The sequence below is a fragment of the Oncorhynchus mykiss genome, chromosome 11 (genome assembly GCF_013265735.2).
Source record: "Oncorhynchus mykiss isolate Arlee chromosome 11, USDA_OmykA_1.1, whole genome shotgun sequence".
In the NCBI taxonomy this organism is placed as follows: Eukaryota; Metazoa; Chordata; class Actinopteri; order Salmoniformes; family Salmonidae; genus Oncorhynchus; species Oncorhynchus mykiss.
In genome coordinates, this window is record NC_048575.1 from 49336951 (window position 1) to 49462386 (window position 125436).

Below are 125436 nucleotides of genomic sequence, written 5' to 3' on the forward strand. Positions count from 1 at the left end.
TCCTGATTACCTCCCCTATATCTTTCACTCCCTTTGTTTTTTTCCACCCAGGCGTTATTGATTCTGTTTCTGTGTTTTATGTCTGTACGGTAGTCGTGTTTCTTATTTTGTTCCATTTATTATTAAATTCACTCCCTGTACTAGCTTCCCGACTCCTAGCATACTCGTTACATGAGCAGGCAGCAGCTTCTGCAGAGTCATGGCCACCCACTGGAAGGGAGCGGAACAATACCATACACACAGTTACTATAAACCTATAGCGCACATGCACAAAATCTGAAAAGCTTGGATTAGGAATGATTCTGAAATTAGTGGATACATGTTTAGGACTTTTGCCTACTACGAAACACAAAATAGGATCATCTCTCAGATTGTCTCAACTGCTTTTACAAGTGTTCTATGAACACATTTAACGGTAAGCAGTGAATGGACAGAGTTGGGATTGTGAGACACTTCATTAAAAGAGTCATGCAACATCTTGCCCTGCTTACACCATGATCAGTTTGACTGTTTAGAAATGTAATGACACACAGGTGATGGGTATTATTCCCATTGCCAGAGACTTGTTTGTTTGACCCTCCACTCTCCTGGATGGTCCTCCTCGGGTAGTCTGCTGTCAGGTTGTGGAGCGTAATCTTATTCATGAGGTTGAGATTAGGCCTTGTCCTGGACTAAAAAAAATATGCTCAAAGACAATTCTCATTGGCAGTTGTAATGTTTTTTATTTCAATATTAATCTATACTGTATCGAGAGAGAAAAAAGCAACTGGTATTGATAGACTTTCCATATCGGTGCGTATTCACTAATACATAGCTACTATTAATAACTAATGCAGCTGAACTCACCTTAAGTGCACAGAGGTCAGTTTCTAAGCGTTGGCCAATCAGTATAGTCTCTGCGCTTACAAAGCTCAGAAGAGTCTCCTGAACATCCCGTGTGGACGAGCGTGTTCCTTTCACACGAACATCACTGGTGCCTGAAAACCTGAGCAGAAGAGAGCATTGGTGACTGCGATGCCATCTTTGTTTAAAATGCTGGATAAAATGAAGCAGTCTGTCGAGATTCTATATGAATTCTGGAGTGTTATGTGGCCCTTCCTGGTGTTGTAGTCAATGACTTCATTATCAGCTTTCACAAAAGGCTCATAGGTTACCTGCAAACTGGAGTTGACAGAAGTCCCTCTAGCCAGCTCCAGACCATGAGTGGTAAAGCACTGAAGGAAGAAAGACTAAATCTATTAGTCATACAGTAAAGAAAATAACTTGACCAGATCACTAGTACGGCAGTGGGGACATCGATGTTCAAAACACACTGACCTAACTTTAAATTGGCATGTCATGCAAAAGGTTGCCTATGATTTCCATAATCCGACTGTTGAATCTCACCATTTCACAGTCGACTGAGAACACCTCCAGGCAGCCCGTATCAGAGGCAGGTCTAGGAAGGGTACTGACAAAGGCATCTAGGCTAACTGTGTCATGGGACATGCAGCTGAGGGGGAGAAGTATGTGGGGGATACTATGTTTCCTGACATCTTTGAAAAGTCTTGCGGAAAATAGGTGCTATGCCCTTTTTGTCTTCTTATTACCTTGAAAACGTGGCATCCAGGACATCCAATGACACCCTCACAGCAGCTATGGCGTGTTTCCACTCCACCTGGAACTGTAGTAACAAGTTACTCAAACAGGATTCCATTTCTAAATTCAGAAATGTGGAACATAACATGATGTCCTCTCACCCTTCTTCTCAACTCCCTTCCCATTCTGGTAGTTGCACTCCTCCTTGCGAGTGTGCTTTCCCACTGGGCTCATAGAGGAAGTGGCCCCACACCGACAGAAAAGCCTCTTTAAAGCTTCTTTACCCAGAAACAAAAAACGCACAAGTTGCCAATTTGGAAGTAAAACAGGACTAGCCCTGAATGCAAATACATCATAGAGCTGAAGTATGCCCTATTCTGGCATAATGGGGAATGATGAACAGAGCACGAAGAACAGCCCCATGTTGACTACATTACCCAATGTAGGCCAGTCCTAGGGAAATGAATCATACCACAGCCTATAGGATGTACTGCCTATGCCAAGCATGTAAAAGGCATGCTTATGACTAAATCTGTCACATTTCAAGAGGTGCATTTTTACATTTGGTCAGCCCTCAGCAATATACAACTGAACAATGCTTTGCTTCATACTGTACTCGCGGTCAGTGAACATCATTGAAGCCATTTTAGTCCACCTCTACATCTTTACGTTTGAACTCACCTTAGCAGGGATGAAGGCAGTAGGCTGAGGTTCTACAGGAACAGGGGAAATGGGTAAAACTGTGACTGGGTATGGACTGGAGTGACTGGAGAACTAACTGAAGTGATTGGCAGAGTATAGCTTCCCTCTGGGAGGATGAAGTGCAGGTTGTTGCCCACCTGGATGGTTGCTTCCACAGGTATGATGTTCACACAGGCTAGCAGAGGAAAAACACAAGCAATGACTTTGTACACACAATATCAACATGTTCCAATCTCCAACTGTCCACGTATCCTGCCCAGTGTGTGAGTGTGGGAGTATCAGCCTGTTCTGTTGATCCCTCTTCAGCTTGTTGGCTTCCTCCAAGAAGATACGGTAGCATTCCTCCATTGCATCACTATCAGATAACTCAATACTCAAGCTCCTCAGAACTCAATAACTTGTTCATTCACTTCGTCTATGGTAAGTGGTTCAAAAGGAGCAGATTCTAATTCTATTCCATTAGTTAGCCCATATAACAGCTGGCATTTTGTGATACCCGGGGTAGTGGCTGCTTGCTCTACAAAGTTTGTTGCCGGAACTGGACTAGGCAAGGCAAAATCATGCCCTGGAGTTTGACCTGGTATTTTCTGAAGAAATGGCACTGATGATATGCTTTGTACAAGTGACCAGAAGCTCTGTGTTGCTGGCTGCTTATCTCTCTGGGGTCTCAATGACGAGTTTATTGGAGGGGGGGGGATCGAGGGAGGGACTAAAACCTTGTGAGGTAGTGGAGATACATGTCCATATAAGACTTCATTGGGTGGAAGAGGGTTACTGTTCTCAGCACAGTTGAAGGCAAGCTCACTTTCAAGCAATTCAGGCTCTGCCATCAGTAAGTCGACATCTGCATAACCAACTGGATCATTATGGTGAGGTGTCTGTAAAGATGAAGCATCCCTTTTGGGACATTCAAGATCTGTCTCAGTTACTTTCCGCAGTGGCCTCAGCCTCTTGGTGACAAACTATTCTCTCACTTTCACTCCTCAGGTTTTCCAAGCATTTTGACAGGTCATCAAACATACTCAGCACTGGGTTTACCTTCAATTCCCTGACTAGCAGAAACACTAGATATGACAACACTTCCGCTTTGACTTCCTGTGGAAGGTTTGTGGTGGTCTTACAGGGCTTCTGAGCTCGGCTCTTCTTCCTGTCGCTCTCCAGAGGTGGAATATCAATGAGGACCCCTTCTTCATCAGGGTCATCAACTAGCTTGTTTCTACTAGCTTGTGAGGGAGTGGGCTCTTGAGAAGGCGGCTTAGTTTGGTTCCCCTTACAAACATTCTCTCTCGTCCTGTTAACACCTTGCCCACTTATCCCTGTACTTAAAACAACGACTAGATAACAAAGAAGCTGAGAAGTTGGACAAGGGCTATTATTCCAAATCAACCTTCTGTTTGGAGCTGTCAAACACGTACTTCCTCCTAGAAGGAGAATAGACTGTAGTGGGCTGCCTGTGTGAAGATTTGGCGCTATTTCCATTCAAATCTTCACCTGCCGTTTCAGATTTGGGAATCGAGACTTTCTTGGACTCTATGCTTTTACTGTTAATCTGCACAGTTTGGTAAAGGGATCATCTCCTCTGCTCCTTCTCTACCTCATTCACAGTCTCTATTTTACTTGTTAATCCTCTCCAACTCCAAAAGGCAAGGGTCTTTGTCCTCATTGACCTGTGGGGCTGTAACGATCTTCGTCTTCATGGGATGAGGAGTAGGATGGATCGGACCAAAACGCAGCGTGGTAAGTGTCCATGATTATTTATTATACCAGAACGCGAAAATACAAAATAACAAAATGAATGTAAGAAATGAAAATCGAAACAGTCCTGAAAGGTGAAAACAGGAAACAACTACCCACAAACACCAGGTGGGAAAAGGCTACCTAAGTATGGTTCTCAATCAGAGACAACGATAGACAGCTGCCTCTGATTGTTAACCATACCAGGCCAAACACATAGAAATAGAAAACATAGAACACAAAACATAGAATGCCCACCCCAACTCACGCCCTGACCAAACTAAAATAGAGACATAAAAAGGAACTAAGGTCAGGACGTGACAGCTACATCCGCAATAACATCTGCTAAATATGTGTATGCGACCAATAAAATTAGATTTTATGGAATAACTCTCACTTGTCTCTGTGTTTTCCCCCATTCAGAGTCGCTGATGTCATTCTGTCCATTTAGTAAAATGTCTGGGATATGTTAAGAATTTCATGGACATCACAGAGATGGTTGAGAGGAGGATGGAACTGACTCCAGAGTCTGCTCGCTATTCATCATGACAGTGAGTAACCTGTCTAGCAGCATTCAGACTGGGTACTTACTGTTAATATGGTTCTAGGTATCCATTTGGCTTAATGAAACCAGGATATGTGTTGTGAAACAACCTGTCAGGACATACGTTTCGGAAAGGGTTTGGATTCTTAAACTTGGCCTTTAGTTCCTCAGTGAATATTTTCTTAACTCTATTTCTTGAACTTCATTGTTGGTTTAGGGCCTGTAAGTAAGCATCGTATTCTGCGCATGTGACAAATACAATTTGATTTGATTTGATTTTAGTTCGAAGAAATGAAATGTCTTCATACTAGCAATCGGTTTACGATGATGTGAAATGCAACCAAGGATTGTATGTGTTGTTGTTTGGTTTTACTCAGCCTCAGATGCCAAAGTCATGGACCGCCCTGGACTGGGTGGTGGTGGGCTCACACATCACAGCGGAACTGAGAACAGCCATCCAAAGCAAGCTGGGCCTCACTGGTGTCAGGCACCTTCAAGCCAAATCAACAAACCACACTTTTGCCAGAGAGTGTCAGAGAAATCATGGGTAGTCTAAGTGGTTTAGATAAAGTACCAGGTTTAGATGTACGTTTTATATCTAACTTGACTTAATTTAATGTATCCAAATCACTACATGAAGTTTTTGTATTTATTATTTGTATTTATTATTATTTATTATCCCCATTAGGGCTCTAGCAAAATGAAGGCAGTTATACATTTGACTGACATTACAGTCACAACAGATTTCACAACATATTAAGTGTGTAGAGTAGAGCTTATTGATGCTCAATGTAACCCATTGCAGTTATCGCCTCTGTAGCTGTTGTCAAGCCGTTCAGGTCTTTACCTTAACCCATTCTGGCCGATTTCGGGAGTTAGTTTAGTGTATTTGGATAGGAACAAGCACAAACACATTGAACAAACAATTGTCCTATGCATTGCCCTGTAGTGTTTCCTAACTCACGCTCATTTTCAACACCTATCCCTAGTTGCTTGAATGGAAGCCAAAGCTAAGAAACAAGTGCATAATCAATGTTTAAAATAATAATCACATAAAAAAAACATATCTGTACATTATCATAATTATATCACAAAGCAGATGTCAGTCAACAATTAGACGCACAAAGCAAATCTCATACATCCAGCATATACCCCTAATATTTATAACTTGGATGTACAGTGCTCTTAATGGAAGCACTTCATACAGTTCATACATGATTGCAATATTGGAGCTGTAGCAACCAGTTGTTGTTGTTTCTTTTGAATGTCTTGACATGTTCCAGCAGTTTATGTTCTTCTGATAAAGTGTTCCGTGCATGTGTCTCCTCGGTAAGAGGACTGCCCTGCGGAAGTTTTATAGACAGGGACCTTGCAGTTTCCCTTGGTGCACCCCCTGGTGGACATTCCAGGCCATTGCAGCTTCTGCATGTGTTTGGTCAGGGATTCAGTGGCAATACCATTGAGACACTTAAACACAAGCTTCACATTTGCAAATCTGATTAAGTTTTTAACAGCTCAGTACATTGTACTTTTTCAGGATGTAACAGTGATGGTACCCGTACATGTTTTTGGACCAATATTTTCAGCGCACACTTATACAGTGACTCTAAGGGTCACTGCACTGTCTGGCTGGCCTGGAACAAGGATGTTATACAGAGTGACATGTGAGAGAACCCCATTGCATGTAAGAATAAAAAAGGCACTATCAAGACACAGACAAGGTCTTTATTAGTCTGAAACAGTAGAAGCTTGCTTTGATAGTCCTACTGATCTTTTTAGCATGTTTGTCCAACTTCATATTTTACCTCTGTGACTTGTTTGTCTTTTCTTTGATGCGGACAGAGAGCGACTTTGTCACTGGCAGCTTCCTTGTTGAGAAACAGATTGAGACCGTTTACTTTACATTCAGCCAGACAGAGTTCAACCAGGTGGCCACTGAGTCCAGGTGTTTTGTCAAATGTTTATTGACATCAGCACAGGTTTTATAAGACACATAGACAACAGTGTCATCAGCGTACATTTGAAGGCCGGCACTTACTGGCTCTATGTCATCATACTGGCTCTATATCTCCTCTGTTATTATACTGGCTGTATATCTCCTCTATGTCATCATACTGGCTCTATATCTCCTCTGTTATCATACTGGCTGTATATCTCCTCTATTTCATCATACTGGCTGTATATCTCCTATGTCATCATACTGGCTGTATATCTCCTCTCTGTCATCATACTGGCTGTATATCTCCTCTATGTCATCATACTGGCTGTATATCTCCTATGTCATCATACTGGCTGTATATGTCATCATACTGGCTGTATATCTCCTCTATGTCATCATACTGGCTGTATGTCTCCTCTCTGTCATCATACTGGCTGTATATCTCCTCTCTGTCATCATACTGGCTGTATATCTCCTCTATGTCATCATACTGGCTGTATATCTCCTATGTCATCATACTGGCTGTATATCTCCTCTATGTCATCATACTGGCTGTATATCTCCTCTATGTCATCATACTGGCTGTATGTCTCCTCTATGTCATCATACTAGCTGTATATCTACTATGTCATCATACTGGCTGTATATCTCTCTGTCATCATACTGGCTGTATATCTCCTCTATGTCATCATACTGGCTGTATATCTCCTCTCTGTCATCATACTGGCTGTATATCTCCTATCTGTCATCATACTGGCTGTATATCTCCTCTATTTCATCATACTGGCTGTATATCTCCTCTATGTCATCATACTAACTGTATATCTCCTATGTCATCATACTGGCTGTATATCTCCTATGTCATCATACTGGCTGTATATCTCCTCTATGTCATCATACTAACTCTATATCTCCTATGTCATCATACTGGCTGTATATCTCCTATGTCATCATACTAACTGTATATCTCCTCTATTTCATCATACTGGCTGTATATCTCCTCTATGTCATCATACTAACTGTATATCTCCTATGTCATCATACTGGCTGTATATCTCCTCTATATACTTAGAGTTATCTTCAGTGGCTGGACTGCATTCTGGGCTCGGTGCTATCACGTTTCAGGAGAAGACCCAGATGCAGACAGTGTCAAAGTAACAAAAGTGTATTACTAGGGCAGGAGAAATGACAGGTCAAGGGCAGGCAGAGGTCCGTAATCCAGATCGGAGTCCATAAGGTACTCCAAGCCTCCTTTTCTTGACCATTTTCCTTGATGCTGCTTGATGTGTCAGCCTCCATGCACTCGGCCATGTTGCCTGGTTCTGATTTCCCTATATTATGTCAAAAATCACAACAAATGCCTTCTATCATCACAAAAATACTTATCTAAGATTGTCGGGAGTAATGGAGTGAATTGAATTCCCGCTGTATAAACATTGGATGGTTGATTTTGTACTATATATTCACTAGGCCACCAGACTGCTAAGAGATTTCAGGCCCTGGGATTGATTAGTGTGCAGGACTTGCAGCTCTTCCCATTGGCTGACCTGGTGAGGGAGTTCAGAGCCTCCAACGCTCATCGTCTCCAGAATCTAGCCTTGGACATAGATGACACTCCAGTCACCCCACTGAAAACTGAAAACTGATAAATGAAAGGACCTTGTGATTTAAACCGTTTTCAGCTAACACTGATACAGTGCACATATTGATACTGTATGTCTTTCTGTCTTTTGTCTCCATATCTTCGTAATATCCCAGTCTTTTAGCGATGAAGACTCCCTTCTTGAAAAAGTCCTCAATCAAAGATTTGTTGAGTAGCCTTCTAAATCAAATCAAATCAAATTTATTTATATAGCCCTTCGTACATCAGCTGATATCTCAAAGTGCTGTACAGAAACCCAGCCTAAAACCCAAACAGCAAGCAATGCAGGTGTAGAAGCACGGTGGCTAGGAAAAACTCCCTAGAAAGGCCAAAACCTAGGAAGAAACCTAGAGAGGAACCAGGCTATGTGGGGTGGCCAGTCCTCTTCTGGCTGTGCCGGGTGGAGATTATAACAGAACATGGCCAAGATGTTCAAATGTTCATAAATGACCAGCATGGTCGAATAATAATAAGGCAGAACAGTTGAAACTGGAGCAGCAGCACGGTCAGGTGGACTGGGGACAGCAAGGAGTCATCATGTCAGGTAGTCTTGGGGCATGGTCCTAGGGCTCAGGTCCTCCGAGAGAGAGAAAGAAAGAGAGAATTAGAGAGAGCATATGTGGGGTGGCCAGTCCTCTTCTGGCTGTGCCGGGTGGAGATTATAACAGAACATGGTCAAGATGTTCAAATGTTCATAAATGACCAGCATGGTCGAATAATAATAAGGCAGAACAGTTGAAACTGGAGCAGCAGCATGGCCAGGTGGACTGGGGACAGCAAGGAGTCATCATGTCAGGTAGTCCTGGGGCATGGTCCTAGGGCTCAGGTCCTCCGAACAGAGAGAAAGAAAGAGAGGAGAGAATTAGAGAACGCACACTTAGATTCACACAGGACACCGAATAGGACAGGAGAAGTACTCCAGATATAACAAACTGACCCTAGCCCCCCGACACATAAACTACTGCAGCATAAATACTGGAGGCTGAGACAGGAGGGGTCAGGAGACACTGTGGCCCCATCCGAGGACACCCCCGGACAGGGCCAAACAGGAAGGATATAACCCCACCCACTTTGCCAAAGCACAGCCCCCACACCACTAGAGGGATATCTTCAACCACCAACTTACCATCCTGAGACAAGGCTGAGTATAGCCCACAAAGACCTCCGCCACGGCACAACCCAAGGGGGGGGGGGGGGGGGGGGGGGGGCGCGCCAACCCAGACAGGATGACCACATCAGTGAATCAACCCACTCAGGTGACGCACCCCCTCCAGGGACGGCATGAGAGAGCCCCAGTAAGCCAGTGACTCAGCCCCTGTAATAGGGTTAGAGGCAGAGAATCCCAGTGGAAAGAGGGGAACCGGCCAGGCAGAGACAGCAAGGGCGGTTCGTTGCTCCAGAGCCTTTCCGTTCACCTTCCCACTCCTGGGCCAGACTACACTCAATCATATGACCCACTGAAGAGATGAGTCTTCAGTAAAGACTTAAAGGTTGAGACCGAGTTTGCGTCTCTGACATGGGTAGGCAGACCGTTCCATAAAAATTGAGCTCTATAGGAGAAAGCCCTGCCTCCAGCTGTTTGCTTAGAAATTCTAGGGACAATTAGGAGGCCTGCGTCTTGTGACCGTAGCGTACGTGTAGGTATGTACGGCAGGACCAAATCAGAGAGATATAGGTAGGAGCAAGCCCATGTAATGCTTTGTAGGTTAGCAGTAAAACCTTGAAATCAGCCCTTGCTTTGACAGGAAGCCAATGTAGAGAGGCTAGCACTGGAGTAATATGATCAAATTTTTTGGTTCTAGTCAGGATTCTAGCAGCCGTATTTAGCACTAACTGAAGTTTATTTAGTGCTTTATCCGGGTAGCCGGAAAGTAGAGCATTGTAGTAGTCTAACCTAGAAGTGACAAAAGCATGGATTAATTTTTCTGCATCATTTTTGGACAGAAAGTTTCTGATTTTTGCAATGTTATGTAGATGGAAAAAAGCTGTCCTTGAAATGGTCTTGATATGTTCTTCAAAAGAGAGATCAGGGTCCAGAGTAACGCCGAGGTCCTTCACAGTTTTATTTGAGACGACTGTACAACCATTAAGATTAATTGTCAGATTCAACAGAAGATCTCTTTGTTTCTTGGGACCTAGAACAAGCATCTCTGTTTTGTCCGAGTTTAGAAGTAGAAAGTTTGCAGCCATCCACTTCCTTATGTCTGAAACACATGCTTCTAGCAAGGGCAATTTTGGGGCTTCACCATGTTTCATTGAAATGTACAGCTGTGTGTCATCCGCATAGCAGTGAAAGTTAACATTATGTTTTCTAATAACATCCCCAAGAGGTAAAATATATAGTGAAAACAATAGTGGTCCTAAAACGGAACCTTGAGGAACACTGAAATTTACAGTTGATTTGTCAGAGGACAAACCATTCACAGAGACAAACTGATATCTTTCCGACAGATAAGATCTAAACCAGGCCAGAACTTGTCCGTGTAGACCAATTTGGGTTTCCAATCTCTCCAAAAGAATGTGGTGATCGATGGTATCAAAAGCAGCACTAAGGTCTAGGAGCACGAGGACAGATGCAGAGCCTCGGTCCGATGCCATTAAAAGGTCATTTACCACCTTCACAAGTGCCGTCTCAGTGCTATGATGGGGTCTAAAACCAGACTGAAGCATTTTGTATACATTGTTTGTCTTCAGGAAGGCAGTGAGTTGCTGTGCAACAGCCTTTTCTAAAATGTTTGAGAGGAATGGAAGATTCGATTTAGGCCGATAGTTTTTTATATTTTCTGGGTCAAGGTTTGGCTTTTTCAAGAGAGGCTTTATTACTGCCACTTTTAGTGAGTTTGGTACACATCCGGTGGATAGAGAGCCGTTTATTATGTTCAACATAGGAGGGCCAAGCACAGGAAGCAGCTCTTTCAGTAGTTTAGTTGGAATAGGGTCCAGTATGCAGCTTGAAGGTTTAGAGGCCATGATTATTTTCATCATTGTGTCAAGAGACATAGTACTAAAACACTTGAGCGTCTCTCTTGATCCTAGGTCCTGGCAGAGTTGTGCAGACTCAGGACAACTGAGCTTTGAAGGAATACGCAGATTTAAAGAGGAGTCCGTAATTTGCTTTCTAATAATCAGAATCTTTTCCTCAAAGAAGTTCATGAATTTATCACTGCTAAAGTGAAAGTCATCCTCTCTTGGGGAATGCTGCTTTTTAGTTAGCTTTGCGACAGCATCAAAAAGGAATTTCGGATTGTTCTTATTTTCCTCAATTAAGTTAGAAAAATAGGATGATCGAGCAGTAGTAAGGGCTCTTCGGTACTGCACGGTACTGTCTTTCCAAGCTAGTCGGAAGACTTCCAGTTTGGTGTGGCGCCATTTCCGTTCCAATTTTCTGGAAGCTTGCTTCAGAGCTCGGGTATTTTCTGTGTACCAGGGAGCTAGTTTCTTATGAGAAATGTTTTTAGTTTTTAGGGTTGCAACTGCATCTAGGGTATTGCGCAAGGTTAAATTGAGTTCCTCTGTTAGGTGGTTAACTGATTTTTGTCCTCTGGCGTCCTTGGGTAGACAGAGGGAATCTGGAAGGACATCAAGGAATCTTTGTGTTGTCTGTGAATTTATAGCACGACTTTTGATGTTCCTTGGTTGGGGTCTGAGCAGATTATTTGTTGCAATTGCAAACGTAATAAAATGGTGGTCTGATAGTCCAGGATTATGAGGAAAAACATTAAGATCCACAACATTTATTCCATGGGACAAAACTAGGTCCAGCGTATGACTGTGACAGTGAGTGGGTCCAGAGACATGTTGGACAAAACCCACTAAGTCCATGATGGCTCCGAAAGCCTTTTGGAGTGGGTCTGTGGACTTTTCCATGTGAATATTAATGTCACCAAAGATTAGAATATTATCTGCTATGACTACAAGGTCCGATAGGAATTCAGGGAACTCAGTGAGGAAGGCTGTATATGGCCCAGGAGGCCTGTAAACAGTAGCTATAAAAAGTGATTGAGTAGGCTGCATAGATTTCATGACTAGAAGCTCAAAAGACGAAAACGTCATTTTTTTTTGTAAATTGTAATACACAGTTATTCATAAGGTTTGAACTGCAAGGTGCAGAAACAGTTAAGTCTGTAAGTAGTGTGTCTGCATTAAGTTTAACTTCAGAATGCTGTCTTGGTTTTAGGATGCATAAAGATGGCAGGCAGGCTCTGACACTTCGACTCACCATCAGGCGCTACTCAGCAACCAACAAACGGTTCAGCCCGGGAGAGCAGGCAGTGACCATCCCCAACCACATTGAGCAGAAGATCAGCTCTGGTATTGGTAAATAATTCTCACACAAATAAGGAGTATATTTTGTCTGTACGTCATTACGATTTGAAAATGGACTACCAATGGCTTTGGCAAATATGCAGTAACTATTGATTAGAACCTGCTGTAAATCTCCATTTTAATAGTACACTAATTTCTAAGACTGGATTTCACAGATCTTAAATGGTAGATCAGTTACTGTACATTTAGCAACTTATCCCACTTAAATCTGCTGTGTTGTTCATCAGGCGACAGTGATGCCTTGGCACAGCTGGTCACCATGGCCATAAAGCTCTTCCACAAGATGGTGGACACCAGCACAGGCTTCCACCTCACCCTCCTCAACATGTGCTTCAGTAACATGCAGGCCAGGTGTGCTGCTGTCAGCAAGGCATGCATCTGTGCCTTCTTCACACACAGATCTCTTGAGAAAACCCAGGCCTCCTATGTGTCAGGTAAGACATCTGGATTTCACCCATAAGATATCAACTAATATCTCTGTCTCAGGCCTTACCCCTGCAATGTGCACTCCCTATGGGTCATCTTTGGAATTGTAAAAATGTGCATAATTTCTCTCTCTCTCCATCTGCTATAGGATGATCCGTCTGTCATGTTGTCTTGTCTCTGTCCTTTCCCTTCACCCTGTCTCCCTCTGCTGGTCGTGTCAGGTTACCTTTTCTCCCCCGCTTTCCCCCAGCTGTCCCTTGTCTCCTCTAACTACCCATTCACCCCGTTCCCCACCTGTTCCCTTTTTCCCTCTGATTAGGTCCCTATATCTCTCTCTGTTTCTGCTCCTGTCCTTGTCGGATTCTTGTTTGTTTGTTTGTGTCATTCATGCCTGAACCAGATCATCGTCGTGTTCCTGTAACCTTGTCCTGTCCTGTCGGAATCTGCCTGTCCGTCTGAGCCTACGTTTTGTTTTGTAATTAAAGATACTCTGTTTTGTTAATTCGCTTTTGGGTCCTCATTCACGCACCGTAACAGAAGAATCCGACCAAGAATGGACCCAGCGACTTCGGATCCTCTCCACTCAGCCGTCGAGATCCAGGGAGCGATGCTAGGCAGACACGAGCAGGAATTGTCTGCTGCTCGACATGCCGTTGAGACCCTGGCCACCCAAGTCTCCAACCTCACAGAACAGGTTCACCATCTCCGCCTCGATCCACCGGCCACTTCCAGGGCTTTCGAATCTCCGGAGCCCAGAATCAATAACCCGCCGTGTTACTCTGGGGAGCCCACTGAATGCCGCTCGTTCCTCACCCAGTGTGATATTGTGTTTTCTCTCCAGCCCAACACTTACGCCAGGAGCACTGCTCGTGTCGCCTACGTCATATCTCTCCTTACTGGACGGGCTCGTGAGTGGGGCACGGCAATCTGGGAGGCAAGGGCTGAGTGTACTAACCAGTATCAGGACTTTAAGGAGGAGATGATACGGGTTTTTGATCGATCTGTTTTTGGGGAGGAGGCTTCCAGGGCCCTGTCTTCCCTATGTCAAGGCAATCGATCCATAACAGACTACTCTATTGAGTTTCGCACTCTTGCTGCCTCCAGTGGCTGGAACGAGCCGGCTTTGCTCGCTCGTCTTCTGGAGGGTCTCCGCGCAGAGGTAAAGGATGAGATTCTCTCCCGGGAGGTTCCTTCCAGCGTGGATTCCTTGATTGAACTCGCTATTCGCATTGAGCGACGGGTTGATCTTCGTCACCGAGCTCGTGGAAAGGAGCTCGCGTTCTCCGTTGCCCCCCTCTCCGCATCACTACCATCTTCCTCTGCCGGCTCGGGAGCTGAGCCTATGCAGCTGGGAGGTATCCGCATCTCGACTAAGGAGAGGGAACGGAGAATCACCAACCGCCTCTGTCTCTATTGCGGTTCTGCTGGTCATTTTGTCACTTCATGTCCAGTAAAAGCCAGAGCTCATCAGTAAGCGGAGGGCTACTGGTGAGCGCTACTACTCCTGTCTCTCCTTCAAGATCCTGCACTACCTTGTCGGTCCATCTACGCTGGACCGGTTCGTCAGCTTCCTGCAGTGCCTTAATAGACTCTGGGGCGGAGGGCTGTTTTATGGACGAGACCTGGGCTCGGGAACATGACATTCCTCTCAGACAGTTAAGGGAGTCCACGGCCTTGTTCGCCCTGGATGGTAGTCCTCTCCCCAGGATTCAGCGTGAGACGCTACCTTTAACCCTCACTGTTTCTGGTAATCATAGCGAAACCATTTCTTTTTTGATTTTTCGTTCACCTTTTACACCTGTTGTTTTGGGCCATCCCTGGCTAGTTTGTCATAATCCTTCCATTAATTGGTCTAGTAATTCTATCCTCTCCTGGAACGTCTCTTGTCATGTGAAATGTTTAATGTCTGCTATCCCTCCTGTTTCCTCTGTTTCTTCTTCACAGGAGGAGCCTGGTGATTTGACAGGGGTGCCGGAGGAATATCACGATCTGCGCACGGTGTTCAGTCGGTCCAGGGCCACCTCTCTTCCTCCACACCGGTCGTATGATTGTAGTATTGATCTCCTTCCGGGAACCACTCCCCCCCGGGGTAGACTATACTCTCTGTCGGCTCCCGAACGTAAGGCTCTCGAGGATTATTTGTCTGTAGCTCTTGACGCCGGTACCATAGTCCCCTCCTCCTCTCCCGCCGGAGCGGGGTTTTTTTTTGTCAAGAAGAAGGACGGGTCTCTGCGCCCCTGCATAGATTATCGAGGGCTGAATGACATAACAGTTAAGAATCGTTATCCGCTTCCTCTTATGTCTTCAGCCTTCGAGATCCTGCAGGGAGCCAGGTTTTTCACTAAGTTGGACCTTCGTAACGCTTACCATCTCGTGCGCATCAGGGAGGGGGACGAGTGGAAGACGGCGTTTAACACTCCGTTAGGGCACTTTGAATACCGGGTTCTTCCTTTCGGCCTCGCTAACGCTCCAGCTGTCTTTCAGGCATTAGTCAATGATGTCCTGAGAGACATGCTGAACATCTTTGTTTTCGTTTACCTTGACGATATCCTGATTTTTTCACCGTCACTCCAGATTCATCTTCAGCACGTTCGACGTGTCCTCCAGCGCCTTTTAGAGAATTGTCTTTTTGTGAAGGCTGAGAAGTGCACTTTTCATGCCTCCTCCGTCACATTTCTCGGTTCTGTTATTTCCGCTGAAGGCATTAAGATGGATCCCGCTAAGGTCCAAGCTGTCATTGATTGGCCCGCTCCTAAGTCACGCGTCGAGCTGCAGCGCTTTCTCGGCTTCGCGAACTTCTATCGTCGTTTCATCCGAAATTTCGGTCAGGTGGCAGCTCCTCTCACAGCCCTTACTTCTGTCAAGACGTGCTTTAAGTGGTCCGTTTCTGCCCAGGGAGCTTTTGATCTCCTCAAGAATCGTTTTACATCCGCTCCTATCCTTGTTACACCTGACGTCTCTAGACAGTTCGTTGTCGAGGTTGACGCGTCAGAGGTGGGCGTGGGAGCCATTCTTTCTCAGCGCTCCCTCTCTGACGACAAGGTCCACCCATGCGCGTATTTTTCTCATCGCCTGTCCCCGTCGGAACGTAACTATGATGTGGGAAACCGCGAACTGCTCGCCATCCGGTTAGCCCTAGGCGAATGGCGACAGTGGTTGGAGGGGGCGACCGTTCCTTTTGTCGTTTGGACTGACCATAGGAACCTTGAGTACATCCGTTCTGCCAAACGACTTAATGCGCGTCAGGCGCGTTGGGCGCTGTTTTTCGCTCGTTTCGAGTTCGTGATTTCTTATCGTCCGGGCTCTAAGAACACCAAGCCTGATGCTTTATCTCGTCTCTTCAGTTCTTCAGTAGCCTCCACTGACCCCGAGGGGATTCTCCCTGAGGGGCGTGTTGTCGGGTTGACTGTCTGGGGAATTGAGAGGCAGGTAAAGCAAGCGCTCACTCACACTCCGTCGCCGCGCGCTTGTCCTAGGAACCTTCTTTTCGTTCCCGTTCCTACTCGTCTGGCCGTTCTTCAGTGGGCTCACTCTGCCAAGTTAGCCGGCCACCCTGGCGTTCGGGGTACGCTTGCTTCCATTCGCCAGCGTTTTTGGTGGCCCACCCGGGAGCATGACACGCGTCGTTTCGTGGCTGCTTGTTCGGTCTGCGCGCAGACTAAGTCCGGTAACTCCCCTCCTGCCGGCCGTCTCAGGCCGCTTCCCATTCCCTCTCGACCGTGGTCTCACATCGCCTTAGATTTTGTCACCGGACTGCCTTCGTCAGCGGGGAAGACTGTTATTCTTACGGTTGTCGATAGGTTCTCTAAGGCGGCTCATTTCATTCCCCTTGCTAAGCTTCCTTCTGCTAAAGAGACGGCACAAATCATCATCGAGAATGTTTTCAGAATTCATGGCCTTCCGTCAGACGTCGTTTCGGACAGAGGTCCGCAATTCACGTCTCAATTTTGGAGGGAGTTTTGCCGTTTGATTGGGGCTTCCGTCAGTCTCTCTTCCGGCTTTCACCCCCAGTCTAACGGTCAAGCAGAACGGGCCAATCAGACTATTGGTCGCATCTTACGCAGTCTTTCTTTTCGCAACCCTGCGTCTTGGTCAGAACAGCTCCCCTGGGCAGAATACGCCCACAACTCGCTTCCTTCGTCTGCAACCGGGCTATCTCCTTTTCAGAGTAGCCTCGGGTACCAGCCTCCGCTGTTCTCATCTCAGTTCGCCGAGTCCAGCGTCCCCTCCGCTCAGGCTTTTGTCCAACGTTGCGAGCGCACCTGGAAGAGGGTCAGGTCTGCACTTTGCCGTTATAGGACGCAGACTGTGAGGGCTGCTAATAAGCGTAGAACTAAGAGTCCTAGATATTGTCGCGGTCAGAGAGTTTGGCTCTCCACTCAGAACCTTCCCCTTAAGACGGCGTCTCGCAAGTTGACCCCGCGGTTCATTGGTCCGTTCCGTATTTCTCGGGTCATTAATCCTGTCGCAGTTCGACTTCTTCTTCCGCGATACCTTCGTCGCGTCCACCCGGTCTTCCATGTCTCTTGTGTTAAGCCCGTTCTTCGCGCCCCCGCTCGTCTTCCCCCCCCCCCCCCCCCATCCTTGTCGAGGGCGCACCCATCTACAGGGTCCGCAGGATTTTGGACATGCGTCCTCGGGGCCGTGGTCACCAGTACCTTGTTGATTGGGAGGGGTACGGTCCGGAGGAGAGGAGTTGGGTTCCCTCTCGGGACGTGCTGGACCGTGCGCTGATCGAGGATTTCCTCCGTTGCCGCCAGGTTTCCTCCTCGAGTGCGCCAGGAGGCGCTCGGTGAGTGGGGGGGTACTGTCATGTTGTCTTGTCTCTGTCCTTTCCCTTCACCCTGTCTCCCTCTGCTGGTCGTGTCAGGTTACCTTTTCTCCCCCGCTTTCCCCCAGCTGTCCCTTGTCTCCTCTAACTACCCATTCACCCCGTTCCCCACCTGTTCCCTTTTTCCCTCTGATTAGGTCCCTATATCTCTCTCTGTTTCTGCTCCTGTCCTTGTCGGATTCTTGTTTGTTTGTTTGTGTCATTCATGCCTGAACCAGATCATCGTCGTGTTCCTGTAACCTTGTCCTGTCCTGTCGGAATCTGCCTGTCCGTCTGAGCCTACGTTTTGTTTTGTAATTAAAGATACTCTGTTTTGTTAATTCGCTTTTGGGTCCTCATTCACGCACCGTAACACCGTCTCAAAGTGTGCTTGGTAACCTCACAGTGCAGGCTGGGTCTGATGTTGAAGGTAGGACAGAGTGATTGACTGGTCAGGATGCATCACAGGGGATACCAGACACACCTTCCAACCTTAACATAGCCCTGAGGCCTCCCATCAGCAGCCAAGGTTGGGTGAGTGCTGTGTAGGTGGAACAGTAGATGATAAAAGGACCAACAGTCCTGGTTTGACAGATTTTCCTGGATTGCCCCCAAACATTGACCCTGAGGTGTTCAGACTCCTGCCTGGTGACATCCAGAAGGAATTGTTATCACCTACCTACCCGAGACCGTCCAGGGCCACCTCAGCCGGAGCCAGCAGACAGCCCACTCATCTCACAACCATCTTTCAGAACAGCCTGCCTCTCTCTCTCAGCCTGTTCCATGCAATCTTAATTACTCATTTCACAACACTCCCAGAGACCATAAATAAACTGCCAAGGGCTTTGACAGACAGCCCAACGTACCAACAACCAACAAACTCAAGGAACTCACAGTTACCTCCTTGCAGTCTTCACTCACAGACCACTTGGATGAGGGAAACTCCTCTACAGGCCTTGTGTCACAAAGGCAGTCGGCTGACTGTGGATTTCCAGGAAACGTGGATATTCATACAGATACACTATACAGTTCATTCGGAACGTATTCAGACCACTTGAATTTTTCCACATTTTGTTAATTTTCAGCCTTATTCTAAAATGGATTAAATAGTTTATTACCCTCATCAATCTACACACAATACCCCATATCAACAAAGCAAATGTATAAAAAATAAAAAACTGAAATGTCACATTTACATAAGTATTCGGACCCTTTACTCAATACTTTGTTGAAGCACCTTTGGCAGCAATCACAGCCATGAGTCTTCTTGGGTATGACGCTACAAGCTTGGCTGTGTGCTTAGGGTCGTTGTCCTGTTGGAAAGTGAACCTTCGCCCCCAGTCTGAGGACCTGAGCGCTCTGGAGCAGGTTTTCATCAAGGATCTCTCTGTACTTTGCTCCTTTCATCTTTCCATCCATCCTGACTAGTCTCCCATTCCCTGCCGCTGAAAAACATCCCCACAACATGATGCTGCCACGTCATAGGATGTCACCTTTCCAACTAGTCAGTTAGTCAAATGTTTGCCCTGCTAGAGCTGCCCCGGTAAACTGTAAGTGCTGTTATTGTGAAGTAGAAACATCTAGGAGCAACAACGGATGGGCCGTGAAGTGGTAGGCCACACAAGCTCACAGAACGGGACCCCCGAGGGCTGAAGCATGTAAAAATAACCTGTCCTCGGTTGCAACTGTGGGAGCAAGCTGTACATATAGGGACAAACATAATACTGTAGAGCAAAGGTGTACATTAGACCACAAGAGGAAGAGGATACACTTAGAGTGCATTTGCCATTCTGGTAAAAACAGGAAACCAAAAAATAACAGACGTAATGGCATAAGCATTAAAATGCATAAATGTTTAGGGTAAAATGCATTGTCTATTGTAGAGGACAGGAAACCAAAGCAAGGCCATGAGTGCATAGGACAGCTGGACATACCGAGGTCAGAGGGACACACAAGGGAGGGGGTCAGCCAAATGACCAACTGATGGACTATAGACATAGGGCATATATTTTTAGGACATGAAGAGAAGAGACACATAGTCTACTAGTCCTAATAAGGACAGACATACCAAAGAACACACCAAGCTAAACATAAGGGGCCCATAGGATAAGATGGGCATGTATTATTTTTGCGACATGAAGAGGTCCTGCCACCATTGTAACTTAACAGAAAGCAGATATGGGCGTTATTGGGCATGAACAAGCAGGAAGCACAGACTGAAAGATAATGGTGGCAGATGGACTGAGGGAAGTAACTTCATTTGCATGTGGGATGGACTCATATGTTGTATGTGTATAAATACAGAGCCAGTGCTCTGGAAAAGTGTGTGTTCCGCGGACCATCTAGGCTTCTGATATGTTTGTATTAAAAGCCTATATTGAATTCACAAGTTCTTGTAAGTGTTATATTTTGAAACGATCCTCCACGACACAACACTCAGTTCCAAACTGCCTCTAGAAGCAACGTTAGCACAATAACTTTTCGTCAGGAGATTGATGGGTTTCCATGTCCGAGCAGCCACACACAAGCCTAAGATCGCCATTCGCAATGCTACGCATCGGCTAGAGTGATGTAAAGCTTGCCGCCATTGGACTCTGGAGCAGTGGAAACGCGTTCTTCCCGTCTCTCTGCCTTCAGACACTAGATAAGGGTTCAGAGGTCAGGGGTTGTCTCTGTGTCCACACGGTGGTCAGGGTGTTTGTAGTGGACAATCAGAGGGATGGCCATTACTGGCCCATTGAGAGGGAACAAGGGCTTTACTAGACTAGGGGATCCAGAATGGACCAGTACAAACACACAGGGAGCAGCTGTACTCTTGACTTACTGGATCGACACTTTCTGTTACATCAGTAAAAATGGTTGCATGGTGTCAATTGAATCCTCTTTTAACGATAAGAGGACGGCACTTAATTACTTTTGATAAATTCAAGCAAAGTATATATTTTTTAATTGACAAATCATTTATTAAATAAATAGTTGCTATAAATAACATATTGGCAACATAATATTAACCAACATTTTACAAAAAGCATATTAATCACAATAGCCTTGAGAAAAGATGGTAAAATAAAAATCTTTGGCTACATGACATGCCTATTGTACAAAAAGAGCAAGATGGGTAAATACTTGAATGGACAGACAACAAAAACTATTCCTGTTATGTATTCAGTCCTAAAATTGAAACATATTTCAAAGAGAATTGTCAGTTGTGTTATCCTACAGCTCCTTCCCTGTCGTCCAATAAATAATCAATCAATATGGTACGTAATCAATACATACAGTGGGACAAAAAAGTATTTAATCAGCCACCAATTGTGCAAGTTCTCCCACTTAAAAAGATGAGAGAGGCCTGTAATTTTCATCATAGGTACACTTCAACTATGACAGACAAAATTAGAAGAAAAAAAAATCCAGAAAATCACATTGTAGGATTTTTAATGAATTTATTTGCAAATTATGGTGGAAAATAAGTATTTGGTCAATAACAAAAGTTACTTTGTTATATACCCTTTGTTGGCAATGACAGAGGTCAAATGTTTTCTGTAAGTCTTCACAAGGTTTTCACACACTGTTGCTGGTATTTTGGCCCATTCCTCCATGCAGATCTCCTCTAGAGCAGTGATGTTTTGGGGTTGTTGCAGGGCAACACGAACTTTCAACTCCCTCCAAATATTTTCTATGGGGTTGAGATCTGGAGACTGGCTAGGCCACTCCAGGACCTGGAAATGCTTCTTACGAAGCCACTCCTTCGTTGCCTGGGCGGTGTGTTTGAGATCATTGTCATACTGAAAGACCCAGCCACGTTTCATCTTCAATGCCCTTGCTGATGGAAGGAGGTTTTCACTCAAAATCTCACGATACATGGCCCCATTCATTCTTTCCTTTACACGGATCAGTCGTCCTGGTCCCTTTGCAGAAAAACAGCCCCAAAGCATGATGTTTCCACCCCCATGCTTCACAGTAGGTATGGTGTTCTTTGGATGCAACTCAGCATTCTTTGTCCTCCAAACACGACGAGTTGAGTTTTTACCAAAAAGTTATATTTTGGTTTCATCTGACTATATGACATTCTCCCAATCTTCTTCTGGATCATCCAAATGCTCTCTAGCAAACTTCAGATGGGCCTGGACATGTACTGGCTTAAGCAGGGGGACAAGTCTGGCACTGCAGGATTTGAATCCCTGGCGGCGTAGTGTGTTACTAATGGTAGGCTTTGTTACCTTGGTCCCAGCTCTCTGCAGGTCATTCACTAGGTCCCCTCGTGTGGTTCTGGGATTTTTGCTCACCGTTCTTGTGATCATTTTGACCCCACGGGGTGAGATCTTGCGTGGAGCCCCAGATCGAGGGTGATTATCAGTGATCTTGTATGTCTTCCATTTCCTAATAATTGCTCCCACAGTTGATTTCTTCAAACCAAGCTGCTTACCTATTGCAGATTCAGTCTTCCCAGCCTGGTGCAGGTCTACAATTTTCTTTCTGGTGTCCTTTGACAGCTCTTTGGTCTTGGCCATAGTGGAGTTTGGAGTGTGACTGTTTGAGGTTGTGGACAGGTGTCTTTTATACTGATAACAAGTTCAAACAGGTGCCATTAATACAGGTAACGAGTGGAGGACAGATGAGCCTCTTAAAGAAGAAGTTACAGGTCTGTGAGAGCCAGAAATCTTGCTTGTTTGTCGGTGACCAAATACTTATTTTCCACCATAATTTGCAAATAAATTCATAAAAAATCCTACAATGTGATTTTCTGGATTTTTTTTCTCATTTTGTCTGTCATAGTTGAAGTGTACCTATGATGAAAATTACAGGCCTCTCTCATCTTTTTAAGTGGGAGAACTTGCACAATTGGTGGCTGACTAAATACTTTTTTGCCCCACCTTATGAGATAAATGTGTCACTCAATGAATGTGGTCATATTGCAGGATTTGAAACGTGTTCTCTGGAGTGATGAATCACACTTCACCATCTGGCAGTCGGAAGAACAAATCTGTGTTTGGTGGATGGCAGGAGAACGTTACCTGCCCGAATGTATAGTGCCAACTGTAAGGTTTGGTGGAGGATGAATAAAGGTCTGGGGCTGTTTTTTATGGTTCCGACTAGGCCACTTAGTTCCAGTGAAGAGAAATCTTAACGCTACAGCATACAATGACATTCTAGACCATTCTATACTTCCAAATTTGTGGCAACAGTTTGGGGAAGGCCCTTTCCTGTTTCAGCATGAAAATGACCCCGTGCACAAAGCGAGGTCCATACAGAAATGGTTTGTCGAGATCAGCATGGAAGAATTTGACTGGCCTGCACAGAGCCCTGACCTCAACCCCATCAAACACCTTTGGGATGAATTGGAACCCCGACTGCGGGCCTCATCGCCCAACATCAGTGCCCGACCTCACTAATGCTCCAACATCTTGTGGCTGAATGGAAGTCCCCACAGAAATGCTCCAACATCTAGTGGAAAGCCTTCCCAAAAGAGTGGAGGCTGTTATAGCAGTAAAGGGGGGACCAACTCCATATTAATGCTCATGATTTTGGAACGAGATGTTCAACGAACAGGTGTCCACTGACTTTTGGTATGTAGTCTAGACCTGGTATAAAAATGATGTACAAACGGTGGGTGACACAATACATGTTACCCCCACATGCCTCCCCACAAGTTCACCTCAAGATGTTGTCCTAATGCATTAGAAAGGGAAAAACTCAGTTTAGAGTATTAGCCAACTTGTTGAGATTCCAGAGAAATAAGAGGGAGAAATTACTTTTAGGGGTGTTTACAAAGCTCCCAGTTTGCTGAGTTCCATTGAAATCCACATAAGAACACATTATTTGTAGACAGGGCCGCAACCCAGTTATTAAAGAGCTTTTTTCCCCCCTGAGAAATACCAGAAAACACAAGGTCTGTGAACACCGCACTCTGTGGTTATTTTTTTTAGCTGGAAACTCCTCCCTTATAGCATGTGAGAGGGGGAAAGGTTCAGGCAATAGCTATGTGTTTGCCAAGGACTGGTTGAGCTCCCTGAATGGAAGTTGGCAGTACCTCTGGCTAAATCGGTAAGATTGAATTTATTTGTCGTTTTTCTCCAATCTTGGTAGAGTGAAGTTCGTGCATTTTGTAGCAGCATCATTGAGTGGCATATTGGTTTACTCATCTCCAGGCATTTCATCAGGCATTGTATTGTCTGTCTCACTGTATTGTTGGGGGCATTATAGTTGGCCTACATTTTCTGAAAACGCATTTTGAGACGTTCCTTATGTGCACAATGGCCATTTATCTCCAAGAGAATCTGCATACAGATTAGTTTGTTCTATGGATAACTTGCACATTCTCTGCATACAAAATAAATATTGTCCAATGTCTTAAATATTTCGGGCATCACAGACACATTGGCCATTGAAAGAATTTAATCAGGCCTACTTTTTCTCATCTTTCAATAAAGACACCAGACAACTGAGCAGAAATATCATATTGATAATACACACTGGAAATGAGTCAGCATTTTCATATTGGCATCTCATTCCTTTTTCAGTGCCTAAGGAATCTGAGACAGGCCATTTCCAAGTATGATTGGAAATAAAACATTTAAAATAAACTACAAGGTTGTGCTTTTAGACTGTTCCCAACACAATAATGGATCAATTGAAGTCCGCGACGGTAATGATGTGAAAATGTCAACATCCCTTTTGATATTTTCTTCCACTTGATCGTCATACACATACTACAAGATGCTTTGTCGTGCTATTACCCAAATAAAGAGTTACCGGTGTAACTGAATGAGCTACAGGAGCCCAAGGTCTTTCTGCCCTCTTTGTATTCTGTCTCTGTACTATTTGAGAGTGTACTGTATGTAGACAATGAATAGAAGCCACATGTTTAGAGCTTTTTCCTGCAGCTCACACAGGACAGCCACTTGACCGCTCATGTGAAAGCTGGGTCGAGTCATGTGCCTGCTCTGCTCTGATCGGCTTTTAATGACTCGAGTTGTGACGGTCTACGAAGCCCCTGTGATCATGAACCCCCTGACTGGGGATTTCAGCTGTGTGTTAGGCCAATATTTGCCTCTTTGTTCAATCCTTTTAGGGCACTTTGTAGTATATCAAATTTATTTTATATAGCCCTTCGTACATCAGCTGATATCTCAAAGTGCTGTACAGAAACCCAGCCTAAAACCCCAAACAGCAAGCAATGCAGGTGAAGAAGCACGGTGGCTAGGAAAAACTCCCTAGAAAAACTCCCTACTACTTTCATACTACATTGTATAGTATACTGGCTATATTTACAGTACTATACAATGAAATTACAATAGCCTATATATGTATGACAGTTTCAAAGTATATTAGTTAAGGGCACGAATCAAGCCATTAATGTCTTCTGGGAGACCTGTATTCAATTTTCTGAATTCCTGGCAATGTAATAGTAATTCCGCTGTATTCATTGTTGCTGTATTAATTGTAAGTGTGGTGAATGTACCACCATTCACAGTAATGTCTGCAATGTCATATTTGCAAGTAAGATATGACTATAATAGCCTACAGTACTTTGGTTTCATATTTTAGGGCAGGTTTGGCACGAGGCTGCACAATGACGACTGATTGGGATTACGACTACCTGATCAAGCTCTTGTCATTAGGGGACTCTGGAGTGGGGAAGACCACTTTCCTCTACAGGTACACCGACAACAAGTTCAACCGCAAGTTCACCACCACAGTGGGAATAGACTTCAGGGAAAAGAGAGTGGTGAGTCGTGCTGCTTTACTTGTGTGCAGCCCATGACATTCCTTTCAAACACATCATTCATGTTCAGTCATCCTTGCTCCACACCAGCTTCCAATGATAATGTGGTTATACAAATCCAAATGTTGAATGTTGGATGGAATAGTAGGGGATCAACTCACAATAAAAAATAGAACATTTGTTGAAAACATATTCCAGAGCCAAAGAGCATGCCTTTGGTCCCAGCTCTTGAGATGACACTTATTCTACAACTGTCTTGTGTCTCCAGACGTATTTGGGGACTGGCTCTAATGGAACGACAGAGAAGACTTTTAAAGTGCATCTACAGCTCTGGGACACAGCAGGGCAAGAGAGGTAGGCCACAACAAGCAGACAGTACATGTGATATCTGAACTGTCCTGCTCTGCAAGTCTGTCACATTTCACGGTGTTTGCTGTTTTTCTAGGAGTATACTGTATTTAGAAATTCAAAGGCAATTTTGTATCATTGTTAGATGAGCATTTTCAATGGTATAATCCATATCCATAACGTTACCAGTGTTCGAACATTGTTGTAATTGTATAAATTCCAGGTTCAGAAGTCTCACTACAGCCTTCTTCAGAGACGCAATGGGCTTCCTTCTTATGTTTGATCTGACCAATCAGCAGAGTTTTCTGAATGTCAGGAACTGGATGAGTATGTCTCAGCACACGTATCTTCCAAAGCACTTAGATCAATGTCAGCCTATAGTCAGTTTGAATCATCCATTTAGTAGAGCATGTAAGTACAGTACCACATTGATAGTGTATTTTACGTTGTATTTGGCATTATAGTAAATTATCTCAATCTAGCAGGGTAGGTTACTGTTTGTGATTCAAATACTAACTTACATATCCATCAATAACTGGAATTTGATTACCTCTTGTTGTGATTGTTCAGGTCAGCTACAGGCAAATGCCTATTGTGACAGTCCAGACATAGTCTTAGTTGGCACCAAAGCAGACCTCAAAGACCTGAGAGATGTACAAGGAAAACAAGCCAGGGACCTGGCGGACAGATATTGGTAAGTGAGATGGATACCTGCTTGCTCAGGACAAAGTTCTGCTACCTCTGCGAAATGTGATCTGACCATTGGCACGGCTCTCTTCTCCAGCGAACCTCCATGAACTGAGGGTGTTTGAGTTCATAGTTTTAGCACAACTGTAAAGCATTCGTACCAATCTAGAGCGAATGCCCCAAACAGAAGGAGTACTATTGTACTTGAGTCAGTTAGCTACTACCATCCACTCTATAGAGCCTCTTCAGCATCTTTAAAGGCCCAGTGCAATCAAACACGTGATTTCCTGTGTTTTATATATATTTCCACACTGAGGTTAGAATAATACTGTGAAATTGTGAACATTATTATAATGACCTTTTAGTGTAAAAGCTGTTTGAAAATACTGGCTGAAATTTCAGCCTGTTTAGGTGGGATGGAGATTTGGCCTGCCTTTTTAATTCACCAGGTGGTAAATTGAGTTAATAGACCAATAAGAAAGAGAGTTCCAAACCTCTCTGCCAATAACGGCTAGTGAAATTTCCCCCCCTCCCCACTCATACAACTCCCAGACAGTCTGAGAAATGTATCTTTGCTAAGAAGATATTTTTGCTTATTTCTGACCATTTAAATTAAAAACAATCACAGTAAGGTACTTGTTACCCAGAATTGATTTGATATTAAGATTACAAATGGCTGCATTAGACCTTTAAAATAAAAATGACCCTATTAGAAATAAATCACAATTCAACTGAACGTTGTGGCCTTCATCCATTCATTAATAATCACTATAATCAGTATAGTGTTCAGGTTAATAAGTCCCTCCCTTTCTCTCTAGTGTACCCTATTTTGAGACGAGTAGTGCCACAGGGGATGAGGTAGACCAGGCAGTGACCACTCTGCTGGACCTGGTGATGAGGCGCATGGAGCAGAACACAGAGGGGCCTGTGTCAGAGGCTGCCAATGGGAGCGCAGTCATTAACAAAGTGGCCGAAACCTCCACCAGCAGGAAGTGTGCCTGTTAGGATGTCAGCCACATTTCATGGACATGTGGTTGGCTGCATTCAGAATGAAGGACCATTCATTAAAATGTGTAACTATTGCATCATAGGAGTTTTATTATATTGGAGAAGTTCAATTATCCCATCCAGTATTTTAAGGATGTGTATTATCCTCTTCTGTAATAATGTGTGTTTATTTTTGGATTGATAACTTCTGCCCTGGCTATTTATTCCCAACCTGGTCAGCATTATCTTCAGTCTGTACTTGTGATGTATGTTATTGACCAGAAACAAGCAACATAACACACAATCCAGTTTTGTAACATTGTAAAATGATTAAACAGTAAATGAAAGCACCATGTGTAGATCTCAAGCCAATATTTGTAATATGACTAGGCTTTGTGTGATTCTAAATGGTTAAATACTAATCAAAAGTGTTTGAAGAAGAGTCGTATGTAAAAAGTATGTTTCTTTTTTATTTGACACATTGAGGCATCGATGGAAGGAAAATGCAGGCACATACATTTATAATTGACAATATATAATCCAAAACTGATTATGCAACAACTCATTCACAGTCATGGTTACATTTCTTATATATGAATGAGAAAATCTATTATTGTGTTACAAACATAGATAGCAAAGTGCATTACAGGATCCATGAGTTCTACTGTATACGACAAAGAGCACATTTGGTACTTAAGCTTGGTTATTACTGGAACATAATTGTCATGCACATTTAAGAAAGTATAGAAAATGTTTAGAGGTCATAAGTACTGACAGAAAAAAATATGAAATTGTATTAAAACCTACGTCTTAAGAAGAAATGCTGTCATTTTAAACACAATTAATGTTGGTTTTACCAATAATTGCCTTTTGACATGAAAATGGCTGGCTGCTTTGATGACTTATCAGTTTGTTCTTATCAAATAAATACATGCAAGCACAAACTGGGGTGATTTGCAATCCGGGATTCTGTTAGTACCATTCCTTTTGAACACAAACGCGTCTGCACACACATTGGACATTTTGCTCTAAGGAAATGTGGGGGAGCATACATTCTCTTCATTTATGTGAGTAGTACTGTAGTTTTCTTTGGAGATGATCAGTACATGGAAGCATTTAAAGGAGGACATTCATAGAGGCATTATAATTCAACAACAGAACCCATTAGACAAGACATAAAAGGCAAATATACCACACAACTACCCAAGTGTTTTCTATGTCAGGAAATCATTTGACAACACATCAAATAAAAAACATAAATTGAATGAAATATATTGTTGTACATTGGTTGCCATACTTAAGCCAACATTTTAAATCACATCACATTCGGATAAATGAGTATCTCTTGTTTAGTGGGCTTTCTTTGGTGTATTTACTTTTAAGAAATAAACATGAGTGAAAATATAAATCTAATTTAATCTAAAATCGAATCTACACGACCAGGGTATGGACTAAGAGTAAACTACTACCTAACAAATTAATGGCACATTTGTATCATATATTTGTGTCATAATAATGACAGACAGTATTATGATGGGAAAAAAACCCGCTCTGTTCTAAAATACTTCTGTGAGCATGACACCCATGGTCGATGTAATACTGACTAACTTGTCTTTTAAAAGTACCCATAATCTGGTTCATGAGCATAGTAAATCTGAACTCATAAGAAAAATGTTTTAAGGTAAATTCCTAAGATTTTCTACCCCTGCTCATAAGGGCAATCCCATATCTTGTGCATGGCATGTACACTATGACGAAACCCTCTGTCTAATAAATACAGCCAACTTGTGGTGTTTTCACCAACCTCACCTCCTTCCCAATGTGAGCATGTGCTGTGAGTCATCATGTGGCTATCATATGGTACCGTTTGAGCAAAGTCAATGTACAGACATCAATGGTTAAATCCTGAAAGCTACAGTACCAATCCATACCCAATCCTCTAACATAGTGGAGCTTGACTTGATACAGTATATGTTTCATGTAACACTTTGTTGAGGAGAGTAAATATAATCTAGAGATATAAAAATAAAGTTACATTAGTTCTTTAATTGTCAGAAAGGTAAAACAAATAATTTTGGTCCCAGTGGTTTGATAGGAATTTCTGCCTTAAAACAGCTTTCATACAATGTTTCTGGTGCTGTTTAAATTAGAATATCAGCACAAATAATTTGTTCGTTTCTTACATGCAGTGTCATTCAATAGTGTATCATGCTCTTTGTACAAGGTGCTACAATTATTCAACAAAACTTAATTTCTCTGGATGATGTCTCAAAGGTCAAAGTAAGGTCAAAGTAATGTATACACCGAGTGTACAAACCATTATGAATACCTTCTCTTTCCATGACATAGACTGAACAGGTGAAAGCTATGATCCTTTATGGATTTCACTTGTTAAATCCACTTCAATCAGATCAGTGTAGAGGAAGGGGGGAGACAGGTTAAAGAAAGACTTGAGACAGTATTAGGAAAGCGTTCTTAAAGTTTTCTACACACCGTGGATGTGGTGAAGACCCTGTGTTGATACATGGGTCATAACATGAGTTCTGTGTTCAGTGTTTGACTAAAACAAAAAAAATGCTGTTACGGTATGCACCCCACAACGTAAAGACTGGTTGATGAAATTCCTTCTCCCTTTAGCACCATGGTGTTCAATGGTATTTTGAAAATAGATAAGAGTTGAAGTCGTATGAAACTAAAAACAGAATTCTGACACTTTTTCTGAATGTTTTGCTCAATTCCTCAAGAACGATTCTTAAAGCGGGATGATAACAACAATATATATACTTTAAAGTGTACTGTAACTAAGCTCAGTCTATGGCTTGGTGTTGGAATGTAGATTATTCATTCGCAAATTTAAATATTACCAGAGCGATCACCAGAATCTCAGTAAAACAGTGGGACTGTGGCTATCGCTACAGTATCTTTATCTAAATAGGGCAGCAATTATATACATTAAGGGGCATTGTAAACAAATCTCACTGCAACAGTAGTTAGCAGTGCAGTGTGCTGGCTGGGCCCATTGGCTGTCTGCTGGCACCTGTGGTACTTCACTGTATGCTAAAAAGGGATGGAAAATAGACAGTGTCTCTGCTTGCACCGCAGTGGGAGCATTTGCATCTGATAAAAAAAACAAAAAAACATTCCTTCTCTTAAATCCTTCCCTGAGACTAAGCAGTGATATCAAAAGAACAATCAAATCCCTTTGAAATAAGGCTATAGCCTAATAATAATTATGCCCCCCACCTCACCCCTACATTCTGGAAAAAACTTTCGTTTGGAAATAGTGATTATTTTTCATAAAATGTACGTGTGTTGTATTGATCTATTTATCCCAATAATTATGATAGCAATGCAAATAATGTGATGTGAAATATTGTATGATAAGTACTATGATAGTGTGACATAATATATTAAGCATCATAATGACATCAACCAGTAATCAACATTTGAAATACTGTGCCATGTTCCTCGCAACCTAAAGTGTGAATTACATACCCTATGACGAAGCTGAAAGGCAAGATGCAGTGGTGGTATGATGGTGTGTTTCTGGAGTGAAAGAGTAATACATCTTACTACTAAATCATGCATTGTCTGCTTCGAGTCGCAAAATATGTTACGTGAGCGCAAGGTCAGCTGCTGTGTTGGAGCTCCACCAAATTAATTTCTTGACGCACTGTCACCAAGGCTGGAATGTCTAAGAACAGTGTGAAAGGCTCAGCTTGGTCACACCTTCTCCATGCATCTTGTAAAGCAGCTTAAACTCACTGGGCAGCTGGTGGGTCTCCTGCCACTTGGTGGTGAACTTGGTTCCTTTCTTGTCGTAGTAGTGGTAGGGCAGCTCCTTGCCTGTGTTGGGATCCCAGCCGAAGGGCCAGAAGCCATACAGATGGATCTCCTCACACATGGCCGAGGCCAGAGTGTACATGAGGATACCAGTGCTGAGTCGCTTCGGGGACAGGTTCTTGGTCTTCCAATATCTATGGGGGAAAAGTAAACACTTTTTGGACAATGAAGTGTTCGACAGATGGCAAAAAAGACAGTCAGAAAAAATCATACGGAATAAAGTTTTGAAGTGTCTGTCCTATATCTAAGCGATATAAGAAAGCTTAAGAAATATTTTAGCTTTTTTTTGGCACACAACTACCTCCATACTTCCATTCGTGTTACCTTCAGACAATTCCCATGACACTTGTGTGTGTCATAGAGCAAAACAGAAAGTCCCCCCTTTCCATAGTGGGGTCCTATTAGTTTTGTAAGCCAAACTGTTTGGACGCTACAGATGTTTTCATGAAAAGATCGATATTCGGTATGTCTCATGGGCTGACAAACACAGCTGTAGCTCGGCCACTTTCCGGATATGTCTAGCTTAAACTGACAAGATTTTGATTGAGTTTTTTATTATGTTACTTAGATAGACTCTTAAAAATAACCTAATTCGTTTTTTTGGTTAACTCAGCACTGGGTAAATATTGGACAGAACCCACGGTGGGTTATTTTGACCCAGCCAGTTGGTTTGCGTGAATAACCCAACATGTTGGGATGTTAGGATTACCCAAACATGGGTTAATTTAACCATCAGTTGGGTTTTATTCACTTTCATGATGGGTTGACCCAGCAGCAGGTCTTTTTTTTTAATGTAATCCTTATTCTTTTCAGAAGGTATGGCTTATTAAGGGTGTAGCTTTCAGATAGTTATTTTTGGTCACCCATGAGAGTAAATGTCATGCCTGTTCATTTGTTCTGTTCTATTGTATTACATGTTAAGATTGTACGGTGTAATTTTAAATGTTCCTTAAATATTTTTGGATATTAACATTATTATATACATATTGTAATAAAGTGGTAGCTATCTCAACACTGGAACTTACATAGGTTCTTCAAGATGGAATCCGCAGTAGTGGGAAACAGCGCCAGTGGCCACCCCACCACCAATGTTTTGTTTATTTACATTTTTAGATTGGAGGAGTGTTGCACAGCATGATAAAAAATCATATTGTGCTCTTCTATCTCGCATCCAATAAAAAAAAACGTATTTGCTGTTGTAATATCACAAACGAATGTGGCTGTTTCACCATGAAGGACTCCAGCTTTAAAGGTCCCATTCAGACATTTTTATCTCAATATCTAATCATTTCTAGGTGTCAGTTAAGTACCTTACTGTGATTGTTTTCAATAAAAAATAAAATACAAATAAAAGCTTCCTAGCAAAGACTCTAGCAAGAATTGTGCTAGGACTGTCTGGGAGTGGTCTGAGTTGGGAGCGTAAAACACAAAACTAGAGGTCAACCGTTTATAATTTTTCAACACCGATACCGATTATTGGGGGACCAAAAAAGCCTATACCGATTAATCGGACAATTTTTTATTTATTTATTTGTAATAATGACAATTACAACAATACTGAATGACCACTTATTTTAACTTAATATAATACATCAATAAAATCAATTTAGCCTCAAGTAAATAATGAAACATGTTCAATTTGGTTTAAATAATGCAAAAACAAAGTGTTGGAGAAGAAAGTAAAAGTGCAATATGTGCTATGTAAGAAAGCTAACGTTTCAGTTCCTTCCTCAGAACATGAGAACATATGAAAGCTGGTGGTTCCTTTTAACATGAGTCTTCAATATTCCCAGGTAAGAAGTTTTAGGCTGTAGTTATTATAGGAATTATAGGACTATTGCCCTCTATACCATTTGTATTTCATTAAACTTTGACTATAGGATGTTTTTATAGGCACTTTAGTATTGCCAGTGTAACAGTATAGCTTCCGTCCCTCTCCTCGCTCCTCTCTGGGCTCGAAACCAGCAACACAACAATAATTAGCGTGCGCTAACTAGCTAGCCATTTCACTTTGGTTACACGAGCCTCATCTCGGGAGTTGATAGGCTTGAAGTCATAAACAGCGCAATGCTTGACGCACAACGAAGAGCTGCTGGCAAAACGCACAAAAGTGCTGTTTGAATTAATGTTTATGGAGCCGATGTGAAATGGCTAGCTAGTTAGCGGTGGTGCGCGCCAGTGGCGTTTCAATCGGTGACGTCACTTGCTCTGAGACCTTGAAGTAGTGGTTCCCCTTGCTCTGCAAGGGACGCAGCTTTTGTGGAGCGATGGGTAACGATGCTTCGAGGGTGACTGTTGATGTGTGCAGAGCGTCCCTGGTTCGCGCCCAGGTCGGGGCGAGGGGACGGACGTAAAGTCTATACTGTTACATTTACGCAGCTGGTTCTGTCTACCACCGCTCAGTCAGATTATATGCAACGCAGGACACGCTAGATAATATCTAGTAATATCATCAACCATGTGTAGTTAACTAGTGATTATGATTGATTGTTTTTTATAAGATAAGTTTAATGCTAGCTAGCAACTTACCTTGGCTTACTGCATTCGCGTAACAGGCAGTCTCCTTGTGGAGTGCAACGAGAGAGAGGCAGGTCATTATTGCGTTGGACTAGTTAACTGTAAGGTTGCAAGATTGGATCCCCCGAGCTGACAAGGTGAAAATCTGTCGTTCTGCCTCTGAACAAGGCAGTTAACCCACCGTTCCTAGGCCGTCATTGAAAATAAGAATGTGTTCTTAACTGACTTGCCTAGTTAAATAAAGGTATATAAAAAATGTAATACAAAAATCGGCAAATCGGCGCCCAAAAATACAGATTTCCGATTGTTATGAAAACTTGAAATCGGCCCTAATTAATCGGCCATTCCAATTAATCGGTCGACCTCTACACAAAACTAGCTGTTATTGGCCGAAAGGTTTGTGACTCTCTTTCTTATTGGTCTATTAACTAATTTCCTGCCTGGTGATGTGACCAGGCAGGCCAAAACTCCATCCCACCAGGCGGTCTTGGCAAAGTGCTCTTTAAGGAACACAAAACCTCTGTAAGCCTTCTGTGAGCCTCATAAAAACTTCAAACTGCCAGTGTTCAACCTTAACATGCAGTAATAATACAACAGAACAGATTAACAGGAATAACATTTACTTTCACAGGTGGCTATCTGAAAGCCACGACCCTACTAAGCCACGCCTGCAGTCTATTTCAATAACCCAGCATCAATAACCCAGCATTAAAACCCAACCTTGCTCTTTTAAAAGAAAACAACCTAAGTGACCCAATGCCTACAACCCAGCAGTTGGGTCATTTTTGTGTGTACAGTATGTAGGAACAATGGTGTCTGAAAGTGAGAACAAAACCACCAATGACAGTTCTGATTCCCAGAACTCTGGCACAATAAACTCAGTCTCTCCATACTCACTTGTTGACATCCTGCATGATGTTTCCAGGCCAGGCCAGCTCGATTTTCAGCTGCCCCTTGTGCTCAACAAAGAAGTCCACCAGGGTCCGTGTGACGGTGGCCGAGGTGTGGAGGAAAAATGCAGGGATCCACAAAATGGCCCCCTCCAGCTTCTTCAGGTTGAGGAAGAAGTTGTTGCGGTCCTGGATGGTCAAAAGGTTGTTGTAGTACCTCTCCAGGATGCTGGGGTTAAAGGTGGTGAGGTTGGTCTTCCGGCCCACATCCTTGTAGTAGGAGTCGGTAGGGGCGAAGTTGCAGCGGAAGATAAAGTCGGCACTGTCGATCTCTGGCCCACAGTGACTGCCTGTCAGGATCCCACTGTTACCCACCACGGCACACACGTTGTAGTGCTTGTTCTGGATGGGTGAAGCATCAGGAAGCAGTGACTTCAGGTTGTTGCTTATAGAGAAGACATACTTGTGACTGGAGTAGTCAAAGTGCATCAGCTGGCCGACGCGCACACCATTCTTGGTGAGGGAGAAGTTGTTGGCCACATCAATGTAATGGAAGATCTCTTTCCTGAAAAGTTGTAAACAGATCAAAATATCAGCTCACAGCTGCTGTTTCAACTAAATGCAATGTTGCAATGTAGCCAACTGCAAACGACAAATAAACTGAAATGTTCTACTAAACACATAAACAGTATTCTGTTTAAACCGAATAATAATAATAATAATAATAATAATACCTTTGCTGATAAAAAGCTGTCCTATTGAATTTCCATTTGGAGGGTTTCCCTTGCAGCTCCTCGTTCAGAGCATTGGTTAACGGGATGAAGGATGGGTCCAGGAAATTCATGGCAAACTGTGACCTGAGAAGAAAAGGGTTTTCCTTAGTAAAGAGCTATTCATATTGTCAGCATGTCCAAGCCAACTCATAGCATGCATTCATGTGTGGACTTGTAACAGTATAGGCACAATAACATCTAGCAGCACCTTGGACTGTCAAGGGTGTGTATACTGGTGGCGAAATCAGATGCAGGAGAGCAGAGTTTTGTGAACAGGCGCACACTTTATTCAGGCTGGAGTGAACAAACAGACGGACGCAAACTGCGTCAAAACCTCCTGCAAAAAGGCAAAAGTGCAACGCGCGAAAAAACACTCACCAAAGCTAATGTACCAAATGAACATACGTGCAAAAGCACGGAACATGGAAACATAGCCTGGCGCGTCACAATAACCACATAACAATAAACAATATATATATATATATATATATATATATATATATATATATATATATATATATATATATATATATATATATATATATATACCATATATATTGTAGTATATTGGGGGGGCAAAAACCTACTGTCGATGATTCTACAGTTGAAATGTCATTAAACATCTAATGTAAGGCTAATTAATTGAGGCAGGGGTTTGCATTAGAGTTAGGCTACTTCCGCTTGCAGAGGAATTATTATTTATTTTGATTATTTATTCAGGCCCTGATTCCTCTAATACAGTTGGCCATATAATGCCATAGCATACAGAACAATGTAGACATAATCAATCATAAAGATTACGTTGGAAAAAAATGTACCGCAATGTACCGCGTGCGCCTTGTCAGAATGAAATAAATCACATATTATCAGACCATTTCAGGATTTTTACATGCGTCATATCAAAATAAAAAATGATGAGCTTCCAAATCTTGGTTTAGCTTACTCACCGAAATCCTGCGTGGAACATTATCCGTGGTCCTCCCATATTGTCATTTTTTGTGGAAGAGAAGATGCTGTCCTTTCTAATGGACACATAACTTATTAAGGATAAAATGAGAAGAGCAACCATCAATATGACCAGACCCAGAGCGTTTGCGATGCGGACCATCTTGGAGCGTTTTCATTCCTTGAAGAATAGCGATGGAAATGTGCCAGCCTTCATCACCTCGATTCTAGATGTTGATTTTGGCTATACATATTCGTATTATGACACAAAATAAACATGCTTTCCAATGTAAAATGGACGGCAAATATGCAATGTGGTTGAAATGGCAGTTAGCGATTTGTCTTCGTGCACTCACATCATCCCTGCTGCCTTGCCTTGCCTTCGCGCTGAACTGAATTCTCTCCAGGCAGCCAGATAAATACCATTAGGGCGATGCATCTGAAATTCACGTCAATGTATCAATCCAGCAAAATTCTCACCGGTCTCGGCTACGCAATCTCTCCCCATTAAATCATTCCACATATTCCGGTGCAAATGGAGAAGTGTTTGTTGAGCCCAGATGAAAATACGACTAAAAGTGTCATGACTGTATTACATCTCCTTGGTTTAGAGACGGGAGCAATAAACTTAATGTGTTATGCGTACCATCGAATATTACTTGCTGACTGTACAAAATACTGAATCACATAATATTTTGCAAATGTGGAAGCCTGATCAGCATCTGATTAAGGGATGTCCCTACGAATGCTAAAGTACATCTCATTAACAGTAGCATATCAGTTTAAAGGTCCAATGCAGCCGTTTCATTTACGATAACAAATCATTTCTGGGTAAAAAATTAAGTACTTTACTGTGATTGTTTTCAATTGAAATGGTCAAAAATAAACAAAAATAGCTTCTCAGCAAAGAGCAATTTCTCAAGCAATAATTTCCTACAACTGTCTGCGCATGGTCTGAGAGGGAAAGGGGGAAATAGCTGTTATTGCCAGAGAGGTTTGGAACTAATTTCTTATTGGTCTTTAACTAATTTTACTGCAGGCAGGCCAAAACTCCATGCACCAAAACAGGCTGACATTTTCAAACAGCTCTTACACTGAGAGGGCATTATCATGTTCACAGTATTATTCCAACTTCATGGTGTGGAAATATATACAGTGCATTCGGAACGTATTCAGACCCCTTGACTTTTTCCAAATGTTGTTACGATACAGCCTTATTGTAAAATAGTTTTTTTTAATGTCCTCATCAATCTACACGCAATACCCCATAATGAAAAAGCAAAAACAGGTTTTAATATGTTTTTCAAATATATACAAAATTAAAAACAGAAATACCTTATTTGCGTAAGCATTCAGACCCTTTGCTATGAATTTCGAAATTGAGCTCAGGTGCATCCTGTTTCCATTGATCATCCTTGAGATTACCACCAGTGGATTTGATTTGAGTCCACTGGAGGTAAATTCAATTGATTGGACATGATTTGGAAAGGCACACACCTGTCTATTTAAGGTCCCACAGTTGACAGTGCATGTCAGAACGAAAACCAAGCCATGAGGTCGAAGGAATTGGCCCTAGAACTCCGAGACACAGATCAATAGAAGGGTACCAAAACATTTCTGCCGCATTGAAGGTCCCCAAGAACACAGTAGCCTCCATCATTCTTAAATGAAAGAAGTTTGGAAGCACCAAAACTCTTCCTAGGGCTGGCTGCCTGGCCAAAATGAGCAATTGGTAGAGAAGGGCCTTGGTCAGGGAGGTGACCAAGAACCCAATGGTCACTCTGACAGAGCTCCAGAGTTCCTCTGTGGAGATGGGAGAAACATCCAGGACAACCATCTCTGCAGCACTCCACCGATCAGGCCTTTATGGTAGAGTGGCCAGATGGAAGCCACTCCTCAGTAAAAGGCACATGACATCCTGCTTGGCGTTTGCCAAAAGGCACATAAAGGAATCTCAGACCATGAGAAACCAAATTCTCTGGTCTGATGAAAGCAAGATTGAACTATTTGGCCTGAATGTCAAGCGTCACGTCTGGAGGAAACCTGGCACCATCCCTACGGTGAAGCATGATGGTGGCAACATCATGCTGGGGGGATGTTTTTCAGTGGCACGGACTGGGAGACTAGTCAGGATCGAAGGAAAGATGAACGGAACAAAGTACAGAGAGATCCTTGATGAAAACCTGCTCCAGAGCGCTGAGGACCTCAGACTGGGGCTTAGGTTCACCGTCCAAAAGGACAAGGACACTAAGCACACATCCAAGACAACGCAGGAGTGGCTTCAGGACAAGTCTCTGAATTTCCTTTAGTAGCCAAGCCAGATCCCGGACTAGAACCCAAGCGAACATCTCTGGAGGGACCTGAAAATAGCTGTGGAACGACGCTCCCCATCCAACCTGACAGAGCATGAGAGGATCTGCCGAGAACAATGGGAGAAACTCCCTAAATACAGGTGTGCCCAAGAAGACCTAAAGCTGTAATCGCTGCAAAGGTGCTTCAACAAAGTACTAAGTAAAGGGTCTGAATACTTACGTAAATGTGATATTAAATTATATATATATATTTTTTTATAAATGTGCAAAACAAATTTTAAAAAACCTTTTTCTTTGTCATTATGGGGTATTGTGCCTAGATTGATAAGAGGGAAAAAATGACTCAATCCATTTTAGAATAAGGCTGTAACGTAACAAAATGTGGAAAAAGTCAAGGGGTCTGAATACTTTCCGAATGCACTGTATAAAGTACAGGAAAATCATTGACTGCACTGGGCCTTAACAATAATAGGGAAAACACAACAGCGTTTAAAAATTGTAATCCTTTTATTTGCAGGGTTCTTTTTTCCAAGCAAACATGGTTTGTTTATAACAACATGTTGATATACAGTAACATAAAATGGCTTATTCACAAAGAATTCACAAAGAATTTCTTATACAAGTTATGTAAATGTATATTCATTTACATATAAATATGTTGCACGTGAACTGAATCAACAATCACCATCATTCTCTAACAGAATCCCATTGACATACTTCCATACAAGCCACCATTAATAGAATACAGTATCATCCTGCATATAATCTCACAAACACATTACAATAACATGGTGAATTGGCAACTACTACATTAATACTATTCTATAAAACCGGTAAAACTTGCACAATGTACCGATGTTGGGTATTTCCCATTGATTGAACAGTTAGTGTGCGGGACAGACATCCTAGGTAGAAAATCATTTTGCCATTGTGCTTAAAGGGATAGTACACCCAAATTACATACTGTATTGGTTTCCTTACCCTGTCTATGGACAAGGTTTGACAGCAATCCATTATTTGGTTTAGCATCCCTAGCACATGCGAAAGTTTTAGCAGTTGTTGAACAAATCTAATGTTGTATTTTTCATGCAAAATGTTCAAAACATCTAGAAGTGACTTTGTTGAGCTTCATAATCAATTTGAGATACTTTTGTATGATTTGGTGTAGATGTGCAAAAACAGCTAATACCAATGACTTGAATGGGATTTGTGCCACAAATGCTAAAATGTTAGCATGTGGAAACAGTGCCAGGGAAACTAAACCAAAGCATGGATTGCTGTCATACCTTGTGCATAGACTGCTTATTACACGACAGGTAAGGAAACATATGTGTCATTTTAAATTTGGATGAACAATCCCTTTAATGACAACTGGAATGTGTCAAGTTTTGACTTAGATTGACACCAGGAACATATTTAAAAAGGCATTTTAAGATCTTATTGCCAGTCAGCTGCCAAGATATTGCAATTTAAATTCCACTAAGATCTATCTAAAATCATAACAAAAATGTTAAAACTGCACATGGATTAACACAGGCACTTGGTAGGTCCTGTCATTCAGTATTTCCAGAATACATACGTATGTAGCAGAGGTGGTTTGTTGAATACGCTCCCGTGATCAGTAAACTTACTTTGGACCGGAGGATTTGTTAGCTTCCACACCTAGGCTTTAGCTCAGAGGACTAACAAGTCGCGCAGGCAGCTTGAGTTAGATACCCATCTGCCACACATACTGTATAGTAATTAACATAAATGTTTTACGAACGACAAGGAAAGTTACATTTAGGGAAAAGTTACAGTTAGCACCCTGGTTACACATACAATCCCTATCGAGAATTTAAGCTCATCAAAAAGAGAGGAGTATCATTTTCTGCCCTGGTTGCAAAACTCTGAGGGGAAGAAGGCTCCCTCTGCATCACTGCCAGGAGAGCCGCACAGGCTGTCCTCTTCACAGCTCATATCCTCACAGGAATCCTCACTAAATATATGCAGGGGAGAACAGATGTAATCATTGCCATCTTTAGATTAGTGAGTTAACTTTTCTTTCCTCCCTGAAACATCATAGCAATGTAGAAGTGATGTGGTGCATTACGCTGCAGTACAATTCAATAATGAGCCTTTATGTTCACACACAGTAGCTCTAATGTAGTCAAATGTTATTATATTATTAAACAGTGAAGTGCATTAAAACGGGCTGTTTGTTTACCTCTCACTTTCATCCCAGCTGCCCTCTGGAATAGTCGGCAGTTCAGGGACACTGAAGTGATTAGCGTGCAAATTTTGGGCAGTTCGTCTGGACACGATCCACACCAGTTTTTTGTTGTCTGGTTTGTTACATTCACTTGAGCTGTACTCAGTCATGCATTTGGCCACGAGTCCCCTCCAGTAGAGTAACTCACTGTCAATAATCTGTGAAGGGAACAGGAAACATTTGAGAAGCTGGCGGAAGACATAAATATAATAAATAAATATAAATAAAGAGAGTAGTCATCCAAGCCAGAAGGTGCTAGTTTCATGTAGCATGTTGTCAGATGACTTCACTTGTTCAGTGCCAGGGTAAAGTATAATGCCAGTGTCAGCCTCAGTGGGTCTTTGTATTCTAACAATATAATAACTGTCATTGGTCACAACACCGTCATATCAAACTGAGGGCTATGTAAGTAAACTGTATAATACCTTTAAGTGCCTTTGGAGTTCTTGGACAATTTCCAACATGGCAAGAGACTGGAGGGCATCAAATTCCTGAGTAATGACAGACAGTGCCAGCACCGATGGCTGAAGAAAAAAAAATGAAAAAAACTTATCAGTCCTACAACTCAAAGTTAACATTCTTGTCATTTAAAAGTGTATTGGCCTGAGAATAATTCTTACTTTTGCTTTAGAGAAAATAAGCTGGCATAAGCAGGCTTTTAGCTGGGCTTCCAGTCTTTCAATGCTTGGGATCTCCCCCCTTAAAATAAAGGGAACTCTCATGTGATCCTCATGTCAACTGATCATTAGGATATCTACTTTACAGCTTCTAGCCATTGGAAAAATACATCACTGATGGCATAACGCGAAAAGTGATCAATTGAGAAACAAAGTGCTCACCTTTCTGATGTAAGTGATACAATGACAGCATGGTATAAGTGTAAAAAAGTTAAGGCTGTGATGGCTTTGAGCTCCAAGTTGAGTTTTTCAGAGATTATCTTCTCCATTCGGCTGAGGTCAGACACAGTGAACTTGCTTTGGCTGATGCGGATGAGTTCATGGGTGGGTGAGATGTTGCACTCGTCCTCAACCATTTTGGCAGCAATATGGAGACAGGAGACTCCAATGCAGGGCACGTGCTTAGGTTGGACCTGTGAACATGCCATTATAGTGATACACTAGTCAGCATTAATGGGCTACTTCTGCAGAGTTCGATTATAATTAAAAAACAAAATAAAAAAGCATGCAAATTTACACAATTTTAAACAACAACACAGGTATCAAACAATAAACAAAATGCATACAATATGCAATTATGTAGAATATTCAGTGTGACCACATCACAAAACAAATATCTTTAAAATACACACCTTCATAATGGCTAAGAACCTATCCAGTAGATTGACAGCTAGGACAAATGTCTGGGTACTGAAACCAAAGAAACTGGCCAGGCTCCACAGGTCTTCAACTTTGGCATTTCTGCATTTTGCAGAGACTCCATTGTGATTCTGAAAAATGAATGTTAAACACCACAACAAAACATCAAAATAGCACATCAAAACACTACTGAAAGGTAAGTACAGTATATAGAACTGGGTCACTGGGATAGCAATACCTACCTCTGCTGCAGACTCCATTATATTGAGGCCAGTTTCCCTCGGTAAAAAGTCTGCTTCTTGAGCAATGTATGACTTTAGCTCTTTGACAAGCCAACATGTTTCATTGTCAAGGTCTTGAAGATCCTGCATCCTGAAAAAAACATTTTGTTTTATGTGATTAGATCCAAAACAAATAAACTGTAACATTTCCCTCAGAGAAATGGGGATTGTTTTACCCCACCCACAGGGTGTCAAAATGTCAATGGCAGCCACCCATAATCATAGCTAGCTAGATTGCTAGCTATGTTTTACAATAGGCCCAATACAATTCTTGAAAACGAAAAGCATAGCATTATTGATAATTAAAACAGTGACAGGCAAAGGTTTCTCAGTTGTAAAAATAAAAACAACAGCTAAACACAAGAGAAAATAATCAGCAATAATATTTTGTTCAGCTCAGATTTTGGATCCTTGATATAACACTTAAGCATGACCACCTGTCAACATGTGCCTTTGAAATGCTTGGAATTGGTCATTTCAGGTCAATGTGAAAATGCCATCATCTGAAAAGGTTCAGTTATCTGATTTAAGTCACACATCTCTGAGCTCACATGCTCGATATTGTACAGTTGAGAACACAATCAGAACTCAATTTCACGTTTTACATTTGATCCAGATATTTCAGTCAGGACATCTTCTGTTGCTGCGATTTTAAAGTATTTTTCCCTTTTCACTTGCCCTGCGCCATGAAGCTGTCGGGAGTAGGTCAGATTTATGCTGCAGAATAGAGCTCGCCAGTTTGTAGCCCTGAAAAACGGAAATGAAATCTCTGGTTCGTTCAGCCATTCCTATGGGGGAAATTTATGGGGAAAGACTGGGGTTTTGGGAGAAACGCCAAAAATAAGGTCTGAGGTTAACACCGGCTTAGAAGATCTTATACGTTTTGTTCTGAGATAACATCAGTCAGTTAACATGACCTTTATGAATTATGAAGCATAATTTTGATTACATAAATGCTTCAAAATTCACAAAAAGTTACATTAGATGATGAAGATGATCACGTAGAACAAAACGTATAAGATCTCTGAAACCTGTGTTTACCACAGACCTTATTTATCACAGCTTTTGGCCAACAAGCTAAAGTTAAGTCTGTTGCATGCTTCCCAGTCAAAACAGTTTTTTCCGACTGTTCGAGCACACACATTTTTTTCTTGAGGCAAGTCGAAGTTCGGCAATAGTGTGCAACTGCAACTGTCTACCAGTCGCCCCCCGCTAGCACAGCGGGCGAGAGGCTTGGACAGCACCGTGTGCTAGCTAACTTGCTAGTTAGCGACACCTGGGGCGAAAGACGCCATCTGCCCGTGTGTACTAGCTATAGCTAGCTACCATTGTCGACCACTCAGTAAACAATGGACCTGATCGGACAGCTCAGAGCTTCTGCTCTTTTCTGTCCATAAGAAACAAATGGATTGGTGGAAAAGGCAGGGCAGGCCAGGAGCAAGGAAGGAAGGTGTGGTCAAGCAAGGCATCCCCTGAAGCTAGATGCCCTAAAGTTTTTATAATTGTCGGCCGCGTCTCTTCTGTGGGTTTTATCAGCCGTCGGAATCCAACGTCATAGTGCATTACTGCCACCTACTGTGTTCCTGCCCCTCCCGTCTATGTACAGGAGATGCAGGAATGTCCCAAATTGCGGGACGCAGTTGCACTCTTCTCATATTCTGTAGCCGAAGCCTACACCCCTTCTTCGGTGATTGGTCAACAGTACTACTCCTAGTAGGTGTGGGAACATGAAGAATTTGTTGTCATTCGACGAGAGACGGCTAGTTTTCATGCACCAAACATCTTAGCTAGATGTAAAATTGCGTGACTAAGACCTCTTCGGCAAAAACGTCCAAATGAATGACAGATTTCTTGATTTATCTTAGATTAATTCTTATTATTTTGAGGAAGTGTTTCTGGCTATGTTGTTGCTACGGTGGTTCAAGAGGAACACAAATTAATATTGATGCTTTTTCAAATATTTCAGGTGAAGGTCTTTAGGAATTATGCGAGCACAGACGGTTGCTGTTAACTAAAAATGACACAACGATTAGGTTCCAGTTTAACAACGTTTAATTCATCGTTCATCGTCCACTGTACATAGTTGCCATTGCACTCAGGCCAGGCCCATCTCCAGTGAGACTCTTGCGCAGGTGTAGCCGATCTGAAATGGCTAGCTAGTTAGCGGTGGGCGCGCTACTGGCGGTTGTCGGTGACGTCACTTGCTCTGAGACCTTGAAGTAGTGGTTCCCCTTGCTCTGCAAGGGCCGTGGCTTTTGTGGAGTGATGGCTAACGATGTTTCGAGGGTGACTGGTTCGCGCCCAGGTCGGGGAGAGGGGATGGGCGTACTAAAAACAGAGTGATAGCACCATAATGACAGAAATATAGGGATACTTAAAACATGAACTTAACAGTTGCTTCGCCTTGCCGAGTTCTGATAGGAGCGGATGGAACCTATGTATGCCTTTAAGCCTCCGTTAGTGCCTACAAAAAGACGCCATTACGAGTCCGCTCAATGTTTTTCATTTAACTAGCTAACCGTAATAAAATCACTTCAAACTTCACTGCTGTCTACAATCTTTATTTAGGAACAGTGCTACAGTGGTAAGAGTATTTGAGATTGAGAAAAAGATTTTCAAAGGAATTTTGCCAGGAGAAGTCACATGGATATCCTTGGTTAGCTAGCACAATAGTGCTAGCTAATGTTTTCTAGGTAACCGTTTGTTCAGAGTACATATATAATTATTTATTTTTCAGAGTACATTTAGCAGAAAGGGTCTAGCTATATGGTAATATTTGATCAGAAATACAATAGCTATATTATTTTCATGTTGTAGTTAGTCACGTTTTGGTGGTTAGCTAATGTTAGTTGGCTATCTGACTGCAGTATTAGTTGTTTAAAATGGCAGCCTCATCAAGTTGATAGGGAATTCACTGACTGGCTAACTAACAACTACATCATATCTCATTATCTGCATATGAGTGATCATTATTGACAAACGTTTATTCCCCACATATTCTCACGTCAGTATCATTCGTTTTCATTTCTGATCCAGAAAATGACTCACAAATCCTAGCAGACTAAACTCAACTCCTCAATTTAAAATGGAATTGAGCAGTGTCTAGGGTGGGTGGACTGGAGCACCAATGTCACATAAAATATAATTTAAAAAACGACTTATTTCAGCAACCAAAGAATAGCACACAATTACACAGAACAATATTGTGTGTAGTTGTGGGCTACTCTGTGGGTGCTGAAATCAGTAGCTATCTAGTTTAAAAAAAATGTTAAGTCGCCACTCAACTCTATTGTAAATGCTGGAGTTAATCAGCTGACAAAAGCCAAATCTGTAACTTGTGTTGCTTGCAGTATTATTCTTTTCAATTTGACCTGAAATTATGTCAAGTGATGTTATGGACAGAAATGACATATTCACCAAAATGTAGAAATAACAGCCAAATGCAGTGATAGACAAAACTGCTGATAAGGCTTATTTAATTAAACCTAAATTAACATTATTATTATTATTATGTTTTATGGTTTACATGGAGACCTTTGCCTGCCATCTTTTACATTATTTCTTAAAAGGTATCCAGCAAAATGTTATTGATAGTAGAATGGATGTATTGAAAAGCAAGCAGTCTCGTCTCATAGGCGGGGCACAATTGGCCCAGCGTCGTCTGGGTTAGGGTTTGGCCGGGATAGGCCGTGATTGTAAATAAGAATTTGTTCTTAACTGACTTGCCTAGTTAAATAAAGGTTATATAAAAAACATTGAATTATTACTATATTATTTAGCTTGCTGCTAACGTTAGCTAAAAAAAAACGGTCGTATATAGGTCACGTATCAAGCTCATATTGGGACATTATTTTTGACGCAATTAATTAACGTTAATAATCTTTAATGAAAAACGATCCCATGTATCTCAAAATTACATGCTAAGAGTATACAGTGTACCAGCTGCAAAGCAAAAAGGGTCAACAAGCTAGGCTAGCTAATGTGAGCTAAGTTAGCTAACAAGACAGAGTCATTTCGTACCTTGCCAAACGCTTGGAACAAGACGAATTTGTGCACATATCAAATCAGTATTCACATTTCCATTTCGATTATGTTTGCTATAACGTAAATTAACACTGTTTCCTAAATGGTAATCTAATGTAATGTTGGTGTTGATAATGTCCGTCTTGAAATAAATACAACAACGCTTAAACCACAGAACAATGAGAGATATTTCGACGAATGTATAAATGTGAAGCTTCCGCTTGGCGTTACCAATCACTACCAAATATGATAGTGAGAGGAAGCCCAGTGGTCCGTAGTGGGAGAAGATGGACCGAGATAGATTTTGTCCGACATTCTGCACATTTTCTCATCGATTACACATTTGATCTCAAACACGTTTTCTGTTCTTAAAACTATAATATGTTATGAGTAAAGTGGACTAAGTTTTGTAGACGTTACCCTTTGCAAAATAAAAATAAAATCGCGTTGTTTAGAAGGAGTGCAAAGGCGTATGTCGGTATTGTACACGCGCACTGCACTGGAGTAGGCGTTTCCGAACGAAACATGCAAATACTTGCTAGAACTTACCAATAGGATCTCGCTAGCTTTGGCTTGGCTCTGCCCACCTCCTTGCTTGTTCTGCCCACTATGACTCATTTGTCCCATTGGAAACAATTAGCCTGTGGTCTATCTTGGGTTAATTATAACATCTTTGCGGATTCAACGACTGTCGTTGTTTCGTAAACTACAACATCCATCGGGCACCGGTGGATGACAACAGGTTCTACTACCCTTTAATATTTTGTATTTAACAGTAAAGTAAAAATCGTTCTGTTCGTTCTTGAGATAGTATCTATAAAGTCAGGAACAAGTTTGTGGAGTTAGCTAGCTAACGTTTCTAAAATTCACCAACTCTGAAGAAAGCACGAAATCAACGGTTTCCATGGCGAGCGATTAAGCTTCCCTAACGTTATAACGTTAGTAGTTACTTGTAGCTGCAGGCGCTTGTGGATTTGCACATGCTATCTCACAAGGCTAGATAGCTAACCAACTGATAATGTCATCTGTATCTCAAAATTCCATACCTAAAGATAGTGATTTACCTATCCATAAATCGTCAGAATTTTTTGATGATGGATTATTGCACGAGATTCCAACAAGAACAAGTAAGTCAATTAACCTGACTAGCTAGTTATATCGTCGTTAGCTAGCAACGCTTATTTGTCATAGTGCTGGTCCCTGGCGCCATCCGCAGTGGCAGCACTGAGCCACCCTCTTTGGCTATCTAATTAAGATAACTACCCCTACCTTACAGGTACAAATGACACCAGTACTGTCCCTAAAAGGTACAAGAATTTGGATGAGTTGAGGTAATTTTTCCACTTTAAGTTTCTCTAGCTAGATGACACATTACCTGTTAACTGCCCTACCTCCTTTTTCAAAACACTGACGTTAACTACCTACCTGTATTTGAAAACAGTCTGCCTTTTGCATCATGAACCGTCATCCATTTGGAAGCGAATTTGTTAGGTTGGCTTTTTTTACAGTGAGGAGCTCAACAGACGAACCAAGGAGACCCAAATGCTGCAAGAAGAGGTGGAACATGCAACTAAAATTACCATGGAGAAAATGGGACGCACATTTCCCAGCAGCTCACCCTCACAAATAAATTACTTTCCCATTTTTATGGGTGAGTATGAGGTTTTCTTGTGTCATTAATAAAAATATAGCCATTGCAAAGCGTATACACTAGCTAGCTAGTACTAGCTCTATACAGTAACACGTCAAAATATGACACTAACCTATTTTGAATTCTGGAGCTACCTGTAGTACTTTGCTGTGATACGTTTTACCTATTGCCCCCTTTTTATTGATTTGATTTGATTTTTTACAGATGGCTCATCGGAGGAGAACTCAGAAGTGCTGTCTCCATACCGACCGTCTTTGATCCAGCCTCTTACATATGACCGTGATGGCCTGGATCTGATGGTGGTCAGAAGTGGTGTAACCTTCCCCGGGAAAGATGTTTTGGAAAATGTAATAGAGGACTACTCTCAGCAGGTGTCGGAGCTCCAAAAGCAGCTGAGTGAGGTTAGTCTGAGATGGAGGACTATTTATTTTCCTTTCCTGCTGAGATTTGTTGATATAATCTGGTTGAAGGAGGCCTCCTGAACTAAGTTATTCTATTCAAAAGCCGTGCAATTCTGTGCCACAGAGTTGCCATTGATTGCAGCACATTTGCTAATACTTTTTCAGATGTGTGCTTTTCATGAACAGCAGAAGTTCAAATTGCGTCAGTCCATCATCAAGCTGCAGACAAAGTTGCACGAGGTCCAGACTGAGAAAGATGCCCTGACTGATCTAAGGTAATTCATGCTAAAACCCTTGCAATGTAGGCCATTTGTACTGTATACCCTTGGACAGATCTCAGCTCATTTTAACTGTAAAAGTAAGGAAGTAAAGGATATAAGTTGCGTGAATGTTAATTGTTTTGTCCCTCAGAATGAAAGAGAGCAGAAAACAGGCAGATGTAATGGGGAAAATGCATGCAATAATCAGAGCGCTGCAAATCAATAAACAGACAGGGGACCAGAGGCTACTGGAGGCTGAGGAGGAAGCAAAGTCACAAAGCAGTAAAGCAGAGTCAATGGAGCGTACACTACAGGAGGTTCACTCCACACTGTTGGCTTATGAGAAACGGTGTAGAAACTATTTGTACTCCAGCCATGACGCACTGGGAGTTGCGGTGCAGAAAGTATTACAGGACTTGGAGCATGAGAATCACAATCTGAGAGAGAGATTCCTGCTGGTAATACAGTCAGTCTTATGTTTTATGCCACTCTAAACACTTTTGTCAAAGGTTTGACGTGTTGTTCTTGATATTGTATCTTTCTATTCCAAACTCATTGTGCCAGGTGGAAGAGCAGATGGAGACTCAAGAACAGAAATGCCAAGATAAAGCAGAGATACGGTTGAAGGAGCAAAGGGAAAGGTACTTTTTCATTAACTTTTGACAATTCTTGCCTCAGTCACTTGGGTTACCTGGGATTAGTCATTCATTCACTTCTCTGATTTAAAAAAAACTGTAAGTATGTTTACGACAAGTTCCTTGAGGCGACCTGTCAAGTTGCCTTGCTTGGCTTGCTTTGCTCTCTTCCAGACTGGAGCAGCTTATTACCAGTCATGACCAGGAGGTGGCGATATTGACTGAGAAATTGAGCAGCTCCAGAAGCAGTGCCTCCAGCTTGTCTGTCCAGGTGGAATTGCTACAGTGAGAGACAGTTAATTAACTCGCAATACAATATCTACACATTTCCTGAGTTGAATTAAATTTAAAGCAAATTAATTATATCACCTATATTTTAATTTAGTTGTAAAACATCAGTCTTATCTTTCAGAAAGTGTCCAAAAACATACATTATTTCCTTCTGACCAGAAAACAAGGTGAGAGTCAGGCTTCAGTGCACCAGTGTCAGGTCAAGGACTTGGAGTCAGCTTTCTCCATCCTGCGCTCCGATCTACTGGATGGCCAGCGGATCCATGAAGACAAGGTAATGGCTACATATCTCTATTGTGTTTTAAATTATTAGAATAATGATAGTGGCCTTGGCCTATTCAAACAGAAGTTTAGGGGGTAGACATTGTAACACAGGAGGTTGGTGTCACCTTAACTGGGGTGGAAGGGCTCGTGGTAATGGCTAGAGCGGAATAAGTGGAGTGGTATCAAACACATGGTTTCTATGTGTTTGATGCCATTCCATTAGTGGCGTTCCAGCCATTATTATGAGCTGTCCTCCCCTCAGCAGCCTCCACTGCATTGCAATATTCTATGTGAAGGTTCTGAAGGTTTGGGTTGTCATGATGTTGTGTGCCAGGTGAGTGCTCTGGAGAAGCAGTTGGCTGAGGCCCAGTCCCAGGTGGAGGAGGCCCAGAGAGGGAGAGACGGATCTCTCCAGCAGGCAGAGGAGCTGGACTCTCAGCTCTGCCAGCTCACGGTAAGACAGCCCAGCCACAGACATAAACAGGGAGGATACAGCCATAGTGTGCTCCCTGCTGCTGTGGAAAAAGCACATTGCAAATTTTTTATATTCCAGCAAGCCTACATCTATCAATGTATTTGATATATAAATGGTAAAGTGGCTTTGATAAAAAAACGTTTTGAATAAATCCAAACGTATGAACACAAACTGCGATGAGTAAGAGTGGGTACTGTGTTACGTGTGGGGTCAGTCAGAGCTCCGGCAGGTCCGTGAGGAGTTGGCCCTTGAGAAGGAGGAGACCAAACTGCTGTGGGAGCGGGACACGGGCCACAGTGTGACCAGCGACGGGCTGCTCAGGGAGCTGGAGGAGCGACGCCTGGGGGTGCAGCAGCTGGAGGTTCTGGTGGGATCTCTCAAAGACGACTGCCAGGCACAGATGGAGGCTCAGGTGAGAATTAAATGAAAAGCCTTGAGCTGTTTGTTTAAATGTTGTTGTTGTTTTTTAAATGAAAAATGAAACCAAGGCCTTAGTTGTCAAACACTTATTGTTTTGTATCTCCTCTGCCAGTTGTTGGGCGAGAAGCATCAATGGGAGCAGCAGGAGGAGCTGGCTGTGCTGCGAGGGGAGCTGAAACTGACCACAGACCAGCTAAACAGGGCCAGGGACGAGGAGCTGAGACTGCAGGCCCTACAGGGGGACCAGGACGAGGCGCTGAAGAGGGTCCAGGCGCTGCTGGAGGAGAGGGACAGGGAGCTGCAGCTGAGGCAACAGGAGGCGCAGCAGGGCCGGGCCAGGCTGGAGGAGGCCCAGGGCCACTGCCAGGCCCTCAGGGCAGAGACTGAGGTACTGAGGCTCAAGCTGGAGGACCGGGAGAAGATGGTGAACCTGCTTCGGTTGCAAATGGAGAGCACCACCCAGATGACCGTACAGCATGGACGTAGCATTGACTCCCTGCACGACGAGAAGAGCCGCCTCAGCAACCAGCTCAGTGAGCACAAGCTGGAGATCCAACAGCTAAGGGTTGGTTTGTTAGTTAGCTAGCTAGAGTTAGTTGACTACTTAGTTTTGATCATAGTTTATTTGCATCATCCTACTTTAATTTCATGGTTGGTCGTTTCCTCCACCTCTGGGCCAGAGGTCATACAGGCTGCTAAAGGGAATCCTCAGTTAACACCAAGAATTGTTCCTTGTCTTGGATTATAATACTCTAATGTTTTCTTTTTGGGTGTGTTTTCAAAGCTATCCTACCAATAATGTTCAAACCCTGCTGTGTCCCACCCTGTACAGACAGACTTGGAGCAGCGTGAGGAGTGTTTGGCAGTGCTGGAGAAGGAGAGGCGAGAGCAGCAGGCTGGCCTGTCCGAACAGAGCCACTGTGACAAGGAGCTAAAGCTGGAGAAACAGAAGCTCACCGCTGAGCTAGAGATGCAACGCATGCAACTGGTCACCCTCACAGGTACACTAGCTGTCATTATAGATGGCTTTCATATGAGAATATTCCCCGTGCACAGATAAAATGACGCACCCACTCTGTCAGTTCTTTCATCAGCAGGATAATGTTGTGGTTATCTGTCTTGAGGCCGGCCTTCTAATCAACATAAACAATTGTGTTGACGTTGTGTCCTTGATTTAGCCAATTAAATGTTTTACTCCTGTGACCAAACCGTTATATTTGTTAACGTTTCTCTATGAATTATGATCTTCATTAATTCTGTAATATTGAAGACCTTTCAATGATTAGATATAACGGCCATTTCTCCAGTCTTTGGGGTAATACAGGTCTTTAATGGCAAAAGGCAAGAATAATGATGAAGTTGCTACACTGTGTTGGAAAAACACTTCAGCGTGTACTGTATGTGTTTCATGTTCATCAAGCCTTCATTGTGCTTTGTGTTTGTGTGTGTGTCCATCTGTCTGTTGTCCAGAGGAGCATGAGGAGTTGAAGAGGCTCCACAGCAGTAAGAGTGAGGAGCAGGAGGGTGTGTTGGTGAGTCTCAAAGCCCAGCTGAAGACCACCCGGGCTGAGATAGACCAGGCCAGGAGGACCCTAGAGGGGGTGGACGGACATGGTCAGCACTGCACATCTGACAAACATCACAGAGAACATTTATAGTATAGTAGAGAATTTTGTGTTTGTATGATTATGGGAAATATACACTGTGTTTAGGCATGAGATTTTTAGTTGAGAGAACTGACTATTGCAACGGATGAGTAAGGAGCTCTGGAAGAAATACATTTAAAAAAAAATTGAATCGCAACCAACATATTTCCAGACTAACCCATCTTTCCCAGTACACTACCATTTTACTATTTGATTTGCAATATATACATCTGTTTTACTGTGGTGTCTTAGCGAAGGTCTAAACCTCTCTATTTGTACCATTTCTATCGAGATTGCCCCCCAAAATAAATTGTTTACCTAAGAGTATAATCATATTTTCCATTGTTTGATCGTGGTTCTTCAGATCTCCTAACAGTACTGTTTGTAGGTCCACACAGACGTCGTGACTTAACAACCAGTCCTGGACCTGACACCAAAAGTGAGCCCCCGAAGGACAGAACCAAAAGAGATGATCTATTGGTTCTGTTTCCTAGTGGCAGAGTCTGTTCAATGCCCCAATATATTGAGCCTTATTTTTGTGGCGAGAATTTTATATAATAGTTTTAATTGAAAAGAATGGATTTTGATGTGTCAATTTGTTTTCTCTATCAGTTCATAAACCCGATGCCTTGGTATAGTTGTCAAACCTCTCGACCTTAAGTAAAAGTGATACATTTTACAATTTATACTAGTCATTTTAAGCCATGCATGGATTTTCTTTGGAGGCAGGCCAACAAATTCATTCCTTTCTCTTTTGAGCAATTGCCTCTTCCATTTTTGTGGCAGAGCTGTGACGAGTTTGTTATACTTTTGTATTGGGCATACACCTTTGTTAATAGCTTGTGTGACAATTTGGATGTAAATATAATTTCAGTATAATGTAGGCTTTAATTAATTCTCCCCCTCCATTGAGTAGACAGAAAGAGATGAGAGTAGATGAACCTTGATTGACTCGTCCTCTCTGCCCTGCATCCCCTTTTCTGTCCAGGCCTGAAGGTTGCCATGGGAATGCAGAAGCAGATAAAAACTAAGCGAGACCAGATCCACTCTCTCCAGGGCCGAATCCAACTACTGGAGGAAACCATGGACAAACTGAGCCAGGTAGGAACACCTGACAGTCTGTTTTAGGGATCCATGATGCAAAACTCCAAATTCTGAGTGAATCCCCATTCTCTCACTATTACACGTGCCCTGGCTTCCACACAGAAAAAAGGCCTGTGTCCTTAATTATGTAGGGATTTTAAACAACAAGGGATTCTAGTGTTTTCTTAAATGTATAATAATCTGCCATTCAATATGGTCTCTCTCTTCCCAGGAAAAGCATTACCAGAGTCTGGAGAGTAAGCGTCAGGTCCAGGAGCTGGCCTCAGTCACAGAGGAGAAGAGACAGATGGCAACTGAGTTGGAGACCGTCCGTTCCCTGGAGAGACTGCTCAGGGAGAAAGTGGCCAAACTGGAGGCGACCCTACACAAGGTGGTGTGGCACTACCTTGTATGTAAATTCACTTCATCACACAGTATATATATATATATATATATATATATATATATATATATATATATATATATATATATATATATATATATATATATATATATATATATATATATATATATATATATGCTTTGACTGACCCCCCTTTTTTTTACACTTGCTACGTTCCTCAGATGTCTGGGAGCGTTATTGACTGTCAAGACTTCATCCAGTTGCAAGAGCAGGCGTTTGTGCGGCTGAAGCTGCAGCATGCTCAGGTACAGTTCAGTAAGACGGGTGTCCATTTGCCTCTATAGAGGTCTAATGCATATGATGTCTTATTATTTCTGTCTCTACCTTTTCTACTGTGTGCTTTTTCAAGTGCTGTGTCTTTTCAGCAGGAGCTGCAGGGTCAAAACCTGCAAGACACAGGGAATGCTCAGCGTTCTTCCCCTACAAGCCCAACAGCCCGGAATGCACTAACCTCAACCCAGTACCGCTCTAACTGCCATCTAGAGGTAAATCAATACAGAAATCTCCTACAAAATGGCTCCAATCCTCCGAGGGCCTGGCTTTATCGCTGTTTATTCAGCTGTGGAAAACAAAGATACAAACTCAGCACATCTGACTTCCCCAAAATTAAAAACACACCCTGATTGCATTCCTGTGGTAGCACGACAGACTCGCTCAGCAACCGTTTGACTTGACTCGGCCGGATTTAAGCCAATTTATTCAAAGCATGGAGGGATTCCAGATAGTAAACAAAAGATTTTATGTGTTGAATATACTGTAATCCTTATTGGTATTGGCCATAATGGTATTTTACACAGCACCTCTTCACCCCTCTTGCAGTTGAAGTCGCAGCGGCTGCTGGAAAGCCCCACTATGGAGCTGCGTTCTCTAGTCAAAGAGCTGCGACGTGTGATTTCTGAGAACCCCGGACCACACACCAGCATTATCAAAAGGACGTCTGCTCCAGAGAGAGTGCACAGGACCACCCTGTAAGTCTGTCCTCATCTATTAGAGATCATGTGACCATTAGAGGTCATGATGTTACTAGTTTTCACCCCACATTTTATAGTGTGCGCCAATCTGTTTATTTCACAACCACTAGTGAGTGACCTTTTACGCAAATGTTTACAAAGATTGTGTTCTATTTGGTTCTCAATCAACCCATTAACTAAAATAATGTGGAGCCTCTTATTCAAATGTAATACAATAAAATATTTATCTTACAGCAATGAAGTCACCAATTGTTTTACAAACAATGCCAAAACGACAAAGGGGACCTACAGCAGGTAAGAGCATGTATCCTTGAACCTCTTGTGTCTGACTGCCTGAGCATGGCAGTTGGCAACCGGCCCCTACCTGTGTCTTGGCTTTTCTACTCCTCAGGCCACATGCATGTGCAGTGTCTGTGGCATCGTTCTAATGCATGTTTGTGTATGCAATATGTGTAGTGGTGTGCCTCACCTCCTTAGGACAACTGACCTGGATGAGCGGAATTTAAACAGAACCTTCTCAAGCGAGAGTGAGTTTGTCTTTGTTGGTACGACCAACCACTTATACACAGTTAACAAAGCATGTGCTTAATTTCCCTTATTTCACACGTTTCGTATCACTCTTCTAGTCTCCTTTATCACCCCTGTGGTCCCCTCAAACGTAATATGATTAAGGAACACACTATTTTGATCAGTGAATCTTTCCTCCACTTTAGACATCGTTTGCTATTTCTACAGGCCAGGACTTCTCTTTTGTTGCATCTCTGCCTTGCTACACATCGTCACCTCGAGCCATGGCACTGGGCCACACGTCCCCTGTACACTCACTCCTGACTACTGACCACAGCCCCACGCATCTACAACCGAGCAGGCCTCTGCCTCAGGCAGGAAGCCCTCTTGCAGACATGTGCACCTGTAAGTCCAACTGCCTTCAGTGTTATTACACCTGTTGTGTAACCAATGTGGGAGATGACCGAGGCCTTCTTTGCACCAGTTAAATGGGCTTGAAGTTCCTGTTACTACAGTATGTCGTCATAATAATGTTTGAACTTCTGAACTCTAATCTGTTGACCTTTTTGAGTGAGTTACTTGTGGTTTCACTTGAAATGTTTGTCCAGTGGCCAATCCGCAGGCTGAGTTGACAGGACGCACATGCAAGCACTTGCAAGGAAAACTGGACAGCCTTCAAAACATGGTGGATGACTTGCAGATGAAGAACCAAGGTTTGTTGAGCCAAGACACTGTTTTTTTGAGTTCATATGACTGTTGTGCAGTGGTCGGTGACTGACATCCGTGCTAAAGAACTGAATCTGTATTTAGTGTTGAATTAGCCTAGATACCAATGTTGTCCACACTCTACAGTTGTGAGAATCCAGACTTATGTCTGTCCTTCCCTGTCTCGTGTAGCAGACAAATATTTTAATAGGAATGTAATCAGAAAAAAAGAGGATATTGGCTTGGGTAGGTCAATTTCATGATTGTATAAATAGATGGTTTATAGCTGACAACGTCACAAACGATGCACACGCTTCAATGGGGCAGAAGTCCGTGACTTGTTTTGATTCTGGATGGCCAGATAGCTACCAACAATGACAAGAAACTGCCACGTGGGGAATCACAATTGGCTTGTTTCATCTTATTCTTGATACCATGTTTTGACTGATTTCATGTCAATGCTAATATGGATAAAATTCACAAGCTAGCTAACCAATGTATCAATGTATTTGTGAGACAATAAGTGCTCATTGTGCAGAAGTATTTATGTTTTTAATAAACATTCGAGACAAAATATAGTTTACATGTTATCAACAATCTAAGTCAACCTGTCTGTTTTGCCCCATTGTTGAGCATGCATCGCTTTTGTTGCTAAACAACCAACCCGTAAATTTAAAAAATAAAATAAATGTCAGAAAAACATGAATTCTTGATTAATCCGGAGAAATTCCATTTGCTGTTTGTCCGATAAACTGGATTGTCCTAAAGGTGGAATTCGACATGAAAACCCACATTTCTGTGAGAAACTTTTTTTTTTTCCTTCTTTTTTTTTACAGACATGTCCTCTATGATAAAGGGTCAGGAGAGGAGGTTGATGTTCAAAGACAAAGGGAGGCTTTATAACAAGCAAGGCTCTGGGTGAATGTCTACATGTGTAACAAAAATAAACTTGTATTTAAATGAAGGCACTCTGATTATTGTGAATTGTCTTTTATTATTAAATTGCCAATGTCCATGGCATGTTACTTTCAACACAGCAAGATTGTCACTAAATATGATGACAGAAGGATAAACAATCTCTTGTTGTTCATAAAATATGTCATTTATTCAAGGTAACTGAGGATGATCTGTGATGTACATGCATTGACAGACAGTCAATGTTTTCTAAACATGATCTGGAAACACGTGAAAAATTAAGATCCACTTTTTATTTTTTACCAGCATAGTGTCTTATTCTTGTGTACTATTGTGAAACTGACCTACATAATGCCTATTGAAACATGCCTGAAGGACCAATTTCCCTTTCCGTGTTGAAGCAGAGCCTGCTGCATCTGGCCTTGATCAATTGTCTCGCTCCTCTTCTGCAAAGAGAAGACTCAGAAACCGAAAAATAGTTAAAAAGTCAAGCAATCTGTATATAATATCTCTTTTTTTAATCTAATAATAATCTGCCATTCAATATGGTCTCTCTCTTCCCAGGAAAAGCATTACGCCTGTGCTGGGAAGCACTCACTACGTACACGTGAAGCAATGTTGTCATACCCTACCCTCAGCCCCGTGCTGATGATGAACGCTTGAGTCCCATGCTTCTAATATAATTTCAGATCATTTTAACTGAAACGTCAAGGGGGATTGATGGTCTCTCAAAATCAATTGTCTCATAAATACCCACAAAGAACAAGGACAAGTTATACCAAAGACCCACCATTTCACTTGGTTCTGGTGGAAACTCAATGTCCTCAGGGATGATATTGGGGTCTCGTAATGGTTCATCAGCATCTCTTTACTTCCATGTTTTAGCATCTAGGAACCATGCTCCATATTTGGGGCTTTTAGTTCCTGGTTTGCTCTGTTGAACATGAGCATTATTATATATATATATATATATATATATATATATATATATATATATATATATATATATATATATATATATATATATTTTTTACATAGGCAGGAAACAAGAAAAAAAATACAGACTGCTATATTGGTCTGCTAATACAGGACTCGTAAAGGCCCAGGGCACTACTTCAGTGAAGGAAAAAATATATAAATAATTCAGGGGGTGCTGCAACACCCTCAGAATCCCTACTTCCTGTGTTTATGTACGCAGTCCTCCTCACCTTCTTTATGGTCATGGAAGGTTTGTGTTCGCTGTGCTTACCAATGAGGCGACCCAGTCACAGAAAAGCTTGACTTTCTTGATGTCCTCCTCTTGAGATGTGGAACACAGTCGTTTGACATTGATTATCTGGTCTTCCTTGGCACTGATCTGTTTTGCTTGCAGCTCTTTGGGCAGGAATCGTCCATCCTTTAGCAAAAAAAAGAAAAGGGTTAACAGCACAGACTGTTGGCTCCATATCCTACATCACCAGTACTTATACCAGTAGATCAGGGCCGGCTCTAGCCTTTTGGGGACCTGTCATGCCAAATAGTGTCCCCCTCTGCGGGACAATTTTTGGCATGACAGGCCCTAAGTGAGTTTTGGTTGAGGGGGCCCCCACCTCACGGCAAAACATTTTCATGGCCCCATTTTCCTGCAATTTTACACATTTTGCAATGACTTATGCCATGTTGATATGATATCTGAGTGACAATGACTAAAGGTCAGGGCACATGCCCTGCATGTCCGGTTGATATTCGGCAATGATTACTACACATTAAGATAGATGGCAAGACTAATCTTACTCTCAATAGTAAGTCGAGATCCCGACTGAGTTCTTTTTGGTCAGGGGCCTGTCATGCTAAATAATACATGCCAAAGAGTGTCCCCCACTGCATCACAATGGGATTCCCACTGTGATGCAGGGGGGACACTTTGGCAGGTGGACACTATTTGGCATGACAGGTCCCCTTGTGGCCGGGCGCCCTAAGCAATCGCTTATGTCGCTTATGCCAGGAACCGGTCCTGCACTAGATGTACAGCTTATACCCTAGTAATGAAGAGTTTGCCCCAAAACAAACTTCTCTGGAAATGACATTGCAGTGACAGATGGTCTCTCTCTCTCTCACTTCCTCCTCTGACTCGGATTCCTGTATGATGGTTTCACACAGCTCAGTGCAGTCGTCTGGTGAAGTCACTGCAGAAGCTCTGTTCACACACTTATCCGGCCCCAGGACACAACCTGATCAAACAACTATCGGATGAAGGACAAACAGTAAGTAGTACATTCAATTGTGTTGTTACAAGTAAGCAAAACAAAGTCATGCCGTAACAACAGCGTAAGAGTTGATTACTTTTAGAATTCAGAATTGTTTGTGCGTGAACCATCTGATGTATATTTTAGGGTCTGGTTTCTCGGACACAGATTAAGCATTCAGTTGGACTAAAACCCTTTCAATGTGTTTGGAAAGATGCCCTTTGTCTTATTGCAAAAAGGAGGAGGCATCTTTTATATTCAATGTGATGACATCGCTAATTAGTCTTGTTATCTACCTGCCACTCACCTCTGGGGGCATGCCATGCTCTTAATGTGGGTACAGAGCCAGAGGATGCTGTTTGAGTTTGTGCTCCACTGCAGCCACATCCTGTGTGCCTGCTGCAGAGCATTTTGCTTAGAGAAGCAAGCCTGCTATTTTGAGAAGCACTTCCTTTGTGTTTTATCAGAGAGAGATGTAGGACATCCCAACTACAGAACCATCCAATGATGGGATTTATAAATTAATTATCTGGGCTCACAAAATAACTGATCTCCAGAAATAACTTTTGGAATGCTCAAATTCTGAGCTAGCCATTAAAAAAGTATGGTCCGCAGCTCTAACTGAATCTGTACAACCCTTTAACTGGAACAGAATATGGCATCCCGTAATCCGAACTAGCAATTTATAACTTTTACATTTGTTCACAGACTGTATTTAACACCAAGGAAACGTTTTACGATGAAATTGGCCCCATCTCCCAACTGTTCACTGTCCCTACATCAGGTAGGCACATTCCTTCATATGTGGGAGTGCCCTGCAGTTAAACGCTTCAATGCTTTGTATCTACTATGTTACTTAACGATGATAGCCCATTGAATATCTCAATACATTTTTCCTTGTCCCTGTGGGGTAAAAGCTAAACGGTGATTACTTTCACATTGCCCACATTTGGAAGCTCCAGCGAGAGTGGGTTGTGGAAGGTCTTCAATTATTTGTCAATTAAACCCATTTTTATTTGTAACCTTTATTTACGGCCTACCCCGGTCAAACCCTCCCCTAACCCGTACAACGCTGGGCCAACTAAGTCAATTAAACATATGACAAAATATGTCAGCCAGATATTAAAGTATGACTGTAATCACCATAACAAATGCAACACAGTGCTGTCTTTTAACGTTAGCTAGCTAAGGTGGGAGTAGCTAAGGACTTAACCGTAAACGTAGCCCAAAGGCCGACAGCTGGCGATATTGAGTCAGATTGTCAGTCATATTGGTCAAATGAAACGACGCAATGTCGCCATCTGCCGGCCTATGGGCTACCGTTAACTCTAATGGTCGACCGTCAACATTTGGACCAACGTTGACCATTAAATCCTGAGGTACTCCCACAATAGCTAGCGACAATCTTTAGCTAACGTTTGTGTGAGAGATGTAACGGGCAAGCTAGCAGCACATCCACATTACCGAGGGTAGGCAGGCAGCATCTTTCTGATCTCCATTGGTCCATTTTTAAAAATGTTTTATCAGTCTTTTACGTGTCCTTGTTTTGTCAAATGTCCATGTATTGAACAGTAAAACGAGTCTTGCCCTTCGACCCTTTAATAATTCCAGTATCGAAAGTTTGTTCGTTATGTGGATACTAAGGTAACGGTGTTTTGGCGCTAAATCGGCAGTTTTTATGCGATGTCACAAATATAAATCCAGAGACCCTTAATGTGGTTATTTAGTTATATTTACATATGTACATTGTTTATTTAGCCCATATTTAAATATGGACTGTGCACTCCAATGTTGTACACCATGATTGACAATAAATTAAACCTTAACACATACAAAATAAGAGCAAAATCATCACATACAGCCTTACTGTTTCGACCACTAGATTGTGGTATTTATTTGTATTTTTTATTATTCTGACAAAAGAGTGCTTACTTACTGGGCACAGATGTCAATTCAACATTATTCCGTTGGTTCAACGTCATTTCATTGACATTATGTTGAAACAACGTTTGTACAACCACTGTGTGCCCAGTGGGAAAAGAAAGGATTGTTTAACATTGTAAGTTTGGCCTGTCGTGTACTTTGGGTCTTCAGAGTTTTCATTCCTTCTTGCGCCATGTATTCCTCCTGCTGTGTCACAGGACTGAGGTCAACACTGTTGAACAACATCACAGCCTCTTGAATGACAAATCCTCAGTGTCATCAGCATCCGATTCCATCAACAAGGCACCATTTGTTAGGCCAGTGAAATTCCACTTCATGGATTTATGGACTGTGGAAGACCCAGCCTTTAGTAAATGCCTCTGACAGCATTTTGACCTTGTCGGCCAACTGTGAAACAGCTCCAACAGGCCTAAGCTGTCACAGAAAGGTTATGAACTTTGTTTCAGCCAGACTACCAGAACAGAGGGTGGTGCGGTCTGCACAACGCATCACCGGGGGCAAACTACCTGCTCTCCAGGATAGCCACAGCACCTGATGTCACAGGAAGACCAAAAAGAACATCAAGGACAACAACCACCCGACCCACTGCCTGTTCACCCCTCTACCATCCAGAAGGTGAGATCAGTACAGGTGCATCAAAGCTGGAACCGAGAGACTGAAAAACAGCTTCTATCTCAAGGCCATCAGACTGTTAGGCAGCAGCCTCTGCGCTAGTGATGGCTGTTTATGTACAGACTTGAAATCATTGGTCACTTTAATAAATGGAACACCAGTCACTTTAATAATGTTTACATATCTTTCATTACTCATCTCATATGTATAGGTATTCTATACTATCTATTGCATTTTAGCCTATGCTGCTCGGACATTACTCATCCAAATATTTATATATTTTTATTCCATTCCTTTACTTAGATTTGTGTGTATTAGGTATTTGTTGTGGAATTGTTAGATATTACTTGTTAGATATTGCTGCACTGTCAACTAGGAGCACAAGCATTTCACTACACTCACAATAACATTTGCTAACCGTGTGTATGTGACCAATACAATTTAATTTTATTTGACATATTTGAACTTCTTTGGCAAATATGTCCTCTTGGCTCCAGGACCATCTCACAAGGAGTTTTCCCTTTGACAAAGCCTGCCTACTTTCCTTGACATCTTTAGGTTATTGTACCATCTTCCATCATACCATCATGTTACTGTCCTCTGAGAAATGTGGTATGTGGTTCAGAACACTTGATAATAAATAGACCTTACCAAGACTGTACTGTATACAGTATATGAAAGGACTAGAAAAAGTATTAACGTATTCAAAATATGAAAATAAGTTTGAAATGGGCTTGTTTGAACCCTGAGGTTTGTTAACCGTCACAGTCAGATTTTAAGGTTTTGAAGAGGCGTAAAATAAATTCTCCCTATGTTGTAATCTCAAGCATTTCTAGTTGGGAAACGATTTCATCACTTGTGTCATGGATTTATATTGACTGAAATATGACACGTTTGGAAGTTGTGATCACCTGGATGATGCCTCCAAATAGTTGCGTTGACCATGGTCCGACTCTCCCTGGAGCCTTGCCATTTGGCAGATCCATAAGAGAAGTAAATATTTGGAATCGAAAAGGATCTCAGGATTATTTGTCCGACATACTCCCAAAAAACAAACACTATTTACATGTACAAACTTTGGCACTGTGACATACTTGAACTTCAAAGTCGGATTGTAAAGGTGGAGTTGTCAGTGTACTTTAACATTAGTACTCCTTGCATGATGTAAACTTTGTAACTAACTCTTGGGTGTGTGTGGAAATATTATTCTATGGCTATATCATATTTTTTAATATATTCCATTGTATATCTTGTTCCATTTGATGTTGGGTGTTGACAATCGAGTGTGCATTTCCAAAAATGTCCCAACAACTTGGGAACCAAAGCAACAGGACAACATTAGTTTTTTTCTTTATAATCATCTGCAATTCGTAGATTTCAGAAATCTGCAGAGAAGTAAAACAATAAAAAAGGTGAGGTACTGTCAGGCTTCTCCTCAAATTGTGTGCAATAAGATGAAGATATAAGACATTTCTGTTTTGTATTTTATTTACATTTTTATAATCTTCAATTAGTGGATTTTCATTTCTGTTTACACTTCAAAAAGTTGCATTGCATCCTCTTAGTCTTGTTGCAAAGTTTTCCACTCAAAGTTGGGAATACGAAGACCACATCTACAGTTGAAGTCGGAAGTTTACATACACCTTAGCCAAATATTTCAAAATAAATAAAATATGAAATAAATCATTCTCTCTACTATTATTCTGACATTTCACATTCTTAAAATAAAGTGGTGATCCTAACTGACCTAAGACAGGGAATTTCTACTCTGATTAAATGTCAGGAATTGTGAAAAACTGAGTTTAAATGTATTTGGCTAAGGTGTATGTAAACTTCCGACTTCAACTGTAGAAGTGCTGGGACATTATCATTCAATTGCATTTGACATCTCATGTTTTGTCTGAGAAAAGCTTCACTGTTGTGCTACAGGTACTGCCTCCAAAGTGCAAACCAAGCGCTATGGGCACACTTTCTTGCTTCTAGGACAGGAACTTGTGAGAAAACAATGAATGATATGTGGGGAAAACAGATACCCAGACAGGTTAGATTAGAATCATTTATTCAAAATGTTTTACCTTCTAATTAAAAGTCTCCTTGTCCTGGTATGTATGAATGGTTGCCTTATTTGCACACTGGACCCTTTTAGAGTGCACAAAGGATATTGTCCCTTGCACCCAAAAGTTTTTGTTCCCAATATGATCAAATAGTGTTGTGTGCATGGGCCGTCAATTTTTATTTATTTAACTAGCCAAGTCAGTTAAGAACAAATTCTTATTTACAATTGACGGCCTACTCTGGCCAAACCCTAATCCAGATGACGCTGGGCCAATTGTGCGACTCCCAATCACGGCCGGTTGTGATACAGCCAGGAATCAAACCAGGGTCTGTTGTTACGCCGCTAGCACTGAGGTGCAGTGCCTTAGACCACTGCGCTACTCGGGATCCCCTCTTAGGAGCATCTACAAATAAAATCAGTTTTCGCTTCACTAACCAAACCGTTTTTTCCCCCTAGAAACAATGTTGCTGCATTACTTGCCTATTATCATTCTTCCCTGGTGATTTTGCTTCAGTATTTTTCGCTTCTCTTGTTTGAACAGATGCCACCCCCCTCCAGCATGGCCCGATTGTTATAGTACTTACTTATTAGTACATTGAAGTAACACTTTAGTAGCATTTTAGAGTACACCCAAGTAAGTTCCTTTTTGTTAACAAGCAACATCTAATAATATGATGTATAACTTTTCCCATGGACTATAATCAATGGGCATCTTTTGTCTGAATACAAGGATTGGCATGCAACAACCTTTTGCATGCCATTCCCTGTATTCAGACAAAAGATGCCCATTGATTATAGTCCATGGGAAAAGTTATACATCATATTAGCTCAGTCTGTAGCCTCCAATACTGTTCAAACAGCATTTTAGCAGGATGTAACCTATTGGCAAACCAAATTACATTGAAGTCATGGTGATAGTGAAAATGTGGGATCCTGAGTGGCGCAGCGGTCTAAGGCACAGCATCTCAGTGCTAGAGGTGTCACTACAGACCCCGGTTCAATTCCAGGCTGTTGAACAACCGTCCGTGACTGGGAGTCCCACAGGACGGTACACAATTGGCACAGGTTTGGCCGGGGTAGGCTGTCTTTGTAAATAAGAATTTGTTGTTAACTGATTTCCCGAGATATAAATATATATATTTTTATATAGTCAATGGGAAACAGATTACATTTTAGGAGCCGGTCTACTTGTGAAACTTATATTAGTTTGGTGCTGGATTTGACCTCATTGTAAAATAAGAGTGGCTGACTGTTTTGCCAACAATAATTTCAGGGCGGATATGCAAAGTGTTGGCAGTCTTTAGGGCCAACACCCAATGACTGTTCTTTATAAATATTTGCCTAATTTTCCAGGCCACGAAAATAAGAGACTTTATTGGCCGACTTGTCCATTTCCCTATGCATAACCTGTTATCTGACCGCTAATTCACTCCATGGAAGTTCTGTGTAAATACATGTCCTTGAGTCAAGCAGCAGGTGTTATCTGTAAATAAGGATGGATGCTCACAATGTGCTCTAAAAGCACCCTTGTCCTATTACACCCAACTGTCCATCACAAGTTGTGAATGACACATAATCCAAAAGGTCGTTGGAAAAATGTCCCTGAAACCACATATGGTGGCAATGAGCTTGAGCTATGACACCCTGGCATCCAGTCTCAACATGGCGTGATCCGTTTCTGAAGGTTAACTTGTGTGACTGTGAAACAAATGAACCTAAAAACTTGATAACTGTCCCCTATAGAATACTGGTTCTCTGCTATGCAAGGCCCTCCTATGCAAGGGTTCCAAAATTGGGGAGCGTTGTCAAACTTTTTTTTGTTGCTTTGGGGAGGGTTGTATGTTTTTTTGGGGGGTGCACAGGGGAGGGTAGTGCGTTTTTTACCTGGTTTAAATTCACTCCGCAGGTACAATATAATTGCTTCCATCCTAGCCACATTTCCTCATCTGCTTGCTTGCCCCATCCCCTATATCAAGCTGTTTTGTTACTTTCCTTATGCACTACGCTTTTCTCCGCACTAAATTTTACTATACCACAGATCAATATAGTCTACCAGTCTAACTGTCTATCCTTCCATCTAATTTGTCCAGATCTGCAATAGGCTAACTAGCAGTCATATCACACATATAAAATCATTCAAAGCTGCATACATTTCAATATGAATCCACAAGAACAAATAGCAATAGCTGAGAGGCAGCGGAGAGGCCAGATGCATTCTTACAATGGCGCTGGAGAGGGTGGCTGCCATTTTATGGGCTCCTAACCAACTGTGCTATTTTGTGTGTTTTTTCACATTGTTCTTAACTTATTTTGTAAATAATGTTGCTGCTACCGTCTCTTATGACCGAAAAGAGCTTCTGGATATAAGAACAGCGATTACTCACCTCTAACTGGACAAAGTTTTTTCTTTAATGAGTCCGACGTGAAGGATATAAAAAACGATGCTGGCACTAAGACCATACTCAACAAGCTGTTTAAGGCCATAAGCAAGCAAGAAAATGCTCATCCAGAAGTGGCGCCCCTAGTGGCCGGGTCACTTTAATGGAGGCAAACTTTTTACCATTTTACCTCATTTCTACCAGCATGTCACATGTGCAACCAGAGGAAAAAAACTTGAGACCACCTTTACTCCACACACAGAGACACATATAAAGCTCTCCCTCGCCCTCCATTTGGCAAATCTGACCATAATTCTATCCTCCTTTTTCCTGCTTCCAAGCAAAAACTAAAGCAGGAAGTACCAGTGACTCGCTCAATACGGAAGTGGTCAGTCAAAGCAGATGCTATGCTACAGGACTGTTTTGCTAGCACAGACTGGAAAATGTTCCAATCACTGGCTACATTAATAAGTGCATCGACGACGTCGTCCCCACAGTGACTATACATACATATGACAACCAGAAGCCATGGATTACAGGCAACATCCGCACCGAGCTAAAGGCTAAAGCTGCAGCTTTCAAGGAGCGAGACACTAATCCAGACGCTTATAAGAAATCCTGCTATACCATCAGATGAACCATCAAACAGGCAAAGCTTCAATACAGGACTAAGATTGAACCCTACTACACCGGCTCCGACGCTCTTTGGATGCGGTAGGGCTTGCAAACTATTACAGACTACAAAGGGAAACCCATCCACGAGCTGCACAGTGACGTGAGACTATCAGACGAGCTAAATGCCTTTTAGGCTCGCTTCGAGTCAATCAACACTGAAGCATGCATGAGAGCACCAGCTGTTCCGGACGACTGTGTGATCACACTATCTGTAGCCGATGTGAGAAAGATCTTTAAACAGGTCAACATTCACAAGGCCGGGGACCAGACAGATTACCAGGACATGTTCTCAGAGCATGTGCGGACCAACTGGCAAGTGTCTTCACTGACATTTTCAACCTCTCCCTGACTGAGTCCGTAATAGCTACATGTTTCAAGCAGACAACCATAGTCCCTGTGCCCAAGAAAGCGAAGATAACCTGCCTAAATGACTACCGCCCCGTAGCACTCACGTTGGTAGCCATGAAGTGCTTTGAAAGGCTGGTCATGGCTCATATCAACACCATCATCCCAGAAACCCTAGACCCACTCCAATTCGCTTACCGCCCCAACAGATCCACAGATGGTGCAATCTCAATCGGACTCCACACTGCCCTTTCCCACTTGGACAAAAGGAACACCTATGTGAGAATGCTGTTCATTGACTACAGCTCAGCGTTCAACACCCTAGTGCCCACAAAGCTCATCACTAAGCTTAGGACCCTGGGACTAAACACCTCCCTCTGCAACTAGATCCTGGACTTCCTGATGGGCCGCCACCCAGGTGGTAAGGCTAGGCAACAACATGTCTGCCACGCTGATCCTCAACACGGGGGCCCTTCAGGGGTGCGTGCTTAGTCCCCTCCTGTACTCCCTGTTCACCCACGACTGTGTGGCCAAGCATGACCCCAACACCGTCATTAAGTTTGCTGACGACACAACAGTGGTAGGCCTGATCACCGACAACGATGAGACAGCCTATAGGGAGGAGGTCAGACATGTGGCAGTGTGGTGCCAGGACAACAACCTCTCCCTCAATGTGAGCAAGACAAAGGAGCTTATCGTGGACTACAGGAAAAGGAGGGCCAAACACGCCCCCATTAACATTGACAGGGCTGTAATGGAGCGGGTTGAGAGTTTAAAGTTCCTTGGTGCTCACGTCATCAACAAACTATCATGGACCAAACACACCAAGACAGTCGTAAAGAGGGCACAACAACACCTTTTCCCCTTCAGGAGAGTGAAAAGATTTGGCATGGGTCCCCAGATCCTCAAAAAGTTATACAGCTGCACCATCAAGAGCATCCTGACCGGTTGTATCACCGCCTGGTATAGCAACTGCTCGGCATCCGACCGTAAGGCGCTATAGAGGGTAGTGCGTACAGCCTAGTACATCACTGGGGCCAAGCTTCCTGCCATCTAGGACCTATATACTAGGCGGTTTCAGAGAAAGACCTTAAAAATTGTCAAAGACTCCAGTCACCCAAGTCATAAACTGTTCTCTCTGCTACTGGATGGCAAGCGGTACCAGGGCGCCAAGTGTAGATCCAAAAGGCTAATTAACAGCTTAACAAACCATAAGACTGCTGAACAATTAATCAAATGGCCACCCGGACTATTTACATTGACCCCCCCCCCCCCCTTTACCGCTACCTACATGTACAAATTACTTAACCTAACCTGTACCCCGCAAATTGACTCGGTACCTGTACCCCTGGTAGATAGCCTAGTTATTGTTATTTTATTGTTTTACTTTGAAGATTATTTTGTACGTTCTTTCATTTAGTAAATATTTTCTTAACTCTATTTCTTGAACTGAATAGTTGGTTAAGGGCTTGTAAGTAAGCATTTGATTTGATTTGATCACTGCACATGAAAGAACAGTGAAGACATGAGACACGCAGCTCAAAAAAGCTCCCCTATTGATCTTGTTTAGGGACAATACAATTATCCTACCTAGAGTAGCCTACAACACTAAGTGAGTACAAAATTCTACTCTAGGTGAAAATGCCATTTGAATAATGGCGCAACGGGCCTTTGATTTAAATGTTTAATTCCATTTGGAACCATTGTGGGACTACTCTCGACAATTTATAAGGTATAGAATGGCACAGTAGCAGGCCAGTCTGGCTGTATTTCTACTTCTGATACTGGGATGCACTGTCTGTTGCAGATCATCATTCTCCCAAGTCATCCTATAATAATGTGACGACATATGCTTCCGGCAGGCCCAGCTATTCAGAAAAGTTTAACGAACACTCTGCCTCCTCTCCAATCCGAGAGGCTGTTCCTCATGCCCCCTTGAACCCTGTGCTTCAATATAGCCTAAATATTTATCATTTCACTTTTGAAATGTATTATCTTTTATATGTGACTTAAACACAACCAGTCACAATGTTTTGATCTGATTAGGCTACTTCAAAAGTATTTTGTAGGCATGAGCACGTTTGTCCAAAATATAATTCCAGCAGTCTCAAAATGGTTTGACATTAACCAGGTTTACATCCAACCTTTTGGTACATGTCGGATTAAAAATGTCATGACATCATGGGAAAGCATGCAGTTTATTAGGCTACAAATTAAATAAATTAAGATGAACTTCACAGTGTGGTGAAAGTGCACGGTGATGACCTTGGATGCTCCTTTCAATAAATATCAAGGGTCTTATTCTGCTGACATGATGATCAATGCTTGGCTGCCATTTGACAGATAAAAATAATCTTGCACTTTTGTCCATAATAATATCATTGTATATTGTAGGCTATACCCGCACTGTATCTGAAAACTGTTGGCTGGAGCGCACGTGCCAATACCCGAGTGGGCACATTTGCTATACCTATACAACATTTGTCGTGACAAAATCAATTGTAGGCCTAGAGTTGAAAAAAGTCAATTAGATGGAAACACAACTCTTATGGGAAAATGTGCATGTTGTTTTTAATTCAGATTTTAGAATATTCACATGAAAATCTGTAGCCAATGGGATGAAAACCTAGCTATAGACATCCTAAAGACTCGTGCGTTAGTCCAGTTTCACTGTGATTATACCTGCACATCATGGTTCACCAGCAGCCCCAAACATCTAATGAATAAGCTACCAACCAAACAATCTTGTAAAAATTGTGTTTAAACTCCCCCTTCACACTCATCTGGAGGTCAAGCATTTGTTTTCTCTGTAATGTGTCTATATCTATCTACAGTTGAAGTCGGAAGTTTACATACACTTAGGTCGGAGTCATTAAAACTTGTTTTTCAACTACTCCACACATTTCTTGTTTAACAAACTATAGTTTTGGGAAGTCGGTTAGGACATCTACTTTGTGCATGACACAAGTAATTTTTCCAATTGTTTACAGACAGATTATATCACTTATAATTCACTGTATCACAATTCCAGTGGGTCAGAAGTTTACATACACTAAGTTGACTTTGCCTTGTAACAGCTTGGAAAATTCCAGAAAATTATGTCATGGCTTTAGAAGCTTCTGATAGGCTAATTGACGTAATTTGAGTCAATTGGAGGTGCACCTGTGGATGTATTTCAAGGCTTACCTTCAAACTCAGTGCCTCTTTGCTTGACATCATGGGAAAATCAAAAGAAATCAGCCAAGACCTCAGAAAAAATAATTCTCTCTATTATTATTCTGACATTTCACATTCTTAGGATCACCACTTTATTTTAACTGACCTAAAACAGGGAATTTTTACTTGGATTAAATGTCAGGAATTGTGAAAAACTGAGTGTAAATGTATTTGGCTAAGGTGTATGTAAACTTCTGACTTCAACTGTATGTAATTTTATATGTATTTATGTAAAAAAATAGGGACCACAATGCAATCCAGCAAATAAAATTAATAAATCAATCCAGACTGTGCAGAAGGCCATTTGATGAATGGAAGGACACATCATTGCAAAACACCAAACGGTTGAATGACATTCAGACATTGTCATGCCAAGCCTTTGATGCTGGGTAGGCCTACAAGGTAGGGAGGGATGTATTTTCTGTTTGTCAAGATTGACATAGTCTTTTTATAGTGGTGTTGAAAACGCAAACCATGATATTGAAGTGCCTGAAGTAGGTATGCTTTGTTTATTGGTTGTGTGATGCATTGGCACAGAAAGCTGTTGGTGGAAAATTTGTTGCATGTTTTTTTTATATATTCATAAATATGGAATCAAATGTTGAAAATGTGATTTCCCCCTTGCGAATCCTTGTCTGCAGCCGGCTCTGACCGTAGTGTAATGAAACAGGCAGGGAGAGTGAGCTCGTCCATGGTGGTAGGTGAACCCTCAACCTTCTGGCTCGTAACCCTGCGTGGCATTGACTTTTCCACAAAAACATGCTGAAGTGGCAAAGTTGAAATCCCCATTTATAAACACAGGGCTTCTACAGTTACTGTTATTTTTTGTCGTAAACAGTATTTTAATATAATTCTATGAGGGGAGAGGGTGTGCAATTTATTTTACAGAACAAGGAGAGGGTCATGTGAAAATATTGTTTACATTGGGGAGGAGTGCACTATACAGTATAGACATACACTACCGTTCAAAAGTTTGAGGTTACTTAGAAATGTCCTTGTTTTTGAAAGAAAAGCATTTTTTTGTCCCTTAAAATCATATCAAATTGATCCGAAATACAGTGTAGACATTATTAATGTTGTAAATGACTATTGCAGCTGGAAAAACAGACAGCTCACAAGTCCTCAACTGGCAACTTCATTAAATAGTGCCCGCAAAACACCAGTCTCAACATCAACAGTGAAGGGGCAACTCCGGAATGCTGGTCTTCTAGGCAGAGTTGCAAAGAAAAAGCCATATCTCAGACTGGCCAATAAAAATAAAAGACTAAGATGGGCAAAAGAACACAGACACTGGACAAAGGAACTCTGCCTAGAAGGCCAGCATCCCAGAGTCGTCTCTTCACTGTTGACGTTGAGACAGGTGTTTTGCGGGTACTATTTAATGAAGCTCCCAGTTGAGGATTTGTGAGGAGTCTGTTTCTCAAACTAGACACTAATGTACTTGTCCTCTTCCTCAGTTGTGCACCGGGACCTCCCAATCCTCTTTCTATTCTGGTTAGAGAAAATTTGCACTGCTCTGTGAAGGGAGTAGTACACAGCATTGTACGAGATCTTCAGTTTCTTTCTCACATGGAGTAGCCTTCATTTCTCAGAACAAGAATAGACTGATGAGTTTCAGAAAAAAGGTATTTGTTTCTGGCCATTATGAGCCTGTAATTGAACCCGCTGATGCTCCAGATACTCAACTAAAGAAGGCCAGTTTTATTGCTTCTTTAATAAGCACAACAGTTTTCCGCTGTGCGAACATGATTGCCAAAGTGTTTTCTAATGATCAATTAGCCTTTTAAAATGATAAACTTGGATTAGCTAACACAACGTGCCTTTGGAACACAGGAGTGATAGGCTACAGAGGCCAATTATCAGCAACTATGTAGATATTCCATTTAAAAAATCTGCTGTTTCCAGCTACAACAGTCATTTACAACATTAACAATGTCTACACTATTTCAGATCAATTTTCTTTTGTTTTAATGGATAGAAAATGTGCTTATCTTTCAAAAACAAGGACATTTCTAAGTGACCCCAAACTTTTGAACAGTAGTGCAAATGTATCTGCATTTTGTCATTAGTGCAGAGGCAATAATCAATGGGAAGCATAGTACAGATTGTACAGATGGGGGAAATTGTATAACCTTTAACAAGGGAGAACCAGAGGATAACTATTTGCTGAAGGTAGGAATTATTGCAAGATATGTGTCTGTACTTATTTAGCATTTTCTCTTTCCCTCTCGACATTAGCTTGACTGAGTAGTCTGGAGACTTTCCAGTCAGCTCTCTGAGCACATCTGATTCACTTTGCCATTCCCCCTTTAAACGAGCCCCGCCCCGAAATCAGTCGATCAAATTCTGCAACAACTCAACCTCGTCTGTCCAATCATAACCCACTGGGGGTGGTCTTAGGATGGTGGTCCGGGAGGTTGTTAGCCAATAGGATTTACTGCTCAGTGAACTAACGGTTCACGTCAACTATCGTTGGTTCTCTGAACAAGACATTATTCATGTTTATGTTGTAGTTATTTAAAGAGACACGATGAGGTGATATAGCGGAATTTAATTTTGAGAAGTAACAGTCGGTTACTCCTAAACATGTATGAAGGCAGTATCGTGTATACATTCATTTGGCTAACTCCTCAATTCAGATGCACTGTTTTTTTATTTAAATGTTTCATAGTGTCGCAATAGTATATGCCACCCTGCTAAGCAGTGGCTTTAGTAGGCCTAGGCTACACTCAACACTCAGTTTATAAAGTTAGCTGGTGATATGTGAATGAGCATGCGACGTCAATTCATTCACAAGCTCCCTTCAGCACATTCACGTTGTTAGCCTCACTACTTCATAATATTACTTGCAGTTTCATATGAAAGTGAACTGGTATACAATTGTCAGAATCTTAAGTTTACTTTAAAATCATTGCATGGTTGAACGTATACAAATACAAATCATTAGCCAACTATGTAGAGAAAATCAACGGCAAACATATCGAACGTGTTTTAGTTTGTGCTGTCTTATTATGGTGCTTTAAAGTAAAACACTGACCTCAGCCACACGGAAAGCACGCTACATTTTAACATCATATACCGTCATTGATTTTAACACACCCACCGCCCACCAGAGACCAAAACGACGCCTTGTTCGAGTTAATTTGAATCTGGTAAGGAGGGAGTGGAGGTCTTCCGCCCGTCCTCTGCACTGTGAGCTGCTATTTCTCCCGCTGCCTCAGAACAACACAGTCGATTTCCGTTAGGCACCGACTGTATGGGCAGAATAACAGTTTTTTTGACAGCACTAAGTAGAAGTATTTCTTATTATCGAAGACAGTTTGCGAGTAGATAGCTACATATCAACGAGCAATTTTATATTCGTTTCAAGCGTTGTCTGTAGTGAGTATGAGGCAAAGTGAGAAGTAGCAGCTATCTTCGAGGAAAGAAAGTCAAAATAAATATCAGAACCTACAGACAGTATTATCGTTAGTGTTATAAGTAATTTCAAATTTGCCAAATTAGCTAGTTTGATAGCTGGCTAGCATCATGACTCGGAGATCATGTGCAATTTACGCTACTGGGATTCTCTGCGCCCATCTACTGATAGTGGGCATCGCATTGGTCGTGGCTCAAGTCTTCCAAACAATGATTTACAATCGGCTTAAAAAGGTGAGTTGTAACTTTTTCCCACTTCAAACGTGCATTTTATAGTTTTTTTTGTTGTCTGGTGGCTTTAACTTGTTAACGTCTGTTGTCTTTGCACTGAACAGCAGACGGTGAGTCACATTTCCCATCCCTTCTCGTTACTAGTTTTCAACCTGGGCTCAGGAGTAGACGTAACATAGTAGACGTGCCTTTATGGGAGTTTATCATTATTTCGTGTGATATGTTATGAATTACAATTTGTACGATATGTTACGGATTGCAATTCGTACAATATGGTACACGTTGCAATTCGTACATGTTGCGAATTTGCAAAAAATGTATATGTTACAAATTCTAGTTTGTTGTGGTTAATGTTCGCTAGGTGGCAAGGTGGTTAACTAGGCTAGGGGTTAGGAGTTTGGTTAAAGGGTTAGAGGATGGGTTAGCTCCCATGCCATGTAGTTGCAAAGTAGCTAAAAAGTAGTAAGTAGTAGAAAAGTTGTTCGTGATAAGATGCGAACACGCAACCTTTGGGTTGCTAGACATTGAAGTTATACCTTCTGTCTTATGTAACCATACCAAATGTAACACATCATACACATTTCAGTGTCCCGGTTTACTATGTTACGTATAGTCTGAGACCAGACTGGAGCTTTAAATGTGATGTTTGCTAGCTAGCTACAGCATTGAGTTCACTCAATCCCCATCTCCAGTCATTTGCCCACCCAACATGGGTCAGTGCAACATACCATGCATTCCAAGGTCGCCAATTTATGTGCTGCATTTTTTTTTACCACCAACCAGTGATGGTTTTTGTGGTATGATCGCAAAATGTTATCATTCATAAATCCGCAACATTGATTCAAACCTCTTGAACAGCTCTGCATGTAAACTCAGTATATTGTAGTAGCCTATGGATGGAATCTCTGGCAGATTTACAATGCGGGGTATGCTCATGTCACAGTGTGTCGTGGTAAGACCATCACCATGGATGGGTGCTCTCAGAGCAAGCAACCTGCTTTATTCCATCAGTACAATAAACCCACTTTAAATAATTTTTTAAAATCATACTTAGCCAAGCTTTATTATACACGATACAGATGATTTGAATTAGAACTGCTGCACCTTCAACTGCAGTGTATTCATCTTATCTACATGTGTGTCTCAATATAATTGATTTGGGATTTAAAGTTTTATATGAGCTTCCCAAGTGGCTTATTGGGTTTATCAGTGGTTGTAGTAGGGTAGGAATCCCGTCAGAGGGTAGGGAGGCGTGTGCGTGCGTGCGTGCGCATTGGTGGGGGGAAGGGAGAGAGCTCGTGAAGGCTCGGAGTCAAGCTTCTTTTTGGAATACTTTGCATTTCATTCTTCCCCGTCTTTGCTGACAAGGTTGAATAGCACACTATAAAAGAATCTCCCCCAAAAATGTCCTAGAGATCTGAACAGGTTCAATTTATTTTTCTGAAACTGCGAACCTCAGCAGAAATGTCAAACTGGCAGGGAGAGTATACAGACACAAACAGCCCAATGTTCCCTGCCACAGTTGAATTGCTGTTGTTAAATTCGCGTCTGTGTTTATTTCGGATATGGTAGTGTCATCCTAGACCTAGAATACATAACATCAAGAAATGAAACAAACAAAGCCTACCAGGCGCTTTACGTGCCCGAGTCGTATGTGGACATTGCCGGTGACTGAAAAGATAAATGAGAAATAAGAAATAAAGAAGTTATGTCCATCCACAACTGTACCACTTCTAAAACTGATCTGATGTTGTTTCATGTCATGGTGCACTTTTAGAACAACTTTCCAGTATCCTACCTAGAGGACTTCTGGTAAAAGGGCGTGGATGGGAGAGGAGTGTTTAATTCACGTATGGAATCTGACGGACTCCTTGGCCTGGAGGCAGGATATTTTTTGGTCAAACAGCAGTCATCTGTTAACTTGTTGTTTCAGCCCTGGCCTGATCTAGGTCTAGAGGACTGCTCTTCCAGGAAGAAACCCTCTGCCGCTCCTCAAACTATATTTTGGAGGGTAGAGTAAAAAAAAACTTCACAACAAATTCATGGGTGACAAACCTGTTTACTTTAATTCAAACAGGTTTCTTTCATAATTCGTAGATGGGGAAAACCAGAGAAAAATATGGCACTGAATGTAATTTAATATTATCTTGAACAGTTATCTAACCACAACTCCTGCATATATTTTGGCTTAAGTTTTAATTTATTTGTGAGTGACCCTAACAGTTTTTATGCTTTCATGTCCTTACCACTCATCATGTGACCCACCCCCACCCACCAACTACATGCACATAGTTAGTTAGTTTGATTTATGATAAGATTGATAAACCGTAACCCTCTGTCCCTGCTTGCTTGTGAGATCAAGGTTTTAAGCATTTCTAAGAGATAAATGATGTAGACATGATGTCCATGGAAGCCTTTAGGTGGCCTTCCTTTTTCAAGGTTGGTAAACACAATAATTCTTCTAATCTAGACCTTGGTTTGAGTTAAAATGTTGTATACACAGAAACTGTCACTCTTGAATTGTATCTGTTTGAAAGGGACTCAGTTTAATCTAGAAAACAGAACAAACTTCACTGATTGCAAAATTTGGAAACTTGGTAGAACACTGCTGATGACTGAATCGCGTGTTAGTGTTTCCCTCACTCTCTCATATCCTGTACGCAATCAGTGTTTGGCTTTAAACGCATTCAATCCAACACACAGCATTGGAATAGCTAGCTTACTTTGGCTTTACTTTTTAATTCACACCATTCTGGTGACTCAAATGATCTTGTAAAATAAAAGGAAATGTCTTCAAAGTATCAAATAGGCTTTTTGTTGCTTGTTCCTAAATAACTTGGATATTTTTTCTTTAATGCGAAGCGATATTTGACTCTATAGCAATCATAATTTGCTGTACAGCATTGATTATTCAATTAGAGTTGATTCACATTCAAGGCTCTAATGTGCGACCATGTTGGTTACATATGCTCCGAGATGTTTTATTTTGGGAGTACCAGAGAAAGATCCCCCCCCCCCCCCCCCCCAGATAAAAAATGTATTATTGTAATGATAGGCTTCACTGTGCAGTTGTTTCCGAGTGACCTAGAGAGAAAAAAAACGTGAGTGCAGATTTGTTCAGTCAAAAGCCTAGATTTTAAAGACTGCATGTCATTCTTGTAACTTTCTAAAGACGTAATGGCTTGGGAATGCCTCTGTCAACCACTTTGTGTAGCCAGCCGGCAATGCTGAAACAGTCATTTCTAAAGTCTTTCTCATAAAACATAACAAATTAAATGTTAATTGCAAAGTCGGCTTACCTTTTTGAATGATTATATCAATCGGGTCGTCTTTTGTTTTGCAAACTCTGCTATTGCGCATGCAGTACAGAAACACTGCCAGCTAAACACCAGCCTCTTGAGGTGTGCAATTGAAATTTAAAGGGCAACAATACCCTCCAAAATATGTTTTTTTTTTTTTTTCTTCCCTAGACCTCGTGTTCTTCATGGGCATTTGTTTACACCTTGTCCAGTAATGTTACCTCATTAGCTAGCTTTTGTAGCTAACAACCTGGCTACTTTACCAGTATATCTGAACATTTGGCGGCACAGAAGGAAAGCAAAAAGGATAGCTTCTTTAGAAGATTAATGACAATACCATTGAATGAATCACAGTGCTCATGTCGTCACTCAAACTTTACCCTCTTAACATCAGTGTAGAATTTTCAATGTAATGCATCTCAATAGGTTACTCTTTTACACTGTGTAGAAATGTGATATTCCACAAATGACTTTAATTTCAATGACCTGTTTTTGTATCAACATTTTAGCTTTTTATAGTAAACAAATGTTTTTACAGGGTTAAATATTAGTTTCTAGAGTACAACGTTTGCTTAAAAAGTAGCTAGAATTTATATAGACCAAATATGCTACACACAGTGCATTCGGGAAGTATTCAGACCCCTTGACCTTTTACACATTTTGTTATGATACAGCCTTATTCTAAAATGGGTTATAGTTTTTCCCCCTAATCAATCTACACACAATACCCCATAATGACTAAGCGAAAACAGATTAAGATTTTTTTTGCAAATACTTAATTACATAAGTATTCAGACCCTTTGCTATGAGATTTGAAATTGAGCTTGGGTGCAACCTGTTTGCATGGATCATCTTTGAGATGTTACTACAACTTGATTGGAGTCCACCTGTGGTAAATTTAATTGATTGGACATGATTTGGAAAGGCACACACTTATCCATATAAGGTCTCACAGTTGACACTGCATGTCAGAGGAAAAAAACAAGCCATGAGTTCGAAAGAATTGTCCGTAGAGCTCCGAGACAGGATTGTGTCGAGGCACAGATCTAGGGAAGGGTACCAAAAAATGTCTCCAGTATAGAAGGTCACCAAGCACACAGTGACCTCCATCATTCCTAAATTGAAGAAGTTTAGAACCACCAAGAGTCTTCCTAGAGCTGACCGCCCGGCCAAACTGAGCAATCGGGGGAGAAGAGCCTTGGTCAGTGAGGTGACCAAGAACCTGATGGTCACTGACAGAGCTCCAGAGTTCCTCTGTGGAGATGGGAAAACCTTCCAGAAGGACAACCAGCTCTGCAGCACTCCACCACTCCACCAATCAGGCATTTTATGGTACAGTGAGTGGCCAAACAGAAGCCACTCCTCAGTAAAAGGCACATGACTGCCCACTTGGAGTTTGCCAAAAGGCACCTAAAGGACTCTCAGACCACGAGAAACAAGATTCTCTGGTCTGATGAAACCAAGATTGAACTTGTTGGTTTAAATCTCAAGCATCACTTCTGAAAGAAACCTGGCACCATCCCTACGGTGAAGCATGGTGGTGGCAGCATCATGCTGTGGGGATGTTTTTCAGCAGCAGGGACGGGAGACTAGTCAGGAGATCCTTGACGAAAACCATCTCCAGAGCGCTCAGGACCTCAGACTGGGGTGAAGGTTCACCTTCCAACAGGACAACGACCCTAAGCACACAGCCAAGACAACACAGAAGTGGCTTTGGGACAAGTCTCTGAATGTCCTTGAGTGGCCCAGCCAGAGCCCAGATTTGAACCCGATCAAACTTGTCTGGAGAGAACAGAAACCTGACAGAGCTTGAGAGGATCTGCAGAGAATAATGGAGGAAACTCTTCAAATACAGGTGTGCTACGCTTGTAGCGTCATACCCAATAAGACTTGAGTCTGTAATCGCTGCCAAAGGCATCAACAAAGTACTGAGTAAAGGGTCTGAATACTTATATAAATGTAATATTTCATTTTTTTTTTTAATTAGCTAGCTAACTATATAGCTAGGTGTCGTCATCTAAAATAACCCTAATTTATAAGACAATTCTTATTTGATTAATGGTGGTCTGACCCATCTATGTGAAGCTAGCCACAATAAGTATTAGCCGCAATAGTGGACTTTGCAGTTAACCTTCAAAATAAATGTGTGACATAATTCTACTATTTGTATTCTTTTGCAAACCTGTCATTGACATACTTTTAGTTTGAAGGCAAACCGCAAATTCCATTATTGTGCCTAATCCTTATTGTGGCTAGCTTCACAACACATAACCCAGTCCGGTCGAGCTTCACTAGCCAGATGAAGGTAGCTGGCTGATTATAACGTTAGCTTTGGGCAACAGGGTTAAGTAGCTGGCTATTTCTTTTCATTAAATTAAGTTAAATTTCAATAGGCGAACAACAAGTGGCAACCTAGCTAATGGTTACTCACAAGGATTCCTAAATCATTGATAAGAATAGTGAAAATGACTGCAGTTTCTACTGATCATTGTTTTCAGGCTGGTTGATTTGGTGCTAGATAGGTACCAAGCTAAAGCTAGCTACCACAGAAGTTGTGGTCAAACAAATTATGCTTTATTACCAGCGCGGTATTGTAAACGCATAATTCGTGGCCGGTGTTTGCTTGATTGCCGACTTTTTTTGTACAGCTTTGACTGCTACTGTAACTTTTTGACACCAAAGACCCAAATGGCGTTTCATAGTATGTATGTCTTGAAGCTAATAGCAGTGACTCTTTTACTGTGTAACTCCGGTAGGGCAACATCTGAAAAATAGCGCACTTGGTAGTGTGTGTACCGGTGCTTGACCAGTCGGCGAAAGCCAACATCACCCACGACAGAGAACGGTTGATTGTCAAGGGCAATGAATTCCATTACCTTGGCATTAATGGATTTCGCCTTTAAGTTGTCTCGCTGAAAAATTATTACTCTTTCAAATGACTGTTGACTGCTTGATCCACACAGCAGACATTGTGGGCTCGGTTAAGAATGCTGTGCTGCACGTGTAGCGCAACATTTTACGCGCCGTCATTACGTCATGTACCTACGTTATATAAGGAATGCACAGTTGCTTTGACATCGGTTTTTAACATTGGCGTTAAACTAGATGTCGCGGCATTTTTAGCTCGTATCAGCCGATTCCGATATGTTCACCAATATATCGTGCATCCTTTGTGCTCTTAACTTTTTATTAGAACCCTGTTTACAAGACTTGTGCTGGAAACTAGCCTATTTCACTGCTGCAATATGCCCGCTCGAAGTTATGATCATGTTTAAAAACTGACTGAGTCTAAATGAAGCAATAGGCTTCTGTTTTGCCCCTGAGGAGTAAGCCCCCCAGTTCAATGCTCTAGCTAGGGTGTTCTGACCTTTGGCCCAGTTGTATGGTGTGTGTGTTTCTCAGAATGTGTGTGTATGAGCCAAAATACTGTTCTAACATTTAAGACTCCATAGGGAGTATGCACCTCCATTGTAATGAGTCATTCTACCGTCTTATATCATGGTTGCACAAAAGTCTTGACAGGAAACAAGAGTTTTTGTGCATCCCTGTTGGACCACACCTTTAAAATAAACATCCTCTTTCAATCACCGAGCTTCGCTGAGCTTCTCTGAGACTTCAGCTGAGTGAGCTGTGTGAATGGTAAAGGCCTTTCCCAAGTACACCTCACTTTACTCAGAGGACAGAGAAAGCAATCAGGAACCCCTTACATAAAGGACGGGGGAAGTGAGAAATTTCTCACTTGAAGTTAGTAATACTGATATCTCTTTACGGTAGGCCCTATTGGCGTCGTACTTACCAGTATTTTATGGATCAACAGACCGCTTAACAGTAATTTGCTCTTCAGATTTGACAACCATGTTTTAACACGCTTCATTCATTCATTCAAGGTGTTGAATGTCACTGCGTTTAGTTTTAATTACAGTTGAATTACCTTGTTGAAGCTACTGTCTTTTCTAGTCCAGGCATGATGGCTAACTTGAACCACTTTCCTGTATTCAGATGATGACTAATAGGACAGTGATGCTAGTCCGTATTGTCTATTCAAACTGTCATGCTGCCACTATGGTGGGTAGTAATTTAGGCTTTTTTGAAGATTGTCCTGAGCAAAATGCAAAATATCTTTCTCATCCTGCTGAAGTCGACAGAGACTCCCCCTGGGCAGTTTTCACTCAGGTTTTCTGCTTGTACTGACAGTTATTCAGCTGTGAAGGACCTTCCCCCCCGTACCCTGTTTTGGTGTGCTGGCATAGGGTGTACACTACATTAATTGCAGTGTGTGCTCTCTCCTGGCATAACCTGAGAAGGATTGTTGGTGGATGATGCTGCCGCAATCAAAAATGTAATTGCTTGAAATATCCTTAGTTTAGAAATTAATGAAATGGTTTTAAATTGCATTTTTAGGCTAAATAGCTTTCTATCCCTCCGGAATGTACTACTGTAAACAAATTATGCTTGGAGATATCATTGTTGTTTTGGTCTGTCCTCCATCATTAACTGTATTTCTCTCTCTTTTTTTTTGTTTTGTTGTTGTTGTAGGAATTGACCTTGACTGAGGCGAGCCGAGTATTTGAGTCGTGGAAGAACCCACCGCCTCCAGTCTACATGGAGTATTACTTCTTCAACGTGACCAACCCTGAAGTGTTCTTAGCAGGGGGCAAGGCAGCTGTCACCCAGATTGGACCTTACACTTACAGGTAGGTTGACAACACACTCACTGCTCTCCTTTCAAATGAGATGGCCTCAGTTCACAAAGGGCTTGAGATCAACACTCGTAACTCTGACTTCAGTGGAACTCCTATATCGATACCAAGGAAAGGTTATTGCTAATATTTGTTTTTCGTGTGTATATCTCAAGTTCAGATTCGGTCCACTATGTATTTGTTTTATGATCTTTGTTTGATCATGGGAAGCTGGCGATGCAGGTCTTGGGAAAGTCATATGGGGGAGGGGGGAGGATATTTGTTTGGAATGACAACCTTTCTACTCACCTTTCCATAACAGGGAATACAGACCCAGGGAAAATGTAACTTTCCTCGAAAACGGAACCAAGGTTTATGCCCTGAACCCCAAAAGCTTTGTCTTCGTCCCAGAGAAGTCCCGGGGTAATCCAGAGGTCGACATTCTGAGGACAGTCAACATCCCAGCTGTGGTGAGTTAGTGTGTGTGTCTCTTGGTCTCTGCTTGTTACCTCTACATACTTGTAGTCTTCACATATGCACTTTATCTTAGCTGCCATGGACATGGTATATCCGCAATACAGTGTGTTGGGCTGCAGATTAACTAGTGGTTAAGAGCATTGGGTCAGTAACTGAAAGGTCGCTGGTTCGAATCCCGAGCCAACTAGGTAAAACAAATCTACCGGTGTGCCCTTGAGCAAGGCTCCGGGGACCCATTCAATAATGGCTGATCCCTGGCCATGACCCCACTCTCCGAGAGGGTCTTCAAGGGGAGAGTGGGATATGCAAAAAACACAATTCCAATTCACACTTGTACGTATGTGAAATAGGACAAATGTAAGCACCCACCTAATCATTATTATAAACTATGGTGCAGCGCCTTTCTAAGAACACATAGAAACATGAGGGTGTGAATCATTCCACAGCTGTTTTGTTTTGGTCAACTTTAACCTTTCGAGAGTTTCAGTATAGCCACTATAACAATGTACTGACATTCCTTTACTGCTGAAGTATCAAACTCATTCCACTGAGGGCCGAGTGTTTGCGGGTTTTCGCTCCTCCCTTGTACTTAATTGGTGAATTAAGGTCACTAATTAGAAAGGAACTCCCCTCACCAGGATGTGTAGGGCTTAATTTAAAGGAAAAAATAAAAAACAGACACTTGGGCCTCCATGAAATTTTGATAACCCTGCTTTACTGCATCATTCCAGTAGACTTTCCAAGCATTATGCTAAACGCCGTATTATGACATCATGGTGACTTGTTCCTATAAGCATGTTACTTTATCACAGACACTTTTGTGGACTTCATCTAATTTCCAATGACAAGGACCAGACCAGATGGCAACAAAAGCTATGGACTTACAAATGTTGCTGATGGTTGTGTTGCATAGTGCCTATGATCTCTAACCCCCTCTCTCTCTCTCTCTCTGTTTCCTCCCCTCTCCCTGGACAGGCGGTGATGAACAAGCTGAACTCCTACTCTTTCCTGCTGCGCACCTTCGTCTCCATGTGGATGAACTCCATCGGTGTGGAAATCTTCATGACCCGCACCGTTCACGAGGTGCTATGGGGCTTCAAGGACCCCCTGCTCTCCAAAATCCACGCCATGAAGCCAGAGGTGGACGAGATGTTTGGACTGATGTGGAAGGTAAAGCACTGTTTGTATTCAGTAAAAACCTTGAAATACTGTAATAAACCATATGGTCACTCAGATTACAGTTCAGAGCTGGTCCTTGTTAATCCAGTCATTCACTAAAGGTATAGCCTTGCTAATGGCCGGTCTTGAAATTGTGATTTTAAATAGAAGTGTTGACATTGCTCGATAAATCCTGTAGTCATCGGACCTGACGGCTGTTGGTAGAGATTGAGAGACGGGGATGAGGTATTGTGGGGTCATCACATGATGAGAGTGAAAATGACAATATGCTGAGGAAGCTTGCTTAGTTCCTCTTTTTCTGGGGCTTTGGAGACTTGTGTCTGCTATTCTGCCTCACGCAATAAAAAGCAAACAGTCCGATTTAATAAACAAGTTCAGTGCATTATTTGGAAAATCCCAGAAAGAAGTAGACGGGTAGAATTTTACCTGGACCTAAACTTTCAAATCTCAACTGTCAGTGTTTATCTGGAAGGGACTTCTTATTGTTAGTTTGGCACTCTTACGGAGTCTTAATGTTGCCCATTAGGCTTGGGCGCTATCCATATTTTCATACTGTCATATCGTTTCTGTACCATACCGGGGTATTACTGGAAGTGCACACAAAACAATTTAGGCAATGGGGATCTTGATCCAGGAGGGGATTGAATGCCTCTGCTGTAACCAAGAAGCTTGATCTTGACATCTTGCCACTTAGCTAGCAAGTTAGCAAATCAAATGCAAAACTGGAGCCCTGAGCTGGATATATTTTATTTGACATGAGGGTGTGAATCATTCCATACTTAAAAATCTTAGATTTCTTCTAGTTATAATTCTAGTTATAAGCAGTGGCGTAGCACCCCCCCCGACCCCGTTTTTTAAAATGGTATTGAAAAGCATACCCTCCGTATTTAGAAATACCCCAGTATAAACGGTACATCGCCCAAACCTACTCCCTAGAAAACTGTATTATGAGAAAGAGAAAACAGAACTGGATGGGCAGGCTACAGTAATAGTGGCATTTTTATTTGAGCCTCTAGAGCACAATATTCCTCGTCAGTACATTTCCAACAACGACAACCAGCCACTTTAAACACAGAAATTACTTCCCAATTTACTTAACAGCAATAAAGGAAGATGTTCTAAATTTAACTCTGCTTGTTTGTCTGTTTCTAATTCTGTACCTGTCCGCTGTCCCCCTGTTTGTTGGATGTATTTGTTTTGATAAGACAGTCTCACTGAACTATTGTTGCTCTCTGTATCCTCCCAGAAAAATGGAACTGACGAAGGAGAGTTTGTGTTCCTGACTGGCGAACGGGACTATATGGAATATGGCAGAATAGACACATGGAACGGGCTGACGTAGGGACCCTTTTCCTCTGTTTTTCTTCCTTCATGTTGTTGTGATTAATGGATAACAAGAAAGTTTCTCATGTCATAATTTAGCTTTTTGGTCCTTGCCCCGGCCATTGGGTTTACTCATTGAACAGGGATGACTTGGTATCTGTCCAATTCAAGTATTCAAAGTCCAAGGTTATTCCCAGTTGCTCCCTGTCATGACAGAGCAGATTGCAAAATGTTATGTTTAATGGCTTCCAGGCAGTTTAAATGGAATCAATATTTGGTTCCGTTATGTTAGAATAACCTTATGTAGACAAATGTGTCCTCTTGATGTCTAACATTTCCCCTACCTTTCCCCTATCAACAGTGAAATGTCGTGGTGGTCCTCTAACCAGAGCAACATGATAAACGGCACGGATGGCAGTGTGTTCCACCCTCTGTTGTCCAGGAAAGAGCTGCTGTACATCTTCGCTGCTGACCTCTGCAGGTATGTCACAGTCATATCTCCAAATGTTGTATTATCGGTAGTCTATGATTTTTGTTTTACAGCCAAAGTAGCAAGTACAAAGAGGGTCTGTGGTTTAGGTGACAACCAGGAATTCTTGGAAACGACGGACTCGTATCCCTATCAGACTGATAAACCATTGTAGAAGACGTCACTCCCTGATCATGGTAAACAAGTGTGAGCTGAGCATGGCCCAACCAACACCATGACGCGTGAGGAGAAACTGGGAAAACGGCACATGATATGAAAAGGAAGCTTTGACTCAGTCGAAACAGTTGCACTTTATCTTCTCATAGTTAGCCACTGCTCAGCACAGACCTCACACTCTTCTCTGGAAATGACATGTAGAACTGAATGAAGAGTTTCAAAATCCTGCCATCATTTTGACATAATGAGAAAGTCCTGCTACACGTCTTGTGTCCATATCCTTATTCCCACTTCTCCCTGTGTTCTAGGTCTATCCACCTGGCTTATGTTGAGGATGTGGAAGTGAAGGGCATCCCAGCCTACCGCTTCGCTCCTCCGCGTGATGTCCTGCAGAGTCCTAAGGAGAACCCTACCAACGCCGGCTTCTGTGTGCCAGCTGGGGACTGCCTTGGCACCGGGGTGCTTAAAGTCAGTGTTTGCCGAGAAGGTACGAGACGGTTCGTCACCCTGTTGCAACCCTGGTTTGCATAACAAAGCATGCGCCCCCCACTTACCCACTGTTTGAGTTGACTAACAACATAACCTATTGTTTTGGACTGAAAAGAATACCCCAGTCAATCCAGTTCTAGCTGCGTTTCCAGCTGCAGTAAATATCAGAAATTTCCCATGTTTGACTATCCAGATTTTACAATGGTGTAAGATGGTGAATGATTAACTCTGGATGAGGGCTATAAAACACTTGAATTGCCTGCATAGCTGTGGACTTCAGGGTTAGGATACGGCTAATCTCTAAATGATTTCCTCTCCTAAAACAATCCATGTACAAACACATGGCATATAAATGCCCTGCTGTAACCCTTAATTCTCGTGGGTAGATGCATTTTTAAGTCCTGTACTGTATGTGTGTTAAACATCCGCATTCACGGTGTGGTGCAGCAGAGAAAGTTCAACATTAATCTTATCAGAACCTGTCCGGTATGGGCTGCCTTTCCAATGGCTTATCAGAACCTGTCCTGTATGGGCTGCCTTTCCAATGGCTTATCAGAACCTGTCCGGTATGGGCTGCCTTTCCAATGGCTTATCAGAATCTGTCCGGCATGGGCTGCCTTTCCAATGGCTTATCAGAACCTGTCCTGTATGGGCTGCCTTTCCAATGGCTTATCAGAACCTGTCCGGTATGGGCTGCCTTTCCAATAGCAAGGAAGAACTCTACCCATATTTTTGCTATCTCTTCCGCTGTCTCTGTGCTTGGGTTATAATACCAGATAGCACACATTAGCAATATCTCACATCTGTCCATGATATTTCCTTTTAAGATATTTAATTTTCCTCAGTTTTCAAACATTTGACTTTGTTTTGCTTAATCCTCCCTGATGGCAGTCCAGGATAAGGATATAGGTTAGTTGATCATATTGGTTGCTCATGTTTTATTTTTGTCTCTTTAAGGTCCAATACAGTTGTTTCTCAATGTCAAATCATTTCTGGGTAACAATTAAGTACACAACTGTGATTTGTTTTCAATTAAAATGGTAAAATAAAGAAACAAATAGCCTCTTGGCAAGTCTGGTAGTGGTCTGAGTGGGGAGAGAAAAAAAAGGTGCTGTTATTGGTAGAGAGGTTTGGAACTCTCTTATTAGTCTGTTAACAAATTTAGCACCTGGTGATGTCACCAGGCAGGCCAAAATTCCATCCAACAAAAACAGGCTGAAATTTCAGGTGCTCTTTTCAGACAGCTCTTACACTAAAGGGCATTATCATAATTTTCACAATTTCATAGTATTATTCCAACCTCAGAGTGGAGATGTATATAAAAGACAGATTTTTGACTGCACTGGGCCTTTAAATCATGTTTTATCTCCATCCTCTTGTCCATAGGTGCCCCTATCGTGGTGTCATTCCCTCACTTCTATCAGGCCGATGCCATGTACATTAATGCTGTTGAAGGACTGAGCCCCAACAAGGAGGAGCATGAGACTTACCTTGACCTTAATCCAGTATGAACAAACATTTTATCTAACATGTATGTATGTCATAAGGCCAATATGTGGGATAAACTCAGTGGCCAGTTTATTAGGCACACCCATCTAGTATCTGGTCGGACCCCTCTTTAGCCACGAAGGGATGCACCTGGTCAGCAACAATGTTCAGATGCACTGTGGCGTTCAAACTTTGCTCAATTGGTATCAAGGGACCAAACATGTTCCAGGAGAACACTCCCCACACCAACTCCACCAGTCTGTACCGTTGACACTAGGCAGGATGGGGCCATGGACTCGCACTGCTTATGCCAAATCCTGACTCTGCCATCAACATGACACAACAGCAACTGGGATTTGTGTTCCTGTTTGGCCCGCCTGTTAGCTTACACGATTCTTGCCATTCTCCTTCGACCACGCTCATCAACCAGCTGTTTTTGCCCACAGGACTGCTGCTGACTGGATGTGTTTTGCTTGTTGCACCATTCTCGGTAAACCCAAGACACTGTCATGTGTGAAAATCCCAAGAGGCCGTCCGTTTCTGAGATACTGGAACTGGCGCACCAGGCACCGACGACCATACCACGCTCAGTCACCTAGGTTACTCGTTTTGCCCATTCTAACGTTCAATCGAAACAGTAACTGAATGCTTGTTTGCCTGCTTTATATAGCAAACCACGGCCATGTGACTCACTGTAGGAGCGAACCATTTTCATGAACGGGTTGGTGTACCTAATAAACTGGCCACTGAGTGTATACTGTTTACATAGTCTCAGTCTGATTATAAATAGACCGTATTTAATAGCCATGTGACATTTTTTGCATTTGTGTGTTTTCTGAAGTACCAGTGGATTATTAAAATAAGCTGTCTCCATATCGGAAAGGACAAGATGTAACTGCATTTTAAAGAATATTTTATTTTGTATTTCTAGACCACTGGGGTCCCCATCCGTGCCTGCAAGAGAGCCCAGCTCAATATAATTTTGAACAGAGTTCCAGGCTTTCCGTAAGTAAAGACCAGAACAGTTTTACACACTTTGAAGCCTGCTCTTTTCCCACTCGATTCGTATGAAGGATGAGAAGACCCATTGTTGAACCTTGTCCTCATTACATTTTCTCTTCCTCAGCAAAACCAAACATCTAAACGTTACAATTTTCCCTATCATGTTTGTCAATGAGGTAAGACATATCTCCTCCCTCCCTCTCTCTCTCTCTCTCCATTATTTTGTGAAATTCAGTCGGCCTCACGTGCAGCCTAGGAATGTCAAATGAAGTTTGAAAATTTTGCCAGAGAAAATCCTTTATTACTGGTCTATTATTAAGACTAGTTAATAACTGGTTTGCAGCATCTCACACCAGTTAATTAAATGGTAAAGACAGGTTGATAATCGTAGTGACCTCCCCCAGACGGCCACTATCGACGATGACTCTGCTACCCAGATGAGGACCCTGCTGCTCATCGTGACCCTGGTGTCCAACTTCCCTCTGCTCATCGTGGGCATGGGCGCCATCCTGCTCGTAGTCTTCGTCCTCCTGGTCTGCAGGTCTCGCCAGAAGAAGGTAAGACCTCCCCTCTACCCCTGCACTTACTCCCAGGACACCCCAAACAATAATATTCATTAGCTTCTTCTGAAATATAGTGTAAATTGTACATTTTTAATTTACAATTGGGCACTTCACTCACTGTCAGTTGTGGTGAAGGATTCCTTAAGTGGTTATTAGTCTATAGTGGTGCAATGTCACAACAAAGGTTTAATGTTAGCTTTGTTCAATGTTTATCTGTTTATAGACCATTTATACTTCTATATTAACATCACTGGTGTGGTGACTGGGGGTAACCTCCAACTACTTACATGATAAAACTCACATGGTCAGCATGTCCTACCTCCTGTAGTGTCTGTATCAAATGTTATTCCGGCTGGCCTTTCGAACAATTGAAACCACTGAGGTCAGAACAGGAAGTATACATCTGAATTGAGCAGTTCCTCGTTGGCAGACAAGTCACAATGATGACAGTCTACAGTGACGTACAGGCACTGAACTCTAGTAATCCTGTAGGTTAGCCAGTGTACTTTCAACACTTATCTGTGTTTGTCTTGGTTAGCCGTTCTGACCCCTTGTGCATGACCCCATTCCCCACCCATCAGTCATGACTCAGTTAAGAGTTAGCTTAGTATCTTCCCCACGTGGTTCAACAAAACAGATATCGGCCTGCCGGCATGTTCATGCTGAGGAACAGAGTAGGAGTTCACATCACAGACAGAATTTGTATTTTAGATAAAGCTTGTTTTATGAAATAAAGCTATTGTAAAGAACTGTATAGTTAACGTATTATGATAAAACATTTCTGTAACCCCCCCCCCCCCCTTTTTTTTCCTTTCTGTTTTAGAATGAAGTAAAACGTATTGATTTTACTGAAGCTTTTCATTCTTTTACTGTAAGTCTTAATTTCGCTTTGTTTGCTATTTTCTTTGAGCTGTTAGCAATTCTTGCTTGTTGCTTATAATTTCAAAATTATCTTTAGGGATTATTTTTACACACAAGTATGTGGACACCTGTTCGTCGAACATCTCATTACAAAATCATGGTCATATATATGGAGTTGGTCCCCCCCCCCCCCCCTTTTGCTGCCATAAAACAGCCTCCATTCTTCTGGGAAGCCTTTTCACTGTTGGAACATTGCTGCGGGGACTTCCATTCAGCCACGAGCATTAGTGAGGTCGAGCACTGATGTTGGGTGATTAGGCCTGGCTCACATTCGGCATTCCAATTCATCCCAAAAGTGTTCCATGGGGTTGAGGTCAGGGCTCTGCAGGCCAGTCAAGTTATTCCACACCCATCTCGACAAACCATTTCTGAATGGACCTCGCTTTGTGCACGGGGGCGTTGTCATGCTGAAACAGGAAAGGGCCTTTCCCAAACTGTTACCACAAAGTTGGAAGCACAGAATCGTCTAGAATGTAAATTGTAGCATTAAGATTTCCCTTCACTGGAACTAAGGGGCCCGAACCCTGAAACAGTCCCAGACCATTATTCCTCCTCCATCAAGCTTTACAGTTGACACTATGCATTGGGGCAGCTAGTGTTCTCCTGGCATCTGTCGAACCCAGATTTGTCCGTTGGACTGCCAGATGGTGAAACGTGATTCATCACTCCAGAGAACGTGTTTCCTCTGCTCCAGAGTCCAATGGCGGCAAGCTTTACACCACGCCAGCCAGCACTTGGCATTGCTCATGGTGATCGTAGGCTTGTGTGAGGCTGCTCGGCCATGGAAACTAATTTGAAGCAGTTAGGAACTGTGTAGTGAGTGTTGCAATCGAGGACAGACAATTTTTGTGCGCTATGTTTCCACTTCACAATAACAGCACTTACAGTTGACCGGGGCAGCTCTAGCAGGGCAGAAATTTGACGAACTGACTTGTTGGAAAGGTGGCATCCTATGACGGTGCCACGTTGAAAGTCACTGAGCTCTTCAGTTAGCCCATTCTACTGCTAATGTTTGCCTATGGAGGTTTGCATGGCTGTGTGCTCAATTTCATACACCTGTCAGCAACGGGTGTGGCTGACTTAGCTGAATCCACAAATTTGAGGGGGTGTCCACATGCTTTGTGTGTGTATTTACTGAACAAAAATATAAACGCAACGCAATGTAAAGTGTTGGTCACATTTTTCATGAGCTGAAATAAAAGATAACAAAAATTGTTTATTTAGCATTTATAATTTTGTTAAGTATATATGCATGCATACACTGAACAAAAATATAATTGCAACATGCAACAATTTCAAGTTGTTACAGATCATATAAGGAAATCAGTCAATTTAAATGATTTCATAAGGCCCTAATATGGATTTCACATGACGGTCTACAGATGCATCTGTTGATCAGAGTACTTAAAAAGTTAGGGGTGTGGATCAGAACCAGTCATTGTCTGGTATGACCACCATTTTGTTTCATGCAGCGTGACACATCTCCTTCGCATAGAGTTGCTCAGGCTGTTAATTGTGGCCTGTGGAATATTGTCCCACTCCTCTTCAATGGCTGTGCCAAGTTTACATGTAATGTGATGCTTTCAGTTTCCAGGAATTGTCTACAGATCCTTGCAACATGGGGCCGTGCATTATCATGCTGAAACGTGATGGTGGTGGATGAATGGCATGACAATGTGCCTCAGGATCTCGTCATGGTATCACTGTGCATTCAAATTGCCATTGATTAAATGCAGTTGTGTTCGTTGTCCATAGCTTAAGCTTGCCCGTACCATAACACCACTATGGGCCACTTTGTTCACAACGTTGACATCAGCAAACCGCTCACCCACACAACAACATACATGTGGTCTATGGTTGTGAGGCTGGTTGGACATACTGCCAAATTCTCTAAAACGACATTGGAGGCGGTTTATGATAGAAAAATGTACATTCAATTCTCTGGCAACAACTCTGGTGGACATTCCTGCAGTCAGCATGCCAATTGCACACTCCCTCAACTTCAGACACCTGTGGCATTGTGTTGTGTGACAAAACTGCACATTTTAGAGCTGCCTTTTATTGTCCCCAGCACAAGCTGCACCTGTGTAATGATGCTGTTTAATCAGCTTCTTGATATGCCACACCTGTCAGGTGGATAGATTATCTTGGCAAAGGAGAAATGCTCCCTAACAGCGACGTAAACAAATTTGAGCACAACATTTGAGAGAAAAAAGCATTTTGTGCATATGGAACATTTCTGGGATCTTTTATTTCAGCTCATGAAACATGGGACCAACACTTTACATGTTGCATTTATGTTTTTGTTCAGTGTATATTTATCTCATTCCTGCTTCATATTATATTTGTTCTTTTAAGTTGAAAAATATTTTGGGTTTGTTGGTTTGTACAGTGACATTAATTCATGATATATCCACAATTTAGTTTATTCTATAACATTGCATTAGACATTTCATTTTCATGTGTAAAATTTTTCCAATTTAGTTATACGTATATAAATGGGTGTTGTTTTCATGGTGGGATTATTATGACCTTTACAAAATGTTTTTCCCTCTTCAGACGGCAAAAGACGACACTGCCTACACTCAAGTCAGCGACAAACCAGAGGTTGAACCATCAGAAAACAACCACACCAACCAGCCAATGAGGAACGGCTCCTACATCGCCATGTCTCCTGTGGAGGCTCAGAAGTGTTGATGGAGGCTGCAGTGTGTGGAGGGGCAGGTGGAGCAGCCTGGTGGAGCAGCGGTATTATAACCAAGGCAGGGTTTTGCAGTGCGGACATGGGGTTTCACTTTTGGGGACTGTCCTACTCTCCTGCTGAGCATGGCCTTTCTTCCTGCCATAGTGCAAAACAACATCTCCGGTCTACTACTAATGTCACTTGTCTTTTTTCTGTCGAGCTCACCGCTGATTTCATGACACAACACTAGTTATCTCAGCCAGGACAATAGGTTTTGTGAGTATTTTCTGCACTTTGAAGTAGAATTTTAGTCAGTATTCTCAATGATTAACAACCACTGAGCAACCGCTATCAGCCTTCCAACAGGGCGCAAAGAGCACTGACTGACCGTAGTATTTACCTGAACAATGAAGATCAGAAGGTCCTCTAACATTTCTTTGTAACGGTGTTTGTGAGGTTACCTCCAAAACAAGCCAACAGATTAAAACCTTTGCTCCTTAAGTTAAATAGTATGACCAGTACTATTCCCTCCCTCCCTGTAACTGAGTTTTCAGTGACTCAGAATGTGGGTTGGCTAACAAAACTGTGTACTTCCTTACCATATCCGTTTTGTAGAAGAAAAAAAACTATAGAAGGGAAAGAAGAAAAAAAAATAATAAATGAACTGAGCCAAACTATTCATATTATGTTGAGCAATCAGTCAGGTCACATACCCAAGTTGTCATCAAACAGAATTTGTGACTGTGTGTGCATGTCTTACACTGTAGTGTCCTGTTTTGATTGGACTATGGGTTACTTTTTCTTGATGCAGGCACTGTGTAGTATGACAGCTGAGAGATTTAGCTTTTTTTTTTATTATTTTTTTTTTTTTACATATTGACATTTTTGGAAGCCTTTTTGAAGACATGTCAAAGTCCTCAGAAGATAAGACATTAGTAGATAGCTGCTTTTCCCATTATGTGGTGTTAGGGGATTGTACCTATAGCCGCAGTAGATATACCAGAAACCTTCATCTAATATTCAAAATGGAAGAAAAACCTACATTACAAGGGAGACTTGAACCTACTTTCTGCCTTACACTTGTTCAGTGTGTTGATTCTTCATGTGGATGTGGTAAAAAGCTGGATATCTTAGTTGTACATGCGTAATGGGGAAATGTTAGGCTACCTCTGACCTAATCCAGCAAGTAGTCAAAGGTGTGCCTAAAACACTTTTTAATTTTAAGTGTCGACCCACGTTGTGTGTCTGCACTGATACTTAGAATAAGCACAATTTGGATTGCTAATACAGTCCTCATAAGGTAACAGGTCTTCATATAGACTGTACCCTGCTAGAAGCATATTATACTACTTGTATTTACAGTTGTGTGTTTTTAACACTGCATTGTTGGGAAAGGGCTCGTAAGTAGGCGTTTCACTGTAATACAACACCTGTTGGGTGTTGGGCTTGTATACGATTTGATTTGAAGACCGATGGGTGCCCCATAAAGACAACAACTAAGTTCTAGAATAAACAGTCAGGCCCTGCACTCTGCTTCTGCTGTGCATGTTATGTCGAACAGAGTCAACTGGCTAGCCAAGGAGCTTCAGGTATTCAGACAAACATGACACTTGAATCACTATTTGTCTTACTGTATGTTTTGATGTGGTGTTTTTCGTTGCTGTCTTCGGTCACTAGTCTCTGTGTCGTGTCAAGGCTTTTGGCAGTCGCTTCTGGAAAAAATGTACTAAGTCCATAATACTGTCAACTTCAAAATGTGATTCCTGCACTTTCCAAAAAAAGAACTTGCCCTGTATTTTTTGGGGCTTAATGTAAAATGCAATGGTCCTTCGGTGTATTTCAGTGGTTTGACCCAGGGTTGTTTTTCATTGGTTCCTGAGGTGTAATTCTAGATGGACACTTTGCCTTTGTTACTTGCTTTTAGGTAGATGGAATATTTTTTTTCTTCATCTATTATTGCTGCACTTAATTACTATAACATATGGGCTTGTATTTTTTTGTGGAGAAACCATCCATGCTCATATTCTGTTTTAAGGTTGTTCCAACAAACTGATATCAACTCTTCTGAATTGTTAAGTCTGGTCTGTGAACTCCTTAAATGTTTAAGAATATTTGAGCATAGGATACAATGCCCAAAACTTGCTGTCATTTACTGGAATTAGCAGATAACTATAGATAGCAAAATTGTAACATCAAGTATAATGGTTTTTAACCCCACTTATATTAACTGATGAGGACTGATGAGGACTTGACCTCACTTGGCATTGTGGCAGACAGTGGCTGAAGAATTGTCCATATTGAGAATTTTGTTTCTGTGGGTGATGATGGCTTGGGTTGTTAAAACTGGAAACTATTTCTGGAGGTCTAGATGGATACTCTAGTAAACAAATGAGAGTTGTTCAAGTATTAGTTTGTTTGGTTGTGCCAGTAAGGACGTCTGTCCGACATGGCTTTGGGCTGTACTATGATAAACTGGTCCTGATTTTTTAAAATGTTTTATATATCATGATTATATATCAAGAACCAATTCACAATAGGCCTTTTCAGTTTGAAACCTACTGTACTTATCAGGCAATTATTGCATTGTGCAAGCATGGCTGTACTTGTATAATCATCACAGTATATCATACTATCCTTTTTTTTGACTTGAACATATAAGACCTTGAATCAGAGCCATGTGTGTGTTGTATGCTTAACAGTGCGCATGCACACACACACACACACACACACTTACCTGAGACACTATCTGACTGACTAGTCCCATTTACCTTTGTACCCAATCATTCATGTCCATTCGCTCCTCTGTGCGTGACCAAAGATAACCTACATGGATCTGTTCTAGCTTGTGTCTACTCTCCTCCGAGATAACGGTTGTGCCACCGCCTACCTAATAGTAATTGCACCATATACCTTTTATACAATGCACTATTTTAGGCCAGGGCCCAAAGGGCTCTGGTCAAAAGCAGTGCACGGTTTAGGGAATAGGGTGCCATTTCAGATGCAAGCCATCTAAAACAGTGCCAGGATCCAATTGCAGTGTATTTACAACAGTGTTTGAGTTGTCTTTTCCCAACCAGACAAAAAAAAAATCCAGAACTATTGTTAATGTCAAGAGACTGGGGCGATCTGTATTGCTTGTTATGCACAAATGCTGCTCTAATGTGCGGGAGAAAAAAAAATCAGTTTTATGTATTGACACAACAATATAATGTTATGTAATAATACATTTTATTAAATGTTTTTTTTAATCTGACACAAGTTATGTATCCATATGTTCAATGTTGTCTCTGTTTTTCTGAATTTGTATGTTTTTGTTGTTGTTTGGTCCCGTTTTCATTTCCTTTTATTTTTTTTTCTGTTTAGTAATATTCAACTTGGTCATCAAGCACATTTCAGTTGAACATTGAATTTTTCTGTCTCACAAATGTTCTTAGAGAGAATTCCTAGTTGGTCGTATGTGTGTGTTGGATGATAAGCTTATGTAGACATTTTTGTACAGCCAATGTACTGTTTTGTCAAACTGGAGTGATTTTTAATTGGAAGGCTGATAATGTGTATGCATGTGGAGGTAGATTGCCTTCGTGCCTGGATGGGTACATGGGTCGTGTACAAGCAATCTAACCCATAGATGAATGAAGCCCTCCTTCATGGAAAAACAACGGTAATGCCATCCTTTTATTTCCTTAAATTGCTTTCAAGTAACCAATTTAGTTACGCAGTGTGGCAACTGTATATATTTTTTTCACATTTCATTTTGTGTACATTTCTAAAGGTCTCAGTCACCATCTAACAGACATTTTAATGTTACTTCTGAGTTTTTAGTTTTTTGCTGCTGAAAATGACAATCGTCATGTTGGGTGAAAAACTATTTCAAATGTAATATACATTAGTTTTGATAATTTACACTGCACAAATGTTTATACAATGCTTTTGTAAACATTTTTAGTGTATTTGCCAAAAAATAAACAAAGTAGCAAAGAATACAGTTGATGGCTGTGTTTTGCTTTTAACACGATACCAACATTACCATTTAAATACTGTTTTAACTTTTAATTAAGACTAGTTGTTAAACTTTTTTTTCCTGCTCATGGTATTTATTGGTGCCTTCAAATAGTATGTTTAGAATCTGCTTTCAGTTATTGAGGATTTCGGAGAGCTTTGTGCAGCTTATCCTAACTATAAGAAATGGTCACAAACTATAGCTTTAACTTATCAAAATAGTACTGTTTTCCTCCTTAGTAACACTTTGCAAAACTGTTCTAGCTTTCCCAAAAATGTTGGGTTTTCCAGAAATCCCAGTTAAAATATTCCTGGAATTGGGAGCAAATAAGCAGGAAATCTGATATCCTTCAATCAGGATTTCTGGAAAACCAGGGAATTTAGGGAAAGATACCAGAATTTTGTGGGGTTGTGACTAAGAATAGGGTCGGCGGGCAGGCTGTGCCATGTGTGTTACCTCTGTAGAAGTCAGCCACCACCCCCACAGGCCCTTATATGGATTCTGGGAAACTAAGGAACACAGTAGTTTCAAAACATAAAAAACCTTGCCTTGCTTCCAGCATAGAATAATGCTGTTTGTCCCTCTTCTAACATGACCTCAGGCTCAGGAAGTCTATAGGCCATCCTATTCTTCCTACATACATTGAAAATGGACACTTATGGCATGGTTTTCCACATCCTCTACCATAGTTGTTTTGAAAATGGACATACCACCATGCTGAATTTCAGGCATGTTTGGGCACTGTCTGCAATGCCTGGGTGTAAGCTTATCTTTTTTTTGTGTTCTCATGTCCTTTTATTCCTGTTGAGTTTAGTAATTCAAATGTAGGAATTCAATGAACATCAATCTTTTTTTTTTTTCTTCAGAAATCATACATGCAAGCAAAACAATATTGATTCATCACGAAAGGCAGAAGGAGTGTAGGGCAAATTGTGCACTTCTACCCATGGTTGTATCTGAAGTCTTATGGTCCCCTTTCCTTCCTGACGGCTGAAATGAATGAATATGACAGGTGAAAGAGGTGTGGCCTATCAGTAATAATTAAGGAAAGGAAGTAATAGAGTACTGAAACTGTCTTCTGTCTGATTCGATATATCTGCGTGAACAAGTAGTGTGTGTGCGCCATCTGGTGGTTACTAGTAAAGACCTCAGTATTCACATCTTTAAAAAAAATATTTAAATGTAAATGCATTGAGCGGCTTGCAGTGTTTCTTATTTACTAATACCAATGTTTTCCTTTTGAATGTATTGTTATATGATATTATGATCAAATACTTGCAACTATTGAACTCCAGTGCCTGTATTCTATTGTACCTCCTAAAAAGAAACTCATTGTTGCTTAAAACATACTTTGGTTTTTAATGAGTTCCAGAACTTCCATTGTTACATTACCAAGTTTGCTATCATGTCATCAAGATTTTATGTGTGACACACACACACACAAATAAAATACAGAAACATTCTACCTGATATTCTTGGATTCATTACCCATACGTACACAAGCTTAGCATATTTGGTTAAAAAGATTAATTCAAAGTAATGTCACTTACGTTTACATCCAGTGCATTTCCAATGTTACCTTCCGATATGTCAAATAACATTCCAGCATCAACAGCAACTTACAGTAATTACAAGTGAATCAAACATCTGGCAAAGTTAAAGTTTGCCCAACAATTGCATTTTTAAAAATTGTTTCTTTATGGTGGAAGGAATTATGGGTATTTTAGTAAAAGGTAGGACAATTACAGTGATGGGTGCAAACATTTGGAGAGGCAGGTTCTGCGTCGTCCTCCTGTAGTTGTGTTTATACAGTAAACCAGAGGGTGACACTGAGCTGGAGTTCCGCTCTTGTGAGAAAGGACCGATGTCCCCATGGAGATATAATCCTACTGCAACATCCAGTGAACCGGTGTCCGTTGGTAATGACCGTACAGTCTGTACACTAAGAGTGTCACTAAATTGATGGCTTTCCCCGCTTTCTCACTAAAGCACCAATAACAGTTAGTCCAGATGTATTTATGGGAGTCTGGCATCAATTGGATTTTTGAAAGTGTAAAATGATGCGCAAGTTACTCTGCTTGGAATGACGACGACGTGTATATTGCTCATTGGCCTCTACATGTGGACTAAATGAATGCAAACCATATCCCTCTGTGGTGTCTTCTTGAACGTCAACCTATGATGGACATGATATCCATCCATCTCTCTCACCACCAAGGAGATGAATGGGCTTCTATTCACCTTCTAGCCTGTAACACTCCATAGTGTCAGTGTCTCAATGTGCGTCAACGATCAAAGCAGCTTGTTGGTTGATTTGTTTGTTCTCGATTCCTAGTCCCTGAGGTAATAAACAAGCAGTCTCTTCCATCCTCTCTCTCTCCATACTGAAATACTCCCACTAGTAGTAGTTCCTGGTCTGGGGTGTATTTGGGTCTTGAGTGTTCTCTTTTTTCACTTATTCCCACTACTCCCTCATATTGGGGTCCCCCTCCAGCCCCACTGCTCCCTCATATTGGGGTCCCCCTCCAGCCCCACTGCTCCCTCATATTGGGGTCCTCCTCCAGCCCCACTGCTCCCTCATATATTGGGGTCCCCCTCCAGCCCCACTGCTCCCTCATATATATTGTGGTCCCCCTCCTGCCCCACTGCTCCCACAAGCATTTATCATACCAGGCAGTGATGCAAGCGGTCAGGATGCTCTCGATGGTGCAGCTGGAATACCTTTTGAGGATCTGAGGACCCCTGCCAAATCTTTTCAGTCTCCTGAGGGGGAATAGGTTTTGTTGTGCCCTCTTCACGTCTGTCTTGGCATGCTTGGACCATGTTAGCTTGTTGGTGATGTGGACACCAAGGAATCATCTCCTTTGTCTTGATTACGTTGAGGGAGAGGTTGTTGTCCTTGCACCACACGGTCAGGTCTCTGACCTCCTCATCGTTGTCGGTGATCAGGCCTACCACTGTTGTGTCAACAGCAAACTTAATGATGGTTTTGGAGTCGTGCCTAGCCGTGCAGTCATGAGTGAACAGGGAGTACAGGAAGGGACTGAGCACGTGTTGTTACATACCCTTACCACCCGAGGGTGGTAAGTCCAGGATCCAGTTGCAGAGGGAGGTGTTTAGTCCCAGGGTCCTTAGCTTAGTGATGAGCTTTGAGGGCACTATGCTGTTGAACGCTGAGCTGCAGTCAATGAATAGCATTCTCACATAGGTGTTCCTTTAGTCCAGGTGTGAAGGGACACATTGGAATGGGTCTAGGGTTTCTGGGATAATGGTGTTGATGTGAGCCATGACCAGCCTTTCAAAGCATTTCATGGCTACAGACGTGAGTGCTATGGGTCGGTAGTCATTTTAGGCAGGTTACCTTAGTGTTCTTGGGCACAGGGGCTATGGTGGTCTGCTTGAAACCATGTTGGTATTATAGACTCAGACAGGGAGAGGTTGAAAATGTTAGTGAAGACACTTGCTCGGTGTACACGTCCTGGTAATCCGTCTGGTACTGCGGCCTTGTGAATGTTGACCTGTTTAAAGGTCTTACTCACATCGGTTGCGGATAGTGTGATTACACAGTCATCCGGAACAACTGATGCTCTCATGCTCTGATGCTCTCATAGCGTCCGGGTTAGAGTCCCACTCCTTGAAAGCAGCAGCTCTACCCTTTAGCTCAGTGCAAATGTTGCCTGTAATCCATGGCTTCTGGTTGGGGTATGTACGTACAGTCACTGTGGGGACGACGTCCTCGATGCACTTATTGATAAAGCCAGTGACTGATGCCATCTGAAGAATCCCGGAACATATTCCAGTCTGTGCTAGCAAAACAGTCCTGTAGTTTAGCATCTGCTTAATCTGACCACTTTTTTATTGACCGAGTCACTGGTGCTTCCTGCTTTAAATTTTGCTTGTAAGCAGGAATCAGGAGGATAGAATTATGGTCAGATTTGTCAAATGGAGGGCGAGCTTTGTATGCGTCTCTGTGTGTGGAGTAAAGATGGTCTAGAATGTTTCCCTCTGGTTGCACATTTGACATGCTGATTGAAATTAGGTCAAATTGGGGCCTCCCGGGTGGCGCAATGGTTAAGGGCGCTGTACTGCAGCGCCAGCTGTGCCACCAGAGACTCTGGGTTTGCGCCCAGGCTCTGTCGTAACCGGCCGCGACCGGGAGGTCCGTAGGGCGACGCACAATTGGCCCAGCGTTGTTAGGAAGGGTTTGGCCGGTAGGGATGTCCTTGTCTAATCGCGCACCAGCGACTCCTGTGGCGGGCCGGGCGCAGTGCAAGCTAACCAAGGTTGCCAGGTGCACGGTGTTTCCTCCGACACATTGGTGCGGCTGGCTTCCGGGTTGGATGCGCGCTGTGTTAAGAAGCAGTGCGGCTTGGTTGGGTTGTGTATCGGAGGACGCATGACTTTTAACCTTCGTCTCTACCGAGCCCGTACGAGAGTTGTAGCGATGAGACAAGATAGTAGCTACTAAAACAATTTGATACCACGAAATTGGGGAGGAAAAAGGGGTAAAAAAAAATATATATTACAAATTTTAAAAAGAAATGAGGTAAAATTGATTTAAGTTTCCCTGCATGAAAGTCCCCGGCCACTAGGAGCGGCGCCTCTGGATGGGCGTTTTCCTGTTTGCTTATGGCGGTATACATCTCATTGAGCCTCTCTGAGGTCACTAAAGATCTCATGGCACTTATCGTAAGAGTAGGGGTGTTAACCCCGGTGTCCTGGCTAAATTCCCAATCTGGCCCTCAAACCATCACGGTCACCTAATAATCCCCAGTTTACAATTGGCTCATTAATCCCCCTCCTCTCCCCTGTAACTATTCCCCAGGTCGTTGCTGCAAATGAGAACGTGTTCTCAGTCAACTTACTGGTAAAATAACGGGTAAATAAAAATAAATGTAAAAAAATGAGGGCTGTTTAGTGCCAGCATCAGTCTGTGGTGGTATGTAGACAGCTACGAAAAATACAGATGAAGGTAGATAGCGTGGTCTACAGCTTATCATGAGATACTCTACCTCAGGCGAGCAGCAAAACCTCAAGATTTCTATAGATATCATGCACCAGCTGTTGTTTACATGTATGCATAGGCCCCCACCCCGTGTCTTACCAAAGGTTGCTGTTCTATCCTGCCAATAGAGTGTATAACCCGTAAGCTGTATGTTCTTAACGTCGTCATTCAGCCACGACTCGGTGAAACATTAGATATTACCATTTTTTATGTCCCGTTGGTAGGAGATGCTTTCAGTTCGTCCCATTTATTTCCAGCGATTGAACGTTAGCTAGCAGGATGGATGGCAAAGGCAGATTAGCCACTCGTCGCCTGATCCTCACAAGGCACCCTGATCTTTTTCCGCAAAATCTCCTTTTCCTTCTCCAGCGAATGACGGGGATCTGGGCCTGGTCGGTGTCTGTAGTATATCCCTCCCGTCCGACTCATTGAAGAAAAACTCTTAGTCTAATGTGAGGTGAGTAATCGCAATTCTGATGTCCATAAACTCTTTTCGGTCAGAGATGGGTGCAGTACAAAACAAGTTACGAACAGTCTGTTTATTTCTTATGAAATATGAGCACGAACCGGTGTTGGTTGGATTAACCCACAAACTCTTAATCCTTTGGAATAACATTTGATCATGGCTATACTGAGGTTATCACACCTGTTTTGTCTTTATCAAACTCTTGAAAGGCACTGACGAGGTCCGACTTGTGTGAAAACAACTGTTCCAGCAGGACATTGAGGGCTGAATGTTCCCACCTTCCGCACACTGTAAGCCAGACAGGGAGAGCAGATCAAGCTTTTTCCTTGTCAATTGAATAATCTAAATACTTTGTATGTATGAACAATCTTGTTAACATGTATGCATGCGTAGTTGTGTACAAGCTATTGTCTAATCCTTAATACAAAGAGACCAAAGCTTTCTCTCGTGTAGTGCCATATCAATCTCTATATAATTACAGTCTTGGATGTGAAATATCACAGCGCAACATTCTCAGGGAAACTATTAGATAATGTGGTTTTCCATTGTCTGTTGCATCTTACTTTTTCCTCAGGGTGAGTTCTCGAAGTCATACTGCTAGCCTGATACTGAATCAAGTAAGGCACAAGGCCTGGACCCAGTTTCATGTAGCCCCCCCTGTTGCTGCCCACTTCACACTAGTTGGAGGCAGAGAACGGGGTGAGGACATGTTGTTCAGAAGTAAACAATACATAATTACCATACAGTGTAAAGCAGTGTTTTAGTTTGTTGCACATGTACCAGAAACCTCTCGTACTGCACTTCCAAAGCAGACACATTTAAGTTGGCTCAGGTAAGTGATAAGCTTTACAACTCTTAACTCTGCAACTCCTCCCGTCTGCCAAGTGAGATAATACCGTAGTGTGGGCCTATGCCATGACAAGTCAGTGGGCGTATTAGCATTATGGGCATAAAGAGATTTAGCTTTAAAAATACCCCATTACCAAGGCCAGGAGGTTCTTCCTGGCTACATACTGTAACCTGACCAGGGCCCATATCCACAGTTTCTCAGAGTAGGAGTGTTGATCTTGGATCAGTTTTGCCTTTTCGATCATAATGAGTAATATTATATTGACAGATCCTAGATCAGCGCTCCTACTCTGAGATGCTTTCTGGATACCGACCCAGGACAAACTCTGAGCCAATGTTATAGCTTACAACGAGGGTCTAGAATCTTTCATGATCCGGTCACATGGTCAGGAAAAACTGATCAGTAGTGCTGATCTGATATCAGTTTTGCCTTTTAGATCATAAAGAATGAAGATCATTTTGACAGGTGGGAAGTGATACAAGATCCACACCCCGACTTTGAGACACTTTTTGAATATGGGCCATGGTCTTACCCATCCTATGTAAACCCTTAGACATGTGTAGCCTGACTGTTCTCACCCTGCGGTTGTGGCAGGCCATCCTGCTTGCACTCATGGGAGCGGCTGATGAGCTGCATGTTGTGTCTGTTGAGGAAGACCCGGGTGACATCTGGCCCCCAGGAGCAGCCTCCTCCCCACACCTCGCTGGGCACGCAGCCATTCTGAGGCATGGGGTCACTCCACAGCAGGTCCAGGATCTAATCACAGAAATAATACAGCATATTTTTAGTAGCATTTTTTTCAGATCCAAAGACTTTACAATAGGGAATTATAAGAAAAACAACAGTAAACAAATGACTGGTATATGGATATAAGGGGATACAGAGAAGACCATGTCGGCATCTCAAATGGCACTCTATTCCCTAAATAGTACACTAGTTTTAGCCAATGCTTATACCCTATCCACATCGACGGGACAGTAGTGGTGAAGGTGGAAAGTTTTAAGTTCCTCGGCGTACACATCACGGACAAACTGAAATGATCCACCCACACAGACAGCGTGGTGAAGAAGGCGCCGCAGCGCCTCTTCAACCTCAGGAGGCTGAAAATATTCAGCTTGTCACCGAAAACACTCACAAACTTTTACAGATGCACAATCGAGAGCATCCTGTCGGGCTGTATCACTGCCTGGTATGGCAGCTGCTCAGCCCACAACCGTAAGGCTCTCAAGAGGGTAGTGAGGTCTGCACAACGCATCACAGGGGGCAAACTACCTGCCCTTCAGGACACCTACACCACCCCCAATGTCACAGGAAGGCCAATAATATCATCAAGAACAACAACCACCCGAGCCACTGCCTGTTCACCCCGCTATCATCCAGAAGGCGAGATCAGTACAGGTGCATCAAAGCGAGGACCCGAGACACTGAAAAACAGCTTCTATCTCAAGGCCATCAGACTGTTAAACAGCCATCACTAGCATTGAGTGGCTGCTGCCAACATACTGACTCATCTCTAGCCACTTTAATAATTAAAAATTGGATGTAATAAATGTATCACTAGCCACTTTAAATAATGCCACTCTTTATAATGTTTACATACCCTTCATTACTCATCTCATATGTATATACTATACTCTATACCATCTACTACATCTTGCCTATGCCGTTCGGCCATCGCTCATCCATATATTTTTACGTACATATTCTTATTCATCCCTTTACACTTGTGTGTATAAGGTAGTTGTTGTGAAATTGTTAGATTACTTGTTAGATATTACTGCACGGTCGGAACTAGAAGCACAAGCATTTCACTACACTCGCATTAACACCTGCTAACCGTGTGTATGTGACAAATTACATTTGATTTGATATATCATATGAGAATATACTGAACTCTGAAAACACTATTGGCGGATTCAGTCGACTAACTCTTGTACTGTAAAATCCCTTTCATACACAGACCAAGATCCCACGAATATACCACGACTGCTTATTTTTGCCTGCTTCTTGGTATACCTGAAAGAGGTAGGGGTAACAGCAAATTCCTCCAACAGGAAAGTTAAGTTTTTAAGTTATCAGCTTGCCATTCTTGTAAATCATTTGTAAGTGATTAACTTGTGATGTGTTCATTTTCTAGTTATATGTTGAATAAAAAGTAGGCTAGAGTTAAACACAATAACGTTGGCAGATATGTTCTGGTAATTATATGAGCTGGCTAGCCAGCCACACTGAACAAAAATATAAACGCGACATGCAACAATTTCAAAGATTTTACTGAGTTACAGTTCATAAAAGGAAATCAGTCAAATCTATGGAGTTCACATGACTGGGAATACAGATATGTATCTGTAGGACACAGATACTGTCACGTTCTGACCTTTATTTCCTTTGTTTTGTATTTAGTTAGTATGGTCAGGGTGTGAGTTGGGTGGGCAGTCTATGTTTGATTTTCTATGATTTGGGGATTTCTATGTTTCGGCCTAGTATGGTTCTCAATCAGAGGCAGGTGTCATTAGTTGTCTCTGATTGAGAATCATACTTAGGTAGCCTGGGTTGCACTGTTTGTTTGTGGGTGATTGTCTATGTTAGTTGCTTGTGTCAACACAGTCCTTATGATAGCTTCACGGTCTTTATTTGTTTATTGTTTTTTGTATTCCGTGTTCAGTTCTTCCTTTGATTAAACATTCAACATGAACACATACCACGCCGCATTTTGGTCCTCTGATCCTTCTCGCCTCTCCTCTTCAGATGAAGAGGAGGAAGACCGTGACAGATACCTTAAAAAAAAAATAGGTAGGGGCGTGGATCAGAAAACCAGTCTGGTGTGACCACAATTTTCCTCATGCAGTGTGACGCATCTCCTTTGCATCTTAAACATGCTCAATGGGTGACATGTCTGCTGAGTATGCAGGCCATGGAAGAACTGGGACCTTTTCAGCTTCCAGGAATTGTCTACAGATCCTTGCAATATGGGGCTGTGCATTATCAGGCTGAAACATGAGGTGATGGCGGCGGATGAATGGCACGACAATGGGCCTCAGGATCTCAACACAATTGCATTCAAATTGCCATCGATGAAATGCAATTGTGTTCATTGTCCTTAGCTTATGCCTGCCCGTACCAATACCCCACCACCACCATGGGGCACTCTGTTCACAACATTGACATCAGCAAACCGCCATCTGCTCAGTACAGTTGAAAGAAGGATTCCTCCATGAAGAGCACACTTCTCTAGTGTGCCAGTGGCCATCAAAGGTGAGCATTTGCCCACTGAAGTCGGTTACAACACCAAACTACAGTCAGGTCAAGACCCTGGTGAGGATGGCGAGCACGCAGGTGATCTTCCCTGACAGTTTGTGCAGAAATTCTCTGGTTGTGCAAACCCACAGTTTCATCAGCTATCCGGGTGGCTGGTCTCAGACGATCCCGCAGGTGAATATGCTGGATGTAGAGGTTCTGGGCTGCCATGGTTACACGTGGTCTGCGGTAGTGAGGCCGGTTGGCTGTCCTGCCAAATTCTCTAAAACAACATTAGAGGCAGCTTATGGTAGAGAATTGAACATTCAATTCTCTGGCAACAGCTCTGGTGGACATTCATGCAGTCAGGATGCTAATTGAGTTTGAGTTTATTTTATTTTTACAGGGACAGTGCACATTAATCAACGTTTCAGTAAAAGTGCTGGTTTTAGCCAGCCGGCTAATTTTCAACCGCAGTCCCTGGGCAGGTTATTAAAACAATTACAATATAGACAATCATTGAGTATTGATCACACGCAGAGCAACATAGGACAAGCAAGACGTAGCATACAGACAGAGCAACAGAACAAAAAGCAGCAAGACAAAATTCATAAAAGCAGCAAAGTGTTTCCACACCTCACAAGCTACAGGCAACATGGAAAGCAACAATACATAGCTAGGGATTATGTTCACAAATCTGATTGACCTTTAGCCATGTCTTCATGCATTTTGTGAAAGTGTGATATGTGGTGCAGTTATGTGTGTCTGATGGCAGTGATTTCCAGACATGGGAAACTCTCACAGAGAAAGCAGTGCTTTTACTAAAGGTGCTTTTCCTTAAGGGAACTATACAGTCACCTCTCATGGCAGACCTTGTGGATCTGCTGCCATATGTTTGGGTTTTCTGTTTAACAGAAATACTGAGTGGAGGGGGAGCCAGGCCATTTAGGATCTTGAATACAAGACCTGCGTCGGGAAAATCTTGTGCAATACACCGACGCAGGAGCTCATGCTTTCTGAGGATGTAACAGGGATGATGGCTATTGGGCTTCCTATCAAGCACTTTGAGAGCCTGTTTGTAGACAGACTGAATAGGTTTTAATGTTGTACAGCAAACTTGGGCCCAACTAGTCAAGCAGTATGTTAAGTGGGGGAGTATCATAGATTTTAAGTACAGTTTTGCTACCTCTGTAGTCAAACAATTTTGTATAAATCGGAAATTAGCTAGGTTGAATTTGGTTATTTGAATTACCTTTTTCACATGCTTTTTAAAAGAGAGGTTGGAATCAATTATGATGCCAATGTACTTAAAATCAGAAAACAACTGGAGCTTCTCCCCTGACACAACAACATCTGGCTCAGTAGCATCTGTTGCCCTCTTTGTGATAACATGCAAACAGTTTTATTCACATTGAGATGCAAACACGAGTCACTGAGCCACTTTGTAACCTGGACCACTACAGTAGTGAGTTCTTGTGCAGCTTGTTGTTTGCTCTTTGCATGCACATATCACTGTATCATCTGCATACATTTGAACTTCAGACCCAGTACAGACAGAAGGCAGATCATTAATGTACAGGCTGAACAGGAGGGGCCCCAGTATTGACCCTTGGGGCACGCCCACATCATAGCTAAGAGTGGGCGACAGCTCATTGCTCAATCTGACACACTGAGTTCTGCCTTCAAGGTATGATTTCATCCATCTCAAGGCATCGGGGGAAAAGTTGAACTTGGACAATTTTGTGATGAGAATCTCATGGTTAACAGTATCAAATGCCTTCCTTAGGTCCAGAAACACAGCCCCAACAACGCCTTTGTCCATCTTGGACTTCACATTTTCCAGAAGGAAGCAGTTGGCCATTTCTGTGGAGTGTTTTGCTCTGTAACACTCCACAGTGTTACACTCCTGCATGGAGTGTAATGTGAAGGGGCTGTTGTTGAGGTGGGCAATCAGTTGTTCTGCTACACACTTTCTGTCCTTGTTAGAAACAAATGGAGCTATCGTCAGACTGGCTGGAATACTGTGTTCCTTACAGGACATTCTGTCCCTACCCAGGGAGGGGAGAGACCTTGGGCTTGTAGTAGATTGTTTAACAGGTGGCAGACAATGTGAGACGGCTTGTGAACTATATTGCCATTGTATCTGAGAGGAGGAGGGACATTTATGACGAAATGTGAGGTATATAAACCAATGTACATGGTATTATGACCAGAGCTCTCGAGAATAAACACTATTGGCTAATTTTGGTGGCTGGTCTCTGTCCATTTTATGCAAATAAGAACCTTACAAATTCTTAGAAATGGACAGAGTGTTTTAATTGAATTGGTTAATGAACACGTAAGAACTAAATTCATCTAACAGTGACCTTAGTAATGGGGCCAATGAGTGACTCTTTGTAGTTTTTAAGAAAGGTAGAGTCCAGCCCAAACATATCTTTGGCTTTAGAGTTCTTTAGTGAGCTAATCACCTTGTTCATCTTTGAGTCAGAAACCTCCCTTATGATGAAGACAGGTTGAGCGTCATTCACTAGCACTGAGCCCATGAAACGAGTGGAGGGGTTCTGTGTCGGTACCCTGACTGAGTCAATAAAGTAGGAATTGAAGGCTATTGCTATTTCGACTGCATCCTGTGTTAGATTGTTATTCACCATGATTTCTAGTCTTTTTGCAGTGTTACTATGGTCTTTCCCTGTTAACTTTATTTAGATTCTCCCAGATCAATTTAGAATTTCCCTTTGCTTCACCAATTATGTTAATAGAAAAGTTTGCCTTGGCCTGTCTGATTTATTTCATCACCTTATTTCTCAACATGGTAAACCTGCATCTGTCATGCTCTAATTTTGATCTTAGGGCTATTTTTAGAGCATAATCTATGAAAAAAATCTAAGGAGTAATGATCCCCTTATTCACTTGTTGCAGGTGCCGTTGGGAACCACTTTTAGACAAAGCAGTTCCTGTGGGGAGGTCTGAACCTGCAAAGAGAGCCTCGGATGGAGGGGGCTGGACTGGCCTCACCGAGGGAGAAGTGGACAGCTGTGTTCGCAACCCAACACAGTGTTGTGTCTTTGGCTATGCCGGATTAAGTGATATGACATGCTATTCTATAAAATCATTTCTCTGTAATTAATATTACCTGATTAAGCTAATCAGGTAAATAATTAACTAGAAAGTCGGGGCACCACAAAAGGTATGTTTATAGAGCTGTTATCTTCCGAATAAACTCTTAAAGACCTAGTAATCTTTTACATCAGTAGCAGTTAATATTTAATCATCTATTTAGTCTCATCTGAGTGTTGTACATTCTTGGTTATCTTCACGAACCTTGGCTAACAAGTTTAATCAGCAATACAACATTTTGTTTAATTACTTATTTACTAAATAATCACATATACACAGAATGTATCATACATAGATTACAAATGTCATAAAAGAAAATGTCCCTGGCGGACAGAACAGATACGACGACTGGTTACACAAAGAGAGGGGGTTGGGTTAGAATGAAAGAGCGGGAAGACTGAAGAGCAAAAAAGGTTATGCATTTTAAATAACCGCCCATTTGAAAAAGGAGAATGTAATAAATATTTACTCTGAGCTGCGCTTCAGTAGCTTGTTCGTAGGTGGCAGGCCCAGCATGGATCTCTGAAGACTGTCTAGTGGTGAACTGGAGCGTGGTAGAATGCATACTCTGTCCGTCCTCTCCTAGCCCACGTTTAGCGGGGTTGGAGGGGGTAGCACTTCTTTAGTGAATAAGAGTTCAAAGTTCATACCAAGTTGCCATACTTTAAGCTCATACTATATTCTGGCTGGCATAGTCGAAATTCATCGATGTTCTGTAGGTGGCCTTTGTCCTTTCAACGTGGGGACTGCCAGTCCGCACATCCTTGGAACAGGAAGTTACATTTGTCAACGGGTTTATATAGTGGTGAAATAAGTGTGTGTTTCATAGCTTGTACAACCCATGTCTGTTCACATGTCTGTTCACTTCCGAGTGATAAACCGTTCTCATTTAAGAAGCTAAAATTAAATTATCTTTCCACAAATAGTTTCATATTTAAACATTTAAATTGCACAACAATTCCATGTGAATCTGATAACTAGAATGTGTCGACTTTCCAAGATACAGTTTGTCGTCCTATCATCAGTAATGTCTCAGATGCCAACCAAACTGACATTAAGTACCAACGCATATTTTCAACTGGTTGGATTACCGAAATATGGTTCCGTTTCCCACCTTTTGATGTCTCCAGAATCTTTGTTAACCAAGGGTTTTCAATTGTCACATTGGTAGAGTAGAGGGAAAAATGGGAAAAGTATTTATGGGGGTCATAAACCTCCCCCGACAGACCAATGTCATGGCAACAGTGACTCAGACAACACAGGACAGCAACAGTAAAGCTGTGTAATGTAACTCAGAAGATCATCACTGACAATGAATTTTTGATCAAATCCAGATAATGAATGCTAGATTCCCACCATTTGCTTGAGTAATGTATTGCTACAAAATTTGTTTAAGTTGCTCTCCATTTCAGTAGAGAATGCCAAGCCAGAGTTACCTGGAAACAGGGACACACTGCTGTCAACTGGCATCTCAGATCTTCATACAAGGTTTGTGTTACATGATCAATTTCCAATTTTACAACAAATAATTACAATCGTGGACAAATAAGTAATTTATCAGATCTGACAAACCTTACAAACCCGGTTTCCAACATTTGGAGTGACTGGTCTGTCGCTCTTGGCTAGACCTGGGCTGGGAGAACTGGATCTACCCAGAGAGTTTCCCCCGGGCTCACGGTGTGGTGCACACCTTTCCCCACAGGACTCCCCTCCAGAGGTAATGCATGGAACCCTGGCTTCAACCAAGAATGTCAAAACTGCACTAATAACATTGAAACTTCATCACACTGCAAAAGCGTTGAAGTGGTAACAGTTGGCATATGATTAAGTTTACAATCAAATGCACTGTTACACACATCTTGTAGGGAACGCAACACCCTGCTACACTCAACTTCCTGTGGAGTTTAAGAGGTATGTGACTGTAGGCACGGGTAAGGATGACAGAGGCAGAGAATATTACCTTTTACAGGGAATTTATTTCCTTAACAAGGTCAAATGTGGGAAAAATGGGCTGGATGGAACCAAAGCAAAATAAAGTTAAAGTTAGAGTACCCTACATATACACACACACACACACAAACAAACCCAAAACAGCACAGAATCTGGGGAACGTAACATGCACGTTTTGCAAACACAATGTATATGTGCGGCTATTCCATCCGATTCCATAGAAGTGGCTACTTGTGCTTTGTCTGAACAAAGTGATAAAATAGAATGTGTTATGCATCTCTCAGTACAAGGTCACAGGTTTAAGGGTTAGTACCTTGTTGATCTAATTGGTTCTCGCATTTGTTCAGCCAGGAAATGGTAGACTCAAGCAGACAGAGCAGACGTCTTAACAACCAAATATGATTTAAGGGTAAAATTAGGACACTACTGCAACCAACCTGCCTCTTATTTTTTTTCCAGAACTCAGATATTGCGCTTTCCTTAATTTTTTGTTTTCTTCTCCCTTTCTACTCCCTGAACAAATGTGCTACTGGACAGATCATACCTGATTACTTCATTGTATTACTATAGTCTTTCATTTCAGATGATCAGCCTCTCTAAGAAGCATAATGATGTCAATATACTGTATGAGTTTATTGGTCGCGTACACAGATTTGCAGATGTTATTGCAGGTGCAGCGATTTGCTTGTGTTTCTAGCTCCAACAGTGCGGTAATACCTAGAAATAATTATATGGGAAAAAACAATACACACGGTAATCCAGAAAAATGGTCAAATTGAAATGAAGAAATATCAGAACGAGCAACGTCAGAGATCGGAATATACAGTGCCTTGCGAAAGTATTCGGCCCCCTTGAACTTTGCGACCTTTTGCCACATTTCAGGCTTCAAACATAAAGATATAAAACTGTATTTTTTTGTGAAGAATCAACAACAAGTGGGACACAATCATGAAGTGGAACGACATTTATTGGATATTTCAAACTTTTTTAACAAATCAAAAACTGAAAATTTGGGCGTGCAAAATTATTCAGCCCCTTTACTTTCAGTGCAGCAAACTCTCTCCAGAAGTTCAGTGAGGATCTCTGAATGATCCAATGTTGACCTAAATGACTAATGATGATAAATGCAATCCACCTGTGTGTAATCAAGTCTCCATATAAATGCACCTGCACTGTGATAGTCTCAGAGGTCCGTTAAAAGCGCAGAGAGCATCATGAAGAACAAGGAACACACCAGGCTTGTCCGAGATACTGTTGTGAAGAAGTTTAAAGCCGGATTTGGATACAAAAAGATTTCCCAAGCTTTAAACATCCCAAGGAGCACTGTGCAAGCGATAATATTGAAATGGAAGGAGTATCAGACTACTGCAAATCTACCAAGACCTGGCAAAATCTACCAAGACCTATAAATACACATATTTATACATAAATATTTACATACATATAATGGTGTGTAAGACATTATGGACAATGTATGAATAGAAAAAGTGTGTACAGCAGTAGGTATATAGGATGAACCTTGACTAGAATACAGTACATACATATAAATTGGGTAAAACAGTATGTAATATAATTAAAGTGACCAGTGTTCAGTGACTATGTACATAGGGCAGCAGTCTCTAAGGTAGAGTATCGGGTGGCTAGAACAGTGACTAAGGTTCAGGGCAGGGTACTGGGCGGAGGCCAGCTAGTAACAGTGACTAAGGTTCAGGGCAGGGTACTGGGCAGAGGCCGGCCAGTGGTGACTGTTTAACAGTCTGATATGGCCTGGACATAGAAGCTGTTTCTCAGTCTCTAGATTCCAGCTTTAATGCACTTGTACTGTCTCCACCGTCTAGATGATAGCGGGGTGAACAGGCCATGACTTGGGTGGCTGAGGTCCTTGATGATCTTCTTGGCCTTCCTGTGACACCAGGTGCTGTAGATGTCCTGGAGGGCAGGCAGTGTGCTCCCGGTGAACAAGGAGTACAGGAGGGGGTTGAGCACGCACCCCTGCCTCCTGTGTTGAGGATCAGCGTGGCAGAGGTGTTGTAGCCTAACTTCACCACTTGGGGTTGGCCCGTCAGGAAGTCCAGGACCCAGTTGCACAGGGAGGGGTTCAGAGCCAGGGCCCTGAGTACTACAGGGCGATAGTCATTTAGTTCAGTTACCTTCGCTTTCTTGGGTAAAGGAACAATGGTGGATATCTTAAAGCAGGTTGGAACAACAGACTGGGAAATGGAGACATTGAACATGTTTGTGAACTTTTCAAACTGTGATCTGATGGTTACTTACAGTTCAGTGACCTTTCCTTTTTTAAGTTTCCTGCTGCAAACCTGCATCCCGATAACTGGTGCCAGCTTTTACCTGGATGACTTCAACACACTAGTCATCTCCTCTGTGTATCTAACCCAGGACTACAGCTGGACACCACAGATCAACCCCCATCACACTACTTACTAAACATGTCCATTCTCCATGTATTCAATACTATGGTATGTAAATGTTCTGTAAATAGGACCTACTTCATTGTGTATGGTCCTGCTCACATAACTGACGTTGCAAATGAAAACATAGGGTTACTTTGAATGAGGTGTTACTTTGAATGTCTGTTGTTGCTGATCAAGTTTTTGGGGATTTCTTATAACTATAATCACCATATTATTATTCATGGAATAGACCTGCTTTATTGTATAGTTATTGGGGCTGACATGCAAAGCATCATTGTGGTTGTGTCAAAATAGCTTTATTATATTGTGTAAAAAGTATTTTATCCTGTGTAAGGTTGGATCCTTCATGTACCTAAATACAGTGCATTCAGAAAGTATTCAGACCCCTTGATTCTTTCTACATTTTGTTACGTTATAGCCTTATTCTAAAACAGATTACATCGTTTTTTCCCTCATCAATCTACACGCAATACCCTACAATGACAAAGCAAAAACAGGTTTTTAGACATTGTTTCAAACGTATTCCAAATATAAAAACGGACATATCACATTTACATAAGATTTCAGGCCCTTTACTCAGTACTTTGTTGAATCACGTTTGGCAGCGATTACAGCCTTGCGTCTTCTTGGGTATGAAGCTACATGTTTAGCACACCTGTATTTGGGGAGTTTCTCCCATTCTTCTCTGCAATTCCTCTCAAGCTCTGTCAGGTTGGATGGGGAGCGTCGCTGCACAGCTATTTTCTGGTCTCGCCAGAGATGTTCGGCCGGGTTCAAGTCTGGGTTCTGGCTGGGCCACTCAAGGACATTCAGGACATTGTGTGCTTAGGGTCGTTGTCCTGTTGGAAGGTGAACCTTCGCCCCCAGTCTGAGGTCATGAGCACTCTGGGCAGGATTTCATCAAGGATCTCTCTGTACTTTGCTCTGTTCATATTTCCCTTGATCCTGACTGATCTCCCATTCCCCACAGCATGATGCTGCTACCACCATGCTTCATAGTAGGTACAGTGTCAGGTTTCCTCCAGATGTGACGCTTGGCATTCAGGCCAAAGTGTTCAATCTTGGTTTCATCAGACCAGAGAATATTGTGCTTTAAGTGCCTTTTGGCAAACTCCTACCTTCTGGTTGCAAATTAAGGCTACCCAGCAATGGGTTTACCATGCTGTTTCCTTTACTGCTAGCACGCAAGGTTCATCTGGAACCTGCACGGGTTTGGTAGCACTCAGTTTTTCATACATTTTTTATTCAAGTGCCATTTTAGGTCTCTTCCTACAGTTTCTATGGTAGTGTTGCAATAGTGCCTGATTTCAGATCTCATTTTGGGTTAGACAGTTGGCTCTGAGTACGGGTTTACTACAGACGCTACCTATCGGACTAGTAGTCCACAGTTCATTGTTTTTTTTACTTTACGGATAATAATTGGTGAATCTTTAGTGGGCCTCAACCTCATAGACCTAGCGTCAGCATGTAACACACTAGGCGAATCACATGAGTCAGGCACTACTATGCTGAGTTGTATCCTCATGTGCCATCTTTTCCCGTTATTTCCAATCAGCACAACTGTTCATTGCAACACAATGTTTAATCTCTCCACTAAGCTACTTGCTATGTCCTATTTTCCAGTATATGCTCACAGCTTCAGATGAGTGTGCAAAGCCGTCATCAAGGCAAAGGGTGGCTACTTTGAAGAATCTAAACTATAAAGTGATTTGTTTTACACTTTTTTGGTTACTACATGATTCCATATGTGTGATTTCATAGTTTTGATGTCTTCACTATTATTCTATAATGTAGAAAATAGCCCAAATTAAGAAAAAAATCATTGATTGAGTGGGTGTGTTCAAACTTTTGACTGGTACTGTATATATTTCTCACACTGACTGACTCACCCAGTTCTCCCCCGGATATGGAGAAGTCTCTGTCCAAAATGACTCACTTCTGGACCCTCTGGACGTTGGAGTTGGCCTTAGCTCTATGCCCTCCTGGATGGCCTTGTAAACAGCTGGCTCCTTACTGGCTATAATCTCAGAGGCCTTGATTTCCATGACACCACGCTGCTGGCAGAACGCCAAGGCCTCTGGGGTCAGCTCGTCCGTCGTATAACCGTTGTCGTCGACTACACACTACGGAAGGAGAGTGGGGTCAAAGGTTAGGAGTGATCCAGGAGTATTTCTGAACAGAGCCTGGTTCCAGATCTGTTTGTGCTGTGTAATTCTATTTGAATTGCTTAATAATTCTAAAGCAACAATTCTAAAGTATGCCAATTAACATAGGAGTTGGCAATACAGTCCACAACTAATGTTTGAGGTCTTACTTTGAGTGTGAGCATCATAGAGAGGAATTTGAGCTTGTCTCCGAGCAACCGAGTTGCTGATGATGGCGGTCTCTGCTTTCACTGCATCCTCAATGGGCACAGGTGGAATATTCTCTCCTCCTGCTGTTATGATCAGCTCTGCAGGACAAGATATGTCATACTTAGCTAGATATTTAGATCATAGATCTACATGATGTTCAATGATGATTATCTTGTATATCCAGGCTCAAGGTAGGAGTTACCCTTAGGCACAGACTTAGGATCAGGGGAAGGTACACAAAATCAACCTTAGATCAGAGTCTTGAGGAAACAGCATCTTTCTCACATCAACACCCAACACTGGCAGCCATGTTGTGTAATGGCTATATACAGTACTGTACATCTAGAAATAACGTATTAAATGTCACTTTTATATCTGATGGCTTATCGGTATCAATTCATGTTTTGCTATCACAGTGCTAGCTTTGTCAACTACAAATTAATGAATGTAAACAGTCATTAAAAATTGTCAGTGGACATCCTAGTTTTCCAGTTGCTGACCTCATGATCTTGAAGTTATTCTCCCAGGAGATGGTGTGAGGGCCGGTGCTTTCACTCATCCCATACAGCTCATACAAGGGGAGGCGAAGGCTCATGAAATACTCCAGGGTCTCCCTGGTGATGGGTGCGGCCCCTGTTAAGCAGTTCCTGCAGCGGTCCAGGCCCGTTTTGTGACATATTTTGCGTTTTTTTTAAAAGATCTCCCACATTAAATGTTAAAATGCAAAAGCAAATATTAGCATTATTTAGTGGATTACATAAAGGCCCAATGCAGACGTTATCTCAGTATCAAATCATTTCTGGGTAACAACCAAGTAATTTACTGCGATTGTTCGCAGTCAAAAATAAACAAATTCCCAGCTAGCACAATATTCTGAGAACCATGTTTCTTAGAGCTTAGTGAGAGCTTGGTTTTCCTATGATTATTTTGCATTCAATCTTCCCACAATGTTCTGGGAAAGGTATAGGATACCCAGCTAGCACATGACATTCTGAGAACCATGTTTCTTAGATGGGAATTTCAGTACTTCAGCATAACATTTTCTACAGGTTTCATCATGGTTATACTTAAAGTCATGTTCTCAGAACATTAAGATGACTTTCCATAAAGACCACAAGAAAACAGTAAGGTTCCAAGAACGTTCTATGAATGTTATTTAAAAACATACATTCTGTTCTCAGCGTCAACAAAACTCAGGTTCAGGTGTGTTGGCCGTGCCCACTAATTGGCCACATCTGATCTTAATGAGTGCTTGTTTCCTTTAAAATGGGGTCTATTTGAATAGACTAAAATGAACAGCTTTGGTGCAGTGGACTAATTCCAAATGATAGAAAACAGATCGTAAGTTTGACTCAAACTGATGCTGTGGCACATATATTATTTATTTTTGCATGTTTAATGCTTAAGCAGATTCATTTTCATGTGTCATTTCTGTGCTTGGATGTAACGGTTCTCTTGCGATGAAGGAGAGGCGGACCAAAACGCAGCATGGTGATGATTCATGTTTGTTTAATAAAGGAAAACTATATATTAATAAACTACAAAACAATGAAATGTGAAAACCTAAACAGTCCTATCTGGTGCAAACACAGAGACAGGAACAATCACCCACAAACACACAGTGAAACCCAGGCTACCTAAGTATGATTCTCAATCAGAGACAACTAATGACACCTGCCTCTGATTGAGAACCATACTAGGCCGAAACATAGAAATCCCCCAAAACATAGAAAAACAAACATAGACTGCCCCCCCAACTCACGCCCTGACCATACTAAATAAATACAAAACAAAGGAAATACAGGTCAGAACGTGACATTGGAGTTCAAAACAGTTAACCTAAAATAAGCTAGCAGTGTTACTAAAAGTCGTATTGAAACATAAAAATAAAAAAACTCAGCAAAAAAGAAAGACAATTCGTAAAATCCAAATAACTTCACAGATCTTCATTGCAAAGGGTTTAAACACTGTTTCCCATGCTTGTTCAATGAACCATAAACAATTAATGAACATGCACCTGTGGAACAGTCGTTAAGACACTAACAGCTTACAGACAGTAGGCAATTAAGGTCACAGTTATGAAAACTTAGGACACTAAAGAGGCCTTACTACTGACTCAAAAACACAAAAACAAGATGCCCAGGGCCCCTGCTCATCAGCGTGAACGTGCCTTATGCAAGCTGCAAGGAGGCATGAGGACTGCAGATGTGGCCAGGGCAATAAATTGCAATGTCTATACTGTGAGATTCCCAAGACAGCGCTACAGGGAGACAGGACGGACAGCTGATCGTACTCACAGTGGCAGACCACGTGTAACAACACCTGCGCAGGATCGGTACATCCGAACATCACACCTGCGGGACAGGTACAGGATGGCAGCAACTGCCTGAGTTACACAAGGAATGCACAATCCCTCCATCAGTGATCAGACTGAGAAAGGCTGGACTGAGGGCTTGTAGGCCTGTTGTAAGATAGGTCCTCACCAGACATCACTGGCAACAACGTCGTCCATGGGCACAAACCCACCGTTGCAGGACAAGACAGGACTGGCAAAAGGCGCTGTTCACTGACGAGTCGCGGTTTTGTCTCGCCAGCGGTGATGATCGGATTTGTGTTTATCGTCGAAGGAATGAGCGTTACACCGAGGCCTGTACTCTGGATTGATTTGGAGGTGGCGGGTCCGTCATGGTCTGGGGCGGTGTGTCACAGCATCATCGGACCGAGCTTGTTGTCATTGCAGGCAATCTCAATGCTGTGCTTTACAGGGAAGACATCCTCCTCACTCATGTGCTACCCTTCCTGCAGGCTCATCCTGACATGATCCTCCAGCATGACAATGCCACCAGCCATACTGCTCGTTCTGTGCGTGATGTCCTGCAAGTCAGGAATGTCAGTGTTCTGCCATGGCCAGCGAAGAGCCCGGATCTCAATCGCATTGAGCACATCTGGGACCTGTTGGACCAGAGGGTGAGGGCTAGGGCCATTTCCCAGAGAATTGTCCGGGAACTTGCAGGTGCCTTGGTGGAAGAGTGGGGTAACATCTCACAGCAAGAACTGTCAAATCTGGTGCAGTCCAAGAGGAGGAGATGCACTGCAGTTCTTAATGCAGCTGGTGGCCACAACAGATACTGACTGTTACTTTTGATTTTGACCCCCCTTTGTTCAGGGATACATTATTAAATTTTTGTTAGTCACGTCCGTGGAACTTGTTCAGTTTATGTTTCAGTTGTTGAGTCTTGTTCAGTTCATACAAATATTTACACATGTTAAGTTTGCTGAATATAAACGCAGTAGACAGTGAGAGGACGTTTCTTTTTTTTCTGAGTTTAGTTGCCTTGAATGTAACTCCTCAAACATGCTCCAGCTGCTACTAACTGCTAATCAGCTTCCACACCTGTTTTCACTCTCCTTAATCTCCACTACCACCCTACTTAAACCTGACCAAACAAGTCATTTCATCATCTCAGCCTAATGACGTCTGCATGATGATGAACCATATCATACCAAGTCTCATGTCCCCACTGAATCCTTGTTCTCACATCCATTTCCTCAATAAATATGTATTTTGCAAAGTGTCATGCTGTTTTTGGATCCACTGGACAGACAGGGCAGTATCTGGTGAACCAGGCTCTACAGCAGGGTCACTGCCATTGTCGGGAACCCAGGGACATTGACAATGCAACATGAGAAATTAAAGGCAAATAAAGTAATGAGCTGTTACTAGTTACTCCATGTTACCTAAATGTATTTACACTGGATTCAACCAAATGTTTCAATGTTTTAATTCACACAAAATGTGTGATGTGGAGATGTGCAGCATGGATGGTTTATTTTACCCTATAAAGACACAAGCTACATTTGGGTGACTTGAATTAAGCAAACATTTAAAATGGTAGAATGAGTCATTGAAGGTATAGGGCTAGGGTGTCAAACATACGAATCAATCAATCCAAAACTGTCATAAATGATTGTTACAAAAATAAAGTTGCACACTCTAAATATGTTCCCAACAATTTAATGGGTATAACCACGCAGTGCCTTCTTCAGATTTATAATTATTTTAATACAGTTTAGTTACTTTAGTCAGCACCTCTTCAAAAAAAATGGGTGTTCATCAGCATATTATTCTTAATTGGATCAGTGATTGTTGCCACATGGGGGCATTACAGTATCATCAACTGTAACTAATGTGTGTGTATAACTTTTTCATATGGTGTAAAAAGAAATGTTCCATTTTGTAGTTATTCATTAATGATAGATATTATTTATTCAATGATTAATTGAATACTGTAATACGTAAACACATTTTGAACATAATAATGAACATCTTCAAATAATATTTTTGCAGGAATCTCCTTGCGAATGATTTTGCCGAAGATTGTATCACCCCCGGAATAACCGAAGTTAACCGAAGTAGGTCAGCATTCTGCTGTGCGTCATTGACAATGGGTTCCCGGTGCAGGTGTGAATGTTGGCCAATAAGGAGCTCACTGCTCTATCGATGGATCATTTGATTGACCCATTACATAAAATCATCTCTTTGGGGATTTGGCTTATATTCAACCTCAGAAATGGCAGTTGCCTATCTTGCTGTAAGCACATAAGGGATTTAACTCCGTACAATCAGTATGCAGCCATCAGTCATCTTTCCCCACAAATAAAATGCTAAATTACTTTGACCAGTCGTTGATTTGATCAATTTGTCTGTTAAAATGTTGTTTGACAATTGGCCAAATTCTCTTTGTCCTACATTGGCCTTGACGCCTCATAAACTACAAGGACACTGTGTTGAAACCAAACATGAGAACAGCAGTCAGTCTGGTTGACCGGGCTAGTGGCCTGGAGGGCTTTGAGAGGACATTCCTTCAAATCTCAACTGGCCCTTACTGTCTGTCACTCACACCACTGACAGTCGTTACCCCCTAAGCTTTTCTTCCCACTGTAGTTAGGTTCTGAAAGGAGTGGATAGGTGTAAACTGTATATGAATAGAACAAAATTGTGAAGCTTACTTTCAATTGCCCCTCCCTGTTGCACGCAAGAAATGTCCATTTCCACTGACACAAGGGGATTTATGGCTGATTTAAGGTGAAATCGCCAACCCTGTTTGCCAACCCTGTTACTTTATTTGGTACTTAAAAGGCACTTACTATAGTCCATTTTTTCTTGAGATGGCAAAACTTGTTTATATTAAGTTGATCATGTGCTCTATATGAAATAATTAAAAAAATTAGGTGAAATCAAGTTTCTTTTCACAAAGTTACACATCTCAAAAGGCACCAAATTGGTGGAACAACCTACATATTACTTACCTACCCAATCCTGTTGGATCTTTGAGGGGAAAAGTGGTCATTTTAAAAACTAGTGATAATTTGATGGTAATTCTAGTGTTAAGAATTTGAGACCTATTTGTGTGGAACCTCCACGTTTATGGCTTCAGTTCTTAGAATTAGGAACTTTGCCGTGGGTTCCTGTAGTTTGGTGACATCAATAGGTTCAGATACAGTACCCGAAGAAGACCAACCAGTGGTTGGTGTCACTGTTTGCACTGTGTGCATTCAGAAAGTATTCAGACTCCTTGACTTTTTCCACATTTTGTTACGTTACAGCCTTATTCTAAAATGGATGAAATTGCTAATTTCCCCCTCAATCCACACACAATAACCCATAACGACAAAACAAAAACAGGTTTTTAGAATTTACATAAGTATTCTGAGCCTTTACTCAGTACTTTGTTGAAGTACCTTTGTCAGGTATTTCAGACTTGAGTCTTCTTCAAGCTACGGGGTGGCAGGTAGCCTAGTGATTAGAGCATTGGGACATTATTTGAAAGGTTGCTGGATCGAATCCCTGAGCTGACAAGTTAAAAATATGTTGTTCTGTCCCTGAACAAGGCAGTTAAGCCACTGTTCCCCAGTAGGCCGTCATTGTAAATAAGAATTTGTTCTTTACTGACTTGCCTAGTTAAAGTTCAATTAAAATGTAAAAAATTAAATCCTTGATGAAAACCTGCTCCAGAGCGCTGTCGTGTCTTTACTATCATTAAACTGAAGCTTAATCTTCATCAAATGACTCTCTGTAATTATTATTACGCGATTAAACTGATTAATCATGTAACTGTAATTAACTAGGAAGTCGGGGCACCAAGGAAAATATTCAGATTACAAAGTTCGAATTTTCCTAATATAACTTTTCAGATATTTTCATATCTGATCAATAGTCTTCTGATTCATGAATTATTCTTTACCTCACGTTAGTCTCATTCCTCATTCTATCTGCACGAATCCAGTCTTAACTATGAGTGATCCATACATCAATTGTCATAAAATCGTTTATTTACTAACTAAGTAATTCACAGAAATGCATAAACAAACAGTAGATAGTTACAAGGAAATGATAACGGAGTTTCCTTAGTGGGATAAACCGGCAACGTGGCTTGGTGTACAAAAGGGGAGTGGGGGTCAGCTGAGAAGTCACAACAGAGTTGATAATTATAACAATTGAAATGCTAATCCTTTGCACACGAACGCTGACTCATTCGGGAACAATTGCAATCAATATATATATTTACGCTCAGTGTGTCTTTGGGGTCTCTGTTAAAAAATGTGTTTCTGTTGGAGAGTGTCCATCCTCTCTCTCTCTCTGTCGTGTGGTTAGAATGGATAGTTCAGAGCGACATTCATTCATGTCGTTATGGATAGATGTTTCGGCAGTTGTCGGTCTTCGCGTTCAATGATACCGAATTCGTAGCTGCAGACTAGTAATTAATATCAAATACTTGTTCTTATTCTGTCGGCATCGGTAGTCTAAGAGTTTAACCACGTGGTATGGTTAAAAGATTCAGCCATCTACTCAAACCTTGGCCCTCTCGTTATCAAGGTAAGCTGGTCAGCAACCTTTGTCCTCTCGTAACTGAGGGAAATATGGTCTGTTGAGAAATTCTCAAAGTGGGGTTTTTATTCGGAACATTGAAAAGGACTGTCTCATGACGCCTGGTCCTGTCTGTGCCCCTGGAGGCCAAGGACTTAGTGAAACTTTTTAGGAAATTGGAGTTCCCTTCATTAAACAGTTCAAAATCACATTACACAATTTTACAAATGGTATCATCCTCACTCATTCATCTTATACAACAATTAGATGTACACCTCATATCTGAGGCTATTATATGAAGAGCGTTATGGTAATGTCTCCCATGAGTTTCACAAAATTGTACCAAATGGACCAGTTCGTAGCTGGATTCTTCACCGATCTTTTATACCTTCTCCAGAACATAAATGTTGTCCGGTTCTCCAGTTCTGTGAGGTGGAAGAAATTCCTTTGTTCTCTATGAAAATTCACTCTGTCTCTATACTGTGGCCATGAGGAGATAATCTCCTCCAGGAATTTACGACCTCTCTCTGACCACATCAGCCTGGGTGTAGGAGACAGGGAGAGGGGGATGGGGCTTGCTGTACCCAAAGAGGGCAACATCATGACAGCGCTCAGGACCTCAGACTGGGGGTGAAGGTTCACCTCCCAACATGACAACGACCTTAATCACACAGTCAAGACAACGCAGGAGTGGCTTCGGGGCAAGTCTCTGAATGTCCTTGAGTGGCCCAGCCAGAGCCCAGACTTGAACCCGATCGAACATCTCTGAAGAGACCTGAAAATAGTTGTGCAACGACACACCACATCCAACCTGACAGAGCTTGAGAGGCTCTGCAGAGAAGAATGGGAGAAACTCCCCAAATACAGGTGTGCCAAGCTTGTATTTTTTGTCATTATATTTAACCTTTATTTAACTAGGCAAGTCAGTTTAAAAAAAAAATCTTATTTAAATGACGGCCTAGGAACAGTGGGTTTACTGCCTTGTTAACAGTGGGTTAACTGCCTTGGCAGAACAACAGAATTTCACCTTGTCAGCTCAGGGATTCAATCTAGCAACCTTTCGGTCACTGGCCCAACGCTCTAACCACTATGCTACCTGCCACCCCAGGATCTCTCTGTACTTTGCTCCTTTCATCTTTCCCTCGATTCTGACTAGTTTCACAGTCCCTGCCGCTGAAAAACATCCCCACAGCATGATGCTGCCACCACCGCCCTTCACCATAGGGATGGTGCCAGGTTTCCTCCAGACCTGACGTTTGGCATTCAGGCCAAAGAGTTCAATCTTGGTTTCATCAGACCAGAGAATCTTGTTTCTCATGGTCTAAGAGTCTTTAGTTGCCTTTTGGCAAACTCCAAGTGGGCTGTCATGTGCCTTTTAGTGAGGAGTGGCTTCCGTCTGGCCACTCTACCATAAAGGCCTGATTGGTGGAGTGCTGCAGGGATGGTTGTCCTTCTGGTTGGTTCTCACATCTCCACAGAGGAGCTCTGGAGCTCTGTCAGAGTGACCTCCAATGCCTTAGAATATTTTTGCTACCCTTCCCCAGATCTGTGCCTCGACACAATACTGTCTTGGAGCTCATGGCTTGTTGTTAGCTCTGACATGCACTGTCAACTGTATAGACAAGTGTGTGCCTTTCCAAATCATGTCCAATCAATTGAATGTACCAATACAATTTTAGAAACATCTAAAGGATGATCAATGGAAACAGGATGCACATGAGTTCAATTTTGAGTCTTATTGCAAAGGGTATAAATATTTATGTAGATAAGATATGTTTTTATTTTTTTTAAACTTGCAACAATGTCTAAAAACCTGTTTTCACTTTGTCATTGTGGGGTATTGTGTGTAGATGAATAAGGAATTATTTGTATTTAATCCATTTTAGAATAAGGCTGTAATGTAACAAAATTAGGAAAGAGGGAAGGGGTCTGAATACTCTACCAAAGGTGCTTCAACAAAGTACTGAGCAAAGGGTCTGAATACTTATGTAAATGAGATATTTCTGTTTTTTTTTTAATCTAAATTTGCAAAAATTTATAAAAACCTGAATTTTGCTTTGTCAT

At 42.0% G+C, this 125436-nt stretch overlaps 5 protein-coding genes, 1 long non-coding RNA gene and 1 pseudogene across 16 annotated transcripts; 5 read left to right on the top strand and 2 right to left on the bottom strand.

Moving 5' to 3' along the window:
- Positions 1-3992: 3992 nt before the first annotated feature.
- On the top strand, positions 3993-23649 carry LOC110535044 (annotated as a pseudogene).
- Positions 23650-23653: 4 nt separating this feature from the next.
- Positions 23654-28389, top strand: LOC110535819 (ras-related protein Rab-27B). 2 transcript variants are annotated; one of them, XM_021621132.2, is made up of 6 exons: positions 23654-23746; positions 25229-25430; positions 25696-25781; positions 25999-26102; positions 26346-26469; positions 27281-28389. In XM_021621132.2, exons 2-6 carry the CDS (start codon positions 25275-25277, stop codon positions 27465-27467), a joined length of 657 nt encoding a protein of 218 aa, XP_021476807.1. In that variant the 5' UTR covers positions 23654-23746; positions 25229-25274; the 3' UTR covers positions 27468-28389. The 2 variants fall into 2 exon arrangements, with proteins under 2 accessions (XP_021476807.1, XP_021476806.1); XM_021621131.2 differs by having other exon boundaries at positions 25250-25430.
- Positions 27900-37226, bottom strand: LOC100135853 (sia-alpha-2,3-Gal-beta-1,4-GlcNAc-R:alpha 2,8-sialyltransferase). The gene is made up of 4 exons (XM_021621130.2): positions 36420-37226; positions 35434-35556; positions 34707-35264; positions 27900-31426 (listed from the first exon to the last, which is right to left on the bottom strand). Exons 1-4 carry the CDS (start codon positions 36578-36580, stop codon positions 31144-31146), a joined length of 1125 nt encoding a protein of 374 aa, XP_021476805.1. The 5' UTR covers positions 36581-37226; the 3' UTR covers positions 27900-31143.
- Positions 37227-39333: 2107 nt separating this feature from the next.
- Positions 39334-48046, bottom strand: LOC110535820 (cyclin-G2). Of its 3 annotated transcripts, XM_021621134.2 has the most exons (9): positions 43626-44217; positions 43183-43324; positions 42539-42668; positions 42290-42427; positions 41820-42070; positions 41601-41679; positions 41406-41504; positions 40936-41138; positions 39334-40707 (listed from the first exon to the last, which is right to left on the bottom strand). In XM_021621134.2, coding segments are annotated over exons 2-9 (1017 nt in total). In that variant the 5' UTR covers positions 43185-43324; positions 43626-44217; the 3' UTR covers positions 39334-40592. The 3 variants fall into 3 exon arrangements, with proteins under 3 accessions (XP_021476809.2, XP_036791542.1, XP_021476808.2); XM_036935647.1 differs by lacking the exons at positions 43183-43324; positions 43626-44217 and adding an exon at positions 48026-48046; XM_021621133.2 differs by lacking the exons at positions 43183-43324; positions 43626-44217 and adding an exon at positions 46598-46796.
- On the top strand, positions 47146-57297 carry LOC110535822 (coiled-coil domain-containing protein 158). Of its 7 annotated transcripts, none has more exons than XM_036935642.1 (25): positions 47148-47727; positions 47877-47931; positions 48109-48251; positions 48456-48652; positions 48818-48927; positions 49064-49370; positions 49477-49553; positions 49722-49832; positions 49998-50112; positions 50437-50556; positions 50792-50989; positions 51110-51562; positions 51830-51998; positions 52468-52611; positions 53032-53082; positions 53632-53744; positions 53959-54117; positions 54312-54395; positions 54516-54635; positions 54970-55118; positions 55356-55415; positions 55578-55648; positions 55857-56033; positions 56237-56341; positions 57170-57297. In XM_036935642.1, exons 1-25 carry the CDS (start codon positions 47619-47621, stop codon positions 57253-57255), a joined length of 3483 nt encoding a protein of 1160 aa, XP_036791537.1. In that variant the 5' UTR covers positions 47148-47618; the 3' UTR covers positions 57256-57297. The 7 variants fall into 7 exon arrangements, 6 of the variants coding, with proteins under 6 accessions (XP_036791537.1, XP_036791539.1, XP_036791538.1 ...); XM_036935644.1 differs by having other exon boundaries at positions 55599-55648; XM_036935643.1 differs by having other exon boundaries at positions 47149-47727; positions 54519-54635.
- A 2066-nt stretch (positions 57298-59363) lies between these two features.
- LOC118937451 lies at positions 59364-61992 on the top strand. Its single transcript, XR_005034799.1, has 3 exons — positions 59364-59491; positions 60182-60257; positions 61615-61992. It is a non-coding gene; the product is annotated as an uncharacterized LOC118937451 (long non-coding RNA).
- Positions 61993-73831: 11839 nt separating this feature from the next.
- On the top strand, positions 73832-97081 carry LOC100136247 (CD36 antigen). Of its 2 annotated transcripts, NM_001124511.1 has the most exon segments (13): positions 73892-74350; positions 82183-82340; positions 82648-82795; positions 83778-83972; positions 85228-85319; positions 85666-85785; positions 86259-86437; positions 87826-87944; positions 88859-88932; positions 89054-89105; positions 89334-89486; positions 90316-90363; positions 92973-93150. In NM_001124511.1, coding segments are annotated over 13 exon segments (1599 nt in total). In that variant the 5' UTR covers positions 73892-74227; the 3' UTR covers positions 93111-93150.
- Positions 97082-125436: the final 28355 nt, after the last annotated feature.

Excerpts from the sequence above, each read along its gene's own strand:
- LOC110535822 (XM_036935642.1), top strand. The coding sequence starts at position 47,619 with ATGTCATCTGTATCTCAAAATTCCATACCTAAAGATAGTGATTTACCT. Across the intron at positions 47,932-48,108 it reads AAGAATTTGGATGAGTTGAG|TGAGGAGCTCAACAGACGAA; the intron begins GTAATTTTTCCA and ends CTTTTTTTACAG. Across the intron at positions 54,396-54,515 it reads TGAAGCTGCAGCATGCTCAG|CAGGAGCTGCAGGGTCAAAA; the intron begins GTACAGTTCAGT and ends GTGTCTTTTCAG.
- LOC100135853 (XM_021621130.2), bottom strand. The coding sequence starts at position 36,580 with ATGGTCCGCATCGCAAACGCTCTGGGTCTGGTCATATTGATGGTTGCT. Across the intron at positions 35,557-36,419 it reads ATGTTCCACGCAGGATTTCG|GTCACAGTTTGCCATGAATT; the intron begins GTGAGTAAGCTA and ends TTTTCTTCTCAG. Across the intron at positions 31,427-34,706 it reads ATCATGCAGGATGTCAACAA|ATATTGGAAGACCAAGAACC; the intron begins GTGAGTATGGAG and ends TTTCCCCCATAG.
- LOC110535819 (XM_021621132.2), top strand. The coding sequence starts at position 25,275 with ATGACGACTGATTGGGATTACGACTACCTGATCAAGCTCTTGTCATTA. Across the intron at positions 25,782-25,998 it reads GACACAGCAGGGCAAGAGAG|GTTCAGAAGTCTCACTACAG; the intron begins GTAGGCCACAAC and ends TATAAATTCCAG. Across the intron at positions 26,470-27,280 it reads GACCTGGCGGACAGATATTG|TGTACCCTATTTTGAGACGA; the intron begins GTAAGTGAGATG and ends CTTTCTCTCTAG.
- LOC110535820 (XM_021621133.2), bottom strand. The coding sequence starts at position 46,635 with ATGTGCACAAATTCGTCTTGTTCCAAGCGTTTGGCAAG. Across the intron at positions 42,071-42,289 it reads GGTTCTTAGCCATTATGAAG|GTCCAACCTAAGCACGTGCC; the intron begins GTGTGTATTTTA and ends GCATGTTCACAG. Across the intron at positions 40,708-40,935 it reads AGCTGGGATGAAAGTGAGAG|TGAGGATTCCTGTGAGGATA; the intron begins GTAAACAAACAG and ends GCATATATTTAG.
- LOC100136247 (XM_036934614.1), top strand. The coding sequence starts at position 74,228 with ATGACTCGGAGATCATGTGCAATTTACGCTACTGGGATTCTCTGCGCC. Across the intron at positions 74,351-82,182 it reads TTTACAATCGGCTTAAAAAG|GAATTGACCTTGACTGAGGC; the intron begins GTGAGTTGTAAC and ends TTGTTGTTGTAG. Across the intron at positions 85,786-86,258 it reads TTCGCTGCTGACCTCTGCAG|GTCTATCCACCTGGCTTATG; the intron begins GTATGTCACAGT and ends CCTGTGTTCTAG.